This window comes from Hippoglossus stenolepis, chromosome 3 (assembly GCF_022539355.2).
Source record: "Hippoglossus stenolepis isolate QCI-W04-F060 chromosome 3, HSTE1.2, whole genome shotgun sequence".
In the NCBI taxonomy this organism is placed as follows: Eukaryota; Metazoa; Chordata; class Actinopteri; order Pleuronectiformes; family Pleuronectidae; genus Hippoglossus; species Hippoglossus stenolepis.
The window spans coordinates 18,894,454-19,012,336 of record NC_061485.1 but is presented as its reverse complement, the minus strand read 5'-3'; the positions used below and the strand labels follow the sequence as shown (position 1 = coordinate 19,012,336).

The 117,883-nt window shown below is 40.4% G+C and overlaps 1 protein-coding gene across 1 annotated transcript; it reads left to right on the top strand.

Annotated features, from left to right (window-relative positions):
* Positions 1-12,375: 12,375 nt before the first annotated feature.
* Positions 12,376-116,111, top strand: cpne5b (copine Vb). The gene is made up of 20 exons (XM_047339471.1): positions 12,376-12,879; positions 37,759-37,799; positions 38,112-38,158; positions 44,821-44,924; positions 46,929-46,968; positions 49,108-49,184; positions 75,655-75,718; positions 84,802-84,905; positions 86,488-86,592; positions 94,709-94,750; positions 94,978-95,053; positions 96,575-96,628; positions 97,177-97,238; positions 100,149-100,195; positions 101,684-101,865; positions 102,122-102,249; positions 103,795-103,897; positions 109,825-109,882; positions 110,417-110,490; positions 111,434-116,111. The coding sequence occupies exons 1-20, from the start codon at positions 12,761-12,763 to the stop codon at positions 111,623-111,625; spliced, it is 1,719 nt and encodes a 572-aa protein (XP_047195427.1). The 5' UTR covers positions 12,376-12,760; the 3' UTR covers positions 111,626-116,111.
* The last annotated feature ends 1,772 nt before the right edge of the window (positions 116,112-117,883 follow it).

Below are 117,883 nucleotides of genomic sequence, written 5' to 3'. Positions count from 1 at the left end.
AATTCTACACACTGCAACTTTAAGTCATACACAATTTTAAAGGAATTAGAATGTGTATAAGTAATGAATTCCCTGACACTCACTCCCACATAGCAAAATAGTTTGGGCCCAGATGTGGCCCACATACCCTGTGGAATAATGGCGCTCCTGTTTGCCAGATCTGGGCCACAAGTAAGCCACAGCAATATCGCATGTATTAGACGAATTTGTAGTGTAGGATCATATTCACCATTTACCACAGGGGCCACTTTAGCTTCACATCCAGGTTACTCCTTGCATGGAGCAATGCATGTTTGCCAAAAAAGGCTCACATTTGTTTTGGGATATTTGGGTATTTGCTGCTTTGCAAGTGGGCCACTTTAGGCTCACATCCATTTGGCCCGGGCCACAAGAAGACCAGAAGTGCTGTATCATCGCCTGAAGTGGCCCACATCCGTATGCTATCTAAATTGGAAGTGAAGTAATTTAAAGCTACTTCAATCCATACTTTGAACAACAAATCAAATGTGTCAATGTGTATGTGACTGGTGACACTTGACGTGATGAAATCAAAGATGCTCAGCTGTTTGACTGTCTGTCAGCTCATTGTTTGGATTTTCCAGCTTGCTGCTGTTATACTCACCGTTCTCATGAGGGTTTCCAGACAGGCATCTGTTTTTAAAAGCTCTAATAAACCACTACACTAACATCTGCCTGTGTGAGTGGCAGATGTGACAGTCAGTTAGCAACTGGTGAACACAGTGTGGTTGTTAAGCAACTAAAAAGGTGGATATTCTCCTCAGGAGTAAGTGGAGAGTTGATTGGTTATGGTTGGTCATGGAAGTAGGTAAATAAATCCATGAGATAAATACCAGTATCATGGAGACAAACCTGAAAGGATTTAGATCATGGGTGGGGAACCTTTCTCCTTTCAACAGCCATTTAAATTTTAAATTTTTATTACATTCCTCAAGGGCCATACTAAATCATTAAACAGAGATCACACTGACCTCTAGAGCGATGGCTGGGACGGCTTCTCGCTGGAGAATCATCTGATGTCAGATGGTAGTGATGATTATTTGAGTGACTGAGTTAACCTTTGCAGGATTTCTGCATGTTTCCAGCTGTAGACCTTTTCCATCAATGCAAGCTTGTCCCCTTAAACTAGACACACTGGCGTATCCTTTACCTCGACAGAATGAAACTAGAATGGCACTCTAGAGAACCTCAGGCTCAACAGTCCTCTTATGAAACCACATTTAAATTCACTAGATCTGGATTTTTAGTTGGATCTGCACCAAATTAAAGACACTCATAAATATCAGTCTTCATCGAGATCCATGAATTATTCTGTGGCAAATCAAGGAAAATGTTGAAAAACACTAACCAATGTTAAGAAAAGTAAAAAAAAATTCCAGGGTCTGCCCCCTGATCTAGATCTAGATTTCTCCTGGAACATTCATCATCTGCAACACTGTATAGCTGTGCATGAGTTTCCTTTACCCTGTCCGTGATCTGACAGGCATACAGCCAGAAGGTACCACAGTGAAGGACATGTTAGTGTACTATTTTACGATATCTTATTTTGTTACAGAAGTAAAAAAAAAGACAAGATTTTCTTGTATTATATTTCTTATAAATACTGTATTTTTTTATTTCCTATTTTTCCTATTTTTTCATCTGTTGTTTTGCTGTCAGATTAAATAATCTCACAGGCCGTATACATGAGGTCCCCCATCCCTCCTTTAGATGGATAGATGAAGGAGAATTATTGGAGGTACAAAAAGGAGGGGCCGAGAGCAGAAGCCTGTAGAAAAAGCCAGTAAAAGAACATGGAGATTCAGGAAGGTTACTACTACTCAGACTACTCAAGATGTTTTAAATAATAGAGGATACAGAAAACAGCTACACTTATGTAACATACAATGCATTCATGTTTATGCAAGATATGGTGCAAACGTGTAGAGAGCCAAACTAAACCGTCTTGAAAGAAGATGTGGTGAAAAGTGGAACATTGGTATTACAACCTTTATGACACTCGAGGTTATCCCTTACATAAATTCACCCTTAGAGGAAGAGAGATAAAGAAGAAGAGCTTTGAGAGATGGAGACACATTCAGAGCCCTGGAAAATGACTTCATGCAACATGAGCTCAAAGAGGATTTTAATGCTGAGGAAAGTAATAAACATCATCAAACCCCCCCCCGTTCCTCAGATGTACACAATGAGCATCAGCAAGACGGCTGAACAAAGCCACGGACTATCAACCAAATGGCACGGTCTAATCCCATTGTACTCGCTCTCTTTGAATCCGGTTTTAGACATCACACACACTACACGCTACCAGGCTTAGCCACATCAGAGGGACACACAGTCCTTCATGAACATGGCTGGATAATTGAAAATTCTGTGTGTGTGTGTGTGTGTGTGTGTGTGTGTGTGTGTGTGTGTGCTGTTGTCAGCATTCATTAATGTTTATAGCATGTTTAATGTTTCATTCATTTAAAGATCGGTCACAGTGAGGTTCAGTGAGCTATCCACAGAGTTGTAATCATGTTTAGACTCTATTGAAAGTCAAAGTGCAACACATGCAGTGGTCCACTGTAAAGTCAAGGATGATAAGAGGCAGTTACTTCTTTATCGTCCTTCACTGAATAACTTCACACGCTCCAGAGCAATAGGCTTTCATATGAAGACCCAGAATGTATTCACAATTCCGTGTGTAGAGCGGGTCGTCTACTAATCAGAAGGCCGGTGGTTCGATTCCCAATCCGCATTCCAAAGTGTTCTCAGGCATGATACTGAACTCCTAATCACCCCTGATGGCTGTGCTGGTAGTGTATGAGTGTATGATAGAGGAAATGCTGCACATAGATACACTTGGCCATCAAGACTAGAAAAGCTCTATAGAAATACAGACAGTTAACTATTTAGTAATAGAAAAAATGTCTGTTGATCACCCATCAATTTCCTAACTTAAAATGATGAATTCACATTTGGGATTTGGACAATTATTTGAAAGATAATTTTGAATCCCAAAATAATCAAACTATATAGGTCTGGTTTTGAGATTATTGGCCATCATGGATTTTTTTTTTTTTTAAAGATTTGTAGTTGATGACATCTCTCTGTATAGGCCTATATTCGGCACTGTTCTGTTTGTCAGTTCAGCCATGCTGGCTAATTGCTTTGGATGAAAGCTTCCACCCTATTTGCGGCATTAGGAATCATGAAATGAGTCACTTCCTTTGCAGAGGACTAAATGTTCCTTTATAAAGTACTTTCTCACAGATGCATACAACTGCAGATGATTTATGGAAACAGGTTAAATGACAATGAAATGTATGGTTTAGCAACACATTCACTTATTTACACCAAAAGATTTACCTTATATGCTATTCTTTATATATAAAAATGTCCTCTTTCACAGAAGTCGGTTTCTCTAAATCTCCGCACAGTGCACGTTCCTTGTTCTCACTTTGTCTTCTTCTTTGATTCTTTTCCCTTTGCGAGCTCTTTCTTCGTCCTCCAAGGCAGGAAGTTGTAGGAGACCAGAGCTGTGAGAAGGTACGTGGCCATGCCCGTGTAGCCTCCCAGCACCAGACACAGCGGCTGCCCCAGCACGAACAGACAGAACACGTTCATCGACGCCCGGTCGTCCAGCTCCACCCGATCGTCCTGCGTCGCTTTCATCACTCCGAAAAAATACATCAGAGCCACCGCTGGGTAGAAAGCCAGCTCCGCCATGATGCCAAAGACGAGGCCGCTCCCTGCACACACCGTAAAGCCTTGGGATTTAACATGTGCACATGTGTTGGACAGTGGTTTGCATAAGATCCACTGAAGTCATGATTGAGGGTATTTTCAGAAACACACTCACCCGATTCAGATTCACACTCAGTCCCAAACAGAAATCCCTCTGAAGTGTGAAGTCGGCTCTAACCAGGAAAACAGACTTGGACCTTTGATCCGTCGTCACCACAGTCCTGTCAAACATTATCCACCCACCGTTTCCTTATCAGGACGCAGTTATTACCTTCAAAACACAAACTGGTGTCTTTTAATGAGTCATTTCATATAATCTACCTAACAACACCCATTTAACTGTGTATCGTATGGTTACCACAGACAGCATTCCTTATAATAACCTTCATTTTTCTGGACATGGGTGAGTTCGCCAATGTCATTTAACAACAATTAAAGCCGCCAATAAAAAAAAAGGAAAAAAGGCCCTTATCTGTGACCCTGACAGGACTGTAATAAAGATTACCAATCATTTCATTGGGACTGAATGAAATGATTGCTCGGCATACCTGTCTGTCATTAACCGACATGCCTGCCTGCGTGCACCCTATCACACACTATCACACACTGATGGTACAATCTTCTGGGGCAATTTGGGGTTCAGTATATTTGCCCATAGGAGCCAAGGATTGAACCACCAACCTTCTGGTACTGAACGACCTGCTCAGCGTAATGTTTTGGTCTGAAATAAGTGCCTTCAAACAAAAGAAGGAAACTTTTGGTGTCACACTACAGGTTGGAGACATTGGCATCAGTGGGAGTGGGAGGATCAACGGGTGCAGTTGTTCATCGAGCAGTAGGTATCCAGAGAGTTGTACAGCTGACTCATTCATCAATACGTTTACTTTGAGCTACACACACAAATAAAATAAAAGTTTCAAAAATCACACTGCAGTATAATTGCAGCCTTATAATAATGGAAGATCTTCTTTATTGTTTAGTCATACATTCACTGTTTTACTTGGGGTTAGTGTTCCAGTGACATTTGCCTTTTTATATCATACGTACTGTCTGCAGCACCTAATTTTAAATGCTTATTTGCTTTCTTCTTGGGTTTAGAGTTAGATGAGGTAATCGATTCCACTCTCATGTCAGGGGACGATTAGCCTGACGTGAACTTAAGACAGGAAGCAAATGGAAGCTGGGAGCGAGGCTCTGCTAAAGAAGCTGCTCACCAGCACCTCTACACTGCACTCATTAACTCATTATATGTATCAGAATACATGCTGGAACTCAAAACAATACAGTGTTATTATGGTCTGTTGACCAGGAGTCACTGCCCTCAGCCAAGACAGACGTGTTTTTGTGTTTTATTTCAGGGACTGCAGATAAAAACTTAAATCTGGTAATTTACATGTTGGATTTATAAATGCATTTGAATTGTCTAAATACATAAACCTGAATATTAGCACAATCAGGTAACTCATTACAGCTTTCTTGAAGAAAATAGTACTTTCTTGATTCTTGTTGTTCTGGGTTTGTACCCTCATGGTTGAATGCACTTATTGTAAGTCACTTTGGATAAAAGCGTCAGCTAAATGAAATGTAATATAATGTAATGTAATAAGCTTCAGGACGGTTACATTCCTGAAATTCCAGACCATGTCCTCATTTGTTTATTAAATTGTTTACATTTGATCCGGTTAGTTTTGGTTTCACGTTGTAATTTAGGGAGCGCACTTAAAACTTATATATGACATATGTCGCACATGCACGTACTGTCGTCATCACCTACATGTGCTGCACCTACATACAGTATGCTTGACATTGATTGGTTTGTAGACGGGCGGACGTCTGATGTCGGTGTGTTGTCAATTCAGCTACTGTATTTGCTAACTTTTATGAATAACGTGCATAGCAAAAAGAAAAGTAGTCTTTCTACAAGTTAACTTTGTTAATTTTGTTTCCACTGTAACATCTGTAACTGTATCGTTGTGGTATTAATACCAGCAAAATGAACATCCACATCGTTCAAACATTATTTCATCTGAGACAAAGACTTGTAGCAATGCTTCTTCTGTTGTTTAACGGTGTATTAACTTCCTGCAATTGGTCAGAAAGTCTTAACAACCCCTCAAAAATGTTCACACTGCAAAGGAACCAAACCATGGTTCAGTACGACCAAGACCACCTCTTTTGGTCGAACTTAGTTTTGGTTGTAGGTCTGGACTGTGTTTGCAAATTTGGGACAGAGCCAGGCAATCTATTTGCCCCTTCCTCCGGTGTTTATGCTAAGCTAAGCTAACCATCTCCATGGCTATAGTTTCATCCCCAGCATACAGACAAAAGAGTTTTATTAATCTTCTTACCCAGCTCTCAGTGAGAAAGCAAATGAGTCTATTTCCTCAAAAAAGTTTAATTACTTCTGAAGGTGAATAATGGAGGCACAATTTCAATCACAAAAAAGCCTCAAAGACTTAAATCAAATCCTGCAAAATATTATTTTAGTATCATGTCTTTTTACCGGCTAAGGCTACGAGAAGGCAGGAAACGATCCCTGCATGCAGTGAGCAGGAAGCTGCATGTTAGCAGTCTAGTCTGGCTGTCTACAACTTTTATTTCAAATTTAACAGTATTTATTGTTGTTTTTTTTACCCATACTAACAAAACGTCTGAACATTAAATTAAAATGCCAGTGAATTAAACACATTTAGAAAAACGCATTACGTTGTTTTATTTAATTAAGGTCTCAAACATCGTCTCAGTGGGTTTTCAGAGGCAGAAATAATTTAATAATGTCATGTGTAATTGAGTCATCAGCCAGAGTGGTGACATTGATCAGCAGAGGGCGGAGTGTTCCCTCTGGCTGTTTTTAAACAGTCTCTGGTGGAAACTTTGCCTGCAGGAATTTCTTAACTTATCACTGGTATCATTTTCACTTCATTTTCTTTTTTTTTTTTTAAAAGAGCTAATCCTGAAGAAATGCTTCTTGAGCAGAAGAAAGACAGCGAAGCAGAGCCTCCAGGCCGCCTCCGAGGAGGACTCTGTGGTGAACTTTCACCTCAGCCTCAAAACGACTGCACCACTGAAACTTTTGTATTAACTTAGTAATGCAGCGCCCGTTCTCAACCTGCCTGTTTGTAATGGGCTGCTCTCTTGTCCTGTGTAAACGCTCCGGAGCTACTTCAGAATGATTCCTTGTCGTTAGTGAGTCCTCCTCAAACAATATACTGTCATTTTTGTATTGCTTGTGTGCTGGACATTGTGTGCAGAGCTTTTTATAAACAGTCTTTGGTGCAGAGTAAGGTTAGAAAACTGTGCATTCATCCAAACTGGTTTATCTGCATTAAAACCGTTGTTCTTCATGATCAACCTTTTTTAGTGTTTGGCGTCTAGGCTCCGATTTCATCACTTCCCCGGAAATTATTACATAGACATTATGGGGGTGATGAGCAAATACTTATAATCCCCCTGTTGGAGCCTATAGGTGGATGCTGGGGTGATGGAGGGGCTGAAGTGACTACTGAGACAGGTGCGGGGTGAGCAAAGGGAGTGATGGGGAATTTTCTCTGCTTAAATAGACCATCTTATAAGGTGGGTGTGTATTATAGATGATTGTGGAGAGTGAGGTATGTCATATGATGTGTGTCACATGATTGGAGTGGCACATCTCCAGTTGGCGGCCTGAACTAGCTCGCAGAGATTTACTTCACTGTAGTTATTTTTTCATAGATTGCATTTTTACAACTCACAATAAAAGCTCTGTTATTCAGCTCAATATGAAGCATTGTAGCAACAAAACAAAAGTGATTTTACGCTGAAGACTTATTGCTGAAGAGTAAGTGATTCTATGAATGTTGCACCTGAGACTGTGTCAGTGCGATATTGTGGATTAAAATGAAATTGATAAGATATGTGAGGTATGCGTTCCACATAAAGACAGTTTAAGACAAAGGCAGTTATAAGACAATAAGACATTTATAATGAAGTGACTGTGAATCTATTGTAGATCTGCTCAATGAAAAGTGTTTATTTTTTATTATCATATAAGATGTTGCTCCAGCTTTTTGAATCCGCTCTGCTGCAGCCTGAGGGGGAGCTGGGCCGTGAGCCAGCCGATCATCAGGCTGCTGTGGTCCACCATGAACACTGTGTGTGTGAGTGTCTGTCCATGGCTCCTTCTCTTTGTTGGTCAATCTGAGACCAATCTCGACGGTGTCTCTGTGATGTTTGCCACCTCAGGAGGGGGTTTGATTCTGGATGGAATCCTGGGGCCACAGAGCAGGATTACACACTGGGAGGGAACATGTGGGCGTTTTGAATTGGGGTTTATCAAACCACTGGCTTCTCTTCGGGGTATATGAGGTGCCCGGAGAGAAACACAAAGCCTCAGTGGCCATTAAAACCCAGCTCGGTCATAAAGCTTGGTTGTGTTTTTGCCTAAGCTGTACCAAACGTGTCTTAAACTGTAAGAATAAAACAACTCTCTGAGAGTCACTGCATTAGGAAGTCTGCTCCATGTGGCTTTTCTCTGAGCACACTGCTGTTAGTCAGGCTTTCAGTTGGGGAGTCGTTTGTGGTGATGAACAGTTTTTTGCACTGGGAGCTTTCAGCACATCATCTACTTTTTGAAGGACGTTTTTGATTCCCAAATCTCTGTGTCCTACAAATGAAACTGTGGATTAACTGTTTGAGTTTTGGGTAAAATTTCTGGAGGAAATCTTATAAAAAAGCAATTCTTGATTTTTTGCCTCAGTACTTCTCAGCCCTAAAACCAGTCTGTTTTGATGCATTCTCTCTTAGTTCCTTCTTTTCAATAAAAAAAGTTGTTAAAGTTTTCATTTAAACATTAACATACCACATTACAATACTCCAGGCTACATTGCATTCTGGTTTTGGGGCATTGTTGAAGAAATTAGCATTTTCTTCTTCTATGCTGTTTCTTTCGCTCTATAGGCTCATTAATGACTTAAATACCTTTGCTCCTTGTGAAATAGTGACACATAAATTTGATATTTTAGATGAATTCTGTTTAATTTGATGTAATCTCTTCAAACAGATTGGGCTTTTGAATATGCAGTTGAACCGTGTGGAGAGCTAAAGAGGCAGAATACATTGACTAAAACGCATCGGCTTTTTAATTGATCTGCATTCATATTCAAATAGCTGTTTATAGAGATGAGCCAAAATGTCGTCTGGACCTTCAGAAGGTATCACTGTTTGTGTGGAGAAATGTTTTCGACACTTGTGATAAAAGAAACTTGTCAGATTGTAAACAGTGCGCAGTTGAACGGAAGACAGAGTGGATGGGCTTTCCTTTGGCCATATTGATAATACAATGGAAATAATCTACATTTGGTCTGTTACAAATGAGAATAACAAAAGGTTCTCCACCGAACCCCAAAATGCATGGGCACCATAAGTGAATATGATTTACTTTTTCTGGATGTTTTTCCTTAAAAAATAAGATACAACTTCCTGAGCAGTAGAAGGAGAAGGAAACTGCACCCCCATCATCTGCGGATCCTTATGATTACCTCCACCAGCAGCTGCAATATTAAGTTTGACTAAGACATAGTGAGCTGAGAGTAATTGTGAAGGAAACTGCTTTTTAAAAGTGCATCATTGGCTTTCTGAAAATACAAATAGTGTTCCTAATTAAGTCACTCGATTAGTACTTTTACGTAGCCTATGTCAAAATATTTTGATTAGTGGATTTAAAATAAATGAAGTATTTCCAAACTTGCTGGAAAAACATCACATATATTGCCCTGTCACCTGCCTGACAGGGCATTTGTCTGTTTTTGCATAATTGCTTCCAGAAAGGCGATATTTTTGGACAGCATGACGCAAGTAAGCACAAACACAGTAATTAGTGCTTAGAAAAACTGCAGGAAGCCAAGAGAAGAGGACGGAGAAGGAGGAAAAGGGACATTTGAATCCCCTATGGTGTTATTAATGTCACCGGCTGCACAAAGCATTGACCACCTCCAGAGCCATCGAAATCAGATGGCAATAGCATTTAAAGGAGATATCCAGTGTTTTGCAGGCCTTTATTATTGATCACTCACACAACAAGCTAAGCTAAGCTAAGATGTTCAGAATTAAGCCTGACAGTTTGTGTTTCTTGGGAACTGCCACCAGATTTGGGTAATTTTGCCGCTCTCTAAATCTCCTCCCAACAGTGTTGTCAGTGTTTGTTTAATTGCAGAGATCTGTGTTTGTTTCAGTGATGAGTAATAATTAATTTTTCTGTGTTAATTATTTAGAATTTTCAACTGTTGATCGGAGTTTTGTTTGTTACAGAACTGATTTGTGATTGAGCGCTCAAATGTAAAATGTCCTTAACCCTGATGGATAAAATAGTACTTACACCATTAGGGTTAAAATCACAGAAAAGCACAAGGAAAAAGAACAGTACAAATAAATCATATTCAAAGGGCAAAATATTACTCAGTTTTTCATTAGTCCCCCTACACTGCCCTTATACTTGATACTGTATGTGGAATATGTGTAAAACACTTTTTATCGCATACTTATATTTTAATACTGCAGGTACTCAAGGTAAAATAGCTCCTCTGGGTCTTCTTCCTCTCCTTCCTGTGTTTATTTTTTTTCATCCTCTGGCCCTGATCCTGCCAACCCACTCCCTGGAACATCTGCAATAACGTGCTCACCCACACTAAACAGCGAGCTCCTAAAATACATGAATCATCCTGGAAAGGACCGGGGCGTGTATGTAGATGTGTGTGTGTCTTTATCTCTGTTTATTGGTTGTTCAGTGACATATGAGAAAATAATTTGTTTTTATATGGGCCTGTTGGTGTGTGTCAGAGAAAGTGAGTGTGTGTGTGTGTGTGTGTGTGTGTGTGTGTGTGTGTGTGTGTGTGTGTGTGTGTGTGTGTGTGTGTGTGTGTGTGTGTGTCTCTGATCATAAGCTGCAGGGCTGTGTGGGCAGAAGCATCCTGTGCCCGGATAAATTGATTTCCAGAATCCAGATGCTAGGTGTGTGCTGCATGCCTCTGCAGCCATTTATGAACGGAGTTAAAATGGTTTATAGCTGTGGGTGTGATGTGTACGGGAGAGTGAGTGAGAGGGAAAGAGAGAGACAGGGAATATGACAGACAATGTACAGTGATACTGGAAAAACAGATGTCTCTGTTTCCATTTTCAAAAATGTTACAACTGTAGTTTTACACATTAATAAAGTGATGATGTGAAGTGATTTTTCTCTTGATGGAACCAATATTGTGCAGGATACACTTGTTTATTTGTTTACTCATGACTACAAGTGTTTATGTGCATTTCATTTGGGTGTACGTGCTATTAGGGTCCCTTGTTTATCCATAAAAATGAAACAGAGTGAGAGCACACACACACACACACAAACTTTGGGAATCATACTTATCCAAAAATGACAAACCCATCACCTTCTTGGCAGTCAGCTGCACCAGTTTAGCATATTTATTACAATGGGGTTTACAGAGCAGGTCTTAGCTGCATACAACAGGCTAATGATGGATGGTGGCCATTAAATCTGTATGTAACCCCCTCCCTGTAATTAATATTGATTTTAAATCAGCCTGCATGAACACATTTTAATTGGTAACTGCATTTCTGTTTCTTAAAATGTCATGTGCATTCTCATTTCACGACACAAAACCACCCGATTCCAGACAATGGGAAGGGGAAATAGTTACAGGTTTCAAATATTTACAACTTTAACTCCAGATCCATTTGGATTTAATATATGTGGTAGAATGTACAATTACAGCTAAGTGAGTATAAATGGCTCTGGGAGTCTATTTAAACTTGTCTGCACCATTACTGAGCTGAATGGGTTGTTCTGGGCGCTGTCCAGTGCTGTAGTGCTGAAATCCTCTCATTTTCTCCCAAAGTCCAGAGTAGCTCTTTCCAAACCTTTTTGGCTTGTGACCCACTGAATCAAAGCTGTATCCACCAGAGACCTTCTTGTCACAGACTCCGAGAATAGTCCAGGCAACTTTTCCAAGTCACATAAACTTGAAGAAAAAGTTTTTAGAATTGCGATGAAGCAAAATCTACTAATAATCTTTGAGAAAATGGACAACTACAATAAGGTTTGGTTATATGTATTTCAAATATTATATCCTGTCAACCATCTTGATGCACCTTAAATTTATTCTGCGAACCATGGGGGATCCCTCTCACTCTATTGGAACCATTGCTCATCAACAATTGCTTAAATTGTCAACTTAAACAAATTACAAACTGGTGACACACAATTGAATTATCAAGTGTCAATATAAATTGCTAACTTTACTTAATTTAAATTTAATTTAATCAATTTGTGTGTTATCAATTGAAGTGATTCTTAAGTTGGTTACAATTTTCTACTTTAACTGTCCCAACTATCATGTTACACTGATATTTATTTCATTTTTAAGAGCGATTCCACGCTCCACATTAAGTCTTAAAATGATGTAGCATCCGTGCGTAAATCCACTTCCACGAGACACACACACGCACACACTCAGAGACAGAGAGAGAGAGAGAGAGAGAGAGAGAGAGAGAGAGAGAGAGAGAGAGAGAGAGAGAGAGAGAGAGAAGGAGAGAGAGCACCGGGGCAGCAGGGTTGCCAGCACTTGAGAGTATAAGTCCGTGCAGTGGGAGGAGAGTGGGTGGGTTTGATCGTATCTTCTCCTGAAGGCGCACACTGAAGACAAAGCACAGAGCTCAGCCCTCCTCTCCATGTGATGTTCAGCTGAAGGCGCAACATCTTACATACTGACCCTGTTATTCTGATTTATCTTCATTATATTTACGCTGCATGGGCCGTTAAAGACATTTTCCCTCTGCCTCTCTGCGGGTGTTCACTCCCTCAGTGCCTCCCTCCTCAGACAGCTTCAACATTTGTGAAGTGGCTGCCTCACCCGGTCGGACCAGAGACCGCCTGGTCTCTGATCTGCTCTGCGGAGGCACCGGAGACTCGACGCGGTCCGTCGGCGCCAGGCTGTGCGCCTCCCGGATCAGACCCGAGCCGCTGCGCGCTCTCGCTATGGAGATGATGGAGGGGGACGTTATCGACAAGCTGGAGGACATGGCATCGGTGTACGACTTCGATCCGATCACCGGCAACATCCCTGCCACCAAAGTAGAAATCACCGTCTCCTGCAGGTGAGTTGTGTGAGCGCATGAGGAGCTGAGGGAGCGCACCGGGCAGTCAGCAAAGTTCTGTGCGAAGGGTGCGTGCGTGGTGGCAAAGTTGTGGCAGCGCCCCACCCTTTGTGTGGGGTGTAGTTGTGTCAGTGAGAGCGTGATCTAGAATTAACTCAATTGATCAAATAAATGCAAAAAACATATTTTGTAGAAAAAAAGCAGCAGATTTTTGTGATTTCTCTTCATCAAAAAAGTTGTTGAATCAAATATTTCCAGCAAGACAGAAAGCTTTGTGTTATTTGTGTGCATGATGTGCAGATTCTTACATTGATGCATGTGTGCAGGCGTTTTCTATTGATTCTTGTCAAATATAAATGGAAAAAAAGGCGTGTGTGCACTTTGAAATGTGAACTCTTATTATTAGAAAACCTTGTTATGGAGTCAAACTCATCTATATGGTGAGTCAACGTACATTAAAAGCTGAGTGGTTTTTGTAGTGATATGCACGCTGCTGCTATATGTGAAGCACACTGTAGTGTAACCACTGTCTGCTTTCAGCACTTTCACAGCACTGAGAGCCTCCTCCCTTCCTCTGCTGAATTCTTTACAAAGTGCCGCATGTTAAAGATTCAAAGGTTTACATCATATTCACACAGTGGGCTGTGTCCCTGGCCTCAATCTTAGTCTCATTCTTTATTATTTTTTCTGCACAAAGGTATTTTAGTTTTTTTCATTCAAAGAAATCTGCCTTCACCAAATCAATGTCACCACAGAACAGTCACTCCTCTTACCATTAGGGAAGGTTTTGAAGTCAAGGCTTTTCGCCTCTCTCACACACACGCACACACACACACACACACACAAACATTCCAGTGCTGGCATGTGTAAGCATCCCATACACACACACACACACACACACACACACACACACACACACACACACACACACACACACACACACATATAGATAGAGAAAAACATTCACACACACAGAAACATGTCGTTCTGCTCTTTGATGCTGGGTTTGAGGTTGGTGAGCCATCGAAGCAGCTATAACAAGCTGTGTGTGCATTATTGATGGGCTTTCTGACGTTCAGAGAAGCTCGCTGCCACATCTCTCAGCTCAATGTTTGAAAAAAAAGGGAAAGGCACCCTGGTAAGAAACGACTGTGTTTCAATTCACTGCATAAACTGCTTGTGTGGGAAATGGTGGGCGACAGTGGAGAATCAGTTTAGGTGGAGTGAGGATGGTGATGATGAGCAAAGTGTTGTCATCAGAACCCTGCATTGTTTTGGATTTTGCATTGTCATTTTTATTTCCATCTTGTAACGATGAGGCGATTGGGATTATATGCCTCAGTGATGTGCAATTAAACACTATTCAGGTAGATGATGAGTCCTATTCTGCGAACACCCTGCATTCATGCAAATTTGGCATCTGACAACGCGTGTGTATCTATGTGTGTGTGTGTGTGTGTGTGTGTGTGTGTGTGTGTGTGTGTGTGTGTGTGTGTGTGTGTGTGTGTGTGTGTGTGTGTGTGTGTGTGTGTGCGTGTGTGTGTGTGTGTGTTTGTGCTGAAAAGATATTACAGATGCAGATGCCTCCAACCAGAAAGGAGAGGAGTTTGAAGACGGAAACACTGATCACAGGGAAGGGTCGATGCTTTTCCCTCCTGCTTCTCTGTAGCGTGTGTGTGTGTGTGTGTGTGTGTGTGTGTGTGTGTGTGTGTGTGTGTGTGTGTGTGTGTGTGTGTGTGTGTGTGTGTGTGTGTGTGTGTGTGTGTGTGTGTGTGTGTTGTGTGTGTGTGAGGGAGAGAGAGTGTGAATGAGTGAGAATAGGGAGAAAGAGAGCAAGAGAGGCTGTGAGTTTGTCTTATAAAAGTATACATTTCGTGAGATTCACACTTTCAGCTAAATGCAACTGATTATAATGGGATTGGTTTGTGACACGCTCTGAACAAGCTTACTGGTTAGGGGGTGTGTTTACTGGGATCATGCTTGGCATAGGTCCACAGCCTGATGAGCCACAAAGACTCCTTAAGTGTGCAAAAGGTTGCTCTCATAACCCTTTACCTCAAATTCTCATAAATACACTTAAGTTCCTGTTGTGTTTTAATAAATGTTTAATACTAGGCCACTGGGTCAGTCCCTCCCCAAGCAGAATAAATCAACAGTTAAGTCTGTCTGTCAAATTCAAACACTTCTAATAGCAGTTCAAGGATTCCCAAATCCTCTCAATCCTTTGTAAAGATGTTGTGTGAGTCAGGTTCCTATTCAAGATAAAGAGGCTCCCCATTGAGTCTTCTTTGCTTTTCCTCCCTTTGTCCCCAATGCAGAGCGTACGCACCCTCGAAAAACCTTCAAATCATGGTGATAGCTGTTCCCTCCGGACTAATACCCCTTATTACTGGCTACAACCCCCCCGTGCTTTTGACAACATGTTATTATCAGAAGAGGGGTGGGTGGGAGCTGGATCAGTAAAATGGGGGGGAAATGATAGGAATTGGTTCATCTTTGAGTCAGCGAGGGCGACTGAGCGATGCAGTGGCAGGATGTTGCAACCAGTGTTTATCGAAGAATATATTCATATGGAGTTATTCAGAATTTTGGGATTTGTATTCTCTTCAGTGCCAACATGGGAGGTCACGGATAAGCCTCGCCGAGTTTGACTGACCTCAACCACACTGTCTAATATATGAGCAAGCAACAAGAACAAGTCTTTGGGATACGTCATTAACTATGTTCATATTCACCTTCACCTTCACATTGTTTGTTGCTTGGTTTGTTTTGAAGGATGCAGTATTGTTCAGGGAAGAACCCATTTAGTTTTGGTGCAGATTGATTGAATCCAAGTGGACTGTTGGGCCTTGGCGGTGGTATGCGCTCTACTGAGTGCTAGTTATTTGCAGCACATTGGTTTTGTTGTAAAGCTTGGCCTTCGGGAGATTTGTCAGAAATAGAAAATTGGTGAAACTGTTGAAACAAGAGCAAGCAAAAAGGATTTGTTTGTTATTTTTAGTCCAAAATCCAACCTGTGGTTTTTCTTAAACTGCTGTTCATACTCCCACTGGGCTTGTCATTCAATGGTCTTGATCCTGGAAGAGAAATGAAGAGAGGAGGGTCTGACTGGCATGTGGACAGGAAAGCGGAGGTGTTAATCCTACAGCAGCAATCCCCCCAGCCGCGGCATTCCATTTAAGCGCTTTGTTCAATCCCTCCATTATCATTCAGGAGCGAGTCGAAGTCCGCTCTCCTATTTCTGCCCCTAGTCAATTCAAACAATATAAAGAAGTACTTATGTGTCTAATGTGGTCACCTTCTCCAGTCAGCTGCGGAGAGAGTGTCTGGCTTGTGTATTGAAGACTATGGGTCAATGGAGGAGCCCCAGCTGCTGAGAATGATATTGATAAGCAATCACCTTACCTGGCATTACTGGTCGCTAAGTGTTTTCTGTGAGCCCGCACAGCCAGTGTCAGAAATCCACAGGCTTTCCCTCAACTACATTTCTACCTCAGTTTCTGTAGGCAGGATTTCACTTTCATCCATGACTGCACCTCGCCCCTGTTTGTGCATCTCCTGATTTATCGTTACATTTGAATCGCAGAGGAAAGCTTCTGGTTTCCTTGAAAATAAATCATCTCCGAAGAAAACCAGAAGGACAGTTAACAATAGTCGCCATTGTGGTGACAGTATTTTCAGAATCCAAAAAGACTTCTCCAGCCATCTGGATGTGAATACATTCTGTCTTCTGCATGATGAAAAAGCTGTCCAGCTGTTTTCCATTTTGCGACTCCTGTCATATGTCATAGCTTTGTGCGACACGAGAAAAATATCAAACATTATGAAAACTGGAGAAAGTAACAGTCAAATCAAGAGTTATCTCTGATAATAGATGATATCATTAGCAAGGGAATAAATGTTGTTTTGAGTTGGATCTGATTTTGTGCACAGTTAGGTTCAGGAACATTACCATTAGTCCTGGAGACTGGGAAGTGTAATGTCACTGCAGAAGACCACAGACTGTGTTCGACACGTGTCCTCAGCTAAATTGAATGAGGTTCATTATTTGTTTTACTGCCCTGTGTATGAGGACATAAGGGATGTTCTTTTTAGTAAAATGTCCACCATTAATTCAGATTTCTTTTGGTTGGATGATCTTGTGCTTCCGGAAGGGAAGTTTTGTTTTGGCAGATTTTACTTGCAAGGCTTGGGAAAGAGGGCAGAAGTTTTTTCGTGTAAGACTAAGCTGTAAAATAATTGATGAGCGCTGCAACTCTTCTTTTGGTGTTTTATAAACCCGCAAGGGATGGATGTTTCTGTATGCATGACACGGAAATAAAAGAATCAATCAATCAATGAATCAATCAATCAATCAAGCAATTAATAAACAGGGAGAAAATTCCATAATATGGGGGCTTTTTGTTACAGGGTGAGAGCTGGGAGTGACCAGCAGGGCTCCATCCTTGGATCGTATCCAGATTGCATTTGGATGTGGTTCACTTCAAGCAATTATGTGGCACTTCTGGCCTTTTTGTGGCCAAGACTAAATGGATGTGAGCCCAAAATGGGCCACTTGTGGAACAGCATTTTTTGTAGGCCTTTTTATAATCTGGATGTGAAAATGGCCCAAATAGCACAACATTTATTCGGGCCACCTTTGTCACCTCTGGTTGATATGTGGTATTACTGTGGCTTACTATGGCCCCGAACAGCAAACAGGAGCGAACCGCCCAAGTGCCATCATTCCACGCTATATGTGTGTTAGTGTAATAGTGTGGGTCAAATCTGGGCCAAAGCAATTTTGCTATGAGGGTAGCAGTCATTAGGGCATTACCAGGTCAATAAATCTGACAGGTATTTAGGTGCGAGCCCTTCTAAGGACTTATATTTGAGCAATAGAGTTTTAAAATCAATAAGAAAATGTATAGGGGGTCAGTGAAGGGAGGCGAGCACAGAGGTGACGTGGTCAAGCACCTGATCGCACAAAGCTGACAGAGCGATCACATGAGAGGAGCAATTCAACTATGAGTGGATTGTCCTTTTCTTGACAGTGATACCTCATCTTAGAAATAAGGTGAAGATTGATTAGTCTACTTGAAAACATATAGCAGCAGTAGACCTAACAGTGGGGATATGGGTGTGTCCACAGAGCAGATATTGTTGTTATGATTGAATTCCTCATCTAAATGTCTGGATGCTCTGCATTTGCATACAGATTTGTGCTCATGCGACTCCCGGTTGCACCATCTGATACAGGTTCCTCTCCAGATCCGGGAGAGATACGACAGCATCTCACCCAGCGTAGAAAAGCCTGAGGGAGATCCGACGCCAACACTTATCTGAGGCTTATGTCCGTTTCACTCTGTCACATTGCGTCTGGGTGCGAGCACGTTTTGGGGATGTTATGTGCAGCACCACGTGCTTCATCACAGCTAATTAACCGTAACCAGAATGTGTTGGATAAAACACGGGCTCTGCTTTGCAAACCACCACATAATTATCCTGCAGATGACCCACCCAACACAGAAAGTATGATAAACCTCTCTCTGCCTCTCTGCTGACAGTAATTCTGTTGCACAACACAGTGGGCACGCCGCCTGATATCACACATCCTAACTGACTTTACCTGGTTAGGGGAAATTAGGTGAGGAGAGAGATGGAGGCAGGAAGGGAGGGTGCACAGTGAGGGAGCAGATAAACAAAGACAGACTGAGATGAGAAACATATTGAGGTGGTCATGCTCGTCAGTGCACGAAGACCAGAGGCCATGGAAGTGAGTTCATTAAGAAATGCAAATGCGAGCTTCAAGAGAAAGTCGGAATCTACAGACGGAGAGATTTAGTTTTACTATCTCCAGCAGCTCAGAGGCTGCAGGTGCGTCTCAGTCATTAATGTGATGCAACAATTGTGTGAAATGTGAGCAGGGCAGCAAACCAGAGGAAATAAGGAGAATGAGGCTTTCACAATAAACCCGGGCTGTACAGGGATAGCTCTAATGATGATTGATTTTTTTTTGGCCACATGGGGGCAGCGGAAACAAGTTGTGAACACAGCGCTGACGTATCATCACTTTTTAATTTGCTACAGCGGCCTTGTTAGCAAACAGTGGCTTACACATGCAGAAGTTATGCAGCAACATGGTCATTCATTTAGAAATGTAAATCCAACATTCACTCTCTTTCAGCTCTGCTCCAGTTTGTTTGGCACTTTAGCTGCCAAGTGTTTTTCACCAGTTAGTCTCTAAGTCCATCTGTTTGCTGCTGAGTGGAGTGTTTACAGTGGGTTTTACAGATTTGAACTGAAAACAGCTGCTTGCTGTGGCAAGAAAAAATTATGCTACGAGAAAAACCCACTGTAAAACTCTGTCCAGTCAAGAGGACACAAGGAGAGCTGCAAACCAGGAAGTTCTCCACCATGACTTTCTTTACGTAGTCATTTGATAATTTTTTTTATTATAGTTTTTTCATTTAAGAACACAAACAGCTCAGATCTATAGATCCTTACATATCTGGTAAGCTATAATCACACAAACCCAATATATTCGATAGAGATTCAAAGGGACTAGCTGGAAGTATAGTAAATCTCCTAAAAACATAAAGATGGCAGAGATATTGGAACTAGGTAACAACTATAGGTAAAAGTGATTAAATAACTGCTTTTTTATGTGAAAACCATTAAAGAGAAGAATTTAGAAATCAATCTTCACCAGATAAGCTTTATAGGGAACCTCGGAGAAAATATTGAGTTTACCTTCATTTGAATATCTGGTCTGCAAATGCAAAAAACATCAGAAGATTTCAAACCCAATATGCCAGATGGTTTCCAATTTAAAGTCCCACTCCAGTATCTTATTACACCCCCATTCTTTTGTTCCTCAAATGACATATTCAAAAGGTTTGTCATGCAAATCTTCCCCTCATGACCTTAAAATGGTTTAAATGTAACTATACACCTTCCTTCCTAATTTCACGAGTGGGATATGTGAATATGCTAATATGGCCCCAGTGTAGGAGCTAGAGTGTGGAAACCTGCCCCGAGCCCGCTGGTTCTTGTCAGTTCTGGGTCACATCAGCTGGGCTATCAACTTGATTTATTTTTGCCCATAATTGGGGGAATCATTTGGCTCAGGTCTGGTTTGGACACAGATTGCCTGTGTCCAGTTCAGGTCAGCTCATTTAGCTTTTTAACAAGCTCGGTTGGGTTCAGACAGTAAATTGCGCTCCGAGCCTCACTCTACTAGGAGCCTCTTCCAGCTACTGAGCCCCACCCACAATTTGACCAGACTGGATTCTTAGGTTTGTGACATCACAAACCCTGGTGGTTTCAATCGGTTTTCTTTTTTTCAGACTGCAGTGTTAACGTGGAAATACTCAACCATGGTGCTTTTTTTGCCCAGAATTATGTCTTTTATCACATAATAGACACAAGGGAGACATGTCAATATCTTTAAAATGTTTGCTTTTCACCAGAGGGGGACTTTAAAGGAATGACCCTTTTGTGTGACCTTGGCCACCAGCCTTTGCTGAAGGCACAAAACTCAAACTAATGCTACACATTCATATTTTTGTGGTATATTTCTGGGATTTTCTTATGAATAAAAAGGGTTTTAGCTGCTTTAAAGGAAGTTAAACTTCCCACTACAGAACAACTTGACAATAAAACACTACAACTTGTTATTCTTAAAAGAAATTTGAAAAGAAAAAATATATATATGCAATGGCAATACTGTAATACTGTTAGTATGTAAGAGAGGTATTAGGAGTGTCATTAGTGTAAACATGCAGCAACAGCACAGGACCATGCAAGTGTCTCAATCCCTGAGAATTGGTTTTAATTCCAACATGGTGCAGTATGTGTGTTTGTGTGTGAAGTCATCTGTGAGTAGGTTTGGGAGCAGTCCGGCAAAAGGTAGCTCCAAGGACCACGGCACATCTGCACCATTGATGACTCTGCTTCTCTCTCGCTCTGACCTTCTCCCACACAGGGCTGGCCTCTTGGGGGCCATTACGAAAACTCTGGTGGTGGCAGCTCACCACCTTTCTGTTTCACTTCCTCTGCCTCGTCGGTAGGTCTGTTTGGCCGATGACCAGGAGACAGCTTTGTGGTCACTGGTGTGTGTGTAGGTGTGTGTGTGCAGTCAGCCAGACCAATCTGGTGCATTCGTGAGACAAATCAAAAGACTTTATGAAGCTTAGAAGCGGCGCCTATTAAAAATGCATGTGTTGCCGTTTCTGCTTAGAATTTTTTTTTTCGCTTTCTGCCTACAAGCTCTACAGGAAGCATGTTGTATGTTGGCGTGTCAGTGCGGAGCATTAACAGCACGAAGCACGCTCTCCTCCTGACCTGGCAGAACCAGTCAATTCTCTTCTACCCTCTTACCTGCTCACATCTTGGATGAGTGCACACAGAAAACATACTTTCTAAGCACATTTTTTTATCTTCCACAGCTCACTGCTGCTTTTTGCCTGAATATAAATTCCTTTATTTCCCTCGCCTTCCGTGCACTGATAGACAGACTGTGACTAATGCTTTCTCTAAATCAATAAAGTGGACTCTGGGCATGTTGAAAAGATTAAATGTGCACATGTCAAACACTCACATCCGCCTTTCAAAAGCAATATTTTCCTTTCGCGAAACAGTTTTCTTCTTCGGCTGCCATGATACTATGCTGATTTTTATCCGTCACTCCTCACCAACACCACATAATCCTCCACAGCCCCGAAAGCAGCACTGTTCAGTTGTCAGCATCTTCCCACAGCGATGACTATAATCAGCTCTGTCAGCTCTGCTGCTGAGAACGTACTGCCTCATTCCTGTAGCCATCAGACCCTTCCATCGCTCATTCTGGTATCAGGCTGCTGTCTCATATAGTTCTTACACCCGGCGAGGCTGCGGTCGACACCCACTGAACGTAAGTGATGTTAAGTCCAGAGGAAGAAGGGCAACGCTCGCAACAAGTGTTAATGATGGCTCGCTGTCACGCTGTCTGCTGCGGCTGAGAGGCTGGAGAGGAGCTTTGATCTCTGCTCTCTGGCTGACAGGCCGAATGGCTGATTGGCAAGAGCGGAGGAGTCATGGGAAGACAAAGTCAAATTTATCAGTGAAGAAATGGGGAGATGGAGGACGACCTGAACATGCCCTCTCTCTTTCGCTGTGTCCTCAATAGCTGAAAGGACAGTGAACAGATCAGAGGGCGAGGAATTAATTTCGGTTTCATCTTTGGACTGAGGGCTGTGGCTGCTGTGTGGTGCCATGAAATATAAACTTTGCTACGAAGCCAAGGTCAAAGATTGTCGAGGCAGCCAGTTCAGTTTCATCTGAGGATGAAAATTCACTCATTATCTACTCACCACTATGCCGATGGAGGGGGGTTCCCAAAACACAAAACACTACTGGAGTCTCAGAAGTAAACTTTGTTAAAGCAGAATCCAACACAATTGAAGTAACTGGTGACCAAAGCTTGACATAATAATACAACATAAAAAAAAACATAACATGCTTCCATACTGCTCCTGTGGTGTCATCCAAGTGTCTGTAAGCCAGACTCAGGGACCGTCAGAAATGCTAACGTCCGCTAGCTTAGCCACTTCTGGTGGACTTGACTTCTTGTGGATTTTTTAACAAGGTTATGAATCTACTCATTCCTGAAATATCTCCATCTGTATGTGGAATATATAGATCTCAAGAACTGTTTATAAGCTGGTTATAAGCTTCATAATTGGCATGTGTATTGTTAAGGGCCCAAAGAAGTGCAGTGTCAACAATCAACCCTAAAAGCCACAATATCACTCAGCTAAATATCTACACTGATGGGAAACTTGCATTGAGGCTCAAAAATACTTAAAACCTGCAAATTAATCACATGAACAAAATGTGTGTAGTGACGAAGGCCTTAAATCTTCCCACAGGTCATGATGACGATTTATGGATGTTTGATCTTAATGTGAGAAATCCACGGTCACCTGAATCATTTGTCTGACCGGGGTCTGACGTCGTTTTCACAGCTACTTCACAAGCATTTTAAAAAAGTAACAGTGGACTGAGGAACTGCTTTCAGACTAAAGAGTTGTTTTTATTTAATTGCATAATTGGATTCATTTGACAGATCAAAGATAAGAGGCCACATCTCTGCAGGCACTAAACAAGACAGAGTTCGCTGCAATTACAGTTTTCTCTTAAAGGATGAGCAGATGAACAATGAACTGGCAGACTGGAGCTCGCGTCTCTGAATTAACACCAACCAGCTTCCTAATGGTTTGGTTTGTTGTTGTGAAGATTTCAGTGCAGGTTTCATTGAAGGTAGCGTGTGTAAAAAAGACATATACTGTAATGTGAAAAGAATCATTAAATATTCTAAATCGCAGTGCTCTATACTTTGTTCTGCAATAAACCACTGTTAGTACTTTCAACATGCGTGATATGTCTGAAGTTGCATATAAAAACCCTGTCCAGCAGTGGTTGATCACTGGTTGATCACTCTTTCAAGTGGTGAATATCTCCAAAGTCATCTCGAACATACACCTGCCGAACATTACTTTTCCTCTGTCAAATATGAAGCATACAGTGCACTAAAACTGAGCATCAAAACCTCCTGATAAACAAGACAGGTGGATGATCGGTCATTTATCTGCGTGAGCTAAACCATTGTGCGGCAGTGGAAGCATCTGTCCGCAGCATATGTGAAGCAGTAAAGGGAGCTTAATAGCTTCCAGTCAGAGCTATTGAGGAGAGTGAGTCACAGCTGTGGACATCCACCATCACCTGGCAATTAGAGCGACGGGTCTCTTCCACCGTCCCCAGGACCCCCGTCCACGAGGGCTGATGCATCCTAGTCGAATGCTGAGATCTAATTTGTTCTGAGCGGCTGTGAACACAGGTAATTGGAGACTTCCAGCCGCCGGTGGAGCAACAGCAAGAATGTTTATAAGTTAAAATACTTTCAAGATAAAGTCTTGTTTTAGGGACACACAGCCGTCGTTTGGCTGTTTCCCCCCCAAAAATATCTCATATTCCAAAATTAGCAACATTCTTATTTGCACAATTGTTTTCTGCATGATGATATTGTGAATCTGTGGTGCTTTAAATTAGAAATAATATCCGGTGTGTTACTTTCCTTTTGATGGAGGCAATGAGCAGAAACATCAAGCTGGCTGCACCAAAGCCCCCGAGCTCTTTACCAATACATCTATCATGTATCCAGTTCAACCACATCGAAGTCGCACAACGATCATTTGAGGCGTCGCTGGAGCAGCTGTAACTTTATTTGTCTGTGCATTTAAGTTCAGCCGATTTCTTGACACTTCACAACAAAAGCTTGAGATAAATACTGACAGTGTAATTAATTTGATACTTTTTATTCTTCAACTGAGACTGAGAGATGAATGAAATCACTCCAAATGCTGCCACTGTTTCCAATGACAGTTTCACCGACTGCGGGCCAGTCAGCGTCTTGTACTTCGTCGAAGTGGATGTGATATCCTTTGCTTATTCCGAGCTCATGGTGCTATTTCAGCTCTGGCTCGCAGCCTCTGAGCCACAGGATGGGCCAACTGGGCGAGATGGTCCTGTGTGGTGCAGCAAAGCTGGAAATGAAGAGTGTGTGGGTGAGATGACTGGATTTGATTATGGAGCTACCAACACCCTGAAGGGAAACGGATAATGGATGAGTGAAAAATGTTGGACTGTGTGTGTGTGTGTGTGTGTGTGTGTGTGTGTGTGTGTGTGTGTGTGTGTGTGTGTGTGTGTGTGTGTGTGTGTGTGTGTGTGTGTGTGTCAGTGCACAGCTTGTTCTCCTGGCTGGCTTCATAAGGCTGTGATTGCATTTATGATGGTTGAGGACAATTATTGTTGTGGATTTGAATTCAAACAAATGACTGTAACGTTACCTGTATATATATTTTTCTAAGTCCCAAAACCAATCTTATCCTTGAAATCCCTTTTAATGTGTTTCTTTCTCACAGTAACAGGAAGTCATTATGAACCTTTGGAATGCCACGTGTCTTAATTTAGAGCCTCTGTGGTTCATAGTAATATTGCAGCTATAATTGGAAAGATTGCCATAAGGCTTTGTACATACATTCATGGTTCAAATGGTGGCTTAACAACTGGGAAAAGCAGGCAACTGATCAGGGGCCACAAATACCAAGTCAGATTTACATGTAAGATAGATGAGAGAACATCAACAATTATTTTAAACATATAAATGGATAATAATACAGTGTCACCACCATAGGCACCTGAGCAGTGGAGGAGGAATTATGTTTTTGTATACCCACTTTTAATCTTTATAAAGATAAACTTATCATCATACAATCCCTGCAATCAAGGGATTAGATTTGAGCAGCATATCAATGATCATTTTACTAGTTATAAGAGATGAAGAAAAAGATGTAATGAGATATTAGACACTTTTAGAAGACACTTTAGGTTGGTTCAGTCCAACACAAGATAAGACAGCGTATGTTAACTGCTTGGTCCACTGAATACTGTCCAACTTATTTAAATAAATTAGGTAAAAGTAGCCCTGCACTGATTTGTGAGTCAGTGTGAACTTTGCCAGCCGGACCACTGACACTGCTGTGCATGTTCACACTTCTCTCACACAGTGAAAAAACTATTCTTAACTGATAATGTTGCTGACAAGACAAGAGGACACTGACAACGCCCGAGCCAAGACAGTAACAGCTGCACCGAGCAGCAGCAGCAGCAGCAAGTTATTCACATCATTAAAAGTAAAGTGAAGACTATCCCACATCTGTTTATATTGGATTTGATTCCCATGCATGTTGCTCAGACTGGTCAGCAGCTCCTCTGGCAGCAGCGTCTCTCCCTCTCCTCTCATGCAGTCAGGTGCATTTTACAAAATGAATGTATGTCTAACATTATTTAATAGAATCACTATCAAGTTATTTGCTTTATTCGCATCATCTCAAAATGACAGACAACTCTTCATTAAATCTGACCCTTTACGTTGAACTTATGTCATAAAGTTAAATAAACATTTAATATGTTATTTAATGACATAAAGTTAGTGTTTTAGGCAAATCTAAGCAACGTTTTTTGTGAGAATTGAGTTTCTATGGTTACAGAAACGCTCTGTCACAAACTTTCTCATGATTCCCAGTAACGTGTTTCCGAACATTTTTCATTTTCGCACTATACAGGGTTGCCAAGCCACTCATGTCTCTTAAATCTCACTGCAGATGAATCAAATCAAATCAAACTTCATTTATGTTGTGCCTTTCATACAAAGTTGCAATACAATGTGCTTAACAATACAATCAAAATACAGCAATATCATTGGAAATTAAAAATCATACGTTGATTTAATTCACCTCTTATTAATCAGACAGTTCTTTGGATTAATATCTTAATTTAGCTGCCAAAGTGTGAGACGATGAAGAGCTTGTTTGAACCTGATGATGGCTCAGTCGCCTGCAGCCTATATATCAACAATTTAGGTCACATGTTTTCTTAATGTCCTGTCATCATCCATCTAGTTATATCCTGTTGTTGATATGTACTTGGTTTTAGTAGCAGCCCAGACTAACTCTAGACTTAATCCAAGAGGTTGGGTGGTGTAGAAATGCAGGAGAGTATCTTCCCCATTTTTAAAAACCTAACTATGCCCATGTCCATGTATCAAAGCACTTAAATATAAAATATCTCTATTAGCCGAATAATAAGGCAGCCAATAAAAAAGAAATAACAAGGACAGTGATAAATGAGAGGAAGTTATTAAGGGCAAATTAACGTTTTTTGATACATCATAGCTTTCATAAAACTGTGCTGCATTACCCAGCACTCATCTCGCTTTCTTTTATAAACATATTAGTCTCCTACTTTCCCCACTCCTCTCCTCTCCTCTCCTCTCCTCTCCTCTCCTCTCTCTCCTCTCCCCTCCTCATTCCTCATTCCACATTCCTCATTAACTCCCTGTCACCATCCACTTGTTCCTTTCATTTCGTCTCACCAGCGATGCTTTTTCATCCAAGAGATGTGAGGATTGCCTCCATGCTACAATCAATCCTTGCATGAATGTCCTTGAGGAAAACACCCAGGCTCTTTCTGCTTTTCTTAAGTGACAAATTGTCACTGCTCAATAAAAATCTCATATTTTCAAAATACCAATATTGCAGTAGTTTTTTTTAATATTTTACTCAATAATGTATTTATTATCAAAATGAACCTGAACATGGTTGCAACCTGAGGATTTCTTTAAAAATATGTTAAATCATATATCCATCAATGCATAGTGTAGGTGTATAATTTTTTTCCAGTGACATGCAAGCTTGATTATACTATTTAAAATTGGTTTATCTAATACATCTGGTTTAAATATGATTGTCATGGCATTAGCGTTATTATATAAAAGTACCATGTTTGGTTGTGTAACCTCTCTACCTGCGTCACATTAAAAGCAGAAGGTGTGGGTTGTATTTGCAGTGATTTCATAAAGCTCAGTTAACTGCATTAGGAAAGTCAGCAGCAGGGAAACTGATATAAGTGACATGGTAACTCTGGATTCCATGCATGTTTCATGTGAGTCCCTCTATCATATTTGAGTCCACAAAACACTTTTTGAGTTTCAACAGTGTTGAAGCCAAATTCAATAACAACTGAAGTTAATGGTGACCACTTCTTCAAATGTAAAAAAAAAAAGAAAAAAGAACATTAAATGCTTAAATGCCTCCATACTGCTCCTGTGGTGTCATCCAAGTGTCTGTAAGCCCTGACATTCGGATTTGACTCGAAACAACCATGTTTTAGAAGTGGTCCCTACTTCAATGAAGATGTAATTTGAATCCAGGGATTTGTTTTGTCTCTTTCACATTGTGAGATTGGTTGTTTTTTTTACATTTTCATATTTTTCCCAGGAAATTATTCATGGATCTTGATGTAGAAAAATCCGGGATATAAGGGAATTTATATGTATGAGCTAAAATTTGGTTGGCTTGATTAAGGGGTCTGTTGGGTCTTGGTGGAGGTACAGTTTGCCCATTAAAGGTCATCCATGTGTTTAGGATGTCATAGGATGTTACTCTGGACTGATATCCGTGGGCGTGTGCAATTTGATGCAGATAGAAATACAATACAATCTTGATCTAGTGAATTTAAATGTGGTTTCATTCGTGCTCTACGGATGGTGATGATAGGTGCATGAGTTATGTTCAACCCATTTACATGCATGACACAGACACAATATTAGAAAGTCTTCTTGGTATCATGTGATCCAGTGCAACCTCAACCGTAAACATAGTGGAAATAACAAATGTCCACAATAAACCTCCTGAAGGAAGAGCCACTGTATTGACCTGCATTAGACCGCACAGGTGAACCCAATACCCTGCAGTGGTTATTGTTTGTGCTGTATGTACAGAAACCAACAATGAAACTTGGTATAAACTTGCACATTTAGCTAAACGTGTTCTGCTCCATCTCAGTTGTGTCTTTTCTCTTCTCACCTACTCACTGACTCTGCAGGTGATAGATTTCCAGTTCACTTCTTCCCCCAGTTGAGTTGGGCTGCGTTGCGTGCGAACAAGAGGTGAAGCACAGAGCCTGGGCTCTATGAATACAGTGTATTCTACACCCACAAACTGTCCTCCTTGAACCGGAGAAACACGCCCTCGATGTCGACCTTTGACCCTTGATGCACGCATGCATTCCATAGTCTTCTCCGAATGTACATTTCCAGGGAATACTGTGTTGGAAACAGTATTCAAATGGATGGTATAATGTGGTCCTATAGTTTCTTGGCTGCAGGCACAACAGTCTCTATAAGACTCTTTCAGCACCAGCCACGGTTCCTTTACGAGGCACGATTTCCAAATAGGCATGACATGTCCCAGCGATGCATAATAGATACAATACAGTGTGTATAAATACCTCAGTCAAGTAAAAAATGTATGAGCTCCCAAAGTTTTACTTATTAGCCCCTGGCCGCTTTTTAATGCTGACGTACTCTTTCCCAAGTAAAGAATCTCATCAGCGCAATTTGCATGTCTTGAAACGCCTCTTCAAAAAGAACCAGTCATCCCCAGATATTTGTCATCCTTTTCTCAGCTCGCACTCAGAGAGCTGAGGAACCTCCTGCAGGTTAGAGGGAACGAGCTAATTATGGTGGTTGGTGTCAGATCTCAAATAAATAAAGTCAGTGTGTATGCCTGTGTTTTTGTCTAACTGGCGCGTGCCTCTTCTGTCTCCCGGTGCGAGAGGAACTCCGTTACACTCTCGTCTATTTCTGATTTAATCTCCGAGGACTTTATCTCCCTCGCTCTCTCTTTCCAACTCCCTATCTGACACACTTTTAGTTTTTTCTTCCGTTCTTCTTTTTCTTACATTTGATTGTGTCTTACAACCCGGCTCTCTTGATTTCTCAAATTCCCTTGTGCACACACACCCAAATCCTGCCTCTGCGGGTCTCAGATCTTTTCATAACCTAATTTGCATAAGGGAAGTTGTGTTTCAGGAAGTTAGTTTGAAACCCCTTTAGTATCGCCTCTCCCTTTGAAATGTATTATGTAACACCTAATGCAAATATGGTGACACATTTCAAATATTTCATGTTGTAGCCGTAGTTGTTATAATGCCCTGGTGGAAAGCTGACTCGCGTCCTTACAGGGATGTTAAGACGAACTCTCATCTAATTGAAAAAGCTTTTTTTTTTTTCATCATCCTGGTGACATTTTGGAGCAGTCTTTTTTTAATTTATCAAACCTGTCTCTCTTTGCTCTGCAAAAAGCATTGAAAGCATTTATTCCTGTCCACAGGTTTCAGTGTTATATAACAGGACTGTATTTTACAGTAATTACCATTGTCTGCAATCCTGCAAAGATACTCTCTTAAAAACCATCTGCTAAGTGACTAAACTTTTCTTCGACTTGTTTGAGAACACCCATGCAAGTTGTGTTGTATTGTAGAGGAGCGCTTCGTTTTGGGTGAGGCTTGTTTCCACATGTAGGGCAGAGCCGTTGTTGTCTTGGGGCTGGTGTGTGGGAAGGCATATGCTGTTGGGGGTATTTTTGACACGGGGTAATAAAGCAGTCACTTTGATGAGGTTTTGTTTCAGCAGACCTAGTTTTCAATACACTCAGGTTGAGCGCCTGCTTGCTGCTGGGTTGGTGTTTGAAGCTTCAGATAATGCAGCATTTCGTGCCCCACACATCTCCTCTGTCTATACTGTACAGTGGGCTATATGTATGGCTGAGTGTACATTTTGCGTTGACATAGGGAATAAATTGGTACTTTAACGTACTCTAAATTTTTCATAAAAGCCATTATTTAGAAAAATAGCTGGAGGCTTGTGGAGCAAAAACAAATAAAGGTCAGTCAGTAATACAGGCCTGAAAAAAAAAACACATTGAGGGGGATGACATTACCTGTAGCCATACGCGAGCAGCCCACATGGTAAATTCAGCATAATGTTCACTTCCACAGCACTTTATCATTATTGTGTATATACATTATTATCAGATCTATTCTGCTGCTCAGTTTCTATCCATACCTGAATATGTACATACTCTAATTCATTCCCATCATTCCCTCTTTGCCTGTGACCAAACTCAGCACTAAAGGCCTGATGTGTATAAAGTCAAGGCTGCAAGATGTTTGATTTGAAAATCCCCAAAATTGATTTTGATTTAAGGCAACTTAACATTTAGAGGAAACAGCAAAGTGGAAGAATATTGGAAATGCATATTAAGTATCGACTTTCTTGGGGAGCAGGGGGATAAGAATAAATATCCAAATAAGAAAAAAGGCGAAATAAATAGTATCATCAGACAGATGACTGAATTTACTCTGGTCACTGTCAGCCACCGTTAATCCAGCTGTTTTGTTATACATATAAAATTGAAAGACAATCATTATTTATATGTTTCTATATTTCCAGACTGTATTTATCATGCATTTCATACTGCATTTCATCATTCCATAATGTTAGCACATTCATAGATTGTATATAAAGATGGGTGACACGTCTCCACTTCCTCCCACTATCCAGAAATTAAGCCAACATACCATGAACATTGCCATCTTGTGCATTTGGAGCCAGAGGGTATGGAGCCGTGGTGTCAAGGCCCCATTGATACATGCGCTCGACCACGCCCTGACACTGAGGTTAACACTGGGAATAAGGGAGAGAGCCTGCCTAACCATAACATTCTGTCTCGCAAAGTTACTGTAGCAGCTTATTGTGGAAAGGATGCTGATATTTAACTACATCACCATAGCAACACAATTTGCCCATCTATTATTTTCTGAAGAATTTGAAGTTTCCTTAGCAGTTATCTTTCCAAAGAGATAACACCGACTGCAAACTGCAATATTTCACTGCACCTCAAGCTGAAAAAGATGTCCTCCCTTGAGATATAAAGAAAATATACTGTATGTGATTCAGATTGAGACACTTGTTATACTCTAAAGAAAACATGATTTATTGTCAGTGGCAGTTTCAATATTCTCTCCATTAGAAGTAATTAGATTAGATGTGTACTTTTAGAGATGGAGTGTATGTGCTGCTGGTCACAGTCAACAACTAGATAACAGCATCATTGCTGCACAACAAGGATCACATTCTTCAGAAAATCTATTACCTCATCAACGAAACAACCCTGCTTTTTTAAAAAGTACAAATATTTGTTTTACATGCAATAACAGTGCGTGAATCAAAATGTTTTTCTTACAAATTTGCATTATTTTGTTTTAGATTTGATCACTGCAATAAGTGTGGACTGGAAAAAAAGCAAATTAAAGCGGCTGTGGTCTAAAAATACATGTGTTGACTGAGTGAATGTTGGGAAATAAAGAGCAGCGGCACAGGGATGAAAGCAATACGAGGCTACGTTTAACATAAGAGATAATGGAGAGACCATTAAGAGGGATAACACACAGCCGCCAGATAAACAGGAGGTGGAAATGACAGAGACAGAGAGGAGGCAGTGGCGGGTGACATATCTGGGCTGATTCATTTTGGACCAGAAAAAAGCTGAACTAAATTAGGAAAGAGAGAATATTAATATAATTGGTGGAGTGCTTGCATGTTCTGGTGGTAATGTTTGCACATAGAGTCCCCATAGACTAATAACTCACACACACACACACAATCTGAAAGATAGAAATGTTAAATGTGCAATTGAGAACATTGCTGTTGTTCTAATGAGTGAGGTAACTAAAATGAACCAGGACACTCAAATGTTCAACCTCAGTGTCATGACTCATTCCACAGATGCACATGCGGGTTCGGAGGGATCAGAATTAATGTTCAAATTCTTCAATGAGACATTGACTCCCTGAGTGAATCCCGTACAGCACACAGCCTCATATCTTTTTGCAGCTTTACTTTGTGTCATCCAAGGCAAATCTTTAATTTGCGTCTCCAGCGTGGTGACATACAGGTGGGCGGCTGGTTTCAAAAATGTCTCTGACATTTACCCGTTTGCTTATAAGTGGGTTTTTCGAAAGACCCAAGTCAGCCTTGACACCCGCTCTTTTTGCTCTCTTCTAATTTGTTTTGATGAGAAGTGCCGAGCTGGCAGCTCCGAATGTAAAAATATAAGAGAGGAAAGGTCAGGCCTCACACTTCCTTTATTAGAATTAATGTTACATTTTTAGATGATGCGAGAAAAATAGCAACCACCTCTGCAGTTACTGTTTTCTTTATAAAAGAAAGAAGAAAATCAATCTTCTATGTCCTCTGTTCTGGAGAAACTTCCTGCGAGTACATCAGCTCTCACTCATATCTAGCAGTAATAAATGAAACAGTACAAAGAGAGAGTACTCAAAATAACAATGTCCACTTAAATTAACAATAATATTTTTTTATACGACGTTTTGTCCAAGATGTGGTCTCTTAAAGGGCATTTTTTTCCTTGGGTCATTGTGATTTCCACATTCTGAGACAAATTGCCATCAACTAAATTAATTGCAATAAGAAAGTGAAAACTTCTGCTCCAATGGGAGAAAACTACAAGTACAGATACTGATGTAGCTTAAAGTCACCAAAGCTCACTTCTAGAATCTTTTTTTGATTTTTAGTTGAGGTCTCTTCTCTGCTTCTACACAAGTACTGTCAAATCCCACCGTGACCCTACTTGTTCAAGGACTCACCTCTTCTCCTGAGCCGTGACATTTACCCTGCAAATGTCAAGGGCAAATGGGATATGGTGTTCCTTACAAGCACATTGAAAAAGCTGCAAATTACAAAATATAAAGCGAGCAGCAAGACACACTGTTGAAAAAGGCTCTGTCGTCTCTAAATATCAAAAGGAACTTTTCATACTCTGGGAACAATGTCATATGTTTGAGGTTTGTGTTTGGTTTGCAAAAACATCAGCTCAGGTGAAGGTTAGTACATGTGAAGGCGAGCACCTCCCCCGCATTGTGAAGCTGTACATATAATAGAAGATAAAGATGCTACTTTGAACTGCAACTTTGATGCTAAAGCAAACAACCGCATACTAGTAGAAAAAGAGCTAGATGGCAAAATGCAGGTCGTCTGTTATTTACTTTACTTACTGATTAAGTTCTGACGAATCTGGACTTGAGTCTTTATACCTGCATTGACGACATTGTTCTCACAGATTTTGGCTGTACAGCAATCTACAACATTTATGATGTGCAATGTTGCCCGAGATACTTGATGACTCACATTAAAACAATAAAAATGGAGCAGAAATAAATTGGGCTTTCTGTGTTATATCTCCTAATGCTACCTTTGAGAGCTGTACTGGTGGGTTGCCGAATGGAAAGGGTCCAACGATGTATTTGAATAAAGGCTCAGTAAATAAAACTGAACAAAGCACCCGATTAGTAAAAATATATTCCTGGTACATTTTTGCTCATAAGCTCGACAAACTGAAAGATGCTTTGGCAAACCCCATTCGCTCTGCCGGAGCTGTGGCAGTGCAATATTTCAGTTTCAGGGCAACATTACTTTTAAAATCAATGTGCAAGTCACTGCACTCATTTGTTAATTTAATTGTCTCGCTTTCAAACCACCAATCCAATCATTCTTTTCAATTTAGATCAAACTCTTTTGAAAAACACTTCTGCCTGGAGCCTAGGACACTTCAATCACAAGCATTTCAACAATAACAGAACATGAGCTACTGCTGTTTGTAACTTGTTAATTACAATGAAAAATACAAGATTTCACTACTGCATGTTTTTCTTTTTTTATTAGCGTCTTGTCTTGTTTTTTGATTGCTATAAGAGAGAGAGAGAGAGAGAGAATGGAACATGGGATGAGAGAAAAGATTAAAATAGATTGAGTCTGATGAAAGAACACGGCTGAAGATTTGTGTCAGTAGAAACTGCGGAAGAAAATGAAACAAGAAAGAAACAGAAAGGAGAATCAGAGAAGCCATCAGACTTTGGTGTCTTGAATCAGGGCTCTCGTGTCACTGAAAAAACAAACAAACACAGGAAGGGTAATAGTGTTTGTTGCACAGTAGCCTCTGGCAGGTTTTCTGAAAAGGTCAAGGATGCATGATGGAAGTGTAACACGCACACACACATGAAACACAGGTGTCGGTCAGGAGGACAACAGATTTATAGAAAGCGCATTAAAATATAGTCACAGCCCCGGAAGAGAGAAAGAAAGACGGAGTGGGAAAGTCAAGAGGAAAATACAAGAAAAGTCAGGAAGCAAAGAAAATCATATTGGAAGGAATTCACAACCTACACACAACCTCATGTGTGATGTCAGTCAGTCAGACAGAGCCAGAGACAGACTATAATTCACATGTGAGCTGAGCCAAGAATCTGAGAGACTGGAAATCTCTTTCGGCCTCGGTCTGCGTTAGCTGAGCAATTTTCTCATCCACAGTATTTTACATACTGTCAAATGGTAAAATGGTAAAATGGTAGGATAGACCCGTGTACAATTTTTTTAATAATACTGCTTGGGCCATAATATTTAAATACAAACTGCACCACATAAAATAACTTACAGATACTATTTCAGCTGATATTTACTGAAAAGATTAATGAGTCCTATGGTTTATTGATCCCTCTACAGCGTGTCATACTTTTCCTGTATGAGCACGTTTCACAGATTGACAGAGTCTGCAGGGCGAAGTGGGACGGAGCAGAGGAAGAGCACATAGTGTGAAAGAGATCGTTGACAATGACCTTTTTGGTTGTCTTCCTTCTCACATTACACAACCCTACAATTTCCTACCCCCAGCCTTTCATGGAAATCAATACTGCAGCCATTAATCAAACTTCAGGCTCAGAAGATTCCTTCCGAAAGTGATCTGTCATATAGGTCACCTACTGAAATGATGGCTGCTGACAATAACTGTCAGAATTGATAGTAGCTAAAACCCATCAGTTTGGGAATTAATGATCACATTCAATAAACAGAGAAATCCACATTATGATGTAGAGATCAAATCTGACAAATCTGACAAAAATCCTTCAGTTGTTTTTTTTGCTGTAGTAGAAAACGTGTGAGGTTGAACATGTCGTCACAAAGCCGGAGGTGTGGCAGGTGTTTAGAGGCTAGAGAGAGAGATTCAGTAAACACACAGACATGCTTGTAATCAGGCTGCCATTGTTTGAGAGATCAACAATTTTCTGCACTGATATGTCTCCTGTAACCAACTGAGGAGCCAAGTGGGACTATTGATTTAAACATCTGTATCAACACCGCAAGGTCTTCATCATAGCACTGTATTCTAGCTTACCCTTTCCCTTTGCTGGACTTTATAAAGGTTACAAGTATAAAACAGTGTAGAAACAATAGAAGCGTTGCATTGTGGAATATACAGGACTGGGTATAACAATGCTTGTCTTCAATCCTACATTTTTGATAAAAACTCTTCAGTTTGTTTTGTTGCACTTGTTAGGGTGAGTCAACAAAATCTTTCTTATTAGTATCTTGGGTTTTGTTGCCCTCCAACAAAGTGTAGCACCACCTGTGCACCAATTATTGAGCACAGAGGAAGAATCATCTTGGATGCCATTAAGAAAAACACAAAGAACAAGAGCAGTTTCTTTGGTACTTTAATATAAAGTCTCTGCGTACCCATGAAACACATCCTAGCCGAGCAGACCACTGTAAGGGCATGATCGACATCTTTCATACCTCCGGCCCAAACTTTGTTGGGTTCCCTGTTTTATTTTGAAAATTCACTACATGTGTCTTGCGTTGATTTGACTTCCTGTGTCTTTGTGATCACATGGTTTACACCTGTGATCACAAAGACACAGGAATTCAAATCAACCTGTTCACTTCCCATGTGCTCCCTTGTGTTTCCCTGAGGATTTTTGTCTTTGGATTACACCTGCATAACTGTCCTTCAGCCAAAGCATCTGTAAGCCTGTTTATTCTTATTAAAATATCTCCCCTTCCTTGATGTGTGTTTGTGTCCTGAATGCTTAAACCATAATATTATGAACCGTGGGCCCAGCAGGTTGTTTGTTTGAAGATGGACATTATGATTTGGTGTGTCAATTCATTAAGTGCTTTATGATTGAATGGGCAGACTGGATTTCGAGCCAGTCTCCTAGTGTGCTGCATCCCCCAGTCGGCTAGCCTCCATCATGCTAGTCTTCAGCATGCTAGTCACCAGTGTAGGCCTGATCCTGAGCACTTTCTTTGGGAGCTTGTTTGGGGTCAGATTGCCTTGAAAAAGGTTTGGGTCTTAGAGATGTTAATTTCCACCAAACTGCCCGGCGACCCAGGGCCTCCACTGCCCAGCGCCACGATCGGATCCTAGTCCTAACCCCCACTAGGACCTTCATTTGGTCATCTGCCTTATTCTGCGTAATTCTAATATTTAACCAATGTCTTTTTCCTTCTTTGAATAGTCATCTTACTTTAACCCAAACTATGACATTTCCTTGAAACAAAATATCCCTGAAACTAAGTAGTCAATGACCATAAGCTGACTTCAGAACAAAAGTACCATTATAGACCGATGTTCTGTGTGTAAAGACAGGGTTTTTTCCTCCTCCTGTGCTGAATGTAGAATTGCATCTAAGTTACATTTCCATCTACTAGTGATTTATTCTTTCTCGAGCACCTTGCGAGTTGTCATGCAATCCTTTGATGGTATGTGCTATGGTGAAAAATCTGTGTGAGAGAGAGAGAGAGAGAGGGGGCTCCACAGTCACTTCAAAGAGTCAAGCTTTGCATGTTTCATGTGGATCTGCAAGCAGTGGAGGGAAGGTTGGAGGTTGACAGAGGAAGAAAAATAAATGTAATGCGACAAAAACATGCACACAGGGTAACTACAAACTATTTATTTCCTCTTAAATGGTGGAACAAGCTCACCAATGACATCAGGCCAGCAGAAAATCTACACATCTCCGCCGCAGACTAAAGACACATCTCTTTCGACTATACCTTGGATAAAAAAAAATATATATATATATATATATATATATATAATAAAAAAATAATAGTAGCACTTTAGTAGCACTTATATGGCACTTACATATAGCACTTTGTAGTTTGGCTTTCTTGAAGAAAATTGTACTTGCTTGATTTTTGTTATTCTGGGTTTGTACCCTCATGGTTGAATGTACTAAGTGTTAGTCACTTTGAATAAAAGCGTCAGCTAAATGAAATGTCATAATGTTATAATATAGTTAAACAAGCTTAAACCAGAGTTCTGTGAATAAAACAAAATAACAGTCTAAAAAAGAATCTTAAACAGCTCTGGTCCGTTTCTAATGTAATAATTACAATTATCAGTATGAAGGTCAGAATTTGAGCTTTGAGATTGTGTTTAAACTATGCAACATATGTATGGACTAAAGTCAAAGTGAAAATGAAATAATTGAGTTTAAAAGTGCAATTTCTCCAGAATTATGTTAGTCTCCTCAGGTCTCTATGATAGTGATTTGTGATCATGTCTAACAATTGTTTCTCTCTTTATTTTCCAGAAACCTGCTGGATAAAGACACATTTTCCAAGTCAGATCCATGTGAGTATGTTGTAGATGCTGCATGTGTCGTAGTCTGACCTCTTCTGTCATCTCTTCATCATCTCTTACCTGATGCGGAACAGCTTTTTTGTTTTTTTTGGCCATGTTGCGCTGCAATTTGGGAAATCTATGTTTTGCTCAGAGGGCTTTGCATGTTTGTTCACTCTACTGAGGCCCTTACACTGATTTCCCATTTGCAATCTTCTTGTTATTCTCTGATCTCTCTCGCTCACTACCCTCTCATTTTCAGATTTTCTGGCAATTTTTTCTCTTTTTTGTAATACTTTATCTCTGTGTTTCTTTATCTCACAGTATGCGTGCTCTATACTCAAGGTGTGGAAACCAAACAGTGGAGAGAGGTGAGTGCCCTCTACACGTGCGCGCGCCACACACACAACACACACACACACACACACACACACACACACACACACACACACAACACACACACACACACACACACAGCTACAGCGAGCACATGGTGAGCACAGCAAGAACTTAATTGGATGTCCTTTCATCTTTTTTTACGCGGTTGCAACTGTGTGTGTGTGTGTGTGTGTGTGTGTGTGTGTGTGTGTGTGTGTGTGTGAATGGCTGAGCCTCTAGTTAAGACGAATTTTCACTGCGAACATGCAGTTGTTGGCTTTAAGACTTCATTAAAGCTGTTCAACTATCAGTTGTCTGGAAATGCCAGGAAATATTCACTAATTAGAGACTTGAACCAACAAAGGAAACCCCCCCATAGTGTAATGATCAATACGTAGGCTTTTTGGAGACTAAACGACACACAGGGGAGGCATTCAACCAGCTCCTACTGTGCCTTGTTTGGTTTGGTCCATGAAGTCGAATACTGTCCATGCTCTCTGTTAATATTCTGACCATTCTGTTTGTTCATCCATTCGATTTTTCTGAAGGTAAAATAAGCCTTAAGTGATTTCCAATGACTTAAGGAACTAATAAAAATACTATGATAGAGGAAATCTGTATCTTTTCTTAACATTAATTTCCTCTCCAACTGTGAGTAGTCGTTAAAACAACTTAAAGTGGGTTAGGGGTTAGGTTTTTAATTAGTTAACATGCCCCCCCTTGTGCCTTTTTATATGACAGGAGACATATTTTGAGCGAAATACTGTAAGTATTCAACCTCATGGCTGAGTCTCTCCACATTAAGGGAACCTTCACACATATGCAAATGCAGGTGAATAATGTGGGTCAAAGTTCACCAAAGCTGAACTTCATGCAGAGCTGATTTGCCATCGCCACAGGAAGGGAATGTATTATTCGCCTCCTTGCTCGCACAGATTGCACGTGGACAGGAGGTGAAGGGTAGCAACTGAGGGTGGGGGGAAGGGAAGCGTGGGTGGGGCCATATCAGCATATTAGTGTCTCTGAAACGAGGAAGGAATGCGTCGTTACATTTAAGCCAAACTTTTCATGACAGGCCTTTTGAATATGTAATTTTTAATTAAAATGAACACATTTTTCCAAATGAGTCATTGCAAAAGTTGTCAAACAAGGCACATAATGAAAACCTTTACTCAACCTTCACCTTTAAAGAATAATATTGATGACACACTGTTTTTCTTATTGTCAACAAATCCCTTTATAGACCAAAACCAACCACTGTTATTGAAAAGCCACTTGTAGGTCCCACGATGTAGAATGTGAGATTTCCACGTCTAATTTGGCTATAAAGCCGGTCTCAGAGATAAGTAGCTGCTGTGAAAGCATCAAAGCGGTCAATGAAACACAGAAACAAATGCCCACAGCTCCTATTCAGAGACAGAGCTTTTAAAAGAGCCATCATAGAATTGCCCTCCAGGGACAAATAAAGTTATTTTGAATTGAATTCAATCAGCGGCTTGTTTGATGTGACAGTCACCACCCTCAGCCATGTCCCCAGCACAGCCTCAGTGTTAGGTCTTTTGGTTTTGTGTTGTCTACATTTTACTTGATTTAAGTGTCCATGTGGGTGATTGTGTGAATAATTGGAGCTTTGAACACAAACACACACACACACACACACACACACACACACACAGTCATATGAACACAAACATTTGAAACATCAAACTAGATACAACAAAAACTAGAAAATATCACACCCTAGGGCTGTGCTGGGGAAATGCATATACATATGCATGAGTATATGCAGCTTCCCATAACAGAATGTAGACATATCTGGTGTCAGCCCCTATGTTTGCTGCAAAATGTCCGTGCGTGAGAGTTGCCACACATGTTATTTTTAAAGACCTGGTTCACTTTGAATGTGTAGTTGTTCATAACTTAATGTAAATCATTATATAGTCAGATGACCCTCATCTGTTACTTGTGTCGCCATTATTACAAAACAGATGGCTATGTGGGCTTTCATTAAAATGTATCAGAGGGACCACAGTGACTCTTTTGTGACTGTGTTTGTGAGAAACTGTGCATATGTGTATGTGCTTCCTGCATAGGCGTATGCATATGTAAAGACTTGCCATCATATATTATGACACCCACATGGTGGGAAGACAGGCTGTTGATCAGATCAGCATAATGAGTGTCTCACATCTATTTTAAAACCAAATTTCAATAAGTTCCACCATATCGACAGATTTCCTTCAAACAAATCATTTAAACTCTCCTCCTCCATCATATTGTTGCGGGGGGGATGGATATTGATGTGGCTCCAGGTGACACTGGGGGAGCAGGCCATGCAAAGCCAAGCAGGTGACTCACCAGGGACCTCGAGATTTCGAGCAATTTCTTGACAGGAGCACTTAGCACTGCGGTCAGGCCTGGGTCACATTAGATGCTGATTTCCACTTCCTGCCCTCTTTGTTGTAGAAGCCATCTTGTCTGTCATGTATGTATGTAGTTTGTGTTTTTTTAATTTTTTTATAATCTGTGTAAGATCATAAACCTAAGTCATAAGTGTGCTCTTCCTTTCCTTGCTACGTGCGCTCAGTCTCCTCTAAAGTAAAGTGCTGTTTTTCTTCACTTGGTTGGAAAATACTTTGAGGCTGATTTTATGCTTGTGTTGCTTGGACGTTTTTGTTTCTTTTTTTCCAGAGGCCATTTTCCTCGAGTTGTCTAAGTGTGAAAGCTGTTGCATAACGACAGCGCAGTGCCGGAAGTCTCAAACTTTTGTTCTGGTACTTGAACAACTTTTCTTAGCATCATGCTTTATACTTGATTTGTTGTTCCATTTCTATATCAGGAAATAACCCACAGTAAAGACTAGTGTGAAAGAGATATAGGGAATTTAACAGGAACTATATAATTACGGAAATTCCTTGCAAAGTTAACATGGTGGTTTGTAATATGTAATGGACAGAAACTGATTAAAAAACCCTCAGCGCTCACCACTTTAATTGAAAAGAGAAGCACTAATGAAACCAGTGGAGGAATCTTAACAAAGCCCTGTAATCTTGGAACCCAGTTACAGCTAATTATTAGCCTGCTTAAAAATAGTCGAGTACATTTTTATCTATATTACCCAATTTCACAATTCACAAGTTTGCCTCAAGGAACTTAATCTGTAGAACAAGGTAAAATAACCAAAAGATACAGATTAAGTTTGTTACTATAGGTTTTTGTAAGAAGCATTTGGCAGTCACATCTCAGCGTTGAGGATTTTTCTGTTAAGTCCACACCAAATAACAGGTGTGAAGTCCAGACCAGTCTCGGTCCAAATGAACATTGTTTCAGTTCGTTTGCAGTATGATAGTTTGGACTTTCTGACCAATTGCAGGAAGTCGGGACAGCATTAAACAATAGAAGAAGAAGAATTAGTGGAAGCTTAACCGGTCTCTCCAGAAAACAAATTACCCAGACTCACAGGATCGCCTGTAATCTCACCCCCGACGATAAATGTTTGAACGCAGAGATCGTTCATTCGGTGCATTCACAAGTGTCGAGTACGTCGCCTGACGTTGGTGATGCTGGTCTCAACACCATAATCCTATTACAGTGGCAACTTTCTCCATTCGAATAGAAAACAAGGTGACAACATGCGGACGTCAGACGCACAGACGGCAAAAAAACAATCAATGTCAAGTCTAAGCAGATGCAGCACATGTAGGTGTTGACAACAGTTGACAATAGTCTTTAGTCTTCTCCCTAAATTTGAATGAGAACTGATCAAATGTATAAAAGACATGAACCCATCTTTAATTGCAGCACAAGCCGTAGCTCACAGCCGAGGTAAAATAAAAAACATTTTTGGAAAACCGCCGCATGAGTAGTGCACTGCCGTGGTACAAGAGTGCAGTATTGTTACGAGGAGAGAAAATGGTGAAAAGCTGTGATTAGACATATGATGCTTTAGAGAACGAGAGAGGGAGAGGGCTAATTTACAGTGGCTTGAGGGAGATGTGACATGGTTGACCTTTTCCCTCTTTCTTCCAATTTTCTTTTGAGTGTATGCTGCTCTTGCTCTCTCTCTTCCAATTTTCTTTTGAGTGTATGCTGCTCTTGCTCTCTCTCTCTCTCTCTCTCTCTCTCTCTCTCTCTCTCTCTCTCTCTCTCTCTCTCTCTCTCTCTGGTGCATGAGTTTGTTTCTATGCATCATATACAATGTGTCCACAATCACAACTCTGGCTCAAAGCTCTACCAAACTTTGGGAACTATTGTCCCATGAAGCCACACAACTTGTGTGTGTAAGAGAGAGGTTTCCAGCTAGTTGTGCGGCTTTCTCTCCTCCATCAACCACCACAGTAGCGGGGGATTTTCAGTATTCATGTGTGTTTCTCTCTTTTTTTCTCTTATGAAAGCGCCCCAGTGCTTTTCAATAAAAAAAAAAAAGTACTCCCAATTCACACAACCATCATATACCTCTCTGTGAGAACACTAGACTCCACCGAGCTCATTATATCGGCACTATGTCACCGTCTACTGAACATGGTGCAAGGAGAATAACACTCCATGTTAACCAGAGAGCGATACAGGACACTCAGATGACACAAATCCCCTTCTCTGGTTCACTGATTCTTCAGGGAAGAAGATAATTAAATCTTTTGTCAGGTTTGGAACAAAAAAACCCACAAAGATAATGAAGGATTTGACTTGTGTGTTGTCATCACTCTCCTGTGCTCCAGCTTTTATCTAACGCCATGGGCTCCCTCAGAGTGTGTGTGTGTGTGTGTAAGTGATTTATTCTGTCTGTGGTTTAAGGACATTTCAGTGTCTGACACTTCTGGTCTCTATTGTACCTGAAGGGTTCTGTTTTTCCATATGTTCAGTGAATGTGTAGTTGTGTGTGTGTGTGTGTGTGTGTGTTTGTGTGTGTGTTCGTGTGTGTGTGTGTACATGTTGAGGGTGGAGGTCAGAGACTTGATGCCAGCTTCTCATTAGCCAGCTCCAGCATCCCAGCAGTATCTAATGAACTCTGCAGCACAGTATTGTCTCTTCCACTCAGCAGGGAAATCACATTATGGAGCTCATCTTTGGCTTCACCCGTCTCTTTTCCACCGTGTGCTCACAGCTTCATCAACACCTCAGGGTCTTCTCGAAAGCCCGGATGCACGGCACACACGCTAAACACCAGTGTCTTTATCACCCTGGCTGGTGCTAAATTAAAGAATAAAATTATAATTCTGAGTAAGAGAGGTCTCAGAGAAAATTTACAGTTCAAGGAGGTGTTCAACATAATGTCACGGTATGGAATAGCATCAAACAATGTTTTGTTTATATAGTTTTTTCTGCACAGATTGAAAAGGCGGGGGTTTGCTCACACATCCACCGACAGTATCTGCCATACACGTTATGGAAAAACAAGATGGACGCCTACTTGAAATTGGCTTTTGTGACATTTGTTGAAATTGTAGGTAGATTTCCAATAAAATGTAAAATATAGTTACACTTAATATAAAGTGTAGTTTATCAGTATAATATCCTTATCTACCTCACTGGGAGCTATGTTTCTGTGTTACACCAGACCACAATCTTTCCATAACATTAATTTAACCAAGTGCTGTCTGAGTCTAAACAGATATACATTTAAATACCATTGGAATACATGGGAGTAGCAAATCAACCCATACTGCCTAAATTATTGTTATTGTTTTTATTCTCACTGTTTTTACCATGTTAAGTACCTTTGAGTACCTTTTTAAAAGCGCTATACAAATAAAATGTATTATTATTATTATTATTTGCCACATATCAAATGTTGACCTTCTATATTTATTCAGCGCCTACTGTCATCTGAAGCCATTCTTCATGCTTGTGTGAAACCAGTGTTAAATATCACCCCTGTATAATAAAAAAGTATAGGATTGGAATCATCTCTATTGATTTAGATGGCGTATTTGATTAAACAGGGTAATTCCAGGAGGGTTTGAATAATTCATGTATATACTGTATCACACATTTTAAACTCTTGATCAGCTTTTCATACAGTATATGCATGTGCTGCTGCTGCTGCTGCTGCTGCTGGGTCTCTGCCAGCATTTTCTCTGGCACATTTCCCTGCGTTTGGCACTTTGGGAGCTAGAATCCTGCTAATTAGGAGGCCTTAATCACTGCCTTTCTCTTCCTCTCCCTTCCCACTCTTTTCCCACTCCCACTCCCCCGCCTCCCCGCCGTACTCCCCCCTTTCTCTCCCAACCCTCCACCTAAGATTTGCCCTCTTTTTTTTCACTTCCACTGTTCTACAGTGTATACCTTCTAAGCCATTTTCCGCCTTGGTCTTTTCTCTCTCTCTCCGAGTCCACCCGTGTTGATTCTTTGAACACATTGTTCTCATCGTGTCTCTCATCTCTCTGTGGGGTTGATGAGTGAGTTATCCTGCTGTAATTAATGAGGGATGGCAGCGAGGATCAAGGAGGAAACACACCTATGGTTTTCTTTGCACAGCAGCGTGTGAATGTTAATCAGACCTCTGTAACTGTATGTGTTATAAGAGAGAGAATGAAAAAGAGAAAAAACAGACAACTACACACTGCATATATTTATCTAAAACTGTTTTTGTTATCTTGCTTTTGCTTCCATCATTCCTCTCTGCTCTCCATCTCATTTCTCCCTCCTTCTACAGTTTGGCAGAACGGAGACGATCGACAACACTCTAAATCCAGACTTTGTCAGAAAGTACATCCTGGACTACTTTTTCGAGGAGAAGCAGAACCTTCGCTTTGACTTGTGAGTTGATTTTCTTTGATGTCAGATCATCATAGTATTTTCTCTCCTGCCCTCTGCTCTCATTCACTATGATGAGGTTTCCCCCTGCTCTGTTCTGTGCTGATCGGCAGCTCCACCGCTACAGTAAGCATATGCTGCGTTCTATTGTATTATAACACAGTTCTATTATAGTCTGTGTTTCTAGTACAAGTCAAAAAACCAAAGTGGGCGTCTTCAGGAAAACCTTTGTCTTGCTTGTTGTCTTGCTAGCAATAGCAGTTATGCACACAGTATGTGTGTAGCCCATACAAGCACCATAGCAGCAGGATCACTCAGAAATTCTGACGTCCCAGTTCAAATGGAACAAATTCTTGACAAGCCCTTCTTATAAAGTAATTTGAAAAGTATTCAAAGCTGTAAAATAGCTGAATTATCCCACCCTAAACACAAATTGTCACATGTAGAACCAAGCATTCATATGTCTAAGAAAACATAGATCTGGATTTTTATCTGGATATGCACCAAATTACACTACTCATAAATATCAGTTCCCTAAACATGATTTAAAGAATAAAAAAGATCCATGAATTATTTTTGGAGATACCAACGAAAACATCATAAAAGCCCTATCTTGCATCGTTGAAAACAGTGGAAAGAAAATCATAGATCTCCCCTCTGATCCTTTGTTTCCTGACTCACACCACATTCTTCCACCGTTTCTGGTGGTAATCTGTCCAGTCGTTTTTGCTCAATCCAGTTTACTAACAGGGAAACAAAACAAATAACATAACCTCCTTGGCGGCTGTAACAAAGTTGCATTCAAATATTTCAGCACCAAGGACAGCACACAGCACTCGATGTGCATCAACTGTTGCACATGGTTCTGTTCTGCACCAGCACTGACACACAGATAGTCACGTTCCCTGTTTGCACTGTCGCAGCCTCTTCCCCGAGGTAACTCCACACACGGAGAGAGTGCTTCTGTTTACTTCTTTGTAAAATCAAAGACTTGTTCCTCAGTGAGGATTTCTCAGTCCTCTGTCTGACATACTTCTCAAAATATGTTTAATGTCATCATTTTTTCTATATTGCATTGACCGACTTAAACTGTGAACAGTACGAATGTTTTCTTCAGCTCTCTCCTGGATGCAGTCATTTCCTTTTGACTTTACACAAGCAAACATGGCCTCAAAACACTTTCAGCAGATTGACTCTTAGTGCCTATAACCAACGTAACTGCACCGTCAAATAATATGAACTCAGGCGCGGCTGTTCTCATGTGGTCTTTCTTTTCAGTTAATAAATGTCCTTGAATAAACACAAATGCTTCAGTTTGTGCAGAGTTAAGTCTTTCTCATGTGTCTTTATTTAGAATACCACTCACTTCCTGTCACGTTCAGACTGATTCATTTTGAGATTTCCAGGATCAAATAAAAATGTAATCTCATTACATTGCTCCGTTTCCATTACTTTCATTTCTTTATTTTCACATGCAAATCACTGCAGGTTCAACTGTAACATTATTATAGAAGAGCATAGAAGGTCTGGTTCAACCTTTCCCTACTCACTCACATACTAAGATACTAAGATCTTGTCCTCCTTTTTTATCTTTGCACTATGAAAAAAATGTAACATTAAATTTGAAATTTGAACATCTGTCTTAACTCTCACAGGATACTTCTTCTTTACAGTAAGTTTAAATTTAGCTAATGCAAATATGACCTTAATTATTGAATATTTTCTTTGATTCTGTTTCTCCTCTGTTGTTATTCCTCCCAGTTCACACTCTGCTCCATTTCCCTGCCCTAGATGTTTGAGTTACAGTCATGACATTTTAAAAACAAACAAAAGCCTCTGAAAAGTGTATTGTACTGAGGGTATTTACTTTCTGCTCCCGCTGATGACAAATCACCAGGTTCAGTTTTAAATGTCTCATTTAACAGCGCAACAATCACTGAGACAAAAGTCTCCTTAACTGTTTTTGAATTAAAATGTCTTTGCTGCTTTCCTTTTGTTTCCTCTCAGGTATGACATGGACTCCAAAAGTCCAGACCTGTCCAAACACGTGAGTGCACACAGTTATTTCAACCTTAAACCACAGGTAAAAGGAAGCCAGTCTGGAGTCAGATCTGAATTAGCGGCTTCATTGACTGTGATAATGGAAAAGAAAAACTCCAACATGATTTGAGATTGGCCAAACCCTTTTATCAGTGGTCTAATGTGAGATCCTGTATGTTGTATTTGTGTTGCCTGCTGCACGATTTTACCTTGATGAAATAAAGCAAACCCTTTTTATTGCCTGATCACAGAAGTGTCCAAATACTTTTTGTTTTCATTTTTAGACTTAGACTCATCAATGTTGTATGTAATATAAATAGAGTTAAAACTTTTTTATAACTTTGAATATTTCTTTTTATAGTTTCATATTTTATTTGTCGTAGTAGTGGCACTGCATTAAGGCAGTGTGCAATGGGTTGCTGTATAGTCAACCATGTAGAAACACACAATGCTTTTAACCGTTAGTTTCCATTTCATGCTGTATTAGATTGAACCCAATTTTATTGTTTCACTAGCTAGTTCTTTCCCTCAAGGCTGGAAACTATGGTGACCAAAAGCATTGCCAGTAGTTTGTTATGAAAATAATCCGTTCTGGTGATTATTTGACGTACACGTATTTGGATGAGCTGGGTTTGCATTTTTTCATCAATTCTGTGCTTTGGGTTCCCTTTCTGGCAAAGCATGTGTTGTCTTCGCACTCTCATGTTCTCAACTTAAGCGGTGTTAGGAGTGCTAGGTTTTCAGTACAGTGTTGTGTTCTTGGTATATGATGTGCTCTGTTGTTGTTGTTGTTATTGTTGTTGCTGCTGCTGCCCAACCTTTCTGGAAGCCTGCAGAACTCAACGTAGGTCCCAGCATCTCTCTCACTTCTGACACTGCATGGCTGCTGTCTCACGTTAATGATCCTTCTCTCAGGAGGAAGGGTGATGTCACTGTTCAGAAATAAACAACTGAGAGACAGGCCAAGCTTTTCTGTGCAGCTCTCAACTATCATTTCAGTCTCAGAGGACTCCACAACGGTCGCAGTTTGGAACTAGCTAACGCCCTATCTCATCGTGTTAAAGAAAGTGGGGGAAAAAAACCTGGATCTGCATCAAAATGTAACAGATGCTTCCTTGGGTCATGCCCCAGCCGTTCATTAAATTCCATAGTAATTGGTTCAGTAGTTTTTGAGTAATCCTGCTGAAAGTCAGACAGAAGGACAAACAATCAGCAATGAAAACATAATGTCCTTGGCGTAGGTTAAGAGATTTGGTCCTTCTTTAGCTTTTGTCACATGCACTTGTGCCATGATGAAAAGGGTGAGATTTTCCAGGCTCCTGTGTGTAACATGGAGTGGAATTAGTGGATATCACACATCAGAGACTCACTGAAACGAAAGTCACAATAGCCCCATGTTGAATTATTTAGTGCGTGCTGCCTGCCAAAGCTACTTTTGGTTTGGATTGTCCCACATCCCGGGTGAGATTAGTTCAAAAAGAACTATATCAACACCAAACCTGATTTGCATCAGTTCTGGGTGATACAGAACGATGGTCCACAGTAAAAATCAGGATCTTAAAATGTGTTTACATTCATGTCCCAAAGCTTGTGAATCATCTTTTGTTATTTTTCACAGTTCTTTAAATCCCTCCATCTTATCACGTTTCTGTTTTCCACCGCAATTCAAACATTGACTTCAGTTCAACAAACTTGATTCAAAGCAAAACTGGATTAGACTGTTCAGCAGTTCACGCTCATTGTGTTTCCAAAAAGGAAAAAGGAGAAAAAGAGATAAGAGCACGATTGCTGTCTAGACGTCAAGTCTTTATGTTTCAGATGCAGCATGCAGGCGTAAAAGAAATGGTGTCTTGTAACACCACTACAATCAATCATCTTTTTCATCAAAGATGTTGCACCAGAAACCACGATTTCTTTTGGCTACATGTGTGGATGCACAGTCTAAATCTATGGAGCATCAGCCAACAAACGTCTTTAGAAGAAACAAATACTTGTAGTGATCGATTGCACAGTTCCTAGTATAGATAGAGTGGAAGGGATATTTGTGAGTTCATTTTTCAAGCCGGACCATAGTCTAACATTGAATTGTTGTCTGTCCACTCTACATTTGCCTTCTTTCTTTCCATCCCTCCTTCTTTCCTTCCAGGACTTTTTGGGTCAACTGTTCTGTACTCTCGGGGAGATTGTTGGATCACCAGCCAGTCGACTGGAGAAACCACTGGGGTAAGTAAGAGCCTCAGCTAATTTCTGCACTGCCTAAGTACCTCTGACTCCAAAAGTGATTGAGGAACACCGTACTTGGCAAAGAGCCGAGCTGAGAGGGGAGAAAATTGCTTTGGAACCAAATAAAATGACCATTTCCAGGTATAATTCATTTGTTCTGATAATTGTATGGAAATGGACGGAAGTAGGTGTTAATTTGTTTGGTAGAGGACGAAAGAGAGGACACAACACAGAGAAGCTAATTTGGGGGAACAGAGAGAGTGTTAGTGTTGAGGAGGAAAAAGAGGAACGGGTCATTTAGAAAAGGAAAAGGAGAAAATACATTGATCGGACAAAGGACGAGCGGGAGACTCCTCCTGTTTTCTATTATTGTCTTTGAAGAAAAGGGTAAAGTGCAGAGCAAAATTACCCAAATTACTGCTCGTCTCCAAGGCTTGTGCGCTCACATAATTTCATATTCCAATCCTTCTGCAGGATCTTAAAACTCTAAAATGTAATCATTTGAACATATTTAGGCCTTTAAAAAGTCCTAAATATGTTAAAATAATACATTTAGGTGTTCTTCGTTAAATTAACATTTATTTAATGCTACTTCTATCATGCTTTAGTTTGAGGCCTCTGAGGTAGATTGTGATTTGTGAATATGGGCTATACAAATATAATTTGATTGAAGGAATTTATCTCAGTACGCTCGGCTTGGCTGTGGGAGAGACCACGGTTACCAACTGTCTCTGCCTGTGTTGTAAAATGATGTGGCGTATTGAGGCTTATTTCCTACAGGCTACATAGTGTAAGTAATTCTGACACACTTATATTCCTTCATATGTGTCGTATTTGACATTAATCTTAGATTTCCTTCATTATGGTCTTAAAGGTCTAAAAGTCTTAAACTTGTTGAAACTGGCAGAAACCTTGTGATAAGTGTTTCCAGTGTAATACTGCCAGTACTTAATGGAAAGTGCATGGAGAAGATGATTTTACACCTAAAATATGGATTTTTCTCTTCACCTTATTTAACTGTTGAGCCCAAAAAAGGGCTCATGGGTAACTACAGGACACCAAGGCTTGCAGATGCTATATGAACCCTGTCGTGCATCTCGAACAACCTCAACTGCACCATGTGTGAAAACCAGCTTATCACATGCTAAGAAAAACAGCCTTATTTCCATTTGTCTGACAGTGACTTATTGGCTAATGCAGTGGCTTTTAACATGTTGATCTATCTTAAGAAGTAGGAGAACATTCTCAGGGCTTCAGTTTTTGAGAAGGTTTCTGAAACACTGATATTAGTGGTTGGTAAAACACTTTGCAGTAGCAGTGGGATTGTACCAGTGTGTTTGAATAAGAGAACCCACACTTCTTCATTCTGTTGCTTTCGTTGTTGGGTTGCAACACGTTTCCTCTTCTCAGCTTTTCCTCAGTATTTACTGTTTGCCGACAGCACTCATATTAACAGTGAGTTGACAGACACCTGCATCACATCTATTTTTTGGTCATTAGTGAGTTATTTGCTCCTTAGACAGAAAGACATCATAGATGAACGTAAATTTGTCCGTTCATTTTATAACAGACAGTTTAGACGTCTCTCTCATTTCTGACATTTCTCTTTGGATGTTTTCCCCATGATGCACGGTCCATTGATGGTTCTTACTCCAGGGACTTTAGAAGTGCAAATGTAGTGCACTCTCAGCCTCTATATGGAGACCATAGACCTTGATAAGGTTCTTACAAGTTTATTATCAAATCATTCCTGTCTGAGCTGAGCTTCTATACAGCATTTTTTATTTGAGACACTCTGCAGCTGAAAGATAATACAGCTACCTGCCAAATGTATTATTTTCACAGCCTTTCATCTTTGCAAATTAAAGCTCCCTGCAAGGTGGGCACATATTTGAATTTTAATTTCTGCTCTTATTTATTTTATGTTTTTTTTTTGTACAATTCCTTCCTTTAAATCAGCCACTAAACTAGATGTAATGTAATTTCATTTCATGGCTGCTCATGTCACATGATAAAATCGACTGTGATTACGTTCAGGACTAGAGGTTTAGGTGAAGTGGACTAATATGAAGTATAATAATGAAGTTATACTGGAAAGCCAAGGCAGCAGCTTTGCTTTATCCTGCATTGATTTCCTGGAGACCCTACTCTAACCTTAACCATTGTTACTACTTGCCTTACCATAACCCTTACCCTTAACCAAACTTTACCTTACCTAAAAATGACCTTAAAACGTGTCCTCACATTAACATGATTTACAGTATGTGGACTTCAATTTGTCCTCATAAGTCCTCATGTGTTTGTGTAAACAGGTTTAGGTACCCCGAACATGAATAATACATGGAACACACACACACACACACACACACACACACACACACACACACACACACACACACACACACACACACACACACACTTACAGAGTGATGCATTGCCGGGTAGATATGCTGCATGTGTGAGTTTGTTTTTCGTGTTTTCGTGATAATGAAGAGTGATTCATATTCCATTGCTTGGAAATGTCAAGACATTTGTCTAAGCTGTTCTCAGCCAATGGGAGAATGTGTTAGATTATTTGTTTGTTTTTATCTCTCTCCGTCCGGTGCTTTTCATTTCACCTGCAGTTTACACAAGATAGAAATAATAGTAAAATAGAATTCATCTTCAAAGTAAGCCACGGGGTCTTTGGCAGCAGAAGGCTGTTGATCTGATCTCTCTCTCTGACATCCCCCTACACAAATGAATGCATCATGTCACACATATACAACTACATAAGTAGAAAGTGCAGTACATCATAGAGAATATGAATGAAATGAATCACAAATCTCAATGTAATGCAGCTTTCTCTTAACCTCCAAGCATTTACTGTGCATGCACACACACACACACACACACACACACACACACACTCTACAGGATATACACATTTGCTGATCCGATTTAAATCCTCCGCCTTGGTCAAATGGAACATGAATGTACAAGCGTGTGTGTTTTTGTCTTGTCTCTTGTTCTCTATTTTCTTCATGGCCAATTGTTAATAGCTTTAATCTTCCTGAAATGAGCTCTTGTTTAATTATGCAGCAGCATTCATTACAGGGAAAAGGGTGAAGGGAGGGAGGGCGAAGGAGAAAAGGTGACATCAATGACCAGAGAGCGGCTGCAGTGTCTCTGTAGTATTAGAGAAGAACCAAATCAGTTTAGACAACATTCAATGAAAATGTTTAGCTTGAATGCATCAAATTTATGGGGCTGACCACTTAAGCTGAGCTGCACACATGAATGATTAATCCGTGGCTTTCATCCAAACCTCCATGCTGGTTGACTCTCAGCTACCTTTAGGATTTAGTTTTGTGGCAACACAGATTTGAGAGGCTTGTATTGTGTATTGTGAGGCACCAAATTAACACTGACTGGTAAATGACTGCGTCAGACTGTGAGACCTGTCGTTAGTCTATTGTTTACTGCACCGTATTATTTACAGTCAGAGGTTATGGCTCATTTGGAAGCTCATGGAACCACAGCCCCTACAAGTCTTCATGCACAAACTACAATTGAGCACACAATCAGATTTTAGAGTGACTTTATGAATAGTTTGATCAAGGTGAGAACGTTACGCAGCAGTCGAAAAATCTAGTCAAGTAGGGTTAGATGATATCATGGATGTAGTGTAGATAAGGTGAGTACTTTTTGCTTTGAATGATTTCACGGAGGCTTATTGTGCTGAGCAGATAAAGCCCCCATCCATCCTGAGGAAAAGTTGTGGTTCAGGCTCGTCTAATGGACACTGTGAAAACATAGCAAAGAAAATGTTCATCGCCACGCCCATGTAGAAATATAAGAAGTTTACTTTTAAAAGTAAATCTCACTTTTAATTACATGGGGGTTATCTTCTTTGACTCCAATTAAAAGATAAATGAGGTTCAAACTCTGGACATTGAATCCAACCAATAGGCCTTTAACATGGCAGACGTTTTCTGTGTAAGAGCAGAAAAAGCACTGGTGTAGGCTAATTACTAACAGTATTATTCAACTTATTAATTTTCAAGTGTCAGGCTCTGTTTGGTGTATGCTGCTTAGTGGAACACTGGAAGTGAACAGAGTCATATAATACACCGGTGATTATTCTTCTATGTCAAGTTAAAAGTGATGTTTTATCAAACCCACAATGCTAACTAGACAGTATTGTCTCGTTAGAAAAGGATGCATCTTTTTAAATTTTAATTCATCCTGTGTGTGTTTGAGAGACAGAGAGAAATTGGAGCGCTTCCGCCAAACAAGACATTTGTTTCATCCTAACATCAAAGGCTCCAGCTCTTTTATGATTGCTTCAAATTTTACACTGCTCTCTTGCCACCGGCCTCAAATGCATATTTTATTAAAGAGATTAAAACTCTCTTGTCATTTATATTTACGTAGAAAAAGATTTAAACAGAAAGTGCAGTGACTACATGTCACTTTGCTTTTTTTTATTCAAATGTGGAGCAAAAAGTTAGTGTTAAATAATTCAAAACTATTTTTTCCTATATGCAATATTATCCCTCTGTTTATTGTGCAGTATATATATATATATTGTAGTGTCCAGGATATGATTTATTTACATCCAGTGCCAGATGCACAGTATAAACAACCGCACACATGCATACTGTATGCCAAAAAAGTCTGCACATCTCATGCATACTTGATATGTAACCAGGAGATTTTATGTGATACTCAATATGATCAAATAAGCAGTCACACTGTGCATCTTTTAGCATATGCCAGTCAAAGCCACGTTCAGAAATTTGCATTTGCATGCTTAATTACATTGTTCTTTTTATTCATGCTGTTCTCAGTGTGTGTGTTCGGAAAGTCCAATTAATCCACTTTCCTAAACACTATTCGTCGACTCCTGGTGGAATAAGTCACGAGGTCAAGGGAAGATGTGAAGGAGAAGCCCTCAGGAGTTTGCAAAGGTGAAGCACTGAGTGGGGAAAGTCTGACCCCACTTAAACTCTGCGTTTAAAATAAAAGACTATTGATAACAGAAGATATGCACAAAGTGTACGGTTCTCTGTGCTGTAGGCTGTGCGCTGACAGTTCCAGTACAAAATAAAATGACACGTCATGAGAAAATATGTTTTAAGTTTATACAGAGGAAACATTTAACTATCACTTACTCACAGGAAATAACAACAAAACAGATTTAATTGAAAATAAAACCAATAGGAGTGAAATGTGGAAATGATGAATGAAGAATATCAGGAATATATAATATAATATATATATATACCTTATAATTGGAGAAAACAGTACTTGGTTCCATTCCACAGTCAGGGGGTTAAATTTTGTATACTCGTGTTTAGTAGTGATGCTGATGTTGTGAACTATAAGTCCATAAGGTTTATTGTGACCAGTTCTGGATGATATCATGAGAAAAAACAACTGTTCTGTTTTTATATTTATGTGGGTGTGTCCAGGTGCAACTATGAGGTTTAAATGTTGCTTCTTTTCTTAGGATGGTCCGATGTTTCCTCTGCTAAAGGAGATAAGTTAGGAAGCATTGAAGCTGCTTTCCTAATCCTTTAGAGAATTTGAACAGCTCTTAATATGGCGGTCGCTGAAATAGTTCCGGGTTATTTCCCTCAGTTAGAAAGGTTCCTAAGCAAAATGGACTAAGTGGATTTAATAGGAGTTTAGTTTTTGAATTAGTGAAATTAATAAACAGCTTATTAAAGTGCATCTATCTTTGGCTTTACCACATGTGGCACTGCAAAATGGGTTTGTGTGGAAGTTAACAAATGTTAAGACTGACATTCAACAGAACCACGTATTGCTCTTTCCCGTGGGGAACTTAGCATTTTCGTAAAAGCCGCTCACCGTGGATCAGCATGGGCTCACAGAAGCTATAGCCTCTTAGTCCCCGAAGACGTGAAACCGAATAAAATTACTCTAAGCAGGTGCTGTCACAAATAGTTAGTGATTATTGAACTCAGTTGAGTCATATTATGATCTCTCTGATATGGGAAAAACCATTAACTATAACTATACTACATTATACATTACATTACACATTATATAGAGCACATCAACATAAAGCCAGAGGAACCTTACACCCCAGATCCATTTATCGGTTGCAAAAACACTATAGTATATATTTGATCAACATAAAATAAAAAGATTAATGATTGAAAAATGTATACAGGGCAAAACCCTGTCTCGTGTCACGATGACAAGCCAACCAAACCTATTTAGTCTCCACCAAAAAGATAAAGAATCCTTGGGTGGCCGGACCAAAGTTATTTTTTCTGTTGCCTTGAATTTATTCATTTTATTTTGAGTGTGTGCACACACTCTTTCTCTCCAGGCAGTCCTTACACCTGAGTAGCCTGCACAGCATCCTGTCCTGGAGCTGACCATAATCACCACAGTTTGCCGTGCCCACAGTGAAGCTCCACTGCAGCAGATGGCTGTTTATGACTCACTCTGAGCCCAACTGATGGTAGAAGAGAAGCCGGAGGAGAATTATTCCCTCACTACGTCACCGAAACTCAAACATTCACGCTGCATGTTTACCTTTCGCCAACCTTCAGCCTGCTACGACCACTCCAGTAAACTGTCATTGTCGTTTTTTTACTTCCACTTTAAAGGAACTGATTGTTGGCTATTCAGACTACGAAACACAAGAATGAGTCATGCACTGTAACCTTTAGGTCGACGCATGATCACTGTGTTGGATGATTTAGATGGAAGACACGTAAGTGCCCAGATGTGAAGCACCATGGTATTATGGGTCATGGAAGAGATATAGATGCAGTGACTGTGAATTAGAGCTACAAATAGAGAAAGGAGGGTGAGAGGAAACACTCGTTCACAGAGAAGACATGAGAGCGATATGAGGAGGAGTATGTCTGAGTGCACTTGGCCCTTTATTGCCTGGATATTCCCTGGATGTCAGGGCAGATTACTGGAGCAGAGCAGCGAAATGAAGGCAACTTATTTTTAATGTGACTAGATGCATGTGTGCAGAGGCGGGGCGCCCAGCTGGTACGAAGCCCAATACCTCAACCTCTCTGTGTCCAACTGTCGGGCCCAAGGTCCCTGAACGATGTGACAGCTCCTGTAGGATATTTGCCACCATAGGAAGTTTTGAGACTGGATATTATTCTATATTGTACTGGGACTGTGGCTGTGGCTGCCATTATATGATTGAAGATTATAGTTGGCTCAGTTTTTTTTTTTGCTGTCAGAGATTTGAGATGACTTATTAAAGAACATGTGTTCGGCCTCATTTCAAGGGGAAGGTTGCAAAGACCGTTTTCATTTGGATCAGATGACAAGAGATCACCAATTATATCTAGTGGTTTTGTTGTTATTTGTTGTTGTTGTCATGAATTATGTTTCACTTTGTTGAATGTGACTTTTGCATGTCGCACCGACTCAACCAGCAGATATCAGCGTTTTCCCTCATGTCCTATTAAGAACTTTATTCATGGGTCTGACAGTTTTGCTCATAATGAACATCTCCGCCTCTGCCACATGAGCACACTCGGAGCTGGATAAGAAAAACTGAGAGAGCTGAAAACCAGCTTCGTAGCACAGGCTATCAGGATGGCACACAACGAAAACATGTCCTGGGTATGGTGAACCTTTCTTTGTAGTACAGGCCCCAAGTGTCCGATGTGATTAAACAAAGCATTGAGCTCCGTACACAAAACTGCATCAACTTAGCGTAGTTCATCATTGCCTCCACAAGTTTCAGAGGTGGATATCTCAAATCCATGACACAGAAAACCAATCTGCGTAGTTCTCTGTGCTGGAAGTACTCGCTCGTTCTTCAGCCCAGAAGCTGCAGTCTGAGCAACAAACCCTGCATCAAACACACTGTTCCTGATTGCCTTTGGTGTAAAGCTACACATAAAATAATGGACACTAGATTTAAGTGCCAGGTCTCAGCTATAACTTCAAGTAGCTTTATATCGATCAAGAGAGACCTGTGTTGGAGATATAGTGGAGCCCTTGTAGCAGGTAGTGCCCAAAGCTTCACTGTAGATCTCTGCATTAATCCTGATGCTTTTATCAGCGTTCAAATTAGTAATAAAAGCCTGTTTGCCGACATCCTGCTGGACATATGGTGCGGTGACTGGGTGGTGACTTTGGCTCATGAATCAGTCATTTCTCCATATTTTCCTCGTTCCATCATTCTGATGGACGTGGATTTTTCTTTCCATGGAACTGTTCCAGAACCGTGCAGTTTTTTTTCCGTGTGCTTTTGCAGTTTGTTCTTTCAGTTTGCATCTGGTGGTGAATCCTCTGAGGCTCTGGTCATGAAGTCTCCTTGTAATCGTTGACCTAGAACCACATACGCCCACTGTATTTTGTAGAGCGCTTTCTTGACTTGCTGTGCAGTCCAAAGGGTTTTTGTTCACCATGCAAAAGATATTCCGCTCTACCAGCTAGTTTGCTATTTTGTAGTTCTCCTGTTAACACCTGCTTCTTTTAGAATGTACCAACTGTTGGTTCTGGCACAGACGTCTTTGATAGAATTACACAAAGTTTGTGCAATATTGATGTACTGACTCAGATTAAGCTGAGACATGGCCCTTTTATCTAATATCCATTATCTTATTTAAAATTGATGAAGCTGAAGCAATGAGCCAGAGGAACAAAACACGTTTAAGTTTGCAAATATGTGCAGTCTAGACTTTATGTCTATAGCACAGCAGTGAATGCTAAAATGCTCAAGTACTTTCTTTGCAGGTACTGAAAGGTAAGATCATCTGTGTGCATGCATCCAGTGCATTTCCCTTGTTTACTGCACTACAATTCATGCTTGACATTTCAAGGCTTTTCTACTGAGGACTGGATAATAAAACCTTTACTATACAGATCTATACAAATAAATTAGTTTAGGGGTTAGAAGACCACCAGGGCAGTGCAAGTGCAATAAAGTGAAATGCCCTCAAGCCTCCATATATGAGACTATCAGTTCTCAGTCAGCTTTTTCCAACCTCAACTTCTGCAAAAAAGTAGCAGGTACAGTATGTCTGATTCTCTTCTAGGTTTCACAACATTTTTCTAACAAAAATCCCACATTCCATCAAAATCTTCTTCCCTGAGCATTTAAAAAAAAAAAAGATTGAATCCTTGGTGAAATTGCAAAATAACAGCAGAGGAATCTTTCACATATTCTGAGTGCTGAACTGTGGGCTGCTCAGGCACATTGTGAAAAGCTGCTGAGAATCCACACTGGGAGCAGAGGCTGCAAACATGGCCTTAAGCTGTCTCTCAGTTCTCCAATGTAGTATTTCTAAATGTGTCCGATGTGTTTAAGCTCAGGTGCAAGTGAAGATGCTCCAGTATCAATCGTTTAATATTGAAATAACAAATTAAATAGGCACTCCATTTGTTTTTTGTTATTTTTTAACAATCTGCCCTTTAACACGCAAGACCTCAAGTGAGCATTTTTAAGCTTTTTGTATTGTCATTGCATCTGACTTAGCCTCTAAACTTCTCAGACCTAATTTTAACTCAGAGATGGGCCTGAGAACGTCTCCGACCAGTCACGGTAATGGATTCCACTGGCTTCGTTCCCAGTTTATTACAATTGATTTATTCCTTGTTGCAGGGCACAGTGCAGACTGTAAGATTCACTTCAGACACACAAGAAGAAGCTATGAGTTCTCGCTTAGCGCTTTTTCTTTTACACTCCTGAGTTAGCCACAGAGCTGCCCTGCTGCAGGTTCAGAGTGCCTTGCTAAAGAGCACCTGGGTGATGGATGTTCTCCAGACTTCTCAAATAGGTTTGTTGAACTGAACGCTTTGATCCTCCCTTCAGGTCAGGTGTGTCAGTCTGTCTCTTTCTTTATAACTCATCCTCTCCCATTTTCTGCTTCTCAACTCAGCTCTCTCTGTTCCCCCGTCCGCTCATCTGTCATGAAACCACACGTTTCTTTCTGTTGGTATGGTAACCATCTATTTCTAACCCAGAGTTTGACTATATGCCGCGCTTCACTGCACCTCATCATTACCTATCTAGGATATGCAGATGCACGAGAACACGGGCCATAAAAAAATCTGTAACGGCTCCAGTTGGCGTCGTCTCTGTGTGACATTTTTACGAGATTAGGCTCTCGTGTATTTTTGGCTACTCTTGTTGTGGTTCTGAAAAGTGGGTTTGCAGCTTTGTGAACGCTGGATTGTACATTATTGGCTGCCTCTGTGGTTGAAGCAGTTTGTTTGAAGCAGTTGCACTTTCACAGTTTCAAAGTGCAGATCGCTGGTGTAGCTTTAGGGGCCATATGTAAATAAATTATAGTTACAGGAAGTGATCATGGAGAGTAAAAGGTTGTTTAAAGTTTAAACGTAGTGTATTTATGATATAAGTGTTCACTAAGTGGGGAGAGAGTTGTGACTTACAGTCAGGTGTAACTGAACAAACTAGCTGCTGCTGTTCCACGTGTTTGACCTGAGTGAAAAGTCCATCTGACCCAACATTTGAACAAACTGCTGTTTAATAATGACGTAAACTGACTTGCTTGAAAACTGAGCCAACAAAGACCTTTGAAAGACAGAAATGTTAAAGGGATAGTTCACCCATAAATGAAAACTCACTCATAATCTATCCACCACTATGCCGATGTAGGGGTGGGTGAAGTGTTTGAGTCCACAACACACACACACACACACACACACACACACACACACACACACACACACACAACAAATAAAGTAGATCTGTGAACTTCAGTTGAGTGTGGCTATTCATAGTGTCTGAACACAATCTGAACACACATATCCCTTCTTTTACTCTGTCCTGTATCTTTACACACACACACACACAGACACACACACACACACACACACACACACACACACACACACACACACACACACACACACACACACACACACACACACACACACACGACTTGATCCTGTGTCAGTGCTTTGCTCGCTCTCTGGGGAAGCCTTCATTGGTGCCCTGGGTCTTAGGCACGAGAGTAATGTCTGTTCTGGGAATAACTGCACTGAAGAGTAAGTTTCCTTCAAGACAAAGATCTTACAGTAAGGATGAGATAGAACACTGCCTTCTTTGGGGGGATTTCGGTGGTCACAAAAGAGTAATGGCCGAGAGCGTAATTACTTCTCGAGGGCTCCTTTTCCACATGAGTACCTAACCTCCTCGTCTCGACACGCTCTATCCGTCTCGTTTTAAGGTCTGGGCAGATGGGAACCTGCTGGGTATTTTTTTTTCTGAGGCTGCAGCTGTCTCTCTGCCTCTGGGAGGAGTGTAGTGAATATGCTGGAGCAGATCTTTGATGGAGGTGAAAGGGGCCACAGAGACCTCTTTGCAATTGGGGCACGGAGTGGGATTCAAGGCAGATTTGGTAGAAAGATCTTTTCAGCGTCAGTCACTGCACTGGCTTGTACAAGTTCTGAAAGCAGAATTTGTATGGCTTTTTAAAAGGATGATGCTGCGGCCTTTAGCATGTCAAGTTACAGTAGTAAACAAGTGATTATGTACAATACAAGGCAAAGGAAAACATGATTTACTAATAACATTACTAACTAAGCTAACAGGCTTAGCAACAGTAACTACCAGAGGGTAGTTCAGTTGGGTCGAGGGCAACAGAATCAAAGACAGTTCAGTTCTCTTTTGTTAAAAAGCAGTGTGAGTTATTATTTGTTCAAATCAGAGGCCCACCATAGCTTCAAGTTGCCCATGAGTGGATGGCTACCATAGACTGTATATACGTTTAAGTATAAACCACCCCCATGTTTACAGATGTACATGTTACCATACATGGACCAAACTAAAAAAGTGCATTTCAAATAATTGTCTCTCAAATATGGTTTCTGTCTTTTACTGTAGTAACAGAAACATGTTTGTTCAAGTGCTCAATTTTCTGATAAGTTTAGATTTATTTGATGCTATTCAAGTGAAGTGAGTGAAACATCATGATCGAACGTTGAGCGCGTGTATCGGTGGGAACCTTGGTACCACAGCTCCATCTCCTGTGTTGCTGCTGTGCAGACTGTGGCTCCAAACTCAAAAGATTTGTATGCAGGATATTTCGGATTCTGGATGGTGGGAGGAAATGGAGATGAGACATACATTATTATATACAGTCTACAATGACTACTAGTTGCTGTATAATTCATGAATCACTGAAGTGAAAACAAGGTAGGAAGATAGGAAGAAATGCAATGATGGAAAGAGGGAGGAAATATTTTCCAGTACTCCATCCAGCTCCTGCTTTCCAGCTGACAGAGGAGTCTTTGATGCTGTGATGAGAAGTGAAGGCCGTACTGCCCCGGTGAAGTGAGACGAATGGTTCAGGGGTGCCAAGCTCCATGGAAATGTGCGCTCTAGTGAGTGGTGTACCCCGAAGGACCATCACCAGCTCGAGCCAGGAACCTCTCTGATGGCAAAGGCTGAAAGGAAAAGGGAAAATGTTTGAACAATGCTTCATGTCTCAGATCATATGGCATAAGCTTATGTAGTAGAGGTTAATAATTATTTAATGATTGCAGAAGAAAACATTGTGGAGAAAATATAATAATACAGTCCATCAACAAAACCTAGTCCACAGATGGAGTTAGACTCTCAGCCATCCAGGCTCAGGAGTTGTTCACATAGGCAACTGAACTTGCTTGAGTTTGTAAAAGATGTTTCACCTCTCAGGCTTCCTGAGTTCTACCTGAAAAATGTGGTTTATGCAGTACAATGCAAGAGAATTACTCAGACCTGCTCATTGGGGAAACAAAACACACAGCATATGAGAGAGCATTCCTTAGGCCAGGAATCAGCAGTTCACTTACACCTCAAGGACAAGGGACACGCTTTTGAGGGTTGTAATGTACATGTTTTTTCCAGAGAAGATAGATGGTTTGAAAGAGGAGTGACAGAAGCAATATTTGCCAACCTGGAAGAAATTCAACAGAGGAGGTGGTTTCAGACACCGACTGTCAGCCAAATACAGCGCTGTCCAGAGTTCCCTCCTCTATCTCAACCCCCATCTATGCCCTGTCTCATGTAACCCTGAGAGGTATCGCCAGCCATTCACAGCTTGACTCAGGGGACCCCAGTGACCCACAAGTTTACTGGGGGGGGATTAATGACCTACATGTTTTGCATTATAACTCTAGATAGGTCACGTCAATGGAACTGGAATCTGGAACTTCCCACCAGTCAATTAGAACTGAAGAAGCCATTTGGATGAGAAGTGAAATATATTTAACAATCTCAACCAAGTCCAGTTGTCGATACACACATGAACAACCACTGAAGAAATGTGGTGAGCTTAGTTTTCTTCAGCTTTCTTTGGCACTAGTAAATAGTCTATATGCATTAGGTAATAGAGCATGGTGAAAAATATTAGATTTTGCCTTGTGACACTGTAATCTTATAATTATAATGCTATTATTAGGTTTAGTCACCTATAATTATCTTATTTCATGTTTTCATTTTCATTTCATTTTGTATTGTTTAATTGGGTCTCAACTTCCTTTGATTGGTCCAAAAGTTTGAAATATATCCAAAAAGTATTGTCATACTACTAATGATCTGAACCATGGTTCAGTTTGATCCGAACTGAGACCACCTCTTTTGGTTGGACCATATTTTGGTCCATTCAACACCATCCATCCATTTTGGTTCAGAGTGAAATGAAAAGTTAGAAGGTCCGAACCAAACAAAGTAGATTTGAAAGTGCTTTAAAACACTCTTTATAATGCTATCATACTATATATTGTTTGAGGGTATTTCTGTTCATTTATCAGAACAGCAGTCATTTGATCTTCCCTCTCGATGATTGCAGGTTATATTATAGTCTACATTCCAAAACAGTTATGAATGTGCATGTTTGATTGTTTTCTGAACATGTAGAATTTAGTCAGGCTCAATGTTTGTGTCTGGCGACCCTGCACTGCCAGCATATAGCTGTCTCATTGAAATGAATAATGGGGCTTCATCACACAGCAGTATTGTCAGTCTGAACACGGCTGGACTGTTGGATTCTGAAGCAGCCTGGTTAACCCTCCTATCGGATGCATTCTCAGCCGATGGCAAACAGTGTCCTGTGCGGCAGCTCAGTGTGAAGAGATGTTTGCTGTCTGCATGAGAGCTCATCCAGTATTGATACCCCTGGGTCTAATATCTCCGAGCAAAACTCCATTTCCTCTTCCTGCAGGCAGCAATTGATCACCTCTCAGTCCCGCTAAGCCATCTGTTCAGAAAACAATTTTTCTGTCATTGTCGATTCAATTGCAGCCATCAATCAACTTGACAGATGAGGTTTCCTGTACTAAATTGACTAATTCAGGGATGCTGTTTCATCAGGTTACAGTGCACTCTGAACTTAAATCTGCGAAGTGAATCTGGTTGGGGATCAGCAGACTGGTGGAAATACACACACCACTCTACCAATGTACTAAGCACAGCCTGTTTATACATTTGGAGACAGCTATTTTGGCAAAGAACATCGATTTCCCCCCGTAAACGAATTAGAGGACTCAGCAGCATTGATGTCAAACAAAGCATTATAGAGATTGGCTGCCATTGTACGAGCTAATTGCCTGGAGTGTCATTTGCTCCCCAGCAGACAGACGGAGGGTGTTTCTTTTTTCCATTTCATCATGTGTTAGTGGGTATAAACAAAGGAGAACTATGGGGAAAGTTAGAGAAACCCATTTTTAATGAAATTTCTTAAATGTTACAATTTCATTTATGTGCTTCGAGACCTGGATCACACGGTACAGAGCACAAACAGAACAAAGAATAACGATGACGTAATGGTACACGCCAAGGGTAAGATAAAGCGGTTGTTACTAAAGGCAGGGTATACTTTAGAAAGGCACCTATTTACATACACGTTGGCTTATCTAACCTGCTTAATGTGCTCGTCTTTCAATTGTATCCTCTTTTCATCACACGCTTCCTCGCTTAGCTTGTTGTTTTTTTCCAGATGTTTACTTTGACAGCCTCTGCTCTGGCAGATGAAACGAATTTCAGAGGGAAATGAAATATTAACAAGAAACTGAATAATAAGACACATCAATCAAGTGCCAACACCCCTAATTACTGCATTTGTCTGTCTCTAACTGCCTTTATTAACATTGAGCCTGTCTATACACCGCAGCACTTCTACCTTGAAAGACACGGCGGCGTTTCCTTTGAATGCAGCTTGCGCTTCATTTGGTATATGATGAATGCCGGGTCACTCCCTCTGCTGCAGGCGAGAGCAGAATAGAGGAACTGCAGCAGCCATTTCAGTTCATTTCTTGGCTTTTTCTCGGGGACGGCTCACTCTTTCGCTCTTCTATTTGATTAATGGCACCATCTCTCCAGTGGTCGTTGTAATAAAGTCAAATGAGGTCTCGAACGGCCGAGGCTTTGTAGAATCAGCAGTGGGTAATTGAGGAGGAGGATGTCTCAGGTGGGGGCTTCACTCTGTCCTCACGGCAGAGAAATAGTGTTTCACTCTTCTCTCTTCGGCAGAGTTAGTGAACTCAGTAATTTAGTTAGAGAGGCCTTGCTTTGCTGCACATTGTTGTATGTTTGGATGCTTGTGCTCATGCTCTGTTTTAAAGGTTACAAAGCTGCTGGCATGGAAGAAACGCGCCTCGCCTCTGAGCGCACCCAAGTGTGCTCAGTTTGTCTGCGGAATAATACAGTAGCAGAGGAGCGATAATTCAAATTCTGTCAACTGTATTGTCTTTTAGAAGAAATGAGTTTCCTTTGTCGGAGACACACGATTGGCTTTCCACATTGAAATCTGTCACAGGAATACTCAAATAAATCCTGCCTGAAACCTGGTAATACGCAGTATCTCCTTTCACCAGACAAGATTGTTCTCGGTTGTGTGAGAATACTTAGCCTTTATTTAGCATTGTGATGGCAAATAGGCTCTGGCTCGAATTCAGTTAATTCTTAAAATACAGCACCCAAGTAACACTGCTCCACACACTCAATGTGACCTATAGAGATAGACTGAGGATAGGAAGTCCTGGAAGAAGCTGGTCTGACATCACAACCTGTTTGATTGTTCTATTTTGTGTCAGAACCTCTCACAGTCATCTCCCTACTAATTCCACAACGATATCTTCACACTTGGTCATGGGAAGTGCAGTGCTGAGTTTTGTGCAATTTTGTAATTTTTTACGTTCAATTTGAATAAAATATGAATCAACAAGTGACCAGCACTCTGTAGCAGGTGTGTGTGTGTGTGTGTGTGTGTGTGTGTGTGTGTGTGTGTGTGTGTGTGTGTGTGTGTGTGTGTGTGTGTGTGTGTGTGTGTGTGTGTGTGTGGAGGGAGAGGCAGGGGCAGCGTGCCTTAACTGTAAATCAGTTGAATCTTCTACATCCACAGATAAATTACAGCAGTGGCTACTGGGTCAAACCAAGGGTCAACATCACTACCAGATCGTTGAGTGCAGTCATGGAAACACTTCCTGCTTGTCAATGTCAAAGTTTAAGCACAACGTTAATTTGTTTGCTGAAATGATTTATGCTGAGGAGAATCACAGACCACTGAAACAGCCGGCATGCAATGTATGAAAAAATAACAGCAGTTCATTTAAAACGACAAACGTGAACAGTAATAAAGCACACTTAGTTTCATTTTATGAATATAGGTGCAAAACAACAGAATCCACTATCAGGACCACACAAGTATGCAGCACCTTGTGTTGTGGGGGTTCTGAAGGGACAGCTCCTAAATAGTAACCTCATACATCTTTAATATCCTGCAGTGTCCTTTGCAGCTGTCGAGTGTCTTAACTATTACTAAACTCTGAATAGACTGTGGAGAAATACTCTATTACACAGAAATGAATGTGCTAATTTTTTCATAGCTTCTTCCGAATAAATTAGCAATTAGCAATCACTAACTTCAAGTGTAACTACGTGTGCAGTTCCACTTGACATGAGCAGCAACAGATCATCCAACGCTCCCATTTTAATTGCAATGAAAATACATAAACAAAACACATTTAATATATGTAAGGAATCAGTAGGTGTTTTTCTTGTAGAGATAGAAAACCTAAACTTTCTTTTAGTATATCCAACAGTTGTCTCATCAGTACTGTGCTGTCCACTGACAAGAAGCAGACTCTTAACAAATTATAGTAAATGAGACGGACACAGCAGGAAGTCTGTCCCTTCTTTTTTGGAAAAAAATGGAATGGAAATCAAACTGGAATGGAACTGTACATAGTATAATGGTAATCATCATGATCTTGCTGATATTTTGCATTTCATAGATGTTACTAATTCCTAATAAAACCAGAACACATACACCTTAAATCCTCACTTAATAATTCCTGCTGGGCTCACTATTCTGAATGAAAGATGAGCTGAATTAACTAAGACTCATTGTCCTTTCTACTCTAATTGGCATCTCTTCTGTAACATTGTGCAATAAGAGCCAACACCACAAGAACAGTTGTGTATTTGACAATTCTGCAAAAACTTAAATTCATTTCCGATGCCAACATTTAGGGAATTTTAGTTTTCTGCCAGTTATCTACATGCAGCAGTTACTGTATTTTTACAGTTGGGGAAATAAGCTTGTTCCTCTATGGATAAGAGAAATGTCGTATGCACACAGGATGCAACCTCCACACACTTAGTCCTGCATCTTGTGGATAGAAATCACAAGTTGCAGATTCAAACAATATGGATGTCATTATAGTGGTAATTTGTACAGATACTGGACAAATAAGACCTGGTGTCGATGATCATAATTACCCTCTATACTACATGAAAACAAAGGCTATCTGCTACAGCACCATCATAAATTATACTGCTAATATGCTCATGTTATATAAATGCACCATTACATCAAATAGAAATACTCAAGATGTCGTCTTTTGGCACGTTCTCCCAAACAACGCCCCAAAACGTATTCCTCCATGCTGGTGTCTCTGAGACTTTGAGAACTTTACAGTTTACTGCTCGGCTGCACAGCACAAGTTTGATGTCATCCTGCAGGCTCAGTACAATCTGCCCACAGATGGGGTTTGATTCAGAAGATTGTTTATACAGAATCTGACATGACAGTGTTCAGACCTGCATGTGATCCTGAAACGATCAGATGATAAAAGCTGTGTCGAGTCAACTGCACGGTAACATCGTCCAGAATTTTCTATTACAACTCTGATGAAAAAAAAACGATAACAGTGGAATAACTCTCCTGTCCGTGTTATTGATTTTAAGCTCATATGCACACTCCCCATGTTTTTAGTTTTTCTTGTGTTGTATCTCACTGGTCTTTGCTGCCAATGCCATGTTGCTTAATTTTTTTTCTCAACATAAAATGACGAACAAAATTACCATCATGTTTAGCCAAAATGAACAAGTGAACATTTCCATAAACCGGGGTTGCCTCTAAATTGTTATGGTTTATTCTGACAACAGCAGGTGATATTCAACTCTCCAGACTTGAGGCCAGAATTTCCGCTCCATTTATACTTCCCAAACATACTGAAGAGCATTTGGTCCGTTTTAATGACAGCCAATAATCACCACCTCAGATAGGCTCCCTGAAGCACTCCCCCATGGAGCTTTAGCTCTCCTGCCTCCCACTTGACGGAGTCGCAGTGTGCAGTTTGTGGCCTGAGGATCAGTAAAAGCCACCAGGAGGCTAAACGCTCTGCCTGCTTTTATTCTTGATCACCATTTTAGACAAAAGCTGCAGAAAGGAATGGATTAGCTGACCCGTGGGTGGGAACATGGGCAATGAGCCAAACCGAACACTGGTGCAGCTGGAAGGCAATTCACTGACAAAAGCACAGCATAGTGACTTGACTCTGTGGAACGTATAAGGTTTGTGCCTCATTGGTTTGGACCTTGTTCTCAGTGTCTTATAATAAAGTTCACATACATGACAGCTGACATATGCATTCACCATGGCATATACAGCACAGTGCAAAGGGAGCGTTGGATACACGCTAATATAAGTTAGCTACCAGCAGTTTTCAGCCGTTTCAGTGAGATGATGAGAAATGCATTCTGAGGGGAATCGTGTAGAAAAGGTGTCGGTTCGTGTGATGAAGCTGCCTGAGATTTGATCAGTGCATCATTCATTGGACATGTCCCCTCTGGAGTTTTCACAGCAGATGTTGTCTACAGTGTAAAATTGGTGGTTGTCTTCCCTGTCTCGTCCTCATGCTTGTCTGGATTCATGCAGGCTCTTATTTGTATGCGACGACAGCACACGACATGTGCGCGAGTTGGAACAGCATTTAATTAATTTCATCTGTTCCGTGTTCTCTGCTGATCTAAACTGGACTAGCATTTATTGTGCCACACTGAGATTCTTATTTCCAGCGGAGGAAAGATCTGTTACTTGATTAAGCGAATAATGTCTCTCGCTCTGTCTGCTGGTGTCATTGATGATGGCCTACACAGGGACATGATTAGTATGTGACTGAGTCACCCTGCTCCCTTTCCTGGCCATTATTCTTCAGGAGCCAATGAGCACAAGGCTTCTACTGGAAGCTAATTACAGTCTGTAAAACTTCACCAGTGGGGAGCTGCAGGTGATGACAGCTGCCTGTCGCCTGCGCTTGAATTCATCATTTTTAACAATGAGGCCCACGAGGGCGATTTCAATTGGAGACAGTATTAATTTAACTGATGGGTATCAGGATGTAAAGCAGGACTTCATGTTGAAAACACGTCTTGTTGTAAGATAAGGTTAAGGTGGAGGTAAAGTATCAGTCCGATTCGAACTCAATAAATCACTGTGAATCTGTCAGAAGATGACGATGTACTGAAGGACGAACACGCTTGGACAGTTTTCAATGGCACAGCTTTGATATAAGGAATGTGAAGGTCTGGCTCTGGACTGAGTTCATAAAATGGTGCTCTGGTGTGTGAAGATAAAATCTAGGCCAAAGCTGATTATGTCACAGGCTGATTTTCCTCATCGACCAAGTGCAACAGCAGAACTGAGACATATTCTCAGACTTTACCAGGGAAATAGGGCTTCATTATGTCTGAGCTGAGTGTTGAACTGGCCTCAAGTGAACATGCTGGGATGAAACCATTATTAAATTATGTACTTAACTTTAAGCGAACTGTCTGAGTGTGGTTCACCTAAAGTCTGCGTTGCGGTTCCCTTAACTTTTGCAATGTGACCACAAAGTGCCACAGGTTTGCCATGGCATTGAAGTGAACCTGAACTGTTGTGCATCGATGCAGTGACAGAACAAAATCAATAAGTTAATAAACACCATCACTAATCAGAAGTTATTATGATACGTAGAGTAATTGATGAAAAGCAGCCCTGTGCAATAACATAGAATATTGAGGATTTGATGCATTGAGATGCATCGAGAATTGAATAATGAACAGGTGAATCGTGATCAAATGATGGACAGGTGTATTGTAATCATATCGTGGACAGGTAATTCATAATCGTCCAGTAGGAATGTTTTGATGTGTTAACAGGCTTTTTCTATCCCTGTGGGCTAATTTAACCAAATACTACATGAATGTGGATAAGACAAGTGTGGCAGCAGCCATCTTGTTCCGAGTGAAAACAACCCACAATCCAAATGAGTAAAGATCTGTGTGACTGTGAACTAGGTATTGTGTGAACAGACAGAGAGCTGAGGCCCCTTCAGAGCAAAAGTGGACCAGACAGAGAACAGAGTCCACCTTCAAATGAACTGTTGATGTGACAGGACCGAGTCCCTTTCATGTTGGTCCAATTTGAGAGGACTGAGTTCAGTTCATTTCAAGAGAACTATATGTTAAAACACCCTTAAAATCAAATATGCCCATTTAATCCTCGATCAATATACACTAAAGGGAGTTCCATTTGTTTTTGTGACTGTAATGTTTAGTTAATTGTAAGTGTCTATATGTCTATCTGTATGTGTATACAGTTGTCTCTCAATCCTTGAGATGTGTTTCTAAATTTAAATAAGCTATTAATAAATCTGAAAGTGCGGCAGGATTGTCCTCCCTGTTATGGCAAAACTCACTGATTCGGAAGCTTCTTAACATAGCAATTCATTTGGGAATAAAACCTCACCAAAGGTATAAGACATCGACATAGAGAACAGCCACAGCAGGGTCATGTATCGTATTTAACGAAGACCACATCTGTTACATTGTGAGCAAGTGTGGCAGCTCTGGCCACCAGCAATAAAATAAAAAATATCTCCATAATTCAGATACATAGCACTGCTGTAGCACGACTCAAAGTTACATTTGCTGCCGTGCAGTTTTGAATTCCATGTCCTTTAAAGGCTCCGACCTTTCTTCAACCTTCCTCCTCAGTTTAAACCTCTCATTTTTCTGTGTTTATTACTGGTGAATTTGCCAGACTCCCAGTCAAGCTGTTGCTAACAGCAAATCGATGAGGAGCTATTCTTTACTGTAGATTCTGTTGGTGGAGTGCTCTTCTGGAAGGCCTCCAGCACGGTCTCACTCTCAGGAAGTCTCATCATGTACAATGGCTCTTGGCACTGACCACAGGCTTTTGTCCTTCAAGCTACTCGGGTGCGTTCGTGCTTGTACTTGAACGGTTTGTTTAGGAATGGTTACACGTATATTTAGTCACATGTCATTTTGATCCAGAACTGTGAGAATGTTAGACTATACATGTGAAATGTTCCTTAAAAATTACTTTTATTACTGCTCTTGACTCTTGGTCTTGTTAATTTAGGTAAGACCTACAGGGTTTTTTTTCTTTTCTTATTGCCACTATGACTTAAATTAAATTATCATATAAAAAAAATCTAATTTCAAATCAAAAAATTATCATTATTATAACATTGCAACTTATTTCATTACAACAAGAAAGTTTCTTCTTAAAAAAGACGTTGTGGCTCAGTATAGTGTCAAATATTAAATACTTAAGCTACTGTTATAGGTTGTTTCAGACTGATACAGTGGCCGATATCACTACAGTTACATGGATATAAAAAACATATTGACACCCTCTATAAGATGAAAAAAGAAAACAACGAGCCTGGTTTTGTAACCCAGCCAGTAATTACACTCGCTCGATCCTCCCTGCTTTGTGTCTTGTCCTTCTCTTATCCTCCTGAGCAAAATTAACCCAGCTCTTCTTTATTCACAGCAGGTTAGTTTGCTTTAGTCCCTGAAGATTTCTGTAACTACACGCTCCGAACACTGTGAATAAGAATGGTGTGTAAAGTGTGTGGTTGTATTAGTGTGTGCACCAATATGTAAGTGTGTTGTCTATATATAACTGATAATAGAAGTGTGTGTGTATGTGTGTGTGTGTGCTCTGTTTATATACAGCTATCCTCTGTTAAACATCAGAGGTTCAAAAACACTGCAGTGTGTACCATGTGTCTCTTTGATGCATTGTGTTAATAGGTTGGTTAAATTATGCCGCACGGCTCCGACTCCTTAGTGTTTCTAATAAAAAACGACAGAGGAAGTCCTTTTTTTTCAGGTGTCCTGAGAATCAGTGCAGTTCAAAGAAAATAACTCACTGCCAGGATGAAGCATATTAAATTAGGATTTCATCTTTTCAGTAATGAGGGAACAGTATCTTGTGTGACATCTACAGGGGGTCTCACCACAGCAACTGAGACATCTTAAATATCAAGTTTCAGTCAGAGTCTGTCTGCCTGTCTGTCTGTCTGTCTGAGATTGTGATAATCTTCATTACCTTCTTCTTCTAATATTTTTTACAAGTAACAATAACAGGTGGGATTTGTTTGCATGCACAGACACACGACAGGGATTACAGATCAACACCAATTGATTTGTTTTCCTTTCTGTGATTTATGCAGGAGGAGAATCATGAACAGTGTATTCACAAAATATGACTGTTGAGAATCTTTATTACTGCAATAAAGAGATCCATGCAATGTGAGGGCTTCATATGGGATATGGGATGTGGGCCAAATCTGTGCCAAAACAATTTTAAGATCTTGAAGATTGCTGCTTACACATGACTGCCACGACACGATGTGACCCCATAGATTCTCTGGGCAGGCGTCTTATTTCGACCCCTTTCAAAGTAAAGGGACTAACAACTTATTCAATTCAATCAAATTTGATCTGTACATCACAACATATGTTATCTCAAGGCACTTTAAGGTTGAGACCTCACAGTACTTGGCAAACTTATGTTTCATTGACGTAGAACACACTGATTAATGGATGGAAGCCTGTTGTTTTATTGTGTCTACAGCTGCTTTGTTCTGCAGTTACTTTACAGCAACAACTTGTCGGCACACTGAAGATTTATTTTTGTGACCCAAACTCTTGCCTGTTGATTTCAGCTTTTTGATGGTCTCAGGATGTGAGCTTATTTCTAGAAACATCCCAGAGAGAATTGATTCAGTTGCAGGAGGTCAGGGGAGGAACGAGCAGAGAAGAATTGCAGATATGGAGCCACTCTCCTTTAAAAGCTGTGTATTTCTGCAAGTGGCTGATAGGGTGCCAAGTGTCTTTGAGTATGTGTGACATTGTGTGAGAGTGGGAGTAAGATTTTAGGTGAAAAAACACTCTTAGCTCCCTGCATCACTATGCCACAAGGATGGTCTCCCCACCTGAAGATCAATGGGAGTCTTTTACTGTGTGGATGAAAGGTTCCCATCTACCTCTTAAAAACACACATACACCTCCTGCACAAAGGGCAGAAAGCACTTACACACACAGCTGGAGGGCACTTTATCCAGGCTTTTGACCTTAGCGTTTTATGTGTCGAATCTGCCAAGTCAAGTCCATCAGTCTTTAGTGGAAATTGATGGAAAATTGCAACCACTGCTGTAAGTATTTAGGTTATAAATTAAATTTTAGTTTGCTTAACTAGCATCTAACATTTAGACACAGTCCAAGTACATGGTCATTTTTCTTTTGGCTTAAAAGATACAGAGCAGCTAAAGTGAATATATCCACTTTTACATCAATCCATGGCTCACATGACAGCTTGTGTGATAAAAGGTGTTGCTTGCAGTGATTAACTCTGAATATGTTTAGATGAACTCCGGGAAGAGGTTCAGAATCCCTCTGTGCAAACACAACCGGTACATCAATGTGAATGTGGAGGACAGACAGAAACAGGGTTGTAAGCAGCGGACTTGAGCAGGCTCTCAGGGATAACCAAGCAATTTGTTTTTGCACAAACTAATGTTTTGCACGTGTCCTTTTTAAAGTTTTTATTTAGTGTGTTTTGCATTGAGGCAGCAATTCCCTGTATCCAAAACAATTTTCTCCCAAGGGAGACAAAGAAAGTAGCCTTGAACCTTGAGTAATGTTTTAATTTTTTTTATTTTTTTGATAAGACCATTACAAAGACGGATGTGTGAAAGTCCACTGCACCATCAGACGCCTTGAAAAAACATGTAGCTACTTCACAAGCTCTATAAATTCTTAATTTTAGCTCAACTTCTTTAGAGTGAGAGGAAGTATTTAGATTTAGACTAAATAACAAAAACAAATTCTGTGTTTTCACTATATGATCCTCATGTTGATCCCAGCTTCGTTATCCATAATTTTACCCTTTTCCCTATAATTCAGCCTGACAATGCATGGGAACAACATTCATTTAAATAGAATCTAAAATAAGGTTCTCTGGGTTTTTCAAAATATTTATTTGAAAAATACAAGTTTGTTATGATGGACCCAATTGTGGGTACAATAGGTGGGAGTGTGTGTGTGTGTGTGTGTGTGTGTGTGTGTGGAATACAATACATTTGTGCATAATTGTGAATCAAACTTAAATTTTAGTTTGCTTAACTAGCATCTAACATTTAGACACAGTCCAAGTACATGGTCATTTTTTTTGGCTCTCATTCACTTAAGTGTTTCCTATGAAATGTGCTTTTGTACTAACAAAACAAGTGCCTGCGTTATATTTATTGGCAAAATGTATATAATCCAACACATTCATATTCTGCAGTGGCATTGACATGTTGAGGTGATTAACTGTATGAACTGGATGCAACTGCATCTCCTAATAATGATTTTTTTTCTTTCACCGACAATGTTAATGGTATGCATCCCCGTGATGTTGATGAAATGTGTGAAGTGGCACCTATATAAATTCATGCAGAGTGGCTGTGCTGTATTGGACAGCTGCACAATGCAGGTGATTTCCCTCCGGGAAAACTGACCTTGATAGGCGGCCGATGTTATAAGGTGATTATTTTTCTGTAGTGAGAAGAAGAAGATGGTTGCAAATAGTTTTTGTTTGTGTCTGAATTCTAGTAATGTTTGCAACATAACATCAGAAAACTTCACAGTCCTCAGGGGAGACAGTAAATGGCCCTGAGACAGATGTCTGAGACGGACAAAATGGAGCAGAATTCAATGAAAAACATAGACCCAGACGTTAGGAATATAGAGGCCTATCATCAGAGGATCCCAGGTCTCTGATAGTTTGGTATTTTCACTAATATAAGCAGGGGCCAGAGCACTTATAGATGAAAAAGGAGCTTTTCAACTCAAACTAATAGGGAGCCAGTGGCGCGAGGAGAGTTAGACTAACACAACCCCTCTTCTTCAGGATGGTAACAGCCTTGGTGTCTCATTCTGAACAGACTGGAGACAGAAGAAAAAGGTCTGATTGAAACCAAAACATAAAGAGTTGCATTGATGAAGGTGGATAGATATGAAGGTGTTGATAACTTGATTCTCCAAATCAGACACACACACGTGATCCTGAGTTTACAAATAATTAAGTTAATTGAAGCTGAATTTAACTGAATAATACAGGTTTATTTTTTGCCTATTCAATTTAAAAAACAAACCTAACACCAGGTTTCTTGATAATGATCATTGATGTCAGTGTCACAGTGAAGTAAATCTACACATTGAGTACATTCACACTGTTGACCAACAGAGGTCTTGACAGTGTTGACCTTTGAGAGAACAAAGAGCCACAGTGTTGCACCATCAACCTTTTAATTAAAGCCTCCCCTGTGTGAGTAATGTTCCAGGAAAGAGGCATTATTTGTCATTCGAAGCCGTTAGCTTGACTGGACTCTGAATGTATTGGACCAAGTTTCTTTCATTCATTAGTGGAAAGTATGTCCGAGAGTATGTCCATAGACACTGTTCACAGGCACTGTAATAATGATTTTTATACCTTTTCCTCTTAAAACTTCTCATTTCATCATATGTGAATTCCATTTCCTTGGCGTTACAATTCAATTCCACCGGTCACCTTGAGCCGACTGAAGGACTGAAGAGATGTTGTCTTATTTGATTGGCTGCCAGCACTTCAGATATCTGAGCACAGGCACATTTACACCGTAAACAGATACATACACACATATCCACTGCTGGAACACAATCATATCACAAAAAGACGGGTTTGATTGTATTATAATAAATAAAGGATAATAAAAACTTGTGCTGATTGTGAATTGTCAAGGATGCGCCACAACTAAAGGACTTTGTGTCACTGATTGATCAGTGAAGATTCAAGAGAAAATGGATTTCCTTTCCATTTCCGTAAAGCTTTTGTTGTTTTCTTTCTTTCCTCCACAGAGGGATACAAGGGAAGAAATGTGGCTCCATCATCCTGTCTGCAGAGGAGCTGAGCAATTGTCGAGTGAGTGATCTCCCCTACCAAACCCACATTAGCAGGCAAACATTTGTCGACAAAGCCTGGTTAATAAATAAAAGTGCTATCTATCTATCTATCTATCTATCTATCTATCTATCTATCTATCTATCTATCTATCTATCTATCTATCTATCTATCTATATATCTATCTATCTATCTATATATCTAATCAATCTCATCCATCTCATCTATCTCATCTATCTCATCTCTATCCGTCTGTCTGTCTATCTGTCTATCTGTCTGTCAATCTGTCACACTTACACCAGTAGACACACACCTTTCAGAACACACCGATTCAGTTGCTCTCACTTTGCAGAGTGACCCACTGTCTAATGTAATGGCCCATGAAACACGATGGGGTGAGGGCTAATGGTCCCCTCAACCAGGACTGAGGCGTGAAGCTGTGAATGCTAAACTGGACTTCCAGCGCGCAGATAAGAACCGGATATTGAAAAGCAGGAGTACAACGGAGCAAATGGTACAGAGATAGGGAGACAGAGGAGGAGTAAAAGGGAGCGAAAGAGATGGCACCATGAGACAGAGAGCAAACAAGCAGGGATAAGATGGAGAGAAAAAGATTTGTGTGAGTGTGTGTAGGAGAGAGAGAGAGAGAGTGTGAATCAATACAGGATCATTTAATGCTCTGCATGTGCCAGCTCTTATTGTAGCTATAAAATCCGCTTGGCTAATGACAGTGTGAGACCAAGTCTTGATTAATTAAAACACAGCCCTGCCTGACCTTGTCTCCTATAGCCTGTGGGGACACATGCATTCACGTGCACACCCGCTTCACCCCTGTCACACACTTGTTTACGAATGTCTCTAAACTCAGTGACATACAAACACACCCACATTAAACGTGGCTAAGCCGGGTTCAAGCTGCAAAAAGCATTGTTGTATTTGATGTCACCACCTGGAATCTAGGCTTAAAAGATACAGAGCAGCTAAAGTGAATATATCCACTTTTACATCAATCCATGGCTCACATGACAGCTTGTGTGATAAAAGGTGTTGCTTGCAGTGATTAACTCTGAATATGTTTAGATGAACTCCGGGAAGAGGTTCAGAATCCCTCTGTGCAAACACAACCGGTACATCAATGTGAATGTGGAGGACAGACAGAAACAGGGTTGTAGCAGCGGACTTGAGCAGGCTCTCAGGGATAACCAAGCAATTTGTTTTTGCACAAACTAATGTTTTGCATGTGTCCTTTTTAAAGTTTTATTTAGTGTGTTTTGCATTGAGGCAGCAATTCCCTGTATCCAAAACAATTTTCTCCCAAGGAGACAAAGAAAGTAGCCTTGAATTTTTGATAAGACCATTACAAAGACGGATGTGTGAAAGTCCACTGCACCATCAGACGCCTTGAAAAAACATGTAGCTACTTCACAAGCTCTATAAATTCTTAATTTTAGCTCAACTTCTTTAGAGTGAGAGGAAGTATTTAGATTTAGACTAAATAACAAAAACAAATTCTGTGTTTTCACTATATGATCCTCATGTTGATCCCAGCTTCGTTATCCATAATTTTACCCTTTTCCCTATAATTCAGCCTGACAATGCATGGGAACAACATTCATTTAAATAGAATCTAAAATAAGGTTCTCTGGGTTTTTCAAAATATTTATTTGAAAAATACAAGTTTGTTATGATGGACCCAATTGTGGGTACAATAGGTGGGAGTGTGTGTGTGTGTGTGTGTGTGTGTGTGTGTGTGTGTGTGTGTGTGTGTGTGTGGGAATACAATACATTTGTGCATAATTGTGAATCAAACTTAAATTTTAGTTTGCTTAACTAGCATCTAACATTTAGACACAGTCCAAGTACATGGTCATTTTTTTTGGCTCTCATTCACTTAAGTGTTTCCTATGAAATGTGCTTTTGTACTAACAAAACAAGTGCCTGCGTTATGCAAAATGTATATAATCCAACACATTCATATTCTGCAGTGGCATTGACATGTTGAGGTGATTAACTGTATGAACTGGATGCAACTGCATCTCCTAATAATGATTTTTTTTCTTTCACCGACAATGTTAATGGTATGCATCCCCGTGATGTTGATGAAATGTGTGAAGTGGCACCTATATAAATTCATGCAGAGTGGCTGTGCTGTATTGGACAGCTGCACAATGCAGGTGATTTCCCTGCAGGAAAACTGACCTTGATAGGCGGCCGATGTTATAAGGTGATTATTTTTCTGTAGTGAGAAGAAGAAGATGGTTGCAAATAGTTTTTGTTTGTGTGTCTGAATTCTAGTAATGTTTGCAACATAACATCAGAAAACTTCACAGTCCTCAGGGGACGTTATCCATAATTTTACCCTTTTCCCTATAATTCAGCTTGACAATGCATGGGAACAACATTCATTTAAATAGAATCTAAAATAAGGTTCTCTGGGTTTTTCAAAATATTTATTTGAAAAATACAATCAAACCTGAATCAAACCTACTGTGCAACACAAACAACCCTATGATAGCTTTATTTACCTGGTATTTACATCAGGATTTCTGAAAACAAAGCCCACTGCTTCTCCACCAACTCATCTACTTTCTGTTTTAATTGCTCGAGTGTTTTAAGTGTGTTAATTAAAAAGTAAACATTATTCAATGTATTTTGAATAATTATTAAGGAAAAAGAATGCTTCAACTTGCACAGTGGGAACTTCGTCTGATCATTATTAGCACACGATACAAATTAGGTGCCGGCTCAACAGGATGCAAACAATTACAGCTAATCATAAAACCCTCTCCTACATCCTGATGCTACTGACTGTCAGCTCCTGCCCTCATTATTGCATTCAAACTGCATTACTGACTCCGACAGGACCATGGTCACAGTCAGGGGCAGGAAAGAAATGTAATGGCCCATGAATAAATACGTTTTATTTTTCTAACATTGCAACGGGATGTGTGAGCAGTGCAGAGTGGGAGCAGAACCGCCTCAGTTTCCCCACATCTCTCTGTGCTCTCTCTGGGAACTAAAGTTCCTCCATATGAACTCGCTGATGCAACCCCCAAGACGATTTTCATTCCGCTTTATTTGTTCAAATTTAATCACTGGGCTGTTTTGCAGCGTGTGTTTGGCCACTAACAGCTAATGGGGATGTAGAGAGGGGGAGCAAAAGGAAGAGAGAGAGCTCAAAGCCTATGAGAAACTCCGCTTTCTGTCCTCTTTCCTTTTTACCTCCTTAGATTGTGCACTTATGTAGTCAGGAAAATCACAGATTTTTCGCTCGAGATGAAATATTTTCATTTTGAGCAGAATTGTTGCCTCATCTCAAATGACGGATCATCAGCCTGAGTCGTGCTAATGGGGTAATCATGACTCTGAACCCTTTGAGAAGAAGCGTGTTTTGAAGTAATTTGGGTTCTTCACCAAAGTTGGCAAAATGACAAATTACCATGTAATACAATTACACAGTGTACGGTCTATTCCTTTGAATTTGTTAAAAAGAGAGTTCTATTCTGTTCACATTTAGCTTCCATTAGGTTTAGTCGTCATTCAGGCTTCTATATTTCTCTTCACACTGTGTAGTGAATCTGAGAAGCAGCATTCACCACACTCTCTGTGGATCAAACTAGAAGTCGTCATCTTTTGAACTGAGAACAAGTGCGAAACAAAATGTAAAATATAAAAAATAGCTAAATCAAGCAAGAAAAGGGAAGAGGAAGGAGTAAAGTAATGGTGAGGATCATGTATATGTCTACACGTGTTTGTGTGTGTGCACTGAACACACAGAGCTTCAAGTCAAACAGCAGGGAGTCATCTGTCATTGTTTATCATGTTAAATCCTACTGTCCCATCTCCTTTACTCCCAGAGACAAAAACACATGTGCTCAGACCAATTCATGCCAGAATGACTGTACTGAAAATACACTGGTTTGGCCTTTATACTAGAAAGAACATTTACTACCTTTACTCTTATCATTTACCCATTTCCTCTGTCACAATTAGAGCAAGTGGAACTCTTACTCAACTTAACACACACACACACACGCAAACATACACGCAAACACACACAGTTGTGTATCCATGACTTCAGAGAACATTATTCACGTCATTTCCTGGAACCTAAACTTATCCATAGCTACTACATGTCTAACCCTAACCTCACCATAACATGTCTTCACTGTAAAATGTTATGATTTACATTATGAAGTCTTCCTTTTTGTCCCCACGATGTGACTATAAAAAGAGATTTAGGTCCCCACAACATGAGTAATACCTGGACTGCAAACACACTGCTCTTCCCTTCTCTAATGCCACAAACATTTACAACACAATTACTCCCCTGAGGGTGTGGGGGTGTCTCTACCTATAGCCTGTCAACACCCCCCCACCCCCCCACCCCCTCCGTGTTAAAATATTGATAGCCTGATTCTCTCCATATTAACGGCTGTTGATCACAGACCTTTGCAAGAGTCTGTGTTCATGCCACAGAGCCTTAATGAGGCAGGAGCTGATGCATATTTAATATCTCCAGCACATTCCTTCACCATAAATAGCTTTAATGTGCTTATTAGTACCGCAGATATTTTTATGGTGTGTCCCTCCACCTCCTCACTCAAAAACGGCAATGATGCCTTATTTTGCCAACATTTATGTCTATTGATGTGAGGAAAACTAGAAAAAACTGTGTGCAGACAGCAAAGGAGCTTCATGCTACACTGATGACATTCGTGATGGATCAGTTGCTTTGCTCCAGTTTTTGATGTACAGAGATGTTGATTGTAAAATTGCTGTATGTGTCTTGTCTCATTTTTGTCATCTTGATATAAAACTCATTGGCTTTGATCTCAGCCTCAGCTGTCAATCATGATGTTTTCATGATGTTTGTATCAACATACACAAAGTGTGATAAGAACTAACATAAACCTGCCATGATTTGACTGTCCTATCTACTAACATGGAGGAGGATTTATGACTTGTACTGCGGCCGGCCACCAGGGGTTGATCAAGATGGTTTGGCTTCACTTTTGGAGACCTGTCATGTCTTCCATCTTTATAAACAGGCTATGATGTCAACTAGTCAGTCTTTATTTTACTGTACATGTCATTTTGCCAAGAAGACACAACAAAATAAGCATCGGTTATATATACTGTATATATGCTCATTGCTGTAATGAGCTTTCATATGTTGACCACCAGTGTGCATGGAGGTCAGACTGTCTTTAGAATTTGAATCAGTGAAGGTGTTGTGGTCTTACAACTCTGTCATAGTCAAAAACAACCGGAGCCTGTGGCTGTTTCTTTAATCACTTTTATTAGGAGCATTTATAAGTGCTGCCACCCGGTGCAGCCTAAACTGGAAGACTGAGCACAGTGTTCATGTGCAGCGAGTACATTGTCTCAGTTAGTTACTTGTTGAATTAGGTACTTGTTGAAACAGAAAGCATCAGGGATCAGATTAAATCTGTTGCCACAGAAAAAAGTCAGTGAGCAGCATGGGAGCTGATACTCCTCTACAGGAGTGTTTTAAAGAGAATGAAACAGTGGGAAGAAGAGCTCTGTTCTTGTGTACAGGGGGGTTGTGTCAAATGACATGTGGTGTGTGTGTGTCCTCAGGGTGAGGGGAGGATTAGAGATAAAGTTCCTCTCGCAGCTGGAGTGGAGTGAATGTGTTCATGAGTGTGTCAGGGGGGGGGGTATGCTCCCTGGCTGTGTGTGATAAAGAGAGAGAGGACACTGTGGTAAGATGCACACAGGCATTAAAATGGGAAGCGGCATATGTGCGCAGAAACACTCCTGCTCTCACTCTAGCACACTTGCAGCCCCTCACACGTTCTTGTGCTGATTTGCCGCTCGGCACGCAGCCAGACACGAGGTGCAAGCTGCAACATTAAAAAGCTATTAAGCTATCATTAGTGGCGCCATGGCTGCCCAGTGTAAGGCCTCAGGCTCCGACAACAACAGCAATCTACTGTTATAGCATCTGAATGTACTGTAATGAACCCACTGTGTTTCAGAGATTAGCTACAGCCCATGTGCCTGAGATAAGTCGGGTCCCTACTGCCGCCACATAGTGAGAGCCAGGAACAGGGATAGTAAACAAGTAGTGCGAGGCTCAACGGCACACAAGTGATTTATTTTGGGGATTTGGTAAAAGCTCCATGTTTCATGATAAACAACTGGTGGACAAAATGCACCATCAGGCTTATTTGTTAGAGAGAGCAACAGAAGAAGAGTTGTTTTGTAGTGAAAATGTATCTCCCAGCATCTGCTGCTGGTCTTTGATTTATCTGATGTGTGTGTTTGGCTTTTTATAGTGTTTGTTAGTTTATCTTATCCACAATGGCCTTCACACACACACACACACACACACACACACACACACACACACACACACACACACACACACACACACACACACAGTAAAATTATCATAAAGAGAGACCACTGTGCATAAAGAACTTTATTAACTGATTAATCGTTGCCAAGCTAATTACATTAGCACAATTCAACTCAAGTCGGTAAATATGAATATTGAAGCTGCGGTTCCTGAGTGTGGTCACTTTGTTTATAGCCAAGGAATCCATGTAATATCGTAAGATAAATTTTACAGATCCGATTTAATGTGGTCATTTCTGAATAGAGGAAGCATGTTTGTGCTCAAAGGAAAGCTTGTGCAGATATATGTTACTCATCTACTCATGTGAGAAAAATCAAGCTTTAAGTTCCAGAAACGGATGGAACAAATATGAGGTTGTAGAAGCAACAAATTAAATTTAAATTTGTTTTTCTTATAACAGCTTAATGCTACATTAGCCACTACCTGCGTCACACACCCACATCCGTTGAGATGACATTTCTTTTTTTGTGTCCCTAGTGACACATTTAAAGAGTCCTTGGTTCTCTTGAAAGGCGCTATATAAATTCAAGTTATTATTAAGATATTATTACCTTATCCATAAACATCAACATCGACAATGTGGGTGAGGACAACTCCTATAATCCCACGCTGCATCACTAGGTCTATTTTTTATCGTTTTGATTAAGAGAACCCTGGAGGCCAATGTTATGCACTGCATGTTTAATCGGTTACCATAATGTTCATGTTTTGCGACAGTAAAATATTTTCACTACAAGCCTCATTCAACCATTCTATCACACATCATTCACACACGGCACAGCTGTCAGAGGCAATGTGGGGTTCGGTGTCTCGCCCAAGGACACTTCAGCCTGTGGACAGGAGCAGCCAGGGATCAAACCAGTGACCTTTTGGTTAATGGTCGACCTGCTCTACAGGCCACAGCCGCCCATATTACACCACATATACTACATTATACAACCTATAAATAACCCAGGAAAATGGTCCAACAGGCTCAAATCTGTGTTTTGGGAGATAACATAACCCAACATGTTTCTGTGTTAATGCTAAATCAGTAGAGTCCTCTTTTTAGGTTCTCTCATAAGTAGCTTTGCCCAACTACTGTGTCTATTAATAGTTTAATTCAAATTTTAAAAGCAAAGAAGCAAAAAGCAAGTAAAAACTACCATTGTCATACAGTAGGTAATAAATAAGGATGTTAAAAGAATGTTGGAGGTGGAGGAAGCATTGATCTTTATCAATAACATACATTCTGTGTTTACACTAATCATCTGACAATGTAGTCAATTTAGTACATTTATAGATAATCACTATGTAATGAGTTGATCTTGTAGCCTTCTTAACTCCTGAACCCAAAACTCTGATTTAAAGGTTCAGTGTGTAGAATTTAGTGACATCTAGTGGTGAAGTGTCATGTTGCAGCTGAATACCCCTCACCTCACCCTCCCCTTCCAAACATGAAGGAGAACCTGTGGTAGACTTCAGTTGTCATAAAAAACAAAGGTGTTTAGTTTGTCCAGTTTGGACTACTTTAAAAACACGCTTTAGATGTAAATATAATGTATTTATAAAGTTTCCCATTCTAGGGTAAAGAAAACAACAATTTGTACAATTTAGATGAAACACACTGTAGTGAAAACATCACTAGGGTTATTTTATATACAATGTCTGCCAATAGATCCCTTTCACCTAAATCTTACACACTGGACCTTTTAATTTTTATTTTTTTTGTGTAACATCTTAACGTGAAAAGAATCCAAAGGTCTGGAAATGTTCCTACATTAAGCACATGATCGTGTTTTTTGGCTAAATCAAGAGGCGAAACAGACCTCAACATACATTAGAGAAACACAAAGCCCAAAGCAGACAGTGTAATTTGTGTTTGATGTTTCTCTGAGGCTGAAATGCTCTCGAAGCATCAGATGCTCCCCAGATGCTGTGACGGGTATCACAAGAAGTTAGTTTGACGACCATTACTCATCCTAGAATTAGACTTGGTAAGCAGCTGGCAGTAATGTTAGCAGGACTGCTGGTGGGTGGATATGCAACAATGGTTAGGTTCCTGCATACTTGAACAGAACACACACACACACACACACACACACATACTACTGGTGGAACATTAGGTTGTTTTAATAGATAAAGCTGTGCACTGGCTGCCTGCCAGTAGTTCATAGAGAGCATATGTCGAGGTGATAGTCACACAGCACAACACACACTGAAACAACAGACAGCAACATCCTTACACAGATATGTAAAGTGAATTTTACCAAAATATATTAAAATATATATTTTTTTGTATTATTCATGAAATAGTGCCTTCTGAGCCCTCTGTAACTTTTTTCAGCTGCACTTTTTGCAGTGTGTGTTCGTGTGTATGTGTGTGTGTGTGTGTGGAAAGGAAGCACTGAACATTGAGTCCTCTTACCCTCCTGCCAAAACGCGTTTCGGCTCATCTCCAGCAGATATTGTGACTCATGGTGGCTTTGAAGTGACAGGTTGACGTTAAAAGATCACCCAACACTGAACCCAGCTGAACACAACATTATCGTATCTCCCACTGAATCTTTTTCATTAAACTGCGGAGTTAAAACAGAAGAAGTTGTGTAAGAAGGGAAAATTAGGACACATAAATATTATGATCTATTCTGAAATTATGAAAAAAAGTTATGGTACCCTTCCCTACTCCAAAATTCATGTCTAATTCCTCTTACTTCATTTCCATATTCCCCTGCAGGACAGCGCCACTATGCAGTTCTGTGCCAACAAGCTGGACAAGAAGGACTTCTTTGGCAAGTCCGACCCCTTCATGGTCTTTTACAGAAGCAACGAGGATGGAACGTGAGTGCTTGATGTAGTTTGTGTTTTCTTAAAACAAGTGTTTTCTTATAACAATTGTTTTAAACAGCAGATGTTTCGCAGGAGAAGTTCAGGGTTTTGAGACATATGAAAAAAAATCTGCAATGCATGTGTTTCCTGTGGGTGTTTCAGCAAATCACAATGTGTTTCATCAGTCACGTGTCTTGTAAATGATGACATCACATATAACGCAAACATTTCTCATCCAGCTTCAAAGGGAGAAGCTCTCAAATATCGCATTTAGTCTTGGAGGTATTTATACGCATACGTTGCATCAGGTGTATCCCCGCCCATCCTTCCGAGGGCCACAGGGGGAGCTGGAGCCAATTCCAGCTGAGCTATAGGTGGAGTACACTGGCCAGGTTGCCAGTGTGTGTCAGGGCATACAGAGACAAACAACCATTCACTCATACACCTTGGGAAGCTGGAGTACCCGGAAAACATGTAAACTCCACATTTGATTTGAACCCGGCACCTTGTTGCTGTGAGGTGATAGTGCTAACCACCTCCCCATTGTACACTACAATATAAAGAATTAAGATGGAAGTCACTGATGAAACATCAGAGGACATATAGTGTGGTAGAGAGAAACCTGAAGTTGTGCATTGGGAGAGGAGGGGTTACTGAGGCATGCACAACTTAAGAGGCTGCACCGAGCCGAGCATCAGTGGTCGGGGCGACCGCAACTCCCATGACTATACACTATTACATAAATGACTCCGGGAGAGCAAATAGAAAAGACAGGCAGTTAATGCAAAAAGCATAAAAGCAAGAAAAAAACATTATCTGCATTTTCCATCAGGAAAAACACCGTCTGTTTCTGAGGCGGTTCACTGAGGGAAGCGTAACTCTCTCCCATCCCCTCACACTTTCTCAGTGCGCTATTCAGCCTCCCAAGGGGCTCTGCAATTGTGGCAGCGTCAGCCCAATCTAACTGGCGATACTTCAGCAAGTGCTTTGTTAGCCATCTTGTAGCTTTTCTCATTATTTTTATTCATACATAAGAGGGTAGGAAATGGATCCCCACAGAAGTGCGAGAACTATCTGTTGCGGGTGCCAGAGGGAGGGGGTACAAATTAAAAAGCTGTGAGGCTAAAAGACTCGCAGTGTTCTAAAAGGCTTGAGGCACTTAGTGGAGCGCAAGTAATCCGAGGCTTTGAATTTAAAAACAGTGATACGCATTGTTGCTTTTGGAAGGGATATCTGGGGGTATTTGATAGGAATTCATGAGGCTCTGCTCTGCGACACATTTCAGATGTCACAGAAATCCATTTGCATGTGATTGTCACACTTGTGGTCAAGGGGAAGGATTTAAAAGCCAGACTGAACAAATAGTCTAACTCACAAATAGCGGGGATACAGGCCAAGCGGTAAACAAAGCTGGGTACAGCCCTATTTAAGGTATCTCTCCTGTCACTTCAGGATTCCACATAGTCTTTTTCCATCTCCTCAGATACATCCTCCTCCCTTCATTTGCATATTAATCTCTCTCTCTTTCCTGGCTTAGAATATTGACGAATAATACTCAACCTTCTCTCCCCTAACGTTCCTCCTCCTCCTCTAGGTTTACGATCTGCCATAAGACAGAGGTGGTGAAGAACACATTAAACCCAGTGTGGCAGCCTTTCGCTATCCCGGTACGAGCCCTCTGCAATGGAGACTATGACAGGTACAATGCAACCCCCCCACCACCACCACCACCACCCCCCAGTTCTTTGCACTCTCTGATCTCGACAGCTGCTGTTTATCCTTTCGGTGCTGCACTTGACTCAATGCAGTATATCTCCCGCTGGTGCTGTTGACATTCTCTACCTTAATTGATTTCTGCTAGGATCATTCAATTGACTGCCTTTATGGCTCTAATCACAATCTCTCTGACTGACAAACTGCATACTGATGACAGCCATTACTACAACCCGAGGGTCAAGGAGTTAAACCAGCAGAAATCAATAGCAGTTCAACACGCTGCAGTGTTAAAGGTCCCCTTCTTCCCATTGTCACATTAGCACAAAACTGCTGTGTTCTTGGGACATCCCTTTTTTTTTTGCCAGAAAAGCAGAGGTCAGGAACAATGATCCTCTTCTAATCTCCACTCACCTCCTTGTGCTGTTTCTGTGATCAGCACTATTCCCTTAAAAGAAAATAACATGGCGACTGTAAATGTACTATTTTGACACACTTTAAGCAACTGTAACGAGCAAAAACGTTCTGTACACGTTGAGGCTGTGTGTATGCATGGGGCTGCATGGCGCTGTGCATACCAATCTTTTGGCGTTTATATGTACTAGTGCAGTGCCCGTTGTAAACCTGCTTATTATTAATGGGCTGTTTACTTCTCCTGTGGTAATGCTGGTTGCAGTTTTCTTTCTGAAACTGCAGTAATTGAGCTGGGCAAAGTTAAAATCGACTGCAGAACCCTGATACTGCACCACTGCTGCTGCACAAAGTCCTTTTCACCGTTTTGTTCAAGGTTCGGTGAACCTCAACTCGGTACAGAACCACGAACTGGAGAATCAGTGGTTCTTGCCTTTTGTTGTAACCACTGTTGTCAAGATCATCCACGTTCCTTTTCATGAGTCCAAGCCGCTGCTGCTACAGAGCGCTGGTCACCTGTTTATTCAAGGTTTATTGAAACTGAATGTATGAACTTGAATGTCCAAATCGTACCAAATTCGACACTGCACTTCCTTGGGCCCTTAACAATACACATGTCAAGTATGATAGATATGGGATCATAAATAGAGTGCAACATTGGTTTTACAGAGTCAGCTGAGAGACAATAGAATTTTCAATCAGCTCATGAAGCTGCTGTTAGCTAAGTTAACAAATTTGCTGATAATTCAACTTACAACAGTTGTCATTACAAATTTTAAAGAAGAAGGTTAGTTCCTGTCCACTGCACATTTCCTCTGCATAGATTTATTAAAAAGTTTGATGTTTCAATGTCAAGGACCTTTCTCAAGACATGTCAGCCATTAAATGACATGGTGTATAAATATAGCTCACAATTGCATGATAATCCATAGTGTGTCCATGATTAGATCGTCATTTCATCAAGAACCTGTTTTGACACCCACTGTTTCATAAGGAAAAAGTGGTAAATCTGCCACTGTCATCATTATAATGAACTGTACATGTTCCAAGAAAGAAAGGAAAGCTCATCAGGGGTACCAACAGAAAGGCTGCATGGGAACATTGCTCATGTTCAAGCAAAATATGATGAATCACTTGAGTATTAACTTAAAAATGAAAAATGATACTGTGAATTTTCTCTGTCCGTCACCGCTTAGTTTTTTGACGCTTTGGCCCAGCAACACAGGGCTACATTACCAGCTAAATATCTAAAATAATGATCGCTCGCGCTTCTCGACAGGCCAATAATTAATGTAGACATGTTGTGTCAAAGGGGAGAGGAATTCATTTCTCTCCCAGCTTATCTGCTCGCCTCTAATTTAAAAGACACTGCTTAGAAGAAAACAAGCTAAATCATGAAGGAGCGCCGAGTGAAGATGAAACAGGAGTGACAGACAGATTACTTTTTGTGTGGGGGGGGGGATATTTCATGTGGCGTACTGTATCCTCTCTCTCTCTCTCTCTCTCTCTCTCTCTCTCTCTCTCTCTCCATCTAATTACTGAGAACGCACAGAACCTGTCTTTGCTGTGAAAACTGAGATAAATCAGAGAGAAAGACAGAGAGACAGCTACGAATGGGGTTGCCTCAAAAACGTTCTGATACTTGGGAAGTATTAGGTGAAACTGTGTGAACCAACCAATCACACATGAGCCCAAGAAGGGGTCACTGCCCTGTCAGATCCAATCATACATGAGGGACTGATCAGGACTTCAAAGGCAAATCATAGACTTCTCCTGTGCCATGCAAAAATGCCTGCACGCACACACACACGCACGCACAGGAAGGAAGAGCATAATGAAATGTGACAAGGCACAAGCTGAAACAGCCTGAAATGCTGCAAGACTTGAAATATCACCAAGACGGTGCTATAAACAGATTTATACTAGTGCACAGTTGAGGAATAAACTTTTTGTGTCATTGTTGTGTTGTTGTTTTTTGTGAGGTGGAAGTGAGAATGTCTGTTTCTCCTTTTAATTAGAGACGCATCTACGATGGTGCATTATCACCCGAGCTGTACTCTTGCAACAAACACTGCTCCTGCGGCTGTCAGGACCTCGTAAATTACTGTTTACATCCATCAAAGCTTCAAGTGATTAGAAAAGTGCGAATGTGGTGCCCATAAAAAATGAATACGCTGAATAAGATATGCATATGTGTGAATGAAACGGGGAGCTTTTCAGTGGTTAATAATCAGTTTGTTGATAAAATGGAGTGTTAGCAAACTATTTGAATACAGTCCGCCAGTTTCGTCTGAATACGATACCACAGAGTTCTTGTTAAGGGCTAAATCAACGTGCCCCGCCCCCTCCGAACCGAGTGGATGCTCACTGATCCCCGTCGTATTGTGACACGCTCACCACGACCATGTCGAGTCTGTGAGGGTAACGAATGCACATAGAAGAAATGTGCCATGAGGCATCACTGGAAACCTCGATTGTTTCCGTGGAGAGGAATAGAAATATCAGACCCTTAATGCCACCTCAAAGAATTTGTATGAGCATTTCTTAAAGGTATTCACAGTGGCAACTTATGAACAGAATACATAATGTAATACCACAGAAATGATTGGTATAGGTACAGTTACAATTTTCCCTTTTAAATGCTTAATTTTGTTTATATAACATAGAGTCGTTAGTCCGTTAAAGTCTTGCTCACTTAAAAGACACAAAACACAACGCAGGACATTTTGAACATATCTAAATGCAGCCCTTGGACATGTTGCAATGCAGGGTCAACATAAAGAGACAAACAACCATTCACACCTAACAATGAGTTTAGAATCTTCAATTAACCTAACCCATATCTGCATGTCTTTGGACTGTGGGAGGAAGGTGGAGTCCCCAGAGAAAACCCATTCAGACACGACTGTTTCCCAGTCCAACACCATTAGATAACTGTAGAAGAAGAGGATGCAACAAGATTTCCCAGTCAAAAGAGCTGCTGTCAAACCTCAAACGATGGAAAACCATGGGGGAAATGTAGAGTTCATATTTGTTTCATGTGTTAATTTCAGAATGTTACAGTCTCATCGCTGCATAAGCATCACATGTGTTTGTCACAAGCGGGAGCTTCAATAGAAGTTTTAGGCACCATTTCACCCACTCAGGCTGTTTTCATTACACTTTGTCACATTTCATCTTTATTAATACAGACACTTTTTATGCTGTGAGGAGTTTTTCAAATGTGTTGATTTGCATTCAGCTTTTTTATGTGCAATTTAATAATGCACACAAAAATATGTTCTTTCAACCAACATATTTGATTTTTTAATGATTTGAATGATTTATATGAACTCCCAAATCAAATATCAAATAGGATGTGCAAAATTATTTGACCCTGAATGGTAAGAATAGTTACACAAGGTGCACATTACTTGTTTTTGGCTGTGGTACCGTCATTAGTTGGAGAGGCATTGCCTGTGGCTCGCTCACACTCATTATCTGGTTGGCACTAACTCTCATTTCAAGTCCAGCACATGTTGGAGGAGGCACTGAGGCACCTCTCTCTGTTGAGAGCACCTGCCTGCACAAGTGTGTCAGTGGACGACTGCTGATGATTTACTTTGCTCTAATTATATCAGTACTTAAGTTTGGACATGTTCCACGGGTTTGATGCATCAAAGAGTGAAAGGAGAAGCTGGAACAAGTTCAACGAGTTCATAGGTTTTAAAAGTGAGATCCAGTTTAGGCTATTTTCATTTCATTCTTTTTTTATACATACAGCACTCGGAAGAACACCAACCTTGGCCAAGGCCCAACAGTCCCCTTAAATTTAATCAGGCTGCACTAAGTTGTACACACTCATAAATGTCAGTCCCATAAATATGCCTCATTCTTTCATCTAGTTCCATGAATTATTCCAAGTGAAATTGGTGTCTATTAGGTAGCAGCATTACACAAACACTACCAAACACAGATGAAAACAAAACCAACCTATTTACTATTTACGTTGTATATCTTTATACCTGTGTGTGTGTGTGTGTGTGTGTGTGTGTGTGTGTGTGTGTGTGTGTGTGTGTGTGTGTGTGTGTGTGTGTGTGTGTGTGTGTGTGTGTGTGTGTGTGTGTGTGTGTGTGTGTACTATATTTTAATCATATCTGTTGGTTAAAAGCTTTTTAAGTATCTTACAATCACGGACCAGGATTGAAACACGACAGCCCTCCCTTGTCGGCTGGCGTCTGGGTGGCGGTTTGATTAGGCAGGCCGTCCTTCAATAGAACAGGCTCTAGTTGAATCCCTGGTGAGTTAACAAGGTATCCGTGAACAAATCCATCTCTCCATATGAACATTCAATCTCCTCGGGGAGGGACAGACTACATTTTGGCAAAAAGAAAGCAGACAGTAGGAAAAATAATAGGAGGGGAGGTGAGAAGGAGAGAGGAGAAATATAGGAGAGAAGAAAAGAGAAGGCAAGTACCCTTACAGTGTAACAGAAGGAAAAATAAATAGAAATCCAATATGTCAAAGGGCCTGTTCCAGATGAGTAAGTCCAGGAGAGGAGCATGGCAGAGTGTGAAGTGAAGAGAGAAATAAAAGGCTCTGTCAAGTTGTTGTACTGGATCCCCTGCTAAACGATCAATGTGTGAGGACATTTGAATTATCCACATTTTCTATGCATACATTTTTCACACCCTGTATGTGTTTCCTCTCTATAAGTATATAAGTTTTAAAAGTGAATATATATATTTATATATACACAGTGTATCTTTAATGTTAATTAAAACCATCTAATTAATCAGTTTGTTTTTATAACATGGCCCAAATTTTGTCTATTTTTATCCCTGTCAAAAGATCAGAGCTGATGAACTGCTCCCCGTTAAATGCAGTCCTCCTCAATTATATGTGCCTCCATTACTGAAGATGATTGGTGTTCATTACCTTTGAATAGCAGCTGAAGATATCTGTGGGAGATTAGTTTTGGAGTGTATATTGTTCTGAGAGTTCAAGGGGCCTCTTGAGGGTCTGAGCGCCTGACTCTTTAGGATACAGATTTAAAAAATGAAATGATGGTAGATGCTCTAAGGTGACATGATGTCCGCTTAAAGGTTCTTCATTTCAATAGCATTGCATTGACTAAAACGGCCGCACTTACACCTATGGCACTAAAATGCTTTCCTGCATACATAGGACTGGAGAGGCATGGCTTCTTCTCGGATTTTGCCCTCCTCCTTTTCTGCCATCTCTTCCTGTATTGCTCTTTACCTCTATCCCCCTCTTTTTTCATGCTGGATGAGGAGCATCATGTTTCTACCACCTAGGTGACAAGCACATTTCCTCTCGCTCAGAGCCTTGAAGATAACCTCAAAAGAACAAATTGTCACCGCGGAACGACACGTTCCAGGTGGCAGGGAGGAAGTTGGGCTTATTTCAGGCATCTTTCAATTCCTCAGTGACAGGAACGAGTGTCTGATGTGCTGCTTGCTGCTATTTCCTTTGGATCTGGGCTGGTGTCAGTTCTTGTGTAAGAAGAAGTTGGAAGATAGGGGGAGACACAGGGTTGAGATCAATGTGACTCAGGAATGAAAGTGCCCAAAAAAAGTTTTTCACTCTCGCTCCCCACACTCTGCAGAGACGTTGTTTCTGCAACATTTTATAGTCAGGATGATTTCCGTTTTTGCAGACTGGTTTGAATCTACGTGAAACGGGCTGAACTGTCACGATGAAAGGTTCTGGCAAATTTAAAAACTAGCCTACATCAGCAACCTGTGCCCAGGGCGTCACTGCGCTAAATCCCAATTATATTACGTTAGTAATAAGCAGACAACACAATCTACATAATAAGCCTAAGGATCTGTGTGTAGAAGGTTCAATAAGAGGAGAGGCAGAGGGAAGATGTTGTTTGCTACAAAGTTCAGATCTTTTCTGTTGTGACAAGGAAAGAAGACGTGGCAGCTGGTTACGTCCATACTCCTGCATTTGCGTTTGAAAATTGCATTTTTAAGGCATGCATGTCCCGCCGGACATGGGTATTGCCGCAGATTGCTCGAGTAATAGCTTGTCTCAATTGCAGTTGTATCGTTGTGGAGAATGCTGGTTAATTCTTCCTGAAGGGGCCATGTGATAGGAGCCTGACAAATCAGGGAAGGCTGTTGTGACTGAAAAGACCCATTCCGCAAGCGGTCGTCAGTGTCTCTGTTTCTGCCTGTCCAGACTGAAAGGTTGCTCCAGAGTTTTCAAACTAAAGCGAGACCAGCATTGTTTCAAAACTCCTCAGTTTTAGCGGCCCTAAATCGCCGGAGTAGTGTTGACGCCAGACGTATCCGTAGCAGAGTTGATGCTTTTGCAAACGAAAACGTAGTAGTGTGGATGTAGCCTTGGCAATATGTTGTATTCAAAGCCAAGAGAGTTGACTGTTGTTGTGAGAAATAAAACCATGATGTGTCGCTCAGTTGTCCTACAGACGAGGGTGCCACCTATCTGCATCTTGTTATTATCCTGGCAAGTATTCCAGGTTTAAAACTGATTGAATTATATCAATGGACTCTAGAATAACATCTTTTGTGATTTGATTATGATACATTCAGTGAATCATTCAGTCATAATGGACCAAAACAGTGTGTACAAAGTGAGCCTTGAGTATTTAGCCATTAAACTCCAAGGTTTCTGTGGAGTTCCACGTCAGACACCTGTTACTGTCGTCTGTCCTTGTTCATTCTGAGCTTTAACGAAGCTAATGAAGCTGTTGCTAATTATAGCACCTATTCAGACATGAATAGGTGAACCACACGTTCGTCATGTGAAGGAACCCACGGTAAATGTTTCTCTAAAACTTTGCTTTTATTGTCTATTTCTTAGCACAACATTGTCATGTGATATGTTCTCATAGTGAGTAAGTCAATATTATAGAATGTTTAGAGGCAAACTGTGGAGCAGGGCCTGCAAGATGACCATGATGCTCCCACAAATGTGGTTAAAAGCAAGAATATCGGTGACCTTAACCTCTTTTTGTTTTTATACCATCCATACCGCCATGGTGGTGGCAAAAACGTACCAAATAAGGCAGTAAAGAATCAGTTTTTCAAATATTTCTTAAATCAGCTTTGCAAAGGTTTTATGAAAGAGAAATTGCACGAAAGCATTTGTTAGACCTCAAGGACACACACACACACAATGTAGTTTCGACAATATACCCAACTCTTGTTTGTTTATAAAGAAAAACTCCAGAGGGCATCTGTTATTGCTGTTGTTTGAAGCAGCAGAGGACAGAACATTAGCAAGCAACACCTATTGGTTATTCATTATTACTTTACATCTGTTTCTGTGCTTACTTGAGTTTCCACTCTCACAGTCTTATAGGCAATAAGGAACTGTAAGTGAGAGGTGGACTGAAAGAGCAAACATACTTTCTCTCCATCTTGTTAAGATTAGTTCCTTTTTGATAGATGGCCATTGCATATTGTTTGTTCTCACCGGTACGTTCATTGGTCGCTGTCCTGGAGCTTTTAAAGATGTAGATGTTATAATTTCCATTTTTCTGAGGAACTGTTTGAAGACCTCTCATCCTTGTTGATTGGAGAATATTCATAGTTCTGTGTCAACTAGGAAAACTTGGCTGATAGGGATCATATGAATTGATTGAGAGCTCCAGAACAAGCCCCTGTGGTGATATGTATTTGTTAGTTATCGTGTGTGCTTGTTGCTTTTCATTTCAGAACAATCAAGGTGGAGGTGTATGACTGGGATCGGGATGGCAGGTGAGTCTGAAATCCAGCCATCACTGCTGGTACTGACATGAGGAAACGTACAATAACAATAACATCAACAATTGACAAAAGAATTGATGTGATTTGAGGAAAAACTTTTCCATATTTTCACCCAAGAAACATTTCCTGTCACAAAGTTCCATCTTGTTTTGTTTTCTGTGCCTGATATTTGTTTTTCTTACTCACTGGTGTTTCTCCGCCTTTATTCCATCTCCCAGCCATGACTTCATCGGGGATTATACGACCAGCTACCGAGAGCTAGCTCGAGGGCAGAGCCAGTTCAATGTGTACGAGGTGAGTAATTCCACTGATGCCCCTGTTCACAACTGTGTCTGTTGATTCCCTGAACATCGGGTGGCTTGGTTCCCATTTCTGACACAAGTGACGTTTCTATCTTTGACACCGCTGTTTCCCATTTCTCTTGTGCATTCCTTCACATCGGTATCTTACACTCCTCCAACAAACAAGTGCATTTTTATAAAAGGAATCGCTCCAATATCAGGTGTTACAAAGTATTTCTGCAAGTTTCCTCACCTCCCCCAAGCAGATGTTTCCTCACCCGTGTTTTCCAAAAATCTAAAATTTGTTTCCCAACAATAATCACGCGGATGCCTAAACACATACAAATGGAGGTATTAGCAACAGAAGGTAATAGGATTAATAGCAGAACAATCCAGGGATTTAAAATGATTGCTATTTCTCAATATTTCCCATTACTATGTCTCTTGATAGCCAACAATACGGCTCTGAATGCAAACAGTCTAGCCTAAAAAATTGATAAATGTAATAAATGTGTCTTATTTTATCGAAATTACCCCATATTTTGTCCAGAAAAAATATTTATTTTGTAAATCTTTAAGGAAATGTGAGGAAATGTGGGCTTGAGTGTTCCCACATTTGAAACTTTAAATATAACTGTAAAGGAGGACATCTCAGTACCGTCAAGCCGCTGCGGTTGGATGGCCTTTGACTGAAAGACAAATACCTGTCTTTTAGATGTCAGCTCCATTATTCACCACTCTTGATTCCTTTCTTCTTCCCAGTGAAACTGAAAGGCCCTTTAGTTTTTGCATCAACAAATTGTTGAGTGTGTCAGATAAATTGCCATCTCTCCATGTTAAATTAGGGGCTGTCACTTTCATGCCTACCAGCCATACAGAATGGAGGTAATGAGCTGAGACGTCTTTGGTCTGTGGATTGACATTTCTCTCTTGTTCTTGAGCCGATACAATGCTGGTGAAGTGGATAAGTCCTGCACCTTAAGCTTGTCTCGCCCGTCAATTCTTGCCTGAGATTCATTTTCCAGGCCCCCCTGTCGAATAGTTTGCTTATAGTAAACCCATAAATAGGATTTTTTTCTACACTAAGTGTTTTAAACAATCTTATGTGAGGTTTTTCCATTATACCGCTGTTATTCAGACATATAGCCCTTTCTTCCCTAATAGTTTTTCCATCAGTTAAATGGATAAACCCATTCTTCAGCCTCCAAACTATTCGTCTGCTTGATTTCTCCTCCTATCACCCATAAACACCTTTATCACATTGGATTATATTGAATTATAGAGTGTGAATGTGGGCAAAGGGGGTGAGATAAGACAAGGAATTAAATTTTTGTTTTTATAAATTAGCTTAAAGAACAGGGTACAATTGGTTGGATGGATTAGAGGTTGGCTGTGTCACAGTTTGAATACAAATCTTTGCACGTAAAAGCCATAGTGTAGTACATAGTCTAACACACTTCATAATCATGCATCATACTTACATAAATATGTGAATGTATGTAAGTAGTAGTCTGTCTCTCTGTATATTTTTTAGGTTATAAATACCAAGAAGAAAATGAAGAAAAAGAAATATGTCAACTCTGGAACAGTGAGTATGTCTCCAGCAGCTTATGAGGACTAACACTGTCTCTTTTCTGCTCCACATGTACCTCTACTCTATTTAATTAATTCCCTCTTTAATGACTTTAAGATTAGACAATGAATTAAATCATTTAGAAGCCAAAACATAATTCTTTTCTTTGTAGTTTTCAAATTCACCAACCATGTTATTAAAGATTTTGAAAGGAATTGTATGTAGAGGAATTAGGTAAAGATATAAAGCAGCAGTGAAATGTGTAAGTTAGACAGAAGGAAGGATGAAGAGTCTGCCGACCCTGAAGGTCACAAACTTTCACAGAACTTAGCCAGAAGTGTGGACTTGCCAGTAATGCATAAACATGTCTCATCCTCGCTTCAACTTTGTCCTGTGGCAATGTAAATAGATCAGTCATCAGAAAGCAGCCGGCTCACATCTTTCTCCAGAGGGAGAGCGTCAAGTGCTGAACCAATTTGAGATGTTGAAGTTTATTTGTGTCTAAGAGGAAAAACATCAGGATCCCTATGTTTAATCAAATCTCTCCTTGTCTTTCATTTCAGGTGACCCTGCTCTCGTTCTCTGTGGAGTCCGAGTTTACATTCTTAGATTACATCAAAGGAGGGTGAGTGGACATGATCGTCTCTAGAGCTAAAGAAACCATTACTGGCCTCTTTACTTACTTGTGTGATGCAATTAAAAAATAATACGGTTAATGAGGTTTCCTTTTCAATAGTATATCAATGGATTTCAGTGAAGGAAAGAAATTGTTTGGTCAAATTGGGGAGTTAAAGGATATTGGATAGATTTTATGTTCACATTTACCTGTGCGGGATGATACAGATTGTGGCCTAGTATAGTGCACACTAATGGTGGGTGATCTTCCCAAACCAAATAATATGACGACCTTCTTACCACACTATCCCAATCCCTGACCTGAATCACTGCCTTTATTCCTACTTTTGGAACATCCTGTTGGTAATATTCAGACTTAAACCAGAAGTGTAATGCTACTTATTTAAGGATCGGAATGCACCAATGTATTCAATTCAGAGAGACCAGGAACAGCTGTTTAACCATCACATGTGAGCTCTGTAAGACTGGTGGTTGTAATGAAAATAATAATGATAGTCTTCAATCGTACCTTGGCATCATCAGGTGTTTGGTGCTGTGGCTAATGTTGAAGGTAATGAAACCACTGTGTCTACAGTCACAAGTTAGCATACATTTGTACATTGTAACTGACCAATGAAAAGTTACTCTGACTTTATGAATAGAGAGAAATAGACCCTACGATAGAGACATGTATAATTTGGCCAATCAGCACATCTATTCATTGAGCAATCATTCTCCTGGTTTGTAACTGTAGGCTGGATCCACACTGTTAGGATATAGACTGAGTAGAGTTGGTAAAATGTCACAATCTCTATGGTTTGTTTAAGTAGTAGTTTTCATCTTCAGGATTGATTAGATGTGTTTATCAGAATCTTTCTGCTGAAGCTATTCTGCTGTGTCTGGAAACAACACGATGAAGCAGTGGAACCAAACCTGATGTAAAGTTCTGTGCTGTAAACCTGCTTGTTTATATATAAATTGTTGATTATATAATTATTGCTTATAGCAGCATTTAAAGGATCATTCAGATTCTGAAGGCCAGACCTACTGCACTAGAATATCAATGAAATTATGAAAAAGGAAAATAATCTGATTAGTGACACATGTCAAGCTATTAGAAAGACATCTTGATAGTTAATTACATGTAATGAGGATTATAAAATCAATGTAGTATTCATGAAAATGCATATATTTATATCCCCTTATCTTAATAATGTAATGGCACAAGTACATTGTTCCACTGCAACTTTGTTGAACTGATTTATAGTGTATGTTCTTAGAGGGAAGTGTCTGCTGAATACATTTGAAATGAGCTCTCTGAAGGTAAAGTGCCTTCAAAGGGGATATCAGTCCAGTGACCTGGGTTTAGTTTCAGAGCAGGAGGTTGTGAATAACAAGTAATTCTCATGTGATGTGTGCCTTCCAGGCGAGATGGGCAGTGCTGTGATCTGCATTGTCCCATCACAGCGGGTAGGCTGTCAGGGGTTTTATGGGCTGTGGCAGAGCTGACAAGTGTGACAGATTCCACTGACAGTTCGGGGCTTTGGTTGATCTATGGTACAATGAGCTTAAGGTTTAGTGGCCTCACTTCAAAAATATCATCCTCATCAGTCGGCCCCCACCTGCTGAAAGACACATCAGAAACCTGCTTCTTACAAGCGTGGAGCCTCTTGCTATTTAGAAAATGGATGTAAGTCAAGAAAGTGTGTCACAATAACAGCCCGAGCCCTTGGCTGTTTGATGGTCTTCTCTATGCTTGATATTAAAGCTGTAACATTGGGCATTAGAGGGTTTTCATCTTTCATTTTTTAATCTAGCTTCCTGGCACCAGCCCTTATCAGCAAATCATGTGTGTTCTTGTAAACTATCGTATCACACTGCAGCTTATCGTACCCTATCATGTTGTGCCATACTATTGTAATACCATATTGCATCGTATCATACCATCGTATCCCCAGCGTTGCATACTATCATATTCTACTGTATCGTATTGTGTCATATCAAACCATGTTGTGTTGTGTCGTATCGTAATTCACACACACACACACACACACACACACACACACACACACACACACACACACACACACACACACACACACACACACACACACACACACACACACACACACACAGTAGATAGGGAATCCACACCTAAAAAAGGAGGATCACTTTTACCATTTCCTATAGCGCACATTAACAGTTTTCAAACCTCTGTTCCATGTGTTCCCATGAGATCTAATACTTTCCACAGGACTCATGAATTAATAAAATGTAGTTTAATTAATACTGAGGTCAGCAGGGTCAGGCTGTGGCATATTCTCCGTCCCCCACCCAAACCTAAAGGTTAATGTGAATCTTTAATTTGTTAATTTTATTATTATTCTCTAGACTTCCCCTCTGGTGGCTCTCGTGAGAGGCTGTGCTTTGGGCCCCTGAGGGCCTCGTCTCGTTGTCATTAATTAACAAGAAGAACGGAGTGCTTCATCAGCAGGGAAAATTGGATTATGATTTGCTCTTAAGTGCTCCCTCAGTCTAATTGCTTGTTACCAAGCTCAGGCTCTTCAGCACCTCCTGATACACCTCCTGGTGGAGCTGAAGATTAACTGAGGAGTGTAATTGTTTAAATCTGATCTAACAACTGAGCGCCTGCCGTCTTGTTGCAGATGAAGACAAAATATTTAAATGAGATATTCAATCTTGATCTTTTTGTATCTATTTCCTCATAAGAAGTAATTCCCATATTTTATATATCGTGTTGCTCATCTTTAGTGATTAACCTGTCACGTTTTGTTGGTGTGAGAAAGTGTGTGTTTGTGTGTGTGTGCCTGCGAGACCACTGGAATTTAATGAGGCTTGGCATGTTATTTGTTTTCTGTCGTTGAAGTTTTTTTCCATGTCCTCTCCATCCCTCTTCTAGGACGCAGATCAATTTCACTGTGGCCATCGATTTCACAGCATCTAATGGTGAGTGATAGTAACGGCAAAATGTGTGTGTGTGTGTGTGTATGTGTGTGTGTGTGTGTGTGTGTGTGTGTGTGTGTGTGTGTGTGTGTGTGTGTGTGTGTGTGTGTGTGTGTGTGTGTGTGGAGGGTTGGTAAGAACAGATAGGAGTGCTCTCACACCCACAAACACACACACAGATGGTAGATGGCACATTTACAAACACAATACAACCTAAATAAAGGTTATATTAGGTTGCCTACTTGTTATTAAACACTTAATTTAACATGAAGACTTTTTAGTGTGGGAAGGGACTGAACTCAAATCCAATCACGCTACTAACGCCATTAACTACCCCTGACTGCAGTCCTCGGAAAGATGTATCTACAAGGAGGAGTTCTTCAGTGTGAATCTATTAGAGGAAAGTCCAACTTTACCATTTCCCAAATGAACATTCGTTAAACCCCTACTCCACTCAGCAGATATCCAATCGCTGCTTGGGACCTGTAACTATAGCAGCTCTGTCCATCTTTAGATTTCCCAACATACTGAAGAATTTAGTTTTTATTTAGTAATTTATTTTTAGCCTTTCCAAAACCAAAAACACAACTACCAGATGAGTGGTCTGTGTTTTGGTCTGACAGCTGTCCCAGCGTCATTAAAAAAGAATGGAGCAGAAACACAAGGGAGGCACGGAGAACTTGCGAGAGAAAAGACGCCCCCCTATCCTGGGAGTTGTCCCCATAATTATCATTGCGAAGATAACTATACAATTGTCCATTGTGAAAGAAAATGCATTGAAAGCACTTGTGCTAATTAAAGATGGAACATAAAGTGTTTTAAAGTTTTGAAAGACTGAACCCCCCTCTCATTTGCCTCACAGTGGTTTGCCAGGGTCAATATGTTTGTCCCAGTCCAGCCCTGTGGACAGGCTTAGTGCCACTAAGACGCTTGGTGTGGATTAGCTGAACAGTCAATATATCCATTCTGTATTCAACATGAGCTGTGGGTCAAGGAGACATAAAATCTGCTGTAACACTGTAACCTCTTGATAACATCACTTGTATTACATCTTGTCATATCTGAGACCTGACCTGGCAAACTGCAATAACAGCAATATTATCTGAATCACATCCGCAATCTCCAATCTGCGTGTTTGATATAGAAAAACAATCACCGTCTTCATTCTATCATAGAGAGGATATTTGTGAAGGTCACAGTGTCTGATAATCATTTTCAGTGCTCTCTTCATTTGTCATTGGGAGGTGTTCAGGATCTTTCCTCCCACTGTTTCTGATGGATGCCCCTGTGATACAAACAGCTAAATTAAAAGTTACGATTCATCATCTCCGGGGTTAGAAATTGACAACTGTGATCAGTGGCTGCAGCAAATATGAATTCCTTCTTTGATGTCATTTTATTGCAAAGAGTATAAGACCAACACATTGTATTGTTGGAGTCTTATCTTTGTACCCTCAACACACACCTAATGATTGACTGATCGATCAACAGGCAACCCCTCTCAGTCTACATCGCTGCATTACATGAACCCCTACCAGCTGAACGCCTATGCCATGGCCCTGAAGGCTGTCGGGGAGATCATTCAGGACTACGACAGCGACAAGATGTTCCCCGCTCTGGGATTTGGAGCCAAACTGCCCCCTGATGGACGGGTGTCACACGAGTTCCCCCTGGTGAAGTCACCTTTGATTCATCTGTTAAATGGATTTTTATCAGCGTTTTATGTGTAACTTAAAAAATTGTGTGTCCAATTTATTGTCTTTATTCTAATTCTAGGATTTTGTGAACGACCTTGTTATATGACACTATAAGTAAATGACGTCAGATTAAACCAGAAGACTTTGGTTAGGATCTTGTTGCTGCTTTGTTTTATGAATGGTGCTACCCAGACACTGTTATTGATTCACTGTCTGTGTTTCTCCTCTCCAGAACGGAAACATGGAAAATCCCTACTGCAATGGTATCGAAGGCATCTTAGAGGCGTACCACCAGAGTTTAAAGACAGTGCAGCTCTACGGGCCCACTAACTTTGCTCCTGTGGTGAACCATGTGGCCAGGTGAGACACTAATGCAAGCTGGTGGATAGGGTTTCACTTTTTTGGCCCCATTAAAGTCATATACGCTGTTTACTAGTAAATGTGCAGATGTATTTTCAGCTTTATTTTCTTTACAGCAGTCAGGAATCTGTAGGGGTTGCAGCAACTTTCTCGTTTTGGCTTCACACCTCTGTAGCCGTTTGATAATAAACTTTTTAACTCACAAGAGACAAAATGGCGTCATCACAACATCTCTTTTACAATTCATGGGGCCGTTACCATGGTTACCCCGCAGCGCCCTAAAGGAGCCAGTGACAGTGCAAAACAACATCAAATCAGTCCTATAACCTCACAATATGGCGCAAACCGCCAAACAAGCCATGTTGAATTATGTTATTTTAGTGTCTGCTACAAATCCACCTCCTCTCATACTTCGATTTGTCATGTTTATTAATGTCATACACACAATAATAAAACAGTAAGAGTCAGGTGAAAATGTTTGCTTCTCGTGGTACTCTCATTATGATTTATGCATTATTCATATTTCTATTGAATACTAAAAACACTGTGATAAAAATGCTGAAACCTGCACTAATCCTCACCAATTTAATTTAAAAGTGTATAGAAAAGGAGCAGGTATTTACTGCTTTTTCAAAAGACCGGCAGACAGGGATGTAAATTGATCTATTTATCGTCAACATCAACAATTTAGAAATAATCTGTTTTTGTGCCAACACAAATTTCACATTGTGATCGTGATCTTCTAAAAGACTCAGGGAATGAAAGGACAAAATTAAACACAGCATTTGTCTTTGCTATTTTTTTGTGCCACTGCTTTTCTGACCCAGTGCACAGACAATATTTGTCCTGTCAGCTGCAATAAACAGGATGTGACATGCTCGGATATGAATTTAGATTTTCGCTGACAGCTATCAAAAGAGTAGCGAACAGGCCTATAAACAATATACTGACATATCATTTGCAGTTAACCCAAAAAAACATGCACACTGTGCCATGATGTGAGTAGTTTCTCTCCCACCCCCACCTGTCATTGTCACTGCTCCCCTCAGCGTCTCATTCGTTGAGCCAAAGCCAAACAATTCTCCATCTGATTACTCCAAGGCTTTGTTGTAATTAAAAATTGTTATTCTGATAAGATGGAGTCACACGTTTTAAACTGTGGCAGGGAGCCACTGCAGGAATAACACACCGTTTGTATTTAGCATGTGAATAGGTGAAGTCAAGTTGGAAGAGATTTCAATAAAGGTGTTAATCTGTGAATCAAAGTGTGTAAACCAGCTTTGTTTTAACTCGATTGTTTGGTCTTATTAATCAGTAGGTTCTCATGAGGCATTTAATGAGTGTTAGCTCAAGTACAGCAATGACAAAGAACATTTTTATTGGATTTGCATGTGATGAGACTGCATGACAAGTAATGTATTGTCATAGATTTATTTTCTGCATGAGTGTATAGAAATTAGATTTGTTTTAGTAATAGAAATTAAACAACTGCCCTAAATGTCTAAGTGTGTTTGTGTGCTTGTGTGTGTGTGTGTGTGTCTCTAGGTATGCGGCAGCAGTGCAGGACGGCTCTCAGTACTTTGTGCTCCTCATCATCACAGACGGTGTCATTTCCGACATGGCCCAGACCAAAGAGGCCATTGTGAATGTAAGAATGGGAAAGGCGAGAGGGCTAGACAGGGGGGAATACCTTTGAAGTGAATGGTGCTGTGAAGCTGAGTACATACACTGACTGAATACAGCCTCTGTCCAGAGGTGACATCCCTGCTGGTTGCCTGGCAACCATATGGCATCAACCTTCAAAAGTTACTGCTCCGAACCTAGAACTAGTTTCTCGAGTTTGGCAATTTGACACTTTTCATATGAATTCTACAAATCATCATATAAAAGACCAATCAACATAAGACCAACTGGAGTTTTCTATATCAATATATTTTTCTGCATTTTATTTTCAATGAATCAATTAGCTCAAAGCACAGGTAATGCTTTTATCTTATTGTGAATCAAACTCTACTCTCTCAAACCGGTTCAAATGTGTTTTCAAAGTCAAATTAAACTTTATTGTCAATTCTGCTATGTACAGGACATAGACAGGATTGAAATGGTGTTTCTATCTGATCCCTGGTGTTTGCATCTATCTGAAAAAAATACATCAAAATTGTAGTGAACATAGTTATGAACTATAGTATTTGGAAAGTTATTCCTGCCTCAGTAAATAAAAAAAACAATATTGTGCTTTATTTCTCAGAGCTTTTCCCAAAACTTGTCCTAACTATTTTTTTCTTGCGGCTTTGAATAACAAGGAGTGGGCCTCCTTTCTTTTCCCTGGTCTATTCCTCTTTTCTCCTCCTCAGCCCGCTACAGGCACAGAACACCCAGCAGACTGGATTTAAAGGGAATTTGCGACTGTTAGTCAAAACATTAGAACAGCCACACCTTCCTTTTAAGATCTTGCCTGCTGCTCTATCTCTCTGCTGCCACTCTGACTGACGTTTACTGCCTGCGCTGCTTTTCCCTGCTACTCTCCACAGATCCCGGGCGAGGGAGGACCCAGTGCTGAGGTTATATAAGTCTTTCCTCATATTTATTCATTCTGAAGGATATCTTAAACAGAGTGTGCACAAATCTGTGCGGACATCTGGAGTGGGTTTACATTAGTGCATACAAGGGGATTTTTATGTGCATGAGTAAAAGTATTGGTATGTAGTGGGGAAGTCAAGATAGGGAGCATCTGCTGAACTGGAAAAATCAGTGTCATAAAAAAAAACACCTAAAATGACCATGTTTGAGTTTTAAAAAAATGGACACGTACTTTCACTTATTAGTTTGCTCTATGTCCCATCCACTAACATGGAGTAGGTGGGATTTTATGGCCATTGCTGCAGCCAGCCCGCAGGTGGCGATCAAGCGGTTTGGTTTCCCTGTTAGGGAGCAGTCATGTCGTCCATCTTTATATACAGTCTATGAGTAATACATATAGCAATAATGTTGGCCAGTGAACTGTGAAAAATCCACAGAGGTTTTACCAGCCTCCTCATTGTGGCTGTCATTTGGGGGGTGGGCTTGACTGCCATCTATCAAATTTGTCTGCCACCTACTAACACAGACCTATGTGGTAGAGCAGAGGGGGGGTTTTCAGTCATAACAGAATCTGCTATTCTACTGTCAATAACTCAGCATCCCCCTCCTCTGCTCACAGCCCGGGTCTATCCGCTGCCTCGCTCTCCTCGGTGCTGTGAGACTCTCACTCACAATACAAAGACGTTTGCTGTCTCTCTCCATCTCTTCCTTTTCTCTAAGATCTAAATCTCTTTGTCTCCATCTGCTCTCTCCACACTCCTCTGCTGCCTTTGATTTTTCTCTCCTTTTCATCTTCCACTTGTTATCTGTCAGCGGCTTAGTGTCTTCTCTTTGTCAGTAGCAGGACCCACCAAAAAGCACTTCACAATTCTTCACTTTGTATTAGACGCTGAACTTTGTGGTATAAGAGGTAATGAAATACCCGGTGATGTGAAACCAAATTTTGGAAAGTGTCGTATCTATAATAGGATGTGTGCTGGTGAATATATCAGCCATTTGGTTTTCTACAGACTTTGTTTGTGTTGTTGTCGATTGCATGTAATAAAGTTAAGCATATTGTACAATGATTGACAGCTAACCACTCCCCACACCTTTCATCAATGTTACTATATCTGTCAAGATTTCTGTTATGCACACATGGCACAAAAGCAGTTGACTGTGATGGCAGCACACAGCTGACCATTAGAATCCTCTGATGACTGACTGATATCACACAGTGGGCTGAAACTGTCACTGGCAAAGTTTATCACCTATAAACAGCTACCTAATTAAACTGATGTTAGCATCATGAGTTGGTTGAAAACACTGTTTCCTTTTTGAAACACGATTCCTGTGAAAAGTACTTATAAATATGCACATATGCATTCAGGATATGCTCAAAGTTGAAGTTAGAGCCACACACACACAGGGTAAAAACGATGAGCTAATGTAATATCTGTTGTTGCTGAGGTTTGAGGCTTTGGTTGAAGACTAGAACACCTAAATGTGTACGCTGAACCTGGGATGGTGGTGAGAGTTTGCAGAAAACTTTAGTCTTTACTATTATTATTATGTTATAATATTATTATCTATATGAATTAACAGTATGCACTTTGTTTTTAATATTAGAACAATGTGGTTTGTTATCCTGTGTTTCTTTTTCTTTTTTCTTTTTTTTAAGAGTGATGTTGGGTCTGGACCCCCTGTCCCTTTTGCCTGGGGCCCCCAAAGTCCCTTCAATTGCTCCCGCTGGTCGCCTGGAACCATTTCACACTCGTGAAGCAGCGTAGCAACCCACATGAACATATAAATGGTTAAACGTCTGTCAGCATTAGACACTCCGTTAGCTCTGTTAGATTCTCAACTACTATTCAGTTCATTTTAATGACATCATGAATACAGAAGTATGATTCATTCAGGTTTACTCGCTTTTACACAGCAGAGACGCAGCAGGACACACACAGAGGAGACAACAAAGAGCAGGATTTATAGTTTTATTGGCATCGAAATTCTTAGTAGTATAATATTTCCAGTGTTTCACAAGAGAATAAATAATTTAGAAATGCTTTAAAGAGGTTTGGAGACTAGTGACACTACAAACCCTAAAGTCTGTAGCTCCCATAACGTTTGGCCTGGATGTCTGAAATTGCATATAGGGGTGATTGACAAAATTTAGAAGGTATATGATGATTTCCATATCTCTTGCAGGTTGCGTGTGGATGAGATACACATCTCCAAACATATATCCATAACATATCCTTTTAATGTGTCACTTATGCAGGGACACAGACCTATCAAAGCTTGCACATGCATGTTATGTGGGTTTAAGCAGCACATCCAGAGCAGGTTGCTGGAGTAATGAGTGTTGATTGACGCTTAGTTTTGTTGTCTCATTAGACTGGATCTCAGCTGTCTGTTAGGGTGACAGGAGGATGGCAAAAGTAGGGCATGGTGGATTGCCAGGTTATTTTTGGTGGCATTTGATGCTCTGATGTGTGGGTATGTCTCCGGATATGCACACGCACACATATGTCACACAAGTGTGTGTGTACGCGTGCATGCGCGTGGGAGGACATGCACTGACAGGAGCTGTGTTGAACACTGATAATCGCGCTGATGTGCTGCTGCTCTTATCCCTGTGGCAATAAGAGGTTGCCTGATTTGCCACAGTACATTTGTCTTGTGCCAGAGATAAAACTGCACTTGTTATGTGGGCTTTGTGGAAGTAGTGACTGCAGGAAACTCATTAAACATAATAGAAGCTTCTGCATTGAGCATTTATGTTGCCGTCTATCTGGGAATTTCAACAACAGGCATGAACGTGGGCTGCCAGAGAGCAATGCATGTCTCTGTCACTCAAGCAGAATTAAAAGAAAATCCATTTAGCATTGCCAGTCCAACCCTTTTTAATCATAAGTAGAATTTTCTAATAAATCTGGATTTGCAGAAGTTAACAATTCCCCTGAAATGGAAAACCTTGCCCAGCATCAATGTTCTGCTACCAGCAAGACTCTAGTGATGCCATTGTTGATCTATTAGTCAGTGCAACCAATGTCTCAACCACTGGATTCAGTTTTTTGCAGACATTATTGGTGAGGTTTAATTCAAATGAAGTCAGTGAAAGGTCAAAGTTTTCCCTTATGATCATAGGGTGATATTTTGGTTACAAACTGTATCCTTATGGATTTTGTGATCACCTCATTTTTCCTCGTGTGTACATTTTGTGTGAAATATCTCAATAAATATACAGTTTGGTCATCCCTCATATTTTCATCTAATGTCACCAGGTCGAAATTTTATATTTGTCCATTTATAACCAAACAATTGTAAAACCGATAACTTTCCCATTGGACTCAGCTGTACTTTGTTTTTTATGCTAATGAGCAGATGATAGCATGCAAAATTAAAATGAGATGGTAAACATTATATCTGGTAAACATCAGCACAATGTGAGCATGTTAGCATGGTAACATTACCATTTAACTAGTTATCAGCCTCACAGAGCTGCTGGCACGACCTCAGACTCTCAGGTTACAGTACACAGAATCATTTGTTTGGAAAATACATTGAGGAACATATCATCGCTAGGGCTGAGCGATATGACTTCAAATCAATAGCACAATTATTTAAAACTTTTACCTCGATTGGTATTGATGAACAATAAGTTTTGTATCTATATGTGTGTGTGTTTTGTGTTCGTCTCTGTTGCTCTTCACACATTTATTTTCTTATTATAATTATCATGGTGTCGGACCATGAATCCGGATCGTTCTGGTCACTTTAACCCTGCAACACTTTCAATGTTGGGCTTTTTTTTTCAATGTGTTTAAATATGTTCTAGAGCAAATAAAACAAAGACAAAGTAGACTTCAGTACTGTTCTGATCTTAATAACTTCTGATTAGTGACGGTGTTTATTGTAAATGTGTAAAGTGATGGTAGGTCAGCTGGGGGGTGAGGAGGGAGGACATGCGGCAGGGTAACACAGCACGGTACAAGGTAGCCGAGCCGCCGCTGCAAAATGAAAGAAGTGGAAACCAACAGTTTGTGAATGCATGTATTGGGGAAAGTATAAATCGACATGAGCAGGATTAAGTCGGTTAGAGATTATAAAGTTTCGATATATTTTCGGTTAGTTGCCCAGCCCTAATCCTCACAATGCAATTCCATCAAAAGGTAATATGCTATATTGTCAAAAATATTTCCCAGCCCCCACAGGTTTTATATATGTTGGTACCTTCTGCAGTTTCCATTGATTGATTCTATAGATACTCTCACTTACTGTCTCTAAACAAGGGCGAACAGCTGTGTTATCTGACTCGAGGTGTGGCCAGTAGGGGCTGAGCTGGTGACAGAGGACGGTCGCTGTACTGACTGAAGCTGGCACCTCCTCCTCCACTACCTCCTCTCCTGGCTCACAAATGCCGTCTCTATGTCCGTAATCAGCCGACTGCACTTCATAATGTAAACAGGATTTCTCTTTGTAGCTGGGAATTCTAAAGATAAATCTGATCATAACTTGTGAAATGTGTTTATATCAGTAATAAACTTGTCAAAAAAGCTTTACTGCTGATGTTGGCTCTGCCCTGTTGGCTCAGACTCTCAGAGGTGTCGTCAGTGAGTTTTATCTCCACTCTCCAGTCAGTGGGCAACGTGTCGTCTCTAGATACAAGCTAGGGCAGCGTTCACACGGTTGCTAATTGGATTCAGGAACATGAAACATCTGTGAAAAGCTGAGACAAAAAACGGTTTCTTCTGAAGATTCACATTTCGCCTTCCTGCCTTTTGATTTTTGATGTCTTGCCTCAATCTCACAATCTTGTCTCTCTCTCTGGAGAGAAAAGGTCATTCAGCTAGTTAAAGGGTGATACAGAGCATTAGTGTGGTTGTTAAATTACCAGGGTGAGCAAGTAACTGCAGCGATGTCTGATTAACAATAATGAGCACAGCTTTCTACTTGCTGAATGATAGGTGTGTGAGAGTGTGTGCCTTCACTTCTATTTTGATTTGTGTGCAGGGTGCCAAGCTTCCCATGTCCATCATCATAGTTGGAGTGGGTCAAGCTGAGTTTGATGGTAAATACTTTGCTCATCACCTACACGATGTAATTTTACAAAAACACTCTAAAACTTTTTATACCATCTACATTAATAAAGTTAGTTAAACATCAGCGAATAATTGACAATTTAGTTAATACACACAGCCAGTCCTCTGGTACTAATTCAGAAAAGTATCCACGAGGAAATATCTGAACAAACTCATATGAGTCAGGAGGGGAGGGAATGTGTAGGTGGATGTAGAAACAAATGGCTGAGGTTAATTGCTGGGTTCGCAGTGTTCAGTGGTGATTATTCTTAATTGCACTGAGACTACAATAAAGGATTTATTAGTTGATTATGCATGCAATAAAGACTCACTGCAACTGCACAGCTCAACACTCCTCTCTTTTAGTAATGCTATTGCTGAAGTCTAAGGCATTATTATGATATATAACAACATTTTTACATCAGTAGTAAATCTGTGTTGTCTCTTCTGCTAAAGGTACTAAAAAAATATGTTTCTATGTGATTGTGTTTTTCTGTGTCTGTGTGTGTGAACTTGTCTTCCAGCTATGGTGGAGCTGGATGGTGATGACATCAGGATCTCGTCCCGAGGGAAACCGGCAGAAAGAGACATTGTTCAGGTGACTGGCTGCCTTTCACAACTCTGACTGTAGATACAGGGAGACCTTAACAAGTGTTGGGTCAAAGGTCATAGAAACACAACCACATATAGATAGAATACTGGAAGAAGAATGTTGTTATATAAGTATGTGACAGTGTAGGAATCTTTGTATCATATTCACATGACTGTCAAGCTGTTACAACCGACTCGTCACCCTTCTGTTTCTGTAGTGTCAAGAGTGCAGTGAGTGGTGATGCTTTGTAGTGTTTTATATTGGAGGGTGGGCCGATCCCAAATGTTCTGACCATTATCTACTACACGTGTAAGGGTTTGGGTGGACAGCTAATGAATACAATTTTGACTTGATGTGACAAATAATCAAAAGATGGAAAACTCCAAAGCGCCGGATTAGTAAGGATGAGATCTAAAAATTATCCTTGAGCTAATTTTTCTTCATCACTCAATCCCAAGGGAAGCCTGAGCACAGGCTTAGTGACAGATCAGCCTCCTAAAGCTGGCAGGATCTGGAAAATGTTGAGTAAAATCAGGGCTTCAACATGAGCCTTTTGGATTTCTACATTTAGTATCATAAATCATACTGATCCATCCACCAAGAATGTTATGCTTTTGTCTGTGTTTGTTACTGGATGGATCACCATGAAACCTGGTGGATGGATGTGGTATTGGTCAGGAGAGAACCCATAACATTATTACGTTCTTTAAGCTTCGCATTTTTCAAATTTTTATTGATTTCTCCAAGAATAATCCATAGTTCTGTTTAGGGGACTCAATTTGTGCAATTTGATGCAGATCCCAATCAAAATCTGGATCTAGTGAAATTAAATGTGGTTTTATTAGGGAATGGTTGAGCCTTGCAGGTATGCGCCTTCCACTGGTGGATATGGGAAACCATATAATGTCAAAAATATGTTTGTGTCACAGTTTCTTTTCTGTTTCCTCAGTTTGTTCCCTTCAGAGATTATATGGACCGGACAGGTAACCACGTGTTAAGCATGGCGCGGCTCGCCAAGGACGTGCTAGCAGAGATCCCCGACCAGTTCATCTCCTACATGAAGAGCAGAGGGATCAAACCCAACCCGGCACCGCCCCCGTACACACCACCTGGACACACACACCACCACACACAGATATAAAACGCCGGCCCCTGGCTTCTCCCTAAGGACTGACAGCATGCAGCAGCCACTCAGAGTCCAGTGGAAACTCTCTACCTACTGTTTTTTGGTGCAAACAGGAGTCAACACTCCAGGAAATTGGGTGTTGAGTTTTGTGCCGTATCCTCAGAGTAATTGAGCAGCATTTTTTTATTCATTTTTTTCTGTGATATTTTGATTTGGCTGGTTTCTCTCGAGGAGAGGCTGCAGTCTTTACAGGACTCGTTGGTCAGATACTTCTATTCCACACCGAGGCAGTGACTGTTTCACGTCTAATTTGGCAGCGGGTTGGTTCAAAAAGGTCATGTTGTGGTTAAAACTCGTGCCTGTCTGTGGTTGTTTCTCTAAGTATATCAGGACATGTGAACTTTGACCTCAGCCTCGCTCGTCAGTCAGTTGTGTGCCTAATACAGTGACATTTTTAGGCACCTTTTTCCCCTCCTGTAATTAGTTTTTATATTTGGGGGATTATCTCAGAGTCTGCTAATGCCTCGGTAATGTTGGAGGAAAAACAACAGGTGTGTAGTTTACAGCGTATTACGTTAATCAGGCTTTTCATACCATGATGTATCTCCTCCTCCTCCTCTCTTCTTTATTAAGTCAATGTTTATAAGAGCATGTTGTATGAGAATTTTATTCCCCATATCCAGTATATTTATTCTCGAATGTTATTCAGAGTGGCATGGACATATGATAGATCTGTTTTGAATACCATAAACTTTATCAATTTTGAAGTGGTCAGCAATGATCCTAAAGTGATTGCATATACAAAGCACAAACTGTCTCACTAAGAATTATGATGATGCTATACCAGGTTTATCATATCTAATCATTCTGAGTGCTGCTCGTCATTGTCTCTGCAAGTCACATATCGTTGTACTGCAGCTGCATCTCAACGAGAAATATAATCTGAAACAGGCATGTTTAGGGTTCTGGTCCAGTACGGACGTTCAGATCACAGAGGATGTTGCACAGATGAGTGTTATGTAATGAATAGACAACTTTAAGCTTTTAAACCTCTTGATTTTTGATGGAATTCATTTTGTAATGTATTGTAATTACAAAATGTATTAGCACCTAAGCAAAATACATCATACAAAGGGGAGCGAAGAAAAAGTTGCAGAATATGAAAAACATATAGTTGGTATTACCCGAAGCTGGATTATCAGCTAAGAAAAGTATCCAAGACGACCAGTGATTCGCTCTGGGCATTAACCTACCTTGTTATTCGATAAGTTGTCATTGGTTGGTAATAAACATCAAATAGCAAAATATATACAGAAATAATAACTGTATGTCAAAATCTAGTTTTCTTACCTTTATTTTTTCAGTAGATATTATACATCTCTGTTAAATCAAAAATATCACAATCTAGCTGACACAGGCCACCTCCATACTACTTTTTGAACTAAACCGATCTCTGGCCACGTGAATGTTATGGCTCCTTATAAGTTTTAATCCTGAAAACGCATATCACCTGACCACTCATATACATTAGTATTGCACAGCTGGACCCAGGAATTGTCAACATGAGCCTTTTGGTCGTGTGATAGGAGCCTGAGGAATCAGCACAAGCTACGGAGTGACTGAAAAGACCCAATCAGCAAGCGGCTGTCAGTGTCTATGTCATTGTTTCCAAACATCTCTGTTTCTGCCTGTCCAGACGAAAACTCAGCCCTGGAGTTTTCAAATTAAAATGGGACCAGCAGCATTTCCAAACTTCTGGGATTTAGCGACTCTAAAACTCTGGAGTAATGTGGACACTCGCCGTAAACGTAGCAGAGTTGATGCATTTTCAAATGAAACAGTATGGATGTAGCCACAGAGCAAACAATGGAACAGGATGGTATTACAATGTAGAGACACTGAATGGTTTTAGGAGGTTGTTGGTAATTGAGAGAGCCCTCAGTACATTTTTGCCCCATGGCCTAACAGTGAGTTAACCCAGCCCTGATATTATGGAGTTAAATCTATGCCATAACTTGACAAACAAAAAAAACATGTTTCACAAAGTCCCCACCATTCACTTGCAAACACAAAACACATCTGACAGACAAATGCACTACTTGTTTCTAATAAATGATGCTGCACAAACAAAAAGCCTTCCACATTTCATCCAAAAATAAATCCCACATCTACAAACAAAATGTACAAAAATGTATATAACTATTTAATTTAAACTCAGAAACACTGCAACCCAGTAACTACCATATCACTGCCCTCAGCCGCCGTGCATCAGCAACCACATAACCTCTACTGTCGCTTCACAAGTAAATCAGAACCATTACAGCCAGGGATCCTCCCTGGAGGCTTCATTTAATGCGGCTCTGTCTTTACCACAATGTTTTACAAGTCTCTGGTGAGATACAGTCCACAAGTGGTCTCCAGCGGTCCAGGATTTATCTTCATTACATTCAGGCCGTGCATAATTCTTTCATGTATGGTCACATCAACAATCTGCCGGGGTAAAGAAGGAGCCTTTCGTGCAGAACTTTGTCTGTGGCCTCCTTCCATCTGTGAAGTCAGTTCAGTGTGAAGAAACAAGAACAAACTGGCTTCTGCGTAGCAAATCTACTTTTACGATTCAAGATGCATCAACAATCACTGTCAGTCCTGTGATGTGTTCCCTTACAAACATGCAGAAATTCATGCAAATTGGTCTCATCCTCTTTATCAGTGATCTCACAGGATTTAATGAGTAAGCAAGATTATAACAGACACAAGGAGAGGAGCTCAATGAATCACTCAGATATCGTCTCACGCTTTATTTACTGTTTGTTTTGTTTGGCTTTGATTCAACTGCTATTGTACATTGGCAGTATTTCTACTTTAAATTTTGAACTCAAGGCCCAGTTGTGTAGAATTATGAGGGGTCTATCAGCAGCAATGGAAGATGACGTTCATATATTGTTTCCAGTTGTGTTTTTTTATACCTTTAAATCTACATCAGGAGCAGGTCTACAGAGTCCGCCATGCGACATCACCATTATTCTTTATAATGGCCCAGAACAGACAAATCAAACATTAGCTCAAAAGAGGGACTTTCATATTTTTAAGTTACCTGAAAGCCACGAAAGGTTCTTCTATACCCGCTTGTAAGGGGAGGGTGAGGTGAGGTGATGGGTCGTCAGTTGGTTGCCATATGGAACCCCACCACTTGGTGGCACTAAATCCTTAACACTGTGGTTTTAAGGGAGAGACTGTACTATTTTTTTAAATAGTGCAAAAGACAAAGGAGACTGAAAGCAGCCATACACAGCCGATTTGCAGTAATTGCTTCAATTTGGCATCGTCGTCGTGAGCATGTTAGCATGTTGATGTTAGCTTTTAGCTCGAATCAACTCTTTCACATGAACTTTTTCTAAATCCTACTTTGACTTTTTCCATCTTTGCAGTTCTTTCACAGCAGCCATCGTTCTCTTAATTGTTCCCACTTCACTCTGTTTGGTTTACGAGATGAATCTTGTTCCCCTCACGCGTGTAGAGAGTAAACAAATGCAAAAACAATGCTGCAGTGATGATAATGGACTGTAAAAGCTGACAGAGGAGGCACGAGCGGAAATAATCTGCACTGAAAAGGTAAAATTCAATGTCTAATGTAGCAAACTAAAGGCCTTAGTGACATGAGAGGCAGTCGCTCCATCTCATTTAGTCCTGTATTGAAAAGCAGTTCAGGTGGAGAAGCATGGCTCTAAAGTGGAAGACGTACGATTAGTTAATAGGTTAATGGTCAAAATGGAAAAAAACAGCAATTTGCTTGTATTCGCTAGTGAAGAGTAAGAGAATAAAGAGTCAACGGTGAAAAGATAAGAGTGGATTTCTGTTAGAATGTAAAGTGCAATGCTTACAGCCGGTTTTACATATGTAGATCCCATCAGCACTTTATCCTCGAGAGATGTGCTTGTTGTACAGCCTATCTTTGATATATTTTTGGGAATATTACTGTGTTGAAGATATCTATTTATTTATTTTTGGAGTGTGTATGAATAAGCCATCGCTCCTTCTGTCCACGACAGTACGGTTGCTTCGTCTCCTCCTAAAGCCCGGGTTTATTCTGGCGCGATGGATCGGCTGCGTGTCGTGCAATGAGAGTGTCGTCATCTGTAAAATAGGAACCAGATAACATGCATGTCAGTGCCAAACGTGGCAGTGTAAGCTCTGTGGACTATTTCTTCTCTCTTGTGCCTGGTTCTTCAAACATTTCTTATTTCACCATGTGGTTCAAAAGCTGTAACTAATTAGCATGTTACAGTTAACACATTTCTTTTCCTTCCTTTTTTATATTTATTCTTTTTTTAGTCTAATCCCCACTTTGTTGTTTCTGTCTCCTGAGTTTTCTGATTTGCATGACTCCCTACTTTCCTCCAAAGGATTTTTACTGTTCATGATTGTTGTCATATGGTGGGTTGTGAAATGCTTTGTATTGGATTGCCTTAAATGAAAATGAATTAAAAAATGACTACTTTTATAAAAGTGGTTGTGCTTTGATTTCAGCCGTCTGTTGTAACATGTGACTCCAAAGCAGGAATGACGAGGTTATTTTTAGGCTGCTGGCTGCTGATTCGCTGAGAGGGGCTGAGCGCCAACAGCTCGAGGGAAGCTCCTCATGAATATTCACATTATTGTCACTTTCAATGGACATTTGCTGTAGGATTCCATCCTCACTTGAGTGTCATATCCACATACCACATGAAAGAGTTCTGTTTTTAGAAGAGCGAGTCAATGACATGAAGAAATGTTGGTTTCCCTTTATATGACAATGTTCATTCAATTAAGATTAAAATAAGTTTAATTTCTCTGCTTGAAACGACTCAATATTATCCAATAAAAAGAAGAAAATGTGGGAAAACTCAATAACAGCTTCTTATAACAAACATGGCTTTCATCAACTTATTTCTAACATTTTTATGTTTTTACCAGGATTCTACAAAATGTATTTTGGATATCCTCATTAAATCACCTAACAAAAATGTAAAAATGTTCATTCATGTGCGTAATTCTTTCCCTGAGAATCACAAAATCTCTCTTTTTGCTTCACAAGGACCCTACGTGTTTTTAATACTCAAACCTTTAACAAGCTGCAGTGTAAAAGTATCATTTGCTTTGCACGATAATAAGATCTTGATTTGAGCATGTCTAAGATCCGATAATGAGACAACAGAGTGCAGAGGTGATTTTGTTAACAGGTCATTACAATCAGCATAAAACCGAGTGATCAGGAGTAAAGGCACTTTGTCTCTGAACTGTAATCACTGAGTGTTAAGACTCTACAAACATCTCATCATGAGATTTCATGTTTGCCTGCGTCATAATCAGTCCTTATCCAAACTGTCTAGATCCGCTTCCAGACTGATTTATGCTGTTGCACTTGTTCACACTGTGAACCTTGATTAAAATGAACTACATGTCCCTCTATTGCAATTCACAAATGATTCCTTATTGGTGTCGAGAGAATGAAAGCTGACACAGACATAGTGAACATTTTTAAAAGAGGGATAATAAAACCATAAATCCAAACAATAGAATAGAAATACAATGAATATATAGATGCTTCCACAGAGAACAGTGTTTGATCCCCTCAATTCCACAGGTGCTAAAGCCCACTGAAGCTGCCTTAGCAACTCATGTTGCACGATCACCATACTCAGATATTAAATGTTGGGTTTTTTTCACCCATTGGTCCGGGCCATTATTCAATGTGCCCAGAATATTTGTTATTTACATGAATAGTTAACACACTGTATATTAAGCAGTGTGGTGAATATTTACTAAGTAAAGAAAAAGTCAAAAGAGACGCACAAAGTGAGGTTCTTTAAAAAAAAGAAAACAAAGGTACTCTTCTGAAAATGCTAATTATTTATTTACCATCGCTCTTCCCCTGACTACACGGTGTCTTTGCCGGATGTAATATACAATAGCACAGTGTAAGTATAATACAGTACAGTCTCAGGAGACAGCATGGCTCAGGAGCTAGAGCGGACACAATGGTTTCTGTGTGTGTGTGAGAGAATGGGTGAACGTTACAGTGTAAAGCACTTTGAGTGGTTGACAGACAGGAAAAGTGCTGTATGAATCCAGTCCATTTACAGATTAAACAAGACTGGTGGATGTCCAACTGTCCTCCGTGATCCTCCAGACTAACTTTGTGAAGAAACTTGGAACTTGCTTTCAGTTTCTGTTCCACCTTACAAAAGTTTGACCTCCTCAAATTATTCAGTTTGCATTATGTTCTATGTGCAT

Bases quoted from the DNA above. Each gene is read 5' to 3' on its own strand.
- cpne5b (XM_047339471.1), top strand. From the start codon at position 12,761: ATGGAGATGATGGAGGGGGACGTTATCGACAAGCTGGAGGACATGGCA. The intron at 75,719-84,801 runs GTGAGTGATCTC...ATTCCCCTGCAG, and splicing joins AGGAGCTGAGCAATTGTCGA to GACAGCGCCACTATGCAGTT. The intron at 84,906-86,487 runs GTGAGTGCTTGA...CTCCTCCTCTAG, and splicing joins AGAAGCAACGAGGATGGAAC to GTTTACGATCTGCCATAAGA.